Source organism: Amblyomma americanum, chromosome 4, assembly GCF_052857255.1.
Source record: "Amblyomma americanum isolate KBUSLIRL-KWMA chromosome 4, ASM5285725v1, whole genome shotgun sequence".
Classification (NCBI taxonomy): Eukaryota; Metazoa; Arthropoda; class Arachnida; order Ixodida; family Ixodidae; genus Amblyomma; species Amblyomma americanum.
In genome coordinates, this window is record NC_135500.1 from 120219847 (window position 1) to 120330242 (window position 110396).

At 47.0% G+C, this 110396-nt stretch overlaps 2 protein-coding genes and 1 long non-coding RNA gene across 3 annotated transcripts; 2 read left to right on the forward strand and 1 right to left on the reverse strand.

The window, feature by feature from the left end:
* Nucleotides 1-37683: 37683 nt before the first annotated feature.
* On the reverse strand, nt 37684-38562 carry LOC144130335 (uncharacterized). Its single transcript, XR_013314073.1, has 2 exons — nt 38289-38562; nt 37684-37848 (listed from the first exon to the last, which is right to left on the reverse strand). It is a non-coding gene; the product is annotated as an uncharacterized LOC144130335 (long non-coding RNA).
* Nucleotides 38563-66194: 27632 nt separating this feature from the next.
* On the forward strand, nt 66195-71858 carry LOC144129787 (uncharacterized). The gene is made up of 4 exons (XM_077663859.1): nt 66195-66554; nt 68762-68941; nt 69775-69928; nt 71615-71858. Exons 1-4 carry the CDS (start codon nt 66299-66301, stop codon nt 71856-71858), a joined length of 834 nt encoding a protein of 277 aa, XP_077519985.1. The 5' UTR covers nt 66195-66298.
* Nucleotides 71859-74860: 3002 nt separating this feature from the next.
* Nucleotides 74861-98369, forward strand: LOC144129788 (uncharacterized). The gene is made up of 11 exons (XM_077663860.1): nt 74861-75009; nt 76699-77105; nt 80398-80494; nt 83177-83299; nt 86586-86793; nt 88739-88855; nt 90271-90454; nt 93353-93553; nt 94741-94949; nt 96366-96642; nt 98084-98369. Exons 1-11 carry the CDS (start codon nt 74908-74910, stop codon nt 98367-98369), a joined length of 2211 nt encoding a protein of 736 aa, XP_077519986.1. The 5' UTR covers nt 74861-74907.
* Nucleotides 98370-110396: the final 12027 nt, after the last annotated feature.

Sequence of the window (110396 nt, forward strand, 5' to 3'; positions counted from 1 at the left end):
CGACTGGAAATGCCCCTTCCCCGGCTCGCATGAAATCGGTGCATCTGCAGTACCTTCAATTCGACTCATTTCAACAGGTTCGATTTGGGTCTAACTTGGAGGAAGGGACAAATTTTTTTCGTGAAAGGTTTTTCCTGAACACGGTTAAGGCAGTCGTCGCAGGCGCAGAGACGGTATTGGTTCGCGCCCAATATCCTCATACTACGCCAAGCAGCTACCTGAACCTCGCCGACTTGAGACGGGTCACGTAATAACGTTATCTCTAACGCCCCTCCCCCTACAGTGTATGTGTATCATTCAGCAGATATGTTCACTATTCATATCTTATGCTAATATGGAATACAACTGCACCGCCTAAGACACACCAGAAAACATAAAGCAGAATTTACAGTGCCCTGTATCGTGTACATTGTTTTGTTGTGTTTCAATTGTGCATTTGAACATTCTTGCGAGGTAGCAATTCCTGATTAGTAACATGTGCACATAGCAAAATTCGCCTTTGTGCGGGTTTACATTAGTAACTTGCGCTTGATCTAGCCGAATAAAGCTATTTGTCAACTATACCTGATGATAAAGATGATGGTATAATTACGATTATGATGATGATGACGACGACGGCAACAATTATTGTTACTGTGTGGTGGCGGTTGCTTTGTCTCACTGGTCGCAAAAATAAGTACAAAAGTCCAGGGGACTACTACCACCTGTAGCCCGGATTTCAGCGGCAGCTTCGGCCCTTATGAATCTTCGCGCCTACGTCGTTTATCCTCCATGTCAGCGGCACATACATTTCGATATCGTCTTTTTCACTGTTAGCGCCTGCGCCCTGGGCTACAGTATACTGCCAGACCTTGTCGGGTTCGCCGCTTCCGTTTGCAATCTCATGACCGCTACAAGCTTCTGCTTCATTGGCGTGTGGTACCTCCAGGGCGTCTGAGGCAATGAGCGTCACTCATGTGGGCACTTTATTATAGCCTTACGCAGTCATCACCCGGAGCGGTCCGTTATGGACCAACTGCACGCTCCGATGAGAAAAACAAAAAGACTCACGCTGACAGGCAGCGACCAGTGGGCAACGCCTCCTCCGGAGATACAGCAGGGCTGAAGTTGGACAAGAGGCTCGCGCTCCTCTGCTCGCACCTGGGTGTTTAACCTCAGTCGTACTTGAGCCCGAAACCGGAACTGAACCTGTATTTTTGTCCGGAACTGAATCGAACTGTTAATATTTTATCGCGACAGTGTTAAAGGCCCCGTTACGCAGAAAATCCGGCGTCGGCTTTGTCAGCGTTTTGAGCGAAAGATCCCGGGCATGACTCTGGCAGGTGGTCCACAGAGAGCGACTTAGGAGGCAGGTGGGCCACATAGGTTACGTGACCTTGCGGCGTAATCACAACCTGCCCACCATGCCAGATTGCAGTTATATTAATGATTGGTCGCTCGAGAAGAGCAACCTGGGTCGCACAAGGTACACCGCTGGGAGCACCTGCCATCGCAGGGCAGTGGCGCATCGCTTAACCGCTGCACCACTGCGCCAGGAAGGGTGTGAGGACTCCCACGGATCTACGAATGTAAAGGACAATGACCTATATATGAGAATTAAGGCGGAGCTCGAGTGTCTCCTGCAATTTTTGCGCCATCTTTGAATTGAACCCGGACTGGAATGATTCCAGTGAACCGTTCCGAACCGGTTTAGGACTCGGTTCAGACCCACTTTTTTTTTAAACCTGGCATGCTTTTATTTTTTTATTTTTCCTTCCCTTTCTTCTCTTTCCTTGTGTCATGTACCACAAATGTGAAACATAGGCGCAACGGCCCAACCATGTCGTGCAACATTTGCTTTCGGAGGCATTCGTTGTCTCAGGCAGCAGATACTAACTAGCACTCCTTACGATAGCCCAGTGGCTGTGACGCCCGGCTGCTGATACCAAGGTCACGGGTTCGACGCAGGGCCAACAATAATACATGACTTTCTACATTATCATCAAACTAATGAAGATCTGCGGGCCGAAAAAGAAAAGAGCTGACTTGGAGAGTGACAAAGCCTTGTTTCGAAATCGGTGGTTCAGCAAAAAGGTGTCCTCAGAACGCAGTTGCAATGGTGCCTCATTGTACCTTACAAAGAAAAGCATGCTCGCGAAAAACCCTCTCACGCGCGCTCCACTGTACGGCTCTGATTTGGAATTAGTAGGCTGGATCCTGAGTAGTTACAGTTGTAGTTAGCGCCTCTAACAGGGTTTCCAAATTTCCAGTTAATTTGCTTCCCGTGCGCGGTCGCAGCTTCTCTCAAAGGGTCCGATTCGTAAAATGATCAACTTTCATAGCTGTAAATGGCAAATTCGGTCGCTATTGCATGAATTAATTATTGCTTCTTTTCTTCGTTCATACAAAGATGCACCGCTGATTATGAAAAACGTGCATTAATTTACTAACAAATACTGCGATCTGTAACACTTTGTTGCACTTAATACATTATGCAAATAAAACAGAAGTGTCTTTCTTAGTAATTTACTTTGCTGCATGTCTTATACCCCTAATCAGACAGCCAAAAATTTATCTTTGAGTTGAATTATTAGTCTGCAAAAAAAATTATGTACAAACTTCTAGGAACCATCCACAAATGGAGATAGAGAGCATGACCATCGCTCGAACAGAGGCAGTCGCTACTTTGATAAATCAATGAAATCGGTTAACTCATTAACAGTACGATCAGCTTTTCCTACGTTTAATTAATGCGTTGTCAGCAATGTACTTCCGCTAGGGGGTTTCGCCTGGATCCAGTGCAGTAATATAGATCGCTGTTTCCATCCAAAGCTTAGCACGATAATTCAAAAAATTATCTTCGTTGCCGATAACCGATATCATCAAAAACTGTACTTCCGATACTAATACAAGATACAGAACGAAAATTATTTTCCGATACAATATTCGGTACTATATCGTCAATACTTATACACATCACATAAAATTCAATATTAATAAAGCTTGTAATATGTTTACAGTAGGCAGGACTTCAGCGGCATCCTGTACAATTCAGCACGCCAACAAAAACAGTAAACGAAATCAGCGTTTTAATCACTGACTATATTAAATAAGCCAAGCATCAAAACTGTAAAGCACCATTTTTTCCTCTGATTAGCCTCTTGTTTAGGTAGCAAGAAAAGTTTTAACAGCCGTCTACTTTTTATGAAGAAGGATTCTCTGCGGCGATCCTGATTCTGGGCGGAGGGTCACTGCAGACAATTAAGTTATAATCAACTATAGCTAACTTAATACATTTTTTTGTGGTGTCTGGGACCTTTTTGTATTCGATATATCGCATTTTTGAAAGGGTTTAAACAAACCCGGCCACAAATAATTCCTTAACCTCTAATTTATTTAAACTCTGCTGTCAGAGCAGCTGGTTTTGTTAGAATTTTACCATTGAACTGAAGCCGTGGTGACGTTGAAACAAGCACTTACACTAAAAGACTAGCAAGATCTTTGTTTTGGGGTAATTATCTTCCTGCGAACCGGTCTGTGAGCACTAGAGTACTTACCAATAAGCTTGAAACATTTTCTTATGCTTTTAGTTTGTTACTGCAATATTTACCAGGTTGTCTCTGCATTTGCCAAATGCAAAAAAGTTGAAAGCTCCGTACGCTTGGGAAGCCCTGTGTTCAACAGACATTTGAAAATGCACAATTTATGTTAAAATCTAGGTGGAAAACTACAAAAATAAAATGGCTGAAAGTTTTTGCCGCCTGGAACCTATCCTGCTAATCGCTGCTATTTAGATGTTACCTTGACCTAAAGGTATTAAATAACGGCATTTTCTGAAACCACCGGTCCGAAAGAGTCCTGCGATGCGGCTATAATCGAAGCGAATGAAAAAAGCCTGTGTATACAGGAGTAGCCTAGCATATTTATTTATTTATTTATTTATTTATTTATTTATTTATTTATTTATTTATTTATTTATTTATTTATTTATTTATTTCAATAATACTGCCAGCCTTTGAACGAAACCCCTTGGCAGGAGTTGGTGCCACATAAAATGCACGTTGACAAGAAATTACTGGAAAAAGCAAGTTTGTTAAAAAATAACTTTAAAGCATCTTCAAAAAAGACTCGAGTGTTGTACATGTCATGACAACGCGGCTCAGACTATTCCATTCTGGAACGGTTCGTAGAAAGAAGGAATTTTTGAAACCATCACTCCTGCAAGTGAAGTCTTTTAGTTTTTTAGAATGATGTGATTGTGTTGGGCGTCGACAGACGTCTTGGATGTACTGATCTCTGAAGCCGCGCGCCTTTTTTTTTTTACGAATAAACTGAAGCATAGCCACGTCGACTAGAGGATCCTGGAGGTATAGTCAAGAAGTTCAAGTTTCGCTAACACCTCTTACAAATGCAGCAGCTGATGAATTTCACATTTCTAGCGCAGCTGACCACATTTACTTGAGTGTAGAAGAGTGTGTGACCTTTATCTTACTTATAAAGTCAACAACACACGTCTCCCAAGCTCCTGATCATGGCGACAAAAGACTTCAAGTCTTCTACATTTGTTGAAAACCATCGCAACTTAAGATAGGGGTGTTTGAGTGTCGTTTCAACCACAATGGCGAGTCTGTCTCTTCGTCAAATCTGTCACTGAGTGTGCAGAACCACAACATGTATGTCGTCTATCTGTCAACGACACATTTAGAAAGAAAGAAGACTGACCGGGCCAACGGCATTGGCATCATCTCTTCCTAATTATGCTCCATTCCTTTCTCACCAAGGTCGCACGATGAGGACAGTATTGGCATTGCTTTCTCGCTACCCCAAAAATGAAAGCGTAGAACAATTTCCTTTCATCAGGAGGCGGCCGCCACCGAAGCTTTCGGTCTGGCTTATGCCTTCTCCACACGTCACTTCTGTCATGCGAAGAAGTGTTTTAACCCAAGCACTAGTGAAATGTGCGGCGAGGCCAGCCGAAACGGGTACTGGCGAAGAAATCGCCTCCAAGCGCCCTCCTTTACAACAGCCCGTAACGGCTTCAGCACCTATAAAACGGCGGTAACTGTTCTGAATTTCTGAATATATCTTTGCCTGTTCTTTAGGACCTAATTCTTATAATTCCCGTCTTCAGGGGGCTGAAGCTTACGCGCGTAGCAGAGGACAGGGGTGCGTGTTGAATGCTCACGCAACGCACACCGGCGGCATGCTAAGCGGCGGATATGTTGTCCGTAATATGAACAGTGTCAGGTAAGTCCGTTGTCATGCGGCAGTTCCAACCGAAATTCCGTACCACTATCGCGAAACCACAGCTATAACGAAGAAATCGCCCGGACCATTCGACTTCCTTATACCGAGGTTCAAATATTTGCATTTCAGCTACCAAAAATACCGAGTGCTTTTGCTATTGTAATCCGCAAATTATTCACGTAAATACAGTAGAAACACAACACTTCGTTCATGCAACAGCCAATGCGTCATTCTCACGCTGCCATCGCTTGTGGCCGAAGCTCGTAGACCTTATCAAACGCTCGGAATATTAGCAAATATAATATATTTTGGTGACCAAATCGCAGGTGCGTCTACTATCTGAATGCTTCCATTATGCAAGTAAATGCGGTAGTTACGGAACCATTCCCTCACGTAAGAGTCGGCGCGGCCCTCTCGCCCAGCCGCCAGTTATTGGAGCAACTCGCAAGTCGTCACCCGCCATGGTTTCGTCCTCGATGGCCTACCATATAAGCTGCTCCCTTGGCCATCTTTTGTCCCAGAGACGAGAGGCAAAGTCAGTCGCGCACTCTCAATTGTGGCTGGAATGCCAGTCCTCTCCCTCGCGCTGCTGGCGAAGGAGTCGTTTAACGCTGCCCGACATGCCAGCCAAATGCGTCCCGTCGTTTCAGACCTTTCTGCACGTCGCCGCGCTAATGGGCGCGTGCTCAGGGCTCGACGAGCTGGCTTCTGCGGCTTTTGTTGCGCCTGCTATCAGCGGGCCTCGAGCGCCTGCGGGCGCAGAAATGCGACAGACGACCACCGCCATCGCGCTCATCACGCGCGTGGCCTCCAAAAGCACGCGCGACGCGCAAATGAGCGGCGCCCTTCATCTGTACCCCGCGCAATGCAGCGATCCCGGATGGCTGCGCTAATTATCGCGCGTTCTTCGCCGCGAAGCGAGCGCCACGGTATCAGCTGCGCTTGTAACGACAGCGACCTTGAACACCTTTGGCTCGTCGGGATTGGAGCTGAAAGCCCATCACCGTCGACAGCTCGTCAGAAGGGCTGTCTGTACAATACATTAACGGAAATCATTATCTCTGTCATTCACTCAGACATACGTCCTGCTTGTTTTGTGTTCTAGCTATTTCCTTATTTCGCTCATTTTTCTTTCTATTTCTCTCATTCTGGGGACCATTCAATCGACGCGAGCGGTAGGGCTGCGCGTGTGACCGCACGATAAGTACCCGGTTGATTAGTATGGTCTTGTCAGAATGTCCTATCCAAACAAACCATATTTTTTTCTCGTCCCGAATTTGTCTGGCAAAAACGCGAGCGTGAGCTGACAGAAAACGTACCGCCTCCATGAACTAATGAAAAACTTTTAACTGCTCACAAGAGGTCTTGGCGAGCTTGGTGGGTAGAGCGCTTAGTCCAGGGACCCTGCGTGCAGCTGGTGCGGTGATGCAGGCCTCATCGATGAGTCTACATTGATCTCCCGGGTGACAGCTAGAGAGCCCGCCTCCTGCTGCCTTGTTGTGGCTTTTGGCATCTGAGGGGACTGCCGCTTGTGTTGGCAGCATCGTGTTCTGTGCTGAAGGGTCGACCTCCGCAACAAGGGCAGGTGTCCGAGCACTGGGTGGCGAGAATTTAGTGTAAAATAAAGAGATTTCGAATTGTGCTGGTTTTTAATTGTCTGCAGCGGACACACTGATCCCTGCTAATTTTTGAATAAGGTGTGAAGTACCATTGGCAGGCTCATCAGAGGTGCTCCAGGGTTCCATATCGTACGTCTGTAAGACGGCGTCGATAAACTCTGTGCTTGCGTAGGCTTCGGCGACTTTTGGTGACGAAAACTCGCACAACTTCACGTAGTCTTTCGACTCGCGGACTGTGAGAAGGGGTGTTGTGTACCAAAGTACCGAAAACAAATTTTAACTTCATCCATGTAGCATCCGGACTGTAAGACATAGCTTTTGTGGTGGATTTAACGCGAGATAGATATGTAAGGAACGAAGAGCAGCACTTGCGCTAATATTTAGTGAGGTGCGTTATTCTGCATACGATGCTATTGATTGATTGATTGGTTGATTGATTGATTGATTGATTGATTGATTGATTGGTTGATTGATTGATTTGTTTATTGATTGATTGATTTCCTTATAGCCATGGGTTGAATTTCTCGGTTTAAACCGAAAGAAAAGCGATAAAAGTACGCCGAATTCACTTTTCGAAACGCCCAAAATATGCTGATTCGTCCTGCTTTAGGCTAGAATTGTTCTTTTTCAGGCACCACGTATTCTTAAAGGACAGGCTAATGGATGATGCGGGGCTAAAATACTGATTTTCGGAAAAAATTCTGTTGTTAAATTTAAGTTGTCTTGGATTGCTGGCTTAATGAAGAATATTCTCACCAAGTTTGGTTGTTGTATGAGCAGTATAAAAGAAGAAAATTCTTTTCACGAGACGGTGGTAGGCCGTCGAAGGCGTCTATGAACGCTCTTCTCAAGACGCGGCCGCAGTTGTTTGTTGGTGGCGACATGATTGTTTTCGCGCTTTTTAGTCACGGAAGACCTTCTATCGAGAATAAGTAAGGCCACTAATGAAAAACTAAAAAAGAAAGGCATATTTCTGGCCGCGGCAACTGCAGAGTGGTTGGCAAACTGAAACAGGAGCTCGGACTGGAGGAAATATGCCACGTGACCACTCAGCGCTGTTTTTGTGCCATTCGTAGTCACTCCCGCTCTGGTTGTGTTCAACGCTTGCTATCTGTTACCTTTTCTTCCTTCTGTGAGTCTACTGCGAACAGCGGGTTGCCAGTGGTGTTACCGGAATATGCTCGCACCGAAGGCTTCGACACGGAGAAGCTTCGGGAAGCGAAAACGCACCACGAAAGCGAGGGGCCTACACAGCGATGTGCGGCCGCCAGCAAGTGAGCGTCTGCTTGTGCGTTCGCCAGGACCAAGTCTGCCGCCGGCGACCGAAGCGAACACTTCAAGCTCCGATGCTGCTTCATCCCCCAAAACCGAATTTGCGCCCGTCTGCTGTGCGATGTCAGTGGACGTTAAAGATCCCCAGGTGGTCGAAATTATTCCGGAGCCCTCCACTACGGCACCTCTTCCTTCCTTTCTTCTTTCGCTTCCTCTTTTATCCCTTCTCTTACGGCGCGGTTCAGGTGTCCAACGATATATGAGACGGATACGGCGCCATTTCTTTTCCTCAAAAACGAATTGTTATTATTATCACTAAGAACCGTGGAGGCTGCAGCAGCCTTGGATGTACTAGAATTTAATGAGGGTGCACTTGGCATCAAGAGAGTGTTTGACAAGCCGGAACTAGAACTTGGAGTCCAGACGATGAAGCACGTCCAGCGAGCAACCCATCAAAGTATTTCACGAGCGAAGGCAAGGGCGATGGACATTTCTAAAGCTCAAAAAAAAAAAGAAGGCTTGAAACATTTGTCACAGGGCAGCGTCGTGTTGAAGAGGAGTGTCCGACCTATAGAGCAGGGCACTTTGATTAATTTTTACCGCAAAATAAGATAGCATGTTCTGAAATCTTTCAACTCATTTCTCTCAATTTGCACTTTTTGGGAAAACAAAACTGTTAGGAAAGCTATCATTTCCAAACCGCATCTCCAAAAGCTCTTTCAAGGTGGTTTCTCGACTGAAATTTTCTCAGGAACAAGATAAGGTACTTTTTAGGTCGCTAAATATTTTTTTAACACAAAATGTTTGGAGATGTCTGACATATAATGACAACCAAAAAATTGATCTTTGTTTTTAGAGTGGTGATATTTTTACTGATATGGTATAAAAAACATGCGAGAGCCTTATCCTACACTATAAATTATATAGAAGATATCTAATCGCAAACTATTAGTATATCTTCACTATTTTTGAAATGATAGTTTTCTTAAACTGACACACCTGTGTGCTATGATACCTATAGCTTTTTTTTAGCTAGGAAGCTGAAATTTTGCATATAGTGTAATGAGAAGAAGATACACCAACTCTGAAAGTTTTAACTCAATTGGTGCAGTAGTGCAAAAGTTGACTCTTCAGCCTAGCATCCCCCACTTAAGCACTCAATGTTTTGCGTCCAACGGTAAGCTTGCTGGCTAAGGTGCTCGATTCCGTAACGACTTTGTAAGAAAGAAAGTACAAGATTTGCACCCAGAATTTTCCGATCAGTGAATGCACCCGTTTTTGTGTATCGCGATGTTGGAACTATGATCAGTGAGCGTGATGGCGATTGCACGTCGACAAAAGTGATGAACCGAAAACTAATACAAATAACTCTTGCCAAACAGCAATTTTAGTCGGATACAACATAAGTTTTTCAGTGACCTTCACAGAGAATTACTTAGTGACAAAAAGTAGTCCGCTGCCAAAAGTTTTCGTGTTACCTTTACAAGGAGCTACCCACCGGACGTAATTGCAAGCTCAAGAATGTGGAGGCCTGCCTCTGCCCTGCTTGATATAGTCAAACATCAAAAAGCTGATTTTGTTTACTGCTGTGATTTTTCAGCGGTATAATAGAGGACGCCGAGGAACATGGCCCATTGCTACCAACTGCTTTTTTTTTAAGTAGTATCCTACTACAGTCACTTCAGTTATGTAATAGCGGCCCTTTCAGTTTCCACACCAAAAGGTTATTACGGCACAATGATGTAAGCCTAGTCGACGAAAGTGTTAGGGGACCATGCTTACCACTTCGTCCCAGAAGTTCAAAACACTGTGGCGCCGTCTAGTGACAAAAGTTAAAAGCATATCATCGGCGATGTGAAAGGAGCGTTTCTTTTCATCGAAGGAGGCACTGGAGAGTGCGCAAACTATAATAAAACATGGCGAACACTCCTGAAAGTTAAAAAAAATAGTGTGCGCTTAAAACAAATCAGCGATATTTTACCGAGACGTGGTCACATGGTGGGATGCACGTATAATGGCAAGGTTTCACCGCAAGATGGCATTTCAGTCTGTTTTATTCGATTTTTAATGCCAAATTAAATTTATGAATACTCGTTTCTTTTATACCAAAGTGCTGAATCCCTACAAACTGAGAAAGGTCTTTTCAGTTCCCCCGTAGCCACATGACACGTTTTGGTCAGTAGCCGATCCCTTTTAGAGAAATAGGGTAAGCGGGCATAAGAAAGGCGCCTGTCGGTTACTAGCAAGTGGACTCGGTCTGTTCGCATTAACAGGATTAGAGGAAGAGTATTAGGCAATCATTTCGTTCTTTCGTCTAAAGCCCATTTCATATTCCAAGCGGCGCTGCATAAAAGCAAATTTTTACTCCGATCTGAGGAGGAGGCCGCTTATTTATAACCGTCCTGAAGAAAACTTCACTACTACGAGCGCTGTTGCCAACTTATGCTATGAGCGTGTTTGTTTTTCTCAGAGTTACTTCCAAAACACAGCAGCAGACAGCTTGTAGCTTAAGGCACGCACAGCATTCATTACGAAAGAACGTTGCACTCATGAGCAAGGGCAAATGTTTCTCGTATAGCACATGTGTCCTTGCCTTCATAATTGATTTCTGTTGCTGTTATTGGTGCTGCGTGCAGGTGCGCTTGGGTCCCCCCCCCCTCTCCCCCCGCTTCCCTACCGACGCTTCATCCCAGAGGTCGTTCAGGGGAGGTCGGACAGAGGCCACGGTGCAAGATAAGCTGTACGGAGGAAGCACAAACACAAGTGCTGCGCGGCGGAAACTTCTCCTGCGAGATGAATAGGAAAACGGGTCTGCTAGTACCGTGGAACCACGTCTTCGCCTTCTTTCCTATTCTCCTTCGCGATGGCAACGAGTCGGCCGGTATGCGGGGGCTCGCCAAGAACAACAATTGGGTTGCCGGGACCAAAAATGGAGGAATGTCATTGTTTGCTTAAGCTTGCAAATACGATAATCCAATCGCGAGCAAGCGGCGACTCTCAGGGGGGAGCGCTCCCTCGACCTTGCGGAGGAGGGAGCGGCGCTTCCCCTGGGAGCCGTCGGGAAACCTTCTGCGGGCGCTGCTTCCTGCCAGGGCCGCTCTCCACGTGGAAGGGTTCGACCTATCCTTGGACAGGCACTTGGCCTTTGTTTTCTCTTTTCGTTGTTTCTACGTAACGTGTGCGCCTGCGGCATCAATAAGTTTTACTAGTTTTCCCGAAGCACGCGCTCTGTATATCTTTCGATGGTTTCGGATATTTTTTTAACTGCAGGGCCAGCGTAAGGAAACAATACTGTAGACTTCGTCTGTAGATTTGTTTTGTTCTTTGCCGATATTTCATATCCAACTGTTCGCATATCCCCCACCCCCACTTGTATTTTTTTATGCCTGTGAGTACGTGTTCTTGGTGCGGTTAATTATAACCGATTATAAGCGGATAGCCGGTGTGAGGGCAGGAACCATTTCATATTTTGCAGCTAGTAGGAATAGTAGGCCGTCAGACTCAACATGTTCGCGTAAAACCTCGGCGCACTCGGCCGTTTTCTGAGAGTTACGAGAGAAAATATCCCCTTTAGGTCCACTGTATTCGCTACTGTCGGGCGACAGAGGGCGCTAATTGATAGCGTCCGCAAGTTAATAACAGCCCGTTAGAAAGGGAAAAGCCACATTATCATCATAATCACCTGATGTCCAGGGAAGATGAGTTTGCAACCTCTCTTATGCATTAGATTCTATTCGCGAAACGCCTCACGTAGAATTTCTTACGGATGTTATTTGTTACACCAACCTTGCTGCATCCATATTTAAATCCGGCCTTTTCTAACCTAGATTAAAGGCGTAAAATGTCAGATTTCAGCGTTATGAAGGACTTTATGATACGTAGCTCGGGAATCGGCCATTCCGTCATCTCGCATGCTCACTGCTCATCATCAGTCACCAAAAATCTGCGCATATTTTTTTCTTTATTCACACTGCCAGTGACTGGTACTACCTACCCGAGAATGCTGTGTGCCACTTCAATGCTGGGCGTTTCTTCAATAGCGCTGAACAGCAAATCAATCTTCGTTCAAAACGCCTTTTCTTAGTGGAACACTTCCCCAGTGAACACACTACCGCGTCGTTCACCTCCTCGCTGCACGGGTATACCCACGTGGTCTGAAGCAATATGGATAGTTGGACTCGTTGGTATGTATCCTTTGCGTGTACGGCAACCCGAAATTGCGATAGGCCAATGAGACGGCGTCCTGTGCCATCTTCCATTCGCCTCTCGTTATTTCATTCTGTTGTACAAACAAAACACAAACACTGAGCTTGGTCAGTCCACATGGCCAGACCGACCTCTTCTTGGAACGCCTTTTTTAACTACTTCCCTTTTAGGGACGACCTTTAGCCCTAGCAGCGGAGAGCGCAGACTGGACATGAGTAGCTTAAGTAAATGCTCATTCTGCTTCTCTATATCCTTGCAATCCCCGAACCGGGCTCAGGGAGGCGGGAGGATTTTATGAACTAATCATTAATCAATATTAATGATTACAATAATGGTAGCACATTAGCTCGTGAGCACTCTGTTTATAAAAACTTTGCTCCCCAAAGATCCTTCTTCAAAAAGGTAAATAAGACGTATATACACTTCAGACTTTTCCATTCCTACATACGCAGTGCGCGACGTACTTCATAGCCTTGAAACCCGACATGCAACGGCGCTCGCCCCGCGCCATTAGTGTCGCGTAACAGGCTTTCGCGAGCGCGCTGGCGCACGAGACGAGAAGCGCCGTAACGCGCGCTGCCCCGCCAAGAGCCCCTGGCGGAGGAGAGGTGAAGTAACGGAGGGGGTGGGTAAGGGGGAGGCGAATTAATAACGCGTTCCGGAATTAGCAGCCGCCACGAGCACGACGACGAACTAGCAGCGATAGCGCCACGCGCGCCCGATCCGGCAGACCGAAAGGGGCTCGCGTTATGCTGTACTGCGATAGTAAGGGGGCCCCGTGCAGTTTAATACGCCCTCATATTGGCTCCATGGGAAAAGATCAGGCCATATAACCTCGGTAACGCCGCCCGCTGCCTTCCTCTCCACTCGCGTCCTGTCCTGAATGTGTTGCTCTCTTCCGTCTGGACGCGAATGTATAGTTCTTAATACCAGGCCCGTAGCGGGAGGTATACTACACTCGGAAGACTTTTTTTTTTTTGCTGATACGAAGGCGTCGGATCATTTCTCTTTGAGATCCGAGGAGAGATCTGCGCTGCGAACGAGCCCGCCCATGCGTGGAGTACAGGGTTAGTGAATGTGGCGGCAATAAGGGTGTAATAAAATTAGCATTAGATACAGTCTTACAGCTTATGGTCTTCTTATGTGCGAAGGAGCAGCCGTCAGGAACTGAACTTCGTGATGCATCGCATGACCTTATCCGGCCGAGAACTTCGTTTTTTTTTTTACGAGATATCTATAGATAGCAGTGTTGATATGTTCTGTCGTTACTGGCAGTTTTTAAATATGCTTGTTACTGGTGCTTCTTTTGGTGGGCAGAGAGCGCTGAAAAGGATGTTTCAAATTCCGGAAAAGGAAAAACTACTGTAATGCCCCCTCCACCCCCCCCCCCTCATCTAAACAAAAAATCTCACCAAAATCACTAAGTTAAGAAAGCCAAATTGGGCATACATTGCAGACAGTTGAGAGAACACAAAAATTTCAGTTCAAAGCACCCACCCTTGTAGTTTATTTGCTAACAGCTTGTGTCATGAAACCGGCAGAATAGAAGCCCGTTCTAAATGTTGTTTTTTTCTTTCATTGCACAATCAATCTCTTCCTGTTTAGTGTCGTTACCCCATCTCAAGCAATTATACGTATGCACTTCTGTTTACTCCCTCATCGCGCCAGTACCGTATAAGCATGCCATTCCCGTAAACAACCAAAGCGAATCCTGATACGCACGCTAACGTAATCAGCAGCGCCCTCTGTTGTTAAGCTCGGAGGACAGACTCGCTCCTTTGCTTCTGTCCACGCATGCAGAACATAAAGAAAGCGTTAAAAAACGAGCCAAATGATCATTTCAATCAATGCTAACGCCCCCCACTAAAAGTGATACGCTCTTTGTGCAAGGCATTACTGCGCAAAAACACTGCACAGAAGATGGCGGCCCATTTCATCGTTTTTTTTTCTTTATTGCCGACTTCAGCGCGTCACTTACAAACCAATCCACGCGCACAACACAACACAGATGCTAAAACTACGTCACCCGCACTTGGGGTTACGTAAACACATTAAAATTCGCGCATGTATAACCCATTTCATCGCCTGATGTGCAAAAACAAAGCGCTCGCCAGAACTACCCCCAATGTTTGCTAAGCCATGCGTTAGAAAACAAGAAGAAAGGAAGAGGGAAATTGTAATTGATTCTGGCTTTCAAAGCCGCCTGTCGTTGCAGCACGAAACGCGACATAGCACCATCGCAAGTGAAGTTTTCTTACTTTTCCTCTTTTTTTTTTTTTAAGAGGGCACTTTTTCTTTTTCTCTTTGTTTGCGCAGTTACCGACAAAGTATCCCTCTCTCTCCTCTTCTTGATCACTCCTTATTGGTTCGTTTCCGAGCGCTTAATTATTCTTGCGAGATATTCCTGCTGAGCCTGTGTCAGGCTTTAGAAGATCGCAAACATCTCCTTCGTCCGTCGCTCAGCACCGCATCATGCATTCCCAGATGATCGGCGGTGTATACGCGACGCTACTCATCTCGGAGCTGCGAGTCCAACAGCTGAAACTGACGTCTCGGAAGGCGTCGACCGTGTTCAGGGAACAGAGGAAGAAATGAGGGAAGTAGGGATGGATACGCCCCGGAAGGTTTCGTTCGCTCGCTTGGTTCAGTGGCTTCATAAAAACCTCGCTGGCTGCTCGTGCAGCTGCCACACGCCGTTCGCAGTCGGAGACGTGGCGACGGTGGTGGATAAGAAAGAGTGGGAGAGAAGGAGGCGTTCTTACGCGCATCTGCTTTCCAAATAACGCCGCAGTCGGAGGCGCTCTTTGCGATCTGATCGCGCATTCAGCATGAAGAAGAGGGAGGCAGGTGGACTGCCTCCCCGCCTTCAAAGCTATAGGGGGCGCCCGTGTACGAAATTTTCCATTACGAGATATGGTGTCGAGACGATGCGGGAGGCATATTTCAAGTGTTGGTTGGTATCTCCTCCACTATGCAGCTCCACGATATCCACTCTTCAAACCTGTTTTGCTCGAACCTTCTTGCGGGATAGTTGGTTCAAGTTTTTTTTTTTTTAGAAATTTATGACGCGAATCTCTGTTTTTATGCGCTTCCAAATCCGAACGTCGTGGATACTTGTTTCTGAAACGGCAGCCGCTGGCGGTATTTCATTGAGGAAGCCGCAATGTTCATTCCGACTGTCGCAATATGTTATGCCGTGCGATGTTATTATCGAAGCGGTGTCGCCTGTCGCGTTTTCTCTTCCCTATTTGCTTTTTTCGAAACGCATACTTTGCGTATATTCCGGTATCTGACTGCCAAGCTCCGTTGGCCTGCTATATATATACTCAACACGAGGCCGCTAAAGAAAAGTTAACTTGTGGCTGGCAGGTTCGTATCTTGCGGACTATTTTAAAGCGCACACTGTGTCACGTTGTTTAGAGTGCTGAAAATTAAGTACCACATCACTGGTTTTTTTAATTACATATACCCATATAAACCTTGTACCACAGGTCTGGCAACTGAACATTTATCGACAGCAGGGTTTATGTTTATTTGTACGCTCACAATTCCCTGTAGAATTGATTTGCATTATTTGTAACTTGAAGTACATCAAAAGATCCAAGCTCGAATAATGCTCCTTTGATCATTCAAGCCGCAAACAGAACTCTGTCTTCTACTTTTCCGAAATCAAAGCTCGGCTTCAGCTACCAAGCTAAAATCAAAACGATCTAAGTTCGCGCCTAATCTAGACGTTCTGTTTTGAGTCAATCGTAGCGCGGACTGATTGACAATTCCTGCCAAGTGTTTATAGTTGTGTGATTGCAGTGAATTGTTTTCAGTGATCAACATTTGCAGCACAGTTCGAGAACTGTGCCGTAATTAATGTAGCATGTTTCAGTCTGTGGGCTGTGTTTGGAGAGTTATGAAATAAAATCCTTGCCTACTGCGAAATTAGTTTGCTATTACGTTACTTCTTGTGTCTGTAATTGTGTTGGCATAACTCTCTCTGCATGCAGATGAAACAACTATGTATGAAGACGCTTAGGATCACCTAAAGAGTGCAATGCGGTAGCATTAGACTTCACATTTGTCGCAGCTTCTATTTCCGCTTCTGTGTGTGTTTGTGTCATGTAAATGTCGGCCCATCAAACGCCATATTCAGACTGCAAGCTGCAATAGCGAGCATTCACTGTGTTCTGACGGTGCCGACCTTTTCATCCTACACTCTTAACACGATTACGCCTTCACGGGAGTGAAAGGAGAGTAAGGTGTCCTCTAATACGCTACCTTTTATAGAAGGGAGTGCGGAAGAGAGTAATTGTGTTTTTTATCCTTTCCGTTTAGAGTGGTGAAGCAGGAGGTTCATCACAACCCGGTGGGCAGGTTATGACGACGTCACAAGGTCTCCTAACCTCAGTTGACCAAAGTTTCGTGACACACGCCGTCATTTTTGCAAATTATGCGTGACGAACGCTATCGCATTAAAAGAAAACAAAGCAAGAAAAAATTGGCTACGGGGGCTGCAGCCACCTCCTACTCCTACTGTGCATTCATTAAAGCAGAGGGTCGAAATATTTCCTCACCGCGCAGATGCCTATCGGTTTGGTCATTCTGTACTCTCTCCTCCCAATCTTTGAATTCCGTCTCACCAAAATGCTCGTATTAATTTTTGTTTAGTAATTTGCTAATTTCTCGTTTGTCGCAAATTCGCGACATTAGGCGCCGATTTGCTTTTGCTCGAGAAAATATAAGGAAACTGACTGCCTCGGAGCATTTCCACGCTTCTCATGTCCAACATTCTTGGATAAAAATTTTCAATGTTGGAAAACTGTAAGGCACTGGAGTGGAACTATTGAAGTTAATGGTAAATTCTTCCGACATTTAGCAAATTCTTTCTTTTATATTGTTTCCATCGCTCGCATTGATCAGTTAAGACTGCCATACAAAACCAATAGGGGACGCTTTTGACGGCAGCAAAATTGTTAATAGCAAATAAATGCAATCCTGCCGACGAAAGATCTGAGGATATATTGATTGTTATAGTGAAATCTTACAATATTCAAAAATATTGTGCTCATAAACTTTTTTTTCCGTTCAGAAATGCTTTTGTCCACAATTGTTGGGTATGTTACACATAATGTGTACCGCAAGCTGGTACGACTCCAGTAACCTAAAGGATGCGTGTTTTGTCAAAAAGCATCATCACCACTGCTGCACGAAGCAGATGTTCCAACCAGGGAAGGGAGGCTTGGAAGCATCGAGTGACTGAAGGAAGCGCGAATCCTTACATGAGTAAAAATTTGGAAAATACTTTTTGAATACAATATCCAACATACTACCGCCCACCTCATTAACCGAGGGCCTTCCCGTTGGCTCATCTCACTGTAGACTTTCCTTATCTATTCAGGGAGCCTATATACCAAATTCTAAGTGTTACCGCAACTTCCCAGATGATATCAAGCCGTTGTGACAAAACTTTGGTCAGTAGGCGGAGGCTTCCATCTCTCTCCCAGTGTATATTCGTGGTTTTTGAGGAAAGGAAATGGCGAAGTAACTCTTACTTCTCGATGGACACCTCAACACCGCCGTAAGGAAAGGAATAAAGGATAATGTTAGAGAGAAATAGGTGCCTCAGTGGAGGGCTCCCGAAAATTTCGACCGCCTGAAGATCTTTAATATGCACTGACGTCGCATACGACACAGGCGCCTTTTGCGTTTTTCCTCCATCGAAACGCGGCCGTCGAGGAAATTTGTGCTTGAAGAAACAATTTCCTCGTTCTTTCCTAACGCGAGTAATTACACAAGTAACCGCGGCAGTGATGTCCCAAACTTAATAATAATAATAATTGGTTTTTGGGGAAAGGAAATGGCGCAGTATCTGTCTCATATATCGTTGGACACCTGAACCGCGCCGTAAGGGAAGGGATAAAGGAGGGAGTGAAAGAAGAAAGGAAGAAGAGGTGCCGTAGTGGAGGGCTCCGGAATAATTTCGACCACCTGGGGATCTTTAACGTGCACTGACATCGCACAGCTCACGGGCGCCTTAGCGTTTTTCCTCCATAAAAACGCGGCGGCTGCGTTTTTATGGAGGAAAAACGCTAAGGCGCCCGTGAGCTGTGCGATGTCAGTTTGTATGCGTTTTACGAAAGGATCAGTCGCAAAGGCAATAGCAGTGATGAGGGTAAGGGCAGTGCAAAAACCCAACTACATTCTGAGCGTGCTCTTCGTAATAGTCCCTAAAAAGGACACGTGAAATATACGGTAACTGATTGTCCTCTAACCGTCACATCGCCAAGTAGCTGGGAGAAAGCAACTGCATTACAACGGTAAGGCAGATTGCCCCTTGCAGAAATGGTCTACAGACAGTCTATAAATTTCATATATACTCTATTGCCTTCCTATAGATATTTCGTTTTCTCCGTCCATAGTCTATAGACTGCCTATAGACAAAAGTCTACTGAAAGTGTATGGCCATAAATCTATAGACTATCTACAGGCTTTGTATTGCCTATAAACTGTTCTTCAGGGCTTGTAAAAAAAGATTTTATGCACTTTACAGAAAGAAGTATATAGACACTCTATAGACTGTCTAAAGAAGTTTTTCTGGGGGTCCGCTGCTAAGTGCAACCTAAGCTTTAAGCTAGAACAAACCTTGTATGGCATTCATTAGGGATAAAGGCATTCGAACGTGTCCTCTACCAACGCGGACTAGTACAGAATCGACCCATTGTCTCGAATCTGCGACCTGTCGGTTTCTCTAGTATCAGCGGCGCTAACAAATTCTTTACATAAGGTTATTCAATTTGCGTACATAAAACTCTCGCATAATGTGGCAATTATGATTTCTTTTGTTTTATTTGTTCATGATTTTGTCGCTAAAAGATTACCAAGTCCGTTCGCCACAAATATAGCACGGTTCATTGTTTGACCTCATGCTGCTGCAGGCTCGAGAAGCGGAAACTTTTCGCCCGCACTCGCCACAAATAGCAGACCACGCAGACCGGCCTCCCTTTCGATCTTCCTAATTTATTTTTTCTCTCTTTCAACGCCGAACTATGGCGCGAGAAACTTTCCGCCGGCCACCGCACCGTCTGCCAGCAAAGCAAGCTAGAATAGCCGTTACGCGGGACTTGCGAGTGCATCCGCACATTTGACACCGAGCAGAGAGGAGTCGCTTCCCCGCGCCCAGCACGGCCGCACGCAAAACGTGCATGCGAAACCGATCCTGATGGGGCGTGCCCCTTCCTCCTCCGCATTCGTTCGCTTTTTTCTTCCTTTCACCTTCTTCCCTTTGCCTGCCTGACTCCCGATATTTGCAGTCTCCCCCGCTTCCCCTCGTTGCTCCCTAGCCGACCTCAACACGTCTCTCACGTCTCGCCACTAGGGAGATCGGGGAGGTCGGGATGGGGAAACGAGGAGGGGAGGGAGCCGAGGCGCGGACGTGAGCCCCGTTGGCCAAACAGGGAGAGTCATGTCCCAACGTCCGCGCCCTGTGGGACACGTAGTGGCCGGCCGTCGTAGAAGGGTGCTGCTTCTGCGGTCACTCGGAGAAAAAAGGGACGGACAGGAGACAGATATAGGGAAAAAATAGCATTAAGTAGAGAAACGGGAGCGAGGAGTTTCACACGACGAAAGAGCTCCCCATCCGTTGTTCTCTTGCTTCCTCCGTGAATATGCGTGCGGGCGGGGAAGGGGGCATCGGTGGTGTTCGGGCTTTTACTGGGTCCGGAAGGGGAGAAAAAGGAGTAGCTCTTTTCTCTTGACGTTCCTTTTTTTGCATTTTTGTTTTGTATGCAATACACCCTTTTTACCCTCTCCGATGCTTCATCGATGTGAAAATAGTGAATTTTGCTTTACTTTTTTAACTTCAAAGATTTCTTGAAGCGCTCTTCTTTCCTGCTCCTTCATTTGAAAATTTCCCGCTCGTGCTTACAAGAGTTTCCTTCCTGTCCTTTTTACACGGTTATTTTTTACCGGAAAGTTTTAGGTTTACCCGGCCCTTGTACGGTGGTCCTTGTTCGCCTGAAAGCGTACGTGTTCGCACGTGTAAACAGCAGTGAATGCTTAGTTCAGTATTAGAAAAGCGAGCTTGCGTTCCGCTATTCTCCTCTCAAATAACTTTGGCTTTATATTTCGTTCTTGTTTCACTCGTTCGGAGTTCCACTTGACGAAAAGAGGCGAAACTGAAAACAGAAAGCAGCAGAGCGCACTTTTTTCGTTCGTACAAGAAAAAAAAAGGGGGGGGGGGGGGGGACAGTAGGTAGCAGAAGGATTATTCAAAACCGGAGGCAAGGCAATCGCGGAAAGGCATCTGCGTCTTCACTTGGTTGTAAAGGAGTACGAATCCGAGAAAAGAATACAGCTCTGAAGAGACTTTGGGCGTGATCTCGGATAGATAGCGTAGCATGCGGCAAGAGAGCAGAAGAACGACACACTCGGCGAGTTTAGGAAGTTCGTGAACTCTGGGCTCAGAATAAGCTCCGCGGTAGAAAGCGTGTATCTCGGTGAAAGCGAACTTTGTGCGCCAAATTTAGGAAGAAATAATGCGAGCCAGGCAAAGACAGCACCGACGTGTAGTAGGCTACGTTGTCTCGGGTGTGCGAGCTCTTCTCAGCTCGCTAAGCTTTTCTGCGAGAGACGAAGCCCTGTTTTGCCCACGTGTAGTCGCCCAGGCACATGCACTACGAGTCAAGAGAAAGAGCAGACGATCCAAGGCAGCTTGTCTCCCATCCGGCGCGCAAGCAGAAGACTTTTTCTCGTTGGACGTGATCGCAACTTTCGGCTGATATCATTCGAACTCAGTGGCAGACAGAGGGGCACGACCCAGTATTTGCAAGAGCGTTTTCTCATCATGTTTTGTCGTTTAGCATTTTTTTGGGAGGGTTTGTTTTATTCTGACTCCTGCGAGGTAAGAGTTGCGAAATACGTTCGCTTTGTATCTGCAATGTGCTAGGAGTAAGCACGTCAGTGTCTGTTCTCTTCTACGTAAGGCTGCTTTCTAACAGATCGCGGTAATGTCAACTAACTTTTCCCTGGCGGCTTCATTGCAATTATTTTTAAAAAAAACATGTAATTTAACAATTTAATGTAATGTAACAATGTAAAAACCATGTAATGTGTTTTATGTAACTTAAAAAAAATCAATCAGACTGAAACATACCTGTAAGGGGATCATTGAAAAATCTGCTCGCTATTTGCTACTCTTTTTTATTTTATTGTATTCTAATCTATTTTAGTCTATTCTAATCTATTCTATTATATTTTATTCATTTCTTAACGCTTGAAGCCGCCGAGTGCGAGTGAAGACAGCAGAGTTTTAAAAAGCAATCGGACTGGAACAAACCTGTAAGGGGATCACTGAAAAATCTGCTCCGCTATTTGCTACTCTTTTTTTATTCTGTTGTATTCTTTTCTAGTCTAGTCTATTCTAATCTATTCTATTATATTCTCTTCATTTCTTAACGTTTGAAGCCGCCCAGTGCTAGTAAAGACAGCAGAGTTTAAAAAAAACAATCGGACTGGAACATACCTGTAAGGGGATCACTGAAAAATCTGCTCCGCTATTTGCTACTCTTTTGTTTGAGCATCAGGAGCATTTCCAAACAAAAGATAGATGTAACAATGCTTACTTGACACCTTGGTCTGGGTACTGAAAGCGTGTAGGCAGTGATGCGCTTGAAAACGCGCAGTAGTGCCCAACACCCGCCACTCTTGTCCATTGAAACTACTCTCACATTGCGCCACCCAGCTCAAAGACGTGGTCTGCATTTCAGTGCACAAATTACTGGGTGCGAATACAGTGTATGTGTGCAAGTGCCGCTAGAAACACCAATTCGTGGTATGATCTAGAGGAAAAGAAAAAAGAACCATGCGGTCAAAACCCTTGCCTTACAGCGTGGTTCAGGTGTCCAACGATATATGAGACAGACACTGCGCCATTTTCTTTCCCCAAAAACCAATTAAAGGTCAAAACTGATGCAATATTGTCCACTGTCCACCAGCACACGCCTTTGTTCGCGCGCGTAAGGATGTTATAGGTACTCTGCCTTGCTCTTAATTAACGTAGCGTATTGCTCCAAGTTGCGTCGGTTGTAGAAACGCAATCAAGCGTGTTTTTAAGCATACGGTTCACGTTAATTCGAATCGCGTGCTGTATAATGTCATGCAGAGACCAGGCAGCCGAAAACAAAAAAATGAGAGTCGATTTGCGTAGTTAGTCCAAATGCTAATTAGGTGCGCTAGCAGTTCGGTTTTCACTTCGGTCCAGGTTGTTCAGATTCACTGTTTAAGGATGGCAGTTCTTCTAATAGCGATAACGGGTTAATGCTCCATATCCGGAATTGGTCGCTCTCTACATACACAGAACCCCGTGATCGAGTCTTCTTACCACTACTGGCGCAGTGGTGCGCAGTGGTCAAGCGATGCGCCACTGCCCGTCTATGGCAGGGGCTGCCATCGTTGGGACTTGGATTGCTTGGGTTGATTGAATGAGCTGCCGCCTGACACACTGGGCAGGTGAGCAGCCGGCCACAAAACAAACAGGCAGACACACAAAGGCTTTAAATGCGGGGAATGGTGACTATGAGTGCTAGCGCACAAAAAGCTTGTCTCGCAATCTGACGGTCCTGGGTTCATCTCCTCGCAACTTCGGAAGAAATTTTAATTTTCTTTGATACCACAGGGACGTCATCTGGGATATTTAGGATCATTGCTGCTGGTCGACGCCGATGCCTGGTTTCGTTTCCGATAAGGTATATTAATGGTTCCGCATTAAAACGCCAACGCCTATGTTTGGGACAAATCGGGCGCAAAATCAGCGGCAGTCTCTTTTTCGGACAATCTGGAACATTTGCCCTGGAGCAGATTCCCGGTTAAATTAGGAAGAAGGCAAGGAATATAAAACAAAACAGAACCTCCCTGGTTAGCCGATATACGGTATACCTGTGGGAGACATCAGCCCGTGCAGAGCGAACAAACCCCAGTGGGGCTCGTTACATCTGCGCTGACCACAGCAACGCGAAGCGGCGACGCCGACTCCGCACGAGTTCTGCCGCGACGACCAGTGCGGAAATCGTGACCGGAGTGGCCAACAAGCGGGCCTACGTCGGCGGTGAAGGACAAACAGTACACAGAGGACTGAAACGCGCTGGGGACGGACACCGGTGGCCAAAGAAAATAACATCTAAAAAACCCGCTGACCGCGACATCTGCCGGCGGCCAAAGGCGGGAAGATGACGGTGGAATGGAGCGAAGGTGTAGTTGCGGCAATAGTAGTAGGAGTCAATTTCTGGGCATGTCATCACGACGGTCGCCGGTAGACGCAGCAGCGGAGCGCGCCGAGCTTTATCGCCCTGGAACACCTTGCCAGTAAGAATTCGAAGCACGGCCCCGAAGACATCTGGGGGACGTTGTCGCGCGGGTTTCTTTCGTCGCTCGTTTTGCGTGCCGCTTCCTAACTTCTTTTTTCGTCTCTTTCTGACCTGCCCCTCTTTTTTTGGCGTATTTCGCGTGACGCTCTTCTCACTCTAGTTACGCTGGAGGACTCATCTACGGGGACCACGCAGGGCATTTGGGGGGGAGGGGGGAGGGGGGAGACAAATTTTCTCCCAGACTATGTACGCGCCTGGCGTGAGGTTTCCCAAGCACAAAGCGGGGTTCTTTTGGCGAGGCCTATACGCTGTGATGAAAGAAAAGACGAGATCATCCAACGTATTGCTGGCGAAATCGCTAGGACAGGTATTCCGCCTGGGTCGACGACAAAAGTGTATCTGCTTTCACACTTTGCGGCGAGTGGAATGAGCTGGTCTTCCGAGACAAGACATTCAGAAGCGAGACGAATCGCGAGTATGTGACTGTTTGTTTGTGTGCATTTCTCTTGCTGTAGCTAGGATTAAAAAGGCACCAAAGAATATGAAAAACATACGAAAGACTATAAAAACCAACAACACGCAAACAATTGTAAAGTGACGTAGACGTTCACAATGTCTTTCGAGAGTGCATGGACGTGTGATCGCTCTACGACGCTCCCTTGACGAAGCCCCTCTTTTGGATTGTTCTCCTTTTTTTAATATAAAATCATAATACTTGGGCGGTCTATAGGTCAATGACTGCGACTGTAATGCTTACTATCAATATGCGAAAGCATTATATGGTTCATAGGCAACGATTCCCGGCGGCGTAGACCAGCAGCAGTGGTTCGAAAACTCCCAGTGACGTCACCATGGTCTCGCATGACGTCAGCAGTGAACATAAAATAGGGACGTTTACAGCGAGCAAAAATAAAATTTCTTCCGAAAGTAAGGGAACCTTCAGACTGCGAGAAGAGCACGCAATCTATAGACATGGTATTTAACATGTATTTAACATGGTATTTAACATGGTATTTATTACATTAAAATAATTTTCTATCTGCATGAACTATTTACACAGCTTTTAGGACACGGGACGAAAGACATCTTTAAAAAGGCAGAGCAGCATAGCACTATATGGGAAGTAAGGCTGAGTACCCCACCAAGAGGGAGTGCCGCTCCGGTTTAAGGCCTTTCTGTTTATATACTTCCCTCAGATGAACAATCATTTCGCAGAAATTAGATTTTATCAAAACAACTCATCCTCAGTGCAGGTCGATCATTATAGTTTTTCATAAGATGTGTGCTACAATCATAAAAAAAACATATCAAGAGGTTCATCAACAAATTTGCTCCATTAATGTATCATATGGTATGAGAAGTCAAATTAATTCGCTTGTTCAAGGTTCATTGCAAGACATCCCAGAACAGAACTGCATCCTTACAGTTGTTGAAGCAATGTTCAATTGTTTCAGGAACATCACAGAGGTGGCAGCTCACAGATGACACAAAAAAATGCCCTGTTTCTGAAGCCAAGCCTTCGCGGGCAATTTTTACGTATGTAGCTTGTATAAGAAATTTTCAGTGCACATTTTTGGCACCCGCGTAACAACATCGTGTCTTGGCAATACAAAGTACAATAAGCGATAAATAGAGGGAGGGAAAAGCATCGAAATCAAGTCTTTGTACAAACGTTTTCACAGCACTGAAAATAAGAACTCTGTTTAAAAACAGATTGCAGAAAGAGCACAGCAAAGCATGAATAAACGCCCCCAAACATGGATGGTCAGAGAAGTTAGAGCACACAATCAGTGTGGGCTATGTCCAGTAATCTTAAACACATATTTCAATATTAGAATATGTAAGGTTCTATTGTGAAACTATTGAAGCTCAATGGTCCATTCTTTCGATGCGTAACAAAAATCTTTTTTTTACAGTGTTTCCATCGCTCGCATGAGCAGTTAAGGCTGCCATAGAAAACCAATGAGGAACTCTTTTGACGATAGCAAAACCGTTAATAGCAAAAAAAATGCAAGCCTTCCGCGGAGAGATCTGCGGAAAAATTTATTGTTATAGTGAAATCTTACAATGCATGAAAAGATTGCGTTCATAAAGTATATTTCGCTGAAAAATGCGTTTGTGCAGAATTGCTGGGTATGAAAGCATTAATTAAATGTGCCTGTAAAAATGCTCGAAGTATGGGGTGGGAAGTGTCGCGAAAAAGCATAAAACGGGCAACAACCTGCCGCACATAAAGATGGACTAAACCTAGCCTACTCGCGCTGACAGGTCGGAAAAGATAGTCAAGTCGCATGGGCTTCATGGAAGAACCCCAAACAAAACTTACAAAAACTATTTGGAAGCGGTGAATAGAAATCCTGATGCAGTGAATAACCTGCGAAGCATCATAAATATTTGTTCCTAGAAACACGTTACAGGCGGTAGCCTTGATGAATATTGACAGTCCATGTGGGACAGATGTCTGAGCATAGCGGTGTACAGCCGATACGCGATCTTTTCAATACTTTTCATTGCACCTTTATGCGCTTAATGGGCCGCCGTTGTAATTGGGCGGTACACAAGTCCATGACACGCCAGCATATTCAGCGGGTGTAGATCCTCAAAATCCAAACCACAGACCGTAACTCTTGGAACGGTTCATATGGGCACCCGAAACTGTGCCAAACTGCTCAGTTAGGTGAACAACTTCACCCACACAAGCCTTGTCGGCCCAGAAAAGCGTCAGATCATCTGCATAAGCTATTACTTCGAAGTCACTATCTAGGATACTAAACCTCTAATGACACTACTCTCGAGAATGCTCAGACATAGCGGTTCTAAGTAGAGCGCAAACAGAAGTGGCGATAATGGGCACCTCTGTTTAAAAGACGAAGGATGGACACGGGCTGTAAAAAACAAGCGTTCAACATCAAACAGGGGCAGCAATTAATGTAGCAAAGGCGTATTACTTTGTAGACAACAGAATCAACAGTAACGTGTTCTAAATGTGAGAACAGAAAACTGGGTGCCGGACGCGATAAAAGGGCTTCGCAAGGCCAATTTGAAGCATTACCAGTTATTCCTGATAGTTGCAACAAAACTGCAAAACTGTTCGGACAACATGCAGGTTATTTATAATGAAACTGCCCCTAAAATCACAGTCTGACAAGATCCCATTCCAGTCGACATTGCAAACTGTAGCCGATTTTCCAAGTCTTTTGCAAAACTTTTGTAGTCTACATTAGATAGCGTAATGGGCCTACAGCCCTCCACACATTGCAATTTTTCTTTATCAGAGCTCTTTGATATCAATACAATGTTACTTTTTGTGAACGTCAGCGGCAGAACACCAATAACCATACTAACAGTGAAAATCTTAAGCATGATGGGGCTCAAGAGGAGCTTAAAGGCCTTGAAAAATTCCCCAGAAAGTCCACCATGTCCAGGTGTCTTTAAAAGTGGCAATTGATCAATGGCATCCTCTAGTTCTACTAAAGTTAAGGGCCACTTATTGACGAGCACTCATCCTCTGAAAGTGGATTCACAAGCGAGACGAAACGTGCCACACCCTCAGCATCTGAGGCGGGATCGGAAGCGGAAAACTGAGACACGTAGTATTTCTCGAATTTCGATATTATTTAATACTTACTAGTGACCAAGACACTACCATAATAAAGTGCTGATATTCTCCCTAAAGCGCTACCACAATAAAGTACGACTATGGCTCTTATTTATTAGTACAGTTCGCAGAGAGGAATAATTTGCGCATCATGAATACCTTATTTTGCAAACGAGACAATAGCAAGTGCACGTGGAAGAGCCCCAGTGATGATACTAAAATTAAAATAGACTTCGTACTGTGCACTCACCCTGGCATCGCGCAGGATGTGTCGATAATCTGAAGGCTTCGGTATAGCGACCACAGAATCGTGACGTCTTGAATTAGACTAGACTTTAAGAAGGAACAAAAAAACTTGTGAGTAAGTAGTCCATCAACGACTTAGCGGTAGGAGAGGAACTAGAGCAATTCAGGATATCGCTTCAGAACAGATACTCTCCTTAAACTGAGGACGACGACCTTAACGTTCAAGCAATTCAATTCGTTTTATTTTACCAGAACTTTGGAATGATATCTGGGCTAAAACTTGTGAATCACAACTTGACATGGCCCAGAAAACCTCTACAAGACAGTGCCAACATAGTTATAAAAATAGTTAAGAGAAACAATGGAGAGATCTAGAATAGCAGATACTATAGAATAATTACTTTGAGTAGTATTCAAAACACAAACATGCTTAGTTTCCAAATATTATCATAAATAACCTAAGAATACATCCTACATAGATATTTGAATAAAACTGTAAATTTGTACAATAACTGAAATAAAGCTAGCATACAGGTACGAGAAATAATAGGTCAGCGAAGCAAACATATATTAGAAACGCGACTACTTATAGTTTGGAAAAAAGATCCTTGAAGCTGTTTAAATGAACTTATCTTGGCATATTGATGTTGATTGAGTATTTGTGGGAGGTTGTGCTGCAATGACTGAAATTTGTAGATTGTGCGGAAATGCGGAGTATGCATAATTCAGTACTACGAGTAGTTATAACTGTTTAATGAACGGCAGTCTCACAGTTATCATTGCGGAGTGCGCAGTAGAAGTAGGCGGTAGGATGATTAGACAAGATACCATCAAGCTCTTTCAAGAAAACAGTGATCTGATTAAGAAACGACAAAGTATGAAAGCCTCCAACCCCACAGGCGGAATAGATTTGGCACAGCTATCAAAGCTGATCAATAAACGCGAGGTAACCGACATAATGAAGTTTGATATGGGGAGAACCGGGCATGCCCTAAAGAACAGGGGAAGCTCAAAAGCTATGAAAAGGAAACTAGGCATGGGCAAAAATCAGGTGCATGCGTTAAGAGACAAAGCGGTCATTGTCATTAGCAATATGACTGAGATAGATAAAGAAGCCGATTAGTTCTACGCAAATCTATGCAATCCCTAATGTAATCAGAATGTTAAGGAGAAAGACAGTAGCGCACAGCAATGGGGCATCCCGCCAGTAGCGAAAGAGGACGCGAAGAAAGCCTTAGAAGCAATGCAAATGGGAAAGCAGCTGGTGAGGATCAGGTAACAGACCTGTTGAAGGACATTGGGGAGACGGATGGATGGATGGATGGATGGATGGATGGATGGATGGATGGATGGATGGATGGATGGATGGATGGATGGATGGATGGATGGATGGATGGATGGATGGATGGATGGATGGATGGATGGATGGATGGATGGATGGATGGATGGATGGATGGATGGATGGATGGATGGATGGATGGATGGATGGATGGATGGATGGATGGATGGATGGATGGATGGATGGATGGATGGATGGATGGATGGATGGATGGATGGATGGATGGATGGATGGATGGATGGATGGATGGATGGATGGATGGATGGATGGATGGATGGATGGATGGATGGATGGATGGATGGATGGATGGATGGATGGATGGATGGATGGATGGATGGATGGATGGATGGATGGATGGATGGATGGATGGATGGATGGATGGATGGATGGACGGACGGACGGACGGACGGACGGACGGACGGACGGACGGACGGACGGACGGACGGACGGACGGACGGACGGACGGACGGACGGACGGACGGACGGACGGACGGACGGACGGACGGACGGACGGACGGACGGACGGACGGACGGACGGACGGACGGACGGACGGATGGATGGATGGATGGATGGATGGATGGATGGATGGATGGATGGATGGATGGATGGATGGATGGATGGATGGATGGATGGATGGATGGATGGATGGATGGATGGATGGATGGATGGATGGATGGATGGATGGATGGATGGATGGATGGATGGATGGAAAAGCACCCTCTATACGCAAAGCCTTATGACCTCGAATGTACCAGAAGCTCGAAGAACGCTAACATTATCTTAATTCATAAGAAAGGAGACGTCAAGGTCTCAAAAAAATTACAGGCCGATAAGCTTACTGCCCGTTGCCTACCAGGTGTTTACTAACGTAATCGCTAATAGAGTCAGGGCAGCCTTAGACTTCAATCAACCAAATGATCAGGCAGGCTTTCGTAAAGGGCACTAGCCAATATAGCTTACTCACACTATCAATCAGGTGATGGAGAAATGTGCACAGTATAACCAACAGTTATATAGCCCTCAATGATTACGAGAAAGGATTTGACTCAGTGGAAACCTCAGCAATCATGCAGGCATTGCAGAGTCAGGGTATAGAAGAGTCCTATATGAAAATAATGAAGGGTATCTATAACGACGGTGCTGCTACCATGGTTCTCCATAAATTCAGCAATAAAATTTCGTTAAGGAAAGGCGTCAGGCAGGTAGACGTGATTTCGCCAATGCTGTTCATCGCCTGTTTACAGGAGGTGTTCCGAGGCCTGGACTGGGAACTGTTGGGGTTAAAATTAGTAGAAATACTTTAGTAATCTACAATTCGCTGATGACATTGCCTTCTTAAGTCACCTATGGTATCAGTTTCAAAGCATGATCAATGACTTAGAGAGGAAGGGCAGATCTAAAGATTAATATGCGAAAAATCTAAATGCTCTTCAGCAGCCTCGGAAGGGAATAACGTTGATGACGGTGGCCTTGATGATACAAACTGCGAAAAAATTTATTCATCATCACAGCGATAGTTTTAAACACGCAAGATGTCTTGGAGCAGGCTTTGTTAGCGCGGATAATGCTTTATACTATGACGCGAAGAAGACTTCTGATCAGTAGCCGTGTTCTGGGCTCCAGTATTTGAAACATAATTTAAGAATTTATCCTCAGATTAAGCTGTGTCATGAATAACAAGCGTTAAGAGAATTTTCTAAGATACCAGCCGACTGATAACATCCCTCTGGAATAAACCCGATTGTTCAGTAATTTTTGTGCGGTTTGTTAAACTTCGCCAACTAGAAAACGTACGTTCTCTATAAGGCACATTTTCAGGTCAAAATTGGAGCTTAACCAGTTTTTTTTTTTTTCAGAAATTTGTTCGGGTACAAGGATTGACAAATTCGTTTTACCCCGAAATCAATGGCACTACATATGCATTGCACTTCATACGTGGTCATGCATCCGATGTTATGTTTCGAAAGACATGGGTGGCCTTTATTGTTATCCTTGGGCCATATTTTTTAGCTTTTAATTTCGTTTTCCTTTAATTTGGTCGTGACGTCGATCGGAGCGAAAACAAACAAAAAGAGAGGAATCAAACCAATCGCAGGCACGGCCGGACTGGGCGCGATATTGCCACATCCAGTCCAGCCGTGTCACAAGGACTGTTCTACGCCATTTGGTAGTACAGTGACCTGACAGTTACTTTCCCGAGACCGGGTTATCACCAATAAAGATCGTCAAGCATGCCGAACGTGCCGTTGTACTACGTTATTTGTCGGAAAGTGCGCCGAGGGCATACGGCGTGTTTATGCAAATAACTGTCCTCATGGGCGTGTTTATGCCACGAACAGCGCGACGTCACCTACTGGTGCTACCGGACTTAAATTGCAAGTCAAAAACATACGATAGCACACGATAGATTTGAAGACTGCCAACCACTGAATGCACCCAGACGCTAACGCCACATGGCTGGAACTTCGACATTCGCGTGCTCATAGCTGAAGGTACAAAGCTTCTCACAGTCATTTAGGTGTAAAGCTGGTGCTGGGTTTGTTAATCCGCCTCGTGAATGCCAGGAAGTTTGAACTTCATAGCTGGCTTAGCTATTCATTACTCGAAACTATGCATTCTACTATAGAACTACTTTTCCCTTACGCGAACCCTCTAAGAGTACAAGGATATTCGCAAAAAAAAAAACGCGTAATATGAAAGGTTCAGTTCCGTTACATACGCGAAAAAGTGAAAAATGTGGCCTTAAAGGAGAACACACGCACAGTGGCGAGCACAGCTAGTAGTATTTCTGGAAAATTTATAAATGGGTTCGAACGCCTTAGAAGCTTCTTAGCCACATATATACGTTTTCTTTTTGGATTTGGTCAGTTTGTTAACGATGAATAACAATCTGAATCCCGACACAGCTATCCGAATTCGGAGCCAAATCTAAATTTACCACTGGACACAACACAAGCGAAACACGAAGTCCACATCTCCCACCATTCCTATAGCGGCTTAAGCATTTTTCAAGAAAATTGCATAGAAAATGGCGCCTCTTTCACGTGTAGATAATTTTGAGAAACATTATGCCTGAAAGCTGCCGGTAACGCATTCAGTTTACATACACCAAATGACGGCCTAATCTCCATCCGTGTAATGAAGGCTAACATTTTGACGTGCATTTTTCCTTCGCTAGGAAGTCAGCAGGTGTGAAAGATTAATGCTTGAAGTTTCTTATACTTCATGGCGAAACTGCGATACCACGTTCCCCCCGCTCATTTCCTGCTTGCGTGAAAGGTGTTTTTCTCATAACATAATCCGCACTTAACCCTCTTTTTCTTTTTGTTTCAATACCTCTCCCCCTTCTGCTAGTGTATGTAGAGTAGGCATCAAAACCAGGCTCACGGCTGTCGATACGCAAAAAAAAAGAAATTATTTAAGGTGTTTTCGAGTCGTCCCAAGTTTTGAAATAGCCACGAAAGAAACAATTCCAGTATTGCCTTCTCTCTTATTCCCTGGCTTTCTTGTCTTTGTTTGATTTTACGCTTTTTGATCAGTATTTGGAAGGTGCACATCTTCTTCAGTATTAAAAAAATGACTAGATTGAGAAAAATTCGATACTTTAGCGATGGCTGCCAACGTATGAAAAGACGTTTCAGTTCAGCCAAGAATTCTGAGGCCTCATAACCTAAGCAAAGCACTCAAAGAGCAATGATTGGTGTGTCTTAGAGAAGTGGAAAGAAACATGAAATACTAAAGCGCGAAAACCATTCCTCACACATCGCACCACCAGCCCTTATATGCCAAAGAAGAACAAAAAACACTAGAAAAAAAACAGAAGCAAAAAGAAGAAGGTAACGAAGTAAGGAACGAGGAAGCAAGATTTCGTTTAGATATTAAGGTTTTGCATACATCAAATCATGTCGCACCAATATTATGCCTGGTTACTGCGTTGTTTTTTATCTCTGCATGGTAATTCTTTATTGCTTCTTCGTAGCTTCGAGCCAGCCCAACTTGTAACGCGTTCCCAACAAGCTCACTTCTTCCGCGCCCGCTGATCTTGTACCGAGCCTCGTTCCACCACTGCCTACGGGAAGCGAAAAAAGAACCCTTCATGGAAGCTGTGTAGCGCTATTGGCTGCCGTCCTCCTTTCGGGGCTCTTTCTCTTATAGCTCCCTCGCATCCCCAACATAGCAGTATGTTCCTTTTTTTCTTTCTACATTAGTATTATTATTCTCATTGTTACTGTCTTGCTGTTCTCTTCTTGAATATGGTCGGGTTTTTTTTTCCTTTTTTGTGATCCTTGGGCGCACTGCTCTATAAGGATTCTAACACGACGGCTGCCAGCTGGGGAGTTTCATATTCGGAAAAGATCCACACCGCCCCCTACCCGGCTCCTGCACTCCGGCGTCTGCTCAAGTGCCTCTTTTTTCGGCCTCCCAACTTTACTTGCACCGGGTAACAAGTGAGCCTCGCGCGAAGCTTGCCCGAAGATCAAACTTTTTAATATCGCGCATGATGCGGCTGGTTGAACGCGTTCGCCCCCGCCACCGCCGAGTGTCGGTAATAATTTCACATACGAGGCCGAGGCCGGTAACGCTGAAGGAAATTCCGCTTCCTTTTTTGGGTGTTGATCCTCTTTTTTTGCAGTGTGTGTGTGTGTGTGTGTGTGTGTGTGTGTGTGTGTGTGTGTGTGTGTGTGTGTGTGTGTGTGTGTGTGTGTGCGTGCGTGCGTGCGTGCGTGCGTGTGTGTGTGTGTGTGTGTGTGTGTGTGTGTGTGTGTGTGTGTGTGTGTGTGTGTGTGTGTGTGTGTGTGTGTGTGTGTGTGTGTGTGTGTGTGTGTGTGTGTGTGTGTGTGTGTGTGTGTGTGTGTGTGTGTGTGTGTGTGTGTGTGTGTGTGTGTGTGTGTGTGTGTGTGTGTGTGTGTGTGTGTGTGTGTGTGTGTGTGTGTGTGTGTGTGTGTGTGTGTGTGTGTGTGTGTGTGTGTGTGTGTGTGTGTGTGTGTGTGTGTGTGTGTGTGTGTGTGTGTTTCACATTTGTTTTTAAGTCCAAGCCGAACACGCATTACTGTCTGCTCTTTGATCTTAGTACCACTGTCTCCGTGCGACACGCTGGGAAAACGCTCTCACGCACCACTAGTCATTTGCTTGTCAACAAAGGAGAGGTGTCGGTGTCATGAGCTCGTGAGAACATGATGGCCAAACTTAAAACACTCTTAACATTGCGCGGTTTCCTTGCAACTTTTGAGGAGCGCTCCAATCTCCCTTACCTACCTGAAGGGCGACATCTCCATGTAGCGGCGTCCTTGGCTGTCGTTCGGAAAGAAGACGCTCAGAGCAACGAGGAGCAGCTTAGACACGTCCGTCATCCAGAACGTGCTCCTAATAAGAAATACCGTATGTTTGTCTCAACGAGATGACAAACGAACAAACATCTTAATGCATTTATTTTAAGGCAGCGCGCCTGCGTGCGCTCCTTCTTTAGTACACTCACATTATTTTAACGTTTTTGATGGTTTTGAATGAAAAGGTGGTTGGTCTGGATAGTCTTCAGTGGCAGAGGTGGCACCGAAAACTAGAGGTCGAACCATCAGATTGCGGACAAACTGGCCAAGTAACCACCGTCCTGTGGAAGTCGGCGTCACTGCGCCCAGAAGCGCGAATGGTTCCTGGGCTGTGCGTCTTATTACTAACAATAGTAGTAGTATAAGTAGTAGTAGTAGTAGTAGTAGAAGTAGTAGTAGTAGTAGTAGTAGTAGTAGTAGTAGTAGTGGTAGTAGTACTAGTAGTAGTAGTAGTGGGCTAACCAGTGGGCGCGTTGCCATGGGAACCATTAGGGGGATGGTTACCGTGGAAGAAGGAGGGTATGAGGTGAGCGGAGAAATGCGCTACCGGTGGGTGATTTCCACAGAAACCACCCGGAGGGTAGTTACCTTGGAAGGATTAGGGTATGGTGGGTCACATGCCAACCCAGGCAGGTGACAAGTGGCAGGGGCAGGTGGCGTCTGGACGCCGACGACGACGGTGCGAAATTGAAGATCGAGGTAATAAGAGCTAACGCTTTAGAACATTTGTCTTACACTCGTACGCGCATATGTACAATATCTTAGATTTGCGTAATCTGGGCTTTTTATTTTTCTTCCGGTTGTTCTTCACATTCGTGCTACTCCGCTTTCTTAGCGAAAAAACAAAATTGGAGGGTACACATAATGGGAAGCGGAAAAGATTGTGGCGTAAGCTACACTGGCCGAGGTTGAGCAGTTTCGCGTGGCTCCTGGAGAGCCGTGCTGCGCATGCGCGAGGAGCAGTGACGTCACACGGCGCACAGCTGGCACGCCGGAGCCGCCGCGCCGGTCTGCACATCCTCTGGAAACCGCACCACGTGACCAACCGCGTGACGAACCACGTGACCAGTCATGGCGCCGCGGCGCCGGCAGCTGCTCCGCATCACGTGACCGACCACGTGGCCAACCTCCGCACATTCAATGAATAAAAACAATCCTGTGTCGAGGCTGGGAACCGCACCAGGGCCTTTGGCGTTTGAGGCGGAGACGCTACCACTCCGCCACGACGGCTCAAGATTTAGCTGTGAATAAGGGCGCAGGTAGTGAATGCGCGCCTTTCATATATTAACTCTTCCAAACCAGATGTCGCCGCGCTTACGCTACGTATATCCTGGCCTAACAGGGCTAGGCCATCATCATTTTTTTTAAGAATTCGAGGTTATTCAAGAATTTGGATGTGTAAAGCTTTTAGGTAAAGCATGCCGACTAGCTTTGCGCTAGCATTTAAAATGGTTACATAATCGCCAATTAACAAAGCTGGCAGAGGCTTAGCTCGGCTATTCCAGGATATACGTAGCGAAAGCTAAGGCGTAGCTTGGTTAGCCTTGGTTAATCTTGATTGCAAGTCCAGGTTAGTCTAGTTTTCTGGCTAGTTGTTGTCACGTGGTTAGCCACGCGGTTGGTCGCGTGACCAGTCACGTGGTTGGTCACGTGAATCGCTGCGACCACGACGGTGGGAACGCGAGCACGGCCAATGTAGCTTTCGCTACAAAACTGGGACTATGTTCAAGCTTCTCCTCACTGCGTTGGAGGAGTGCAGAAAAACATGCAGTGACGTCATTGTTGTTGAAATTTCAGATCTCCGCTGCCTTCGCCCATGTGCTGCCGTGCGTCGTCCGATGCCACTAAACAATGTTTCGTGCGCTTTATCTTCAGTGGCATTGGTTTTTTTTTTTTTCCTTCAAACGACCGTTTCTTTGCTGGAAACGTATCGCCGCCGCGTGACGTCATCATTGCGGCCTCTGCCCGTCGCAATGCACAGCAGAGAAGCCTGAACGCCGACGTGGGTTTATTCGGTGATTACGTCCCCGTTTCAAATGCTAACATGAAAACGTTTCACCTGTTTTACCTGCAAGTCTCACATATACAGCCGCTTTACACTCGTCGAATTCTTAAACATCTTCAGTGGCCCTGTAAAGGGTATCGCACCATAGACTTAACGCGTTAATGCCCGTATACGCAGAACTTGTCGTTCTCTACCTAACATTCATAGATCCATGGGAGTCCTGGCGCAGTGGTGCAGCGGTTAAGCGATGCGCCACTGCCCTACGATGGCAGGTGCTACAACCACCGGCGGGGCTTGTGAGACTCAGGCTGCTCTTCCTGAGGAACCTATCGCGACCAATCATTAATTTAGCTTCAACCTACCACGGTATGCAGTTTGCCCACAATCCGGTGGGCAGGTTGTAATGACGCCTAAAGGTTGCGTCGCCTAGGTGACCCACCTGCTTCTTAGGTTGCTTTCCTGCGGATTCTTTGTGGATTTTTCGCCCACGCTCAACGACGCCAACGACGACGCCGGAATTTCTGCAGCACGAGCTCCTTAACACTATCGCGTTAGAAGTAGCATAGAAATGTCGGCTATTGTACAGCGCAGAAGGAGTGACGTGGCTTTGAAAACGCACCATTAAGGCGAATGAGCAAGCCTGAGGCACTTAAACATCAGCATGCAATGCTCTTCGCATGCTCCTACGGTAAACGACCGTGTGTTCTTCTTCTTATTTTCCTTCTTCGTCTTCTTCTTCTACTTTCTTCTTCTTCTTCTTCTCCTTCTTCTTCTTCGTCGTCTTCTTCCTCTTCTTCTTCTTCTTCTTCTTAGTAAGCATGTTCTCGTCGGGTCACTTCGTCTTTCTCGACGCATCGAATTCAATGGAGCCAATTTGATTTCCATTTCATTATCATAAACTTCCTACGCGGGGAGTGGAAGCGCAAGAAGTAGAATCAGAAGAAAAGGAAAAATATCAGCGCCGCATGTGTTTTGGTTGCAAATGAAGCTAGTTAAACTTTAGGAGAACGATGGCGCGCAGCTGATGGCGACAGTATGCTGCGGAAGAGCGTTTCATTCTGTACCGGCATGTGGAAAGGAGGAGGTTTGAAAAGTAATAGTTAGGGCACGTGTGCGAAACACTTGAAGTGATGGGTGCTGTGAATGTGTATTATGTTTTCATAGTATGAGGTCCACTATTAAGTGATGAGCTAAATAAGTTTGGTGCCAGGAAACGGTGGTTTTGCGGCGACGAAGACAAAAGCTCTATAATCGAGCTTTAGTTTGTAAAGCTGAAACACTGACGTCATATGCGTAAAATTGGATGAATCTCGCAGCGCGATTTTAGATTGCTTAGAGATCGTTCATGAGGTGCCATATGGTGGATGCGTGCTCTGTTTTCACTGAACGAGCGATTTGTACGCGAGAAGTTTCCCCTTTCCACCAGCTGCAACCTTTGTCAATTCCCGCTCCACGACACTGAACTGAGGTAGTAGAGAGATTGAATCAGGGAGAAGTGTGTTGCATGTGAAGAGATGCATCAGTCTATTTCGTTCTGATCTCAACAAATTTCACGTATTTCAGAAAAACACGGTCGTTAAATAAAAGCCGCGACGCAGGCTTCATAGCTACTCTAATTCCATTGCCACCGTCGATACGGGTTCAGTCCGGTGCCTTGACTGAAAAAGAAAAAAAAATATGACCTTAGTTTATAACTCACAAACACGTTTGCAAGAGCGTGCTCATGCATGAAGTCAACAACTCTGATAATGACAGCAGAAAGAATTCGATAACATAATAAATGAAACTCAGCGTAATTTTTTGTTGCAACACCTAAAAAGCAGCTAATTACACATCAGCGGTCACCCTCTGGTAAAGAAAGGCAATTATTCTGCAGGAAAGATGTGAAAAAAGGTTACCGCTTCGGAATATCACCAACCTACTACAGGAGTGTCCTGTTCTAATGAATAGAAGAATACTAAAGGAGAGCTCGATTAGTTTAATACCAAAGGAGTGTTCTGTTAACACTGGATGCGTACGAGTACACCACAGGCGTTTGAGGGGAGCGGCGCGCTTCACCTGTCCGCCCGTACAGCAATTAGGAGTCAGGAGCACTCACGGGCAGCAGGTGTTGAAGAGGCCGCAGCAGAAGGCCGACATGACGTAGCGGTTGCTGAGCGGTTGGCCCGTCGGCGGGCACACGGAGCACCACTGGCGGGCGCTGTTGAGGAACAACGCGGCCGAGCCGCCCTCTGGCGCCAGCGTCAGCGACAACAGCAGCAGCAGCGTCAGAAACGCCGGGCACGGGGCACGTGTGGGCCCCCGTTTCACCGCCAGAGAGTCCATGGCTACCAAAGGCTCAGTCCCAGGTCACGTGGGCACGGTAACAGATACCACGTACGACTGCAAAGAGATGCTTCATTACGACGGAAGAGATGTTCTATTACTAGAAGTGTCCACTAAGTGGAAATAACCAAATAAGAGTAAGCTAAGCTGGGCGCGTTCTCTAGCTACGAAATAGCGCAAACGCAGTCACAAAAGTCCCGAATTCCATTAGTTTTGTAGAGGATCACATTGCCTTTTCTTACAAATCATAAGCAATTAGAGGCCGTATTTTGTAATATTATAAAGTGGTAGACCCGCCGCTGTGGCTCAGTGGTTAGGGCGCTCGGCTACCGATCCGGAGTTCCCGGGTTCGAACCCGGCCGTGGTGGCCGCGTTTCGATGGAGGCGAAATGCAAAGGCGCCCGTATGCTGTGCGATGTCAGTGCACGTTAAAGATTCCCAGGTGGTCGAAATTATTCCGGAGCCCTCCACTACGGCACCTCTTTCTTCCTTTGTTCTTTCACTCCCTACCTTTATACCTTCCCTTAAGGCGCGGTTCAGGTGTCCAACGATATGTGAGACAGATACTGCGCCATTTCCTTTCCCTCCAAAAACCAATTTTCCAACTTTTCAGGCGATAGCATGAACGGTGCCGTTCAGTGGAGAAACCACCGCAGTTGTTGGCGTTGACGTGTCTAGAAAATCGGGACTGCTTGAGAGAATCGTGACGTTGAGACCACACGACCTCGCAGGAGTAATTCAAACACACCACAACGATCACATAGTACAACACTCATGACGTCACTACGCAATGTGTCATTAATCAGCAGAGACACGACGTCGCTCCACCCCATTACGTAATTCATCTGAAAAAAAATTGAGTCACTGCGCTGAAATGAGAAATAGTGAAGTCGGGCTCGTACCACTGCCCCCCTATTGAAAAATGTGCACAGGTTTGAATAGGTCGACAAATAGGATTATGGCACATTTCGTTTAATACCCCTGTCACACGGGCACTTTCGATCCTCATTGAGTCAATGCTCATTGAACTCAATGCAGATCGACGGTTGTCACACGGCCACTTTCAAGCGCAATCGAGCTCGATCCTGCTTGACTCGATGCCGATTCCTCAAGAGTGCTTGAGGTTCCAAGCACAATCGAGAACACTCTCGCTCTCATGAAGCTATAAAAATAAACACAAGTTAACAAAACCAAAGCACAATTGTTGTTGTTGTAATTGATTAAAATGTAATACAGAACACTTTTCAGGTACTATGCCTGCTTATATGCAAACATTTGAAAATAATCTCTACACCACGCTCCAAGCTTCGCCGTCACTGTAAACAAAGATGGCGCCCTCCTGCTCGTCGGCGCGGAAATTGGAGCGAGCGCGAGACAGCCGCTCTCATCGACTGCTGGCAGGACCGCCTAAATAATTTGCGGCGCCAGAAGAGAAACGCTGCAGTCTATGCAGAAATCGCGGAGGCGTTGCGGACCCTCGGGTTGCATCGCACAGCAGCAGAGGTGCGCCACAAAAACCTAGCGCAGATACGCAATGTACCGATTTGGCTACGGATTTGGCTGCCACTGCCCCCGACTGCACAGTGTTGCCGGACATCGCCATGTTATGGCTGTCGGCGGAACATTTGGTGCCACCTAACACACACGGGGGAAACTTCTCAATGAGCATTGAAAATGCCCGTGTAGCGCCGGATGTTTCGAGCGTGCTCGAAAATCTCGACGCAGATCGAGCTCAGTGAGGATCGAAAGTGCCCGTGTGACAGGGGTATAACATGATAGGATGGAGCTTCCAAAGCGAATCAGCCTTTGAGAGACTCCTTAGTGGAGGGCTCCGTATAACTTCGATTACCCGTGGTTAATTACCATGCACTTACATCACACAGTGCATGCAAGTCGTGAGTTCGGACCCGCCCGCTACGGTAGCACTTCGATGGAGGAAAAATGTGAAAGGTCCGTGTACTGTGCGTTGTTAGTGCTCGTTAAGAATCCCAGGCGGTCGAAATTATCCCGAGCCCTCCACTACGGCGTCCCTCATAGACTGAGCCGCTTCGGGTCGTCCATCCTATAAAGCCAAACCAAATGTGCCATAATCCTATTTGCTGACCCATTCAAACCTATGAACAGGCAACGCTACCCCTCTACCACTGAGGAATATTCTTTCGACTTGGTTAAAGGGACGCCTCTGTGTCTTCTACAAAATAAAAAAAATGACGGTTGATTTGCGTGCTTGGGCCAAATACGGAATATGTGTCTAGCAATACGGTTTTCACTTCGGTTCCGGTATTCGGATTGAACTTCCCGGATAGAACTTGTCCGGATAGCGAAAATGAGTTAATTCTTATTTAGGCGGAATTGGCCATTCCCTGCTTTATATTCATAAATCTCTAAGAGTCCTCACACCACTACTGGCGCAATGGGGCAGCGGCTAAGCGATGCGTCGCTGCCTTGCTATGGCAAGTGCTGCTATCAGTGAGGCGTGTGAAACTCAGGTTGCACATTTCTCGCAACCAATCATTGATTGAACTGCCGCCTGCCATGGTGGTGATCAGTTTGTTCACAGTCCGATGGGCAGATGTGCAAACTATATATATATATATATATATATATATATATATATATATATATATATATATATATATATATATATATATATATATATATATATATATATATATAATGTGTGTGTGTGTGTGTGTGTGTGTGTGTGTGTGTGTGTGTGTGTGTGTGTGTGTGTGTGTGTGTGTGTGTGTGTGTGTGTGTGTGTGTGTGTGTGTGTGTGTGTGTGTGTGTGTGTGTGTGTGTGTGTGTGTGTGTGTGTGTGTGTGTGTGTGTGTGTGTGTGTGTGTGTGAGAGAGAGAGAGAGAAAGAGAGAGAGAGAGAGAGTATCCACCGCCCAAGTGGTGAGCTGGACAGGCGAATGATTTGTCTCTCCCGGTCTAGGCTAAGGATGGCTTGAAGGGTAGAAAAGGCTTGTTGGCAGGGTGCCCATAGATGTCTGAGGGGGGAGTCCTAGTGTTGCTTTGATATAGTGTATTCAGGGCCCGAATTAGTTTGTCTTGAGTGTCTGTAATGGTTCAGTAAGGGATGTAGTATAAAAATGTGCTCAGGGCCAGCGTTTGAGCAAGGCTTCTGGCCTGTGTCTCGGTGAGGCCGGCATGTCTTCAGACTACGCGGCGGAGTGTGTGATTGTGTGGCATGTGCTTATTGACGGCAGAGGTGTTGGATGTCAGCGGCATAACCAGGACGCGACAAAAATTCGGCGCGCGGGATGCGCTGTCCGGTCAAGGTGAGGGAGATGGAGGGGTGCCACATGAAATGCACGTTGACAGGGAATGACAAGGAAGAACCAAGTTTGTTACTAAAAATGATCCTAAAGCATCTTCAAAAAATACTCGAGTGTTGGACATTCGATGACAACGCGGCTAGGCTATTCCATTCTCGAACGGTTCGTGGGAAGAAGGGTTTTTTGAAACCATCAGTCCTGCAAGTAAACCGGTAGGAGGAGGTTAACCGGTAGATGAAACCAGTTTGCTACCCTGCACTGGGGGGAAGGTATGAGGGGATATAAAGGTGAGGGAGAAAATGGAGTGATAGAAAAAATCAGAAGGCTGCTAACTGATGCACGATGTGCGATCTGGGAGCTATACTTTTCAAGAAATTCCTCCTGAAACAATACTGAAGAAACCATCGTATGGTGATCATTTGTCATCTTACAAGCCGAATAAAAGGCGACAGCTGATCTGGGCACCGAATGTCGAATTACATTAAGTTAAGCTCAGGTTAAGGAATAAGAGACACTTTAAACAAAGCAGAAAATCACGTGATTTTTTTACTTAATAAGGCAAAAAATAAACAGTACAATGAAGTAACCGCGGTTGCTAAGTTCAGTTTCCTGTGTTGTCTTGTAACATTACTTTTTAAATTGCAAGTCAATCATTTTGAAGGAATCCTTGCGGCACAAAGGAACCTTGCATGATCGGTTATTGCTTTTTGTGCGAATTAATCACTACAACCTTCTCTATGACTCTGACTTAAAGGCATTTAACGGCACTCATTCATTTAGGCTACATCCTCACGTCGTGATCGAAAAAAAGGGTATACTTGCCTCCACAATTGTCATCACCATCACTATAAGCCTGTTCTCGCCTGTGCGTACTGTCTTATGGGAGTGCTTTTCTTGTGCTTACTAAGATTTAGGTTTCTTATTAACAACAAACTAGGGACTATAGCCGCAGTATTTCACCAGTAAAAAGTGACAACCATAGTTGAGCCGCTTCTTTCTGGTAGGACAGGCAAAGTTCTAGGCCACATGAGCAGCGTCAAGACCACTGGCGCCAGACACGAGCATAACTAGAACCCACTATACACATCTTGAGGTGGAGACACTGAAGCGGCCGCAAGCAAAACTTAGCGATGCCGATGTTGAGGCTGTTATTTTCTTCAAAGAATTGTTGCTTTCTTTGGGGAGCGTGGGAAGATTCCTTCCTAGATTACTTCGAAAGAGCAGCAGTATTATTGCAATACGCTTCTCTATATAGCGTCAACCATCTACCTCATGTAGCACTTTCCTATTATCGTTCCGGTCGATGAAACTGGCTTCTTTGGTCACACCCGTGATCATAACGGGGTAATAGACCCGCGTAATAGCGCGATACTCCTACTCTTCTAGAGCTTTTGACCTCGGAGGCGTCGCACAGTGTAAGTACAACATCATAGGCCCTTATTTACTGCACGGTAAACCTACCAGCACGAACCTAGTTGCTCTTGCGATCACTGCACGCGGGACACAATAACACCGGATAACATGCGCCGCGCGGATCGAAGGACATTCTCCGGCTGCCTATCCGGCCCCATTCCTCCCAGTCTTCGCCATGCTGAGTGTTCGTCGCCTGTCACAAGGTCGCTGGCGTTTGGATACGAAGCGAAACTCAGTGGCGTGTGCAAAAGTAGCACGAGCGCGTGGCATTGCAGTAATAATGCAAACCTGATGATCGATTATGACGATAATGATGATAAATTTCAATGGCGCGAAGGCAGGTTTGGGCAAAGAGCGGAATGAAACAAGTTATTCGCCTTCACAAGGTGGTGTCGAAGGTCCTTTTTCAAGTATTTCATCCCTGAGAAGACAAACACTGGGCCTGGGGAAGGCTTGTAGCCATTGTGTTCCCAGTGCGTACAATGGCGATACAATGGGGATCGAACCCCACACCTCCCGCACGTGAGGCAGATGCTCAAGCCACTAGGTCGTCACTGCGCTGAACGTGATGATTGCTCTGATATTAAGCTACAGGACGCAAGAGTCACGAACGGGAAGCATTACGCCAAACAAACCATAGTTGTGCGCACAAATCTTTATGAAACGTCGTACCTTATATTTTTCCGCCCATAGTTCGCAGTGGAAGTGTCTGCTTTATAAACGACTTTGGTCAGCTGCTGACGTTGGCAGCCTGCGGTGCCAAATTACCGTCTCCTCGCGTGGGTATCCCGTGGAACATTACTGGGTAATTTGTCTTCAATACCTTGCGCTCAACACTATAAGCATACTCGTATACTGCTGGCCACGTAAAAAAAAAGAGCTTACTTCTGCATTTGCTCTCAGGTTATGTTATTTCAAGTCACCAGGTACAAGTATTTTAGCTGAAACCTTCAGCTCGTTCTTTTGTGGATGTGTTGTGAGCAGCTAACGCGAAATCCAATTTCCTCCGTCGAAAGTAACGATGCAGGTGCAAAAAAAAAATTCATTTCGCTTGCTCGCGGTTGCTTGAGCTATATGTTGAAGGTGAAAGCATTGCGTGTGTGTGCGTGCGTATGGGGGGGGGGGGGGGGTGAGGAGGCACGGGTCACAAGCGAAGATTAGTCAACTGTCAAGGACGGAAAAAGAAGGAATGAGCACTATTCGGGAGACTCGCAAACATTTCGGGCTCAAGACTTCGTAAAGCCCGCAGCGCCTCTGGAGACAGCTAATAAGACCAGAGTGAGGGGAGGTCTTGGTGACGCAAAGCTGATAAAAATAAAAATAAAACAGCGTCTCGAGGCTTGCCAAGACTGGACGTGTCTCGCCCTAAGGCACAAGGGCCCCAAGCAGCGATGTATGGGAACTCACCGCACTCACCCTTAGTTGATGAGCTCGAGAGTGAACTAGTGGTGCAAACACGGGCAACGCCGTCGCACTACGAACACTGCACTCGGTCCACGTCCAAGCTGGGCCCAGCGCTGGGGACGGACTCTGTGACGGAGGAGCCCGCCAGGGCGGCCTGCTTTTAATTAAGCTCCGCACGATAGGCGCGCGTGCCAAGGCGCGCACGCACACACACGCACATTCACACGCGACTCGGGGGGCACGCACACACACTGGAGTAGGCGAAAACAAAACTTAATAAAAAGAAAGGGAGAAAGCTGCGAATTCGGTGGCACGCAACTTCTTGGTTCCAGAGCGGCGGCCAAACTTTCGGGGACTGGTGCCGGCGATTAGCGCGGAGCGAGTTCTGTTGACGCACAATGGTCGGAAGAAGAGGTGCTGCTGCCGGGAAGCGCGCGCGTCAACCTGCGCTGCAGGGGCCGACGAACGAGCGCGGGGCGTCAAGCCACTCTTGCACGCTGCGTTGGCAAGTGGAGCGGGGATGGCTCCGCCGCGCTTGTCGAGGTACGGGGCTGGGAGTGTGCGCGCACGTCACATGCTCCATCGCCTCTTCACCCCTTTCCGATAGCCTTCCCATTGATGAAGGCACATTTCCTGATGATTGTCCGATGCGTTCTTTTGGTCCTCCGTCATTGGTCAGCGTTACCTTTGCTACCGCAGCTGGAGACCGGATTTACTTATTGCTGCTACGCGCCCAGACATCACAGACACTGTCTGTTGGAGTTTTAGCAATGCGTAAACGTACCAGCATAAACGTATACAGGACCAAGTCGGTACTAGCTGCAAATGCATGGCGGCCCGCAAGCACGCGCCCTCACCTGTGCCACCGCGCATAGACACTTGGAACCTAGCCGACCAGTATATGTCTACGGAAGTACGACTGTGCATTGCTCAATGTCTCTAAATATGGAAAGGGCAATGTCAAAAGCAAGAAGAATTATTCTGTTTGTTTTTGTTCGCTCATTTTTTGTTTGTTTGTTTTATTGTTTGTTTTATTGTTTGTTTGTTTGTTTGTTTGTTTGTTTGCTCTTGGCATGTTGCTCTTGGCATATTTTATTTGCCAAGAGAACTGGCAACCAGGTCAGCCTTTAAGTCACCACACCTGTGACATGATATCAATAAAGTTTATTGGTGCCCTTATGTGGAACGAGAACAAAACAAAGAACAATTTTTACTTTGTTCAAAAAATTATTTCATTAGACATGTGAACAGGCGACAGAATTTCGTGATTTACAGCTATTTCGTGATCCGTCCTTATTATTGAGTGAGTATTTTTTGTAACCGCTCACTAGCCTTACGGTCGTGGAACCATGCGCTATTGCGGGTGCTTGTCAATAATTCAGTAAAATATACGTTGAAGATGACTTACAACAAACGAAAAACAACAAAGTGGTAAGATTTGTAATACAAGCCATCTGCCAACATGCAAGTATGACGCAAGACGAACTTTGTCACAGGGTCACTTTCGCCAACTCTTTTCGACGCATTCTTTTCTCTACCGCTTGGTAGTGCTGGGATATGGCGAGTCGGCTAAAAAAAAAATGTCGACCGAAATAACACAATCCTGCAAGCTGGCCGTGTCGGCAATTGCGCAAGAAAACTGTCGCTGTAATTAGCTTCCGAAAGACACACTGACTGCGGAGCTGGAAGCCGAAGGACAGAAGCCACACAAGAGAGCGAGAGATAGACAGAAAAAACTAAGAAAAAAGTGAGAGAAAAAAATAAAAGAAGGCGCCACGTATTAAGCGACGCAAGAGAAAGATGGCGTTGCTTCCAAACGTTTCGCAATTAGGAGGAATCTTTGTAATTAAAGTCGGCACAGAGTGCCTCGTCCTGTCCGTTCTTGGCTCAAAATAAAAAAAAAAGTTGGACGGAAGAAGAAAAAGAAAGGAAGAAGAGAGCGCGAATGTATTACGAAAGAAGGAGGCTGCGCTGTGCGAAATGGGGAAACAAGCGACAAACATTCTCTCGCGAGAAGACGGTATAAGGCGGCGCGGCAGCTTTAATTTGCAGATTCGGTCAAGCGTTTTTGGAGCAGCCGATCCCCGCTTGGCGGGAGAGAGTGAAGCAAGCAGCAGAAGGAAGGCTGCTCCCGTCTGCGGACGGAGAAAAGAATACGCGTGCGGGAGGAGCAGGGGGCGTGGCAGGTGAACGGCCACTTCAAATGACACCGCTTCGATTGAGTTGCCGGAGAAAGATTGGCCATGCAAATTGGCCCCGGATTTCATTGCTCGCTTCCGCGCCGTGTGATCGCTGCAGCGTGCTTGTCTGGCTTCCATAGGCGTAACCAAACCTTGAAACGAGCAGCATGCCGCGCTTAACATGCCCGTTCTATACTTTTCCTTTTTCTTTTGCGCTTTATATTACTTTTCCTTACTTCCCGTTTTTATTTTTTTCCTTATGTTTCATTCCTGACTCCTTTGAATTTTAACTGCTAGAACCGTCCTACTGAAAATGCTTTGGCTGATTCAGAAAACCTAAGCGCTTGCTTTGAAGGTGCCCTGCTCGCGCCTTCGCTGAGGGTACAAATTTCGCTTACGGTTGTTTCTCTCCGATTTCGCTTTATTTTCTTGTTTAAGCATTCGTGGATGCTGGCATCGAGCAGCAAAGGGAAAAAGTCGGCCGGGTGGTTCGTCGTTATTTCATTAGGTGGCTCGGAATCGAGTTCATGTGCAGTGTACACTACGTGTGCACTGATTTACGGTGCGTTTGTGCTGTAGGCGAGAGAAAGCTGGAAAAGAAAGAAGGTTCTGTTAGTCAGTGCATAGTGAAGCATGCAAGGGCTGTGTCTGCTTCCTTTTTGATCAAAGACATATTAAGCATGGTAGCAAATAACGCAGACGACTCCTTGGCCATCGGATTTCCTTTTGATGGTCCATTGTTTAATAAAACCCCCAGGTTGAGTAGATCTGCAATATGGGAGTAATTACTCATTAGTATCACACAAGGGTAACCACACAGCTACGCAGGAAAGCTATGCAGCTTTCAAAGAAACTACGAATCTTCTGTGAAAGCTGTGTAGTTTTATTTGTAGCCGTATGGCTGCGCTTGGGTGGATGTCAGAGTGATTACTCCCTTATTTCAATTCTCTTTTGAGTGGCCCTTGACGAGGCGCAGAGCAACTTAAGTGGCACAATATAAAACTTGTTTTATTCTGGCCAGCGACAAGCCCTGTATTCTTGGGAGAGTTTCTGCACACCACCCAAGGTCACCCGGACTCCGGCTTTACTTGCTTGCCGGGTTCCACGACCACGACATGACACGTTCATAATGTTCTCTTTCCATCCCTGCATCTCTTTATTTTTATAAAACGAAAGGACGATTCACGTAATAGGACACGAGTTTCGTCGTCGAACATTGAAGAGAACATGTCGTGTAAGAGGGTCATGGTAATGCGACCAATTAATGTGACCCATTGCTTATCAATGAGCCATGTGAACTTGCTGTGTAATGACGTCACTTCATGCAGTCGATGATCACAAGATCTTCAGAGGGGAGGGGACAGTAACAGCAGACGCATTGGAGCATAATTACTGGTATAACTGGGGCTGGGCCTAAACATCGCCGTGGAAGTGAAAGCATGGAAGCCAAGAAATGCAGACACTGACGTAGTCAAAGAAGATGGAAATGACGTTTCGGAGCCCATGTGGATTCCATGTTCCCGATGAAATAGACATTAGGTTGTCGCGTAAATAAGCAACTACTGTATGTCCGTTTCAGTTGCCAACAGGAAACCCGCATGGGCTCCGAAACGTCAGTTCCATCGTCTTTGACTACGTCAGTCACTGCATTTCTTGGCTTCCATCAAGATACCTGACTAGCCGAAATTTCGTCGAACTCCGGAATACTAAAGCGGAATTAATATTTTTATATCTTAAAATCCGAAGAAAAAAAAAATATTTCCATAAGCTTTCGGCAGCTATCTCCGACCCACTCAATCTGCAGAAGAGCCCAACCGTGTGTGCCGTCTAGACTGAGCTCCGCATTGTTTACCTTCTTCATCATCATTTTACGTTGTCCACTTACCGGGAGAAAGTTGCACAATAAAGTTAGAGTAAATCGAAGATTCATTGAGATCTAAACTATAAACAAAAATATTAGATTTGCACATTGCAGGCGCACACTGCCATACACTGACGCTCGGACACTCACTGACTAAAAAGTCTATCATAGCAAGATCATCCTTCCCGCCGTGTTAGCCACGAAACAGGCTACTGCGCGTGCCTTTTCTACTTTTCAATACACCGTTTTGTGCTATGCTTGCAGCGGGTGTCGAGGCGGCGATGAGTCGAGCAGAAGATCCGTTAATCCACCCGGCTTCCGTGCCACACTTTTCGTCCAGTTTTCTATCCAGTTTCAAATTGGAAAATACGGGGACGCATGGTGACAGTTGCAAAACACAACTATATCAAGCACACTCGCTGAATGAAACGCAATTGTTTTCTCAAAAAATCTAAAATAAGTGCAGTGGAATAAGCGTTCGCATAGTTTCCCCCTCATTCCAAGCGGTAACCTATCCTCAGGCAGAAATATTAGCATACTCGGGCTTCCCACTTATCCCCGCTGCCCAATTTCGCGTTTCGAGAACTGCTTTCCTTCCTCTGTTCTACCCGCCATGGTGGCTTAGCAGGAATGGGATTGTGCGGCTGGTCACGAGCCCGCGGGTTCGATTCCCGGCAACGGCAGCCGCGTTTCAATCGGTGTGAAATGCAAAAATAATCGCTTACTGAGATTTCGCCTTCCACTAAAGAACCACAGGTTGGAAAAATCCCTTCGAAGCCCGATACAGTAGTAAAACACGTTGCCTTAGTGAATTGGTGCATAGCTTCAGAAGACGAAGCGCACCAAAGGACAGCAGACGAAAGAACGGACGACGGGACAGCGCATGCACCTGGTCCCTTCTTCTGCGTGCTGTCCTTGCGCTTTGTATTCCCCATGCAATGGGTATGCCCTATAGCAACCCGCCGTAGCCATCACTCTTCGGATTGTAACCTGTCTACTAACTCCACACACAAATTCTCTCTCTCTCTCTTTCGCTCTCTCCGTCCCTGTCTTCTTTAGAGGCATTAAAATCCGTGTACATCTTCAACCACCTAGACACGTGGCTGAAACGTATCGAGCGCCAACCAATCGCAAAACTGAAGACGTTTTGGCCTCGCAAAGGGCGTCAAAACATCTTTTGTTTTAACAATTGATCGGCGCTCGATACCTTTCCATCATAAATATTCCCGACCAGACGGCTTTCTGCAAACCCTTAGGTTTCACTTAGACATGTGTGTACGGCGTCGTAACAAGAAACGCCTGGTCGGTTGCCATGACCTGCGCAGAAGTGTTCCCTCCCCAGTGGTCTGCGCATCCCTCCTTTGTCGAGCTGCTGTCAACCCCAAAGATCCGCAGTCCGAGCCGCGTATTGTCCGAGGCTCTTGTCTCGCGTGGGAGCAAGTCACTACTCCAGTCCACGGCTTCCTGTCAATTCATTTCTGTGAGGCGCAAACAATGCCTTGAAAATGTCGTGCAGCGCGTCTTCCTTTATGAGCTAAAACCCTCCGGTCATACACCGCCAGTGCAGCAACTCGCGTGAATGTTGTTGTGAAACTGCGGTGCCGACAGCTGCCGCCCGCTGCACTGTTGTGTAAGCAGTCTAATGCCACCCAGTATGTTTTACTGGAGCTGCTGCTATCAGATGCGGTGTTGCGGCGGTGCTTGCATTGTTTTTGAGTTTCCGCTTCTGGGAAAATGACCCCAAGGGTGTCGGCTAGACCACGCCTGAGTAACAGAAGAGTAATAGTGAGACTCGGATGAGACAGTAGCGCAGCAAAGCCGCAAAGTAGGAGAGCGTTTGCGGCATGAGACAAAGGGACGTGAAAAAAAAATGAAATTTCGCATAACTCGTCACATGTATGGACCGGTGCTCGAGCGCAATGTCTCCGCATTGTTTGCGTGCCAAAGGAGAATGCGGTGTCGTCAAACCTCTCTCGGCTGCCCGCTTTCTACTTTTAGCATTATGTGGTGCCATAGTAGATGCAGCTGCAGATAATTTGAGTAAAGCGAAATATGTTCAGCACAGCACATGCCAGCCTCTGCTATTACGGCACAGACGAACTGCACTTCTTGTAACCAGCCGCACATCAGATTCATCCAAGGTGCTGTCATATGTCTCCTCGCGTCTGTTTGTTCTGAAACATTTTTCTTCACAATGCATGTTTTGTTCAGAGAACTCAACTTGGACAGCTTCTTTCTATTTGAATAAGACAATCAGAGGCTCTTAGAAGCTCTGAAATGCGTCAGAAAAAAAAACTCAAATGCATATAGCTACCAAATGTTCCGGTGATTTTTGCCCAAACCTCTTTTACAGCAAGCTTTCAACCACTGGCAATAATTCCGATGTCTTGCGCTGCTTGCAACGAAATGCTTTGTAGCGCCATGTGTATTTCAGCCGATTCCCTAATGCCTGCCTTTACAGTACCTTACCGATAGTATCTTGATCTCTTGTTCTTTTTTAAAGCCACAGCAAGAACTTACGCAACATCGTCATATTTGTAGACTCGGGTATCTTCTACAGATTATTAACACTTATCATCGCAACGCAGCAGTAGATCCTGTAAGCTGGTTATGTATAGTCGCCATCTATGAACAACGCCAGCGTGCGACAACTACCTCTATAATTGGGCCATGTCGCTTAAAGCAGATTATTCATTGATCTCAAGCACATCAGCCGTCTCCGCTATAAACAGACCCACTATGACCAGTTCGTGCAATGTAGTCGCATACAGTCTCTCTCTCTCTGTATTTCCATCGGCTCCGCTATGATTACCTCCGCCCATTGTTTCCCCCTTTCCCAACCTCAAACGTAGAGTGAGCGGCTAGAGCACTGTGCCTTAGACCATTCTTACAGCTCTCCTTCTTCTTAAACTTCTTTTTCCTCTTAAAACATGGCACATACCCACATGGGGGGATTGGCCAAGATGTAGTGGCATAAACAAGGAAATTTCCATAAAATCTCTTTCTCTCCTATTCGCAACACGGAAAGATCTCGAGCTCACTCTTGCCGAATTTTAGCAATACTCTTGCGTCGACGAGTCCGTCGTCATGCAATTCACAACCAAGGACGGCATTTTGTTTCCCTTATGTGAAGTGTCTCTCAGCTAACGGCCGAAAATCGTTGAGGTACGGCGCGCAAGACATAAAAATGTCGCACTAACCGATTTGTGACACAGTGTAGCTAGTCACACGGTGCCCTCAGGCAACGCTGTATCTACATTTACTCCAGAGACGTATTATTAGTGATCGTGCACTCTTCTTTGCGGCGTACACAAGTTGAGGCCTTCACCCGCAATGGAGTCGTCATCATCATCGCCATCTTCGTCATCTTTCTGGCTGCTACCAAGCCCAATGATGCGTGCACTGTCTATCTATATTTTCAGGCTATGTCATCCTCGTATGTAGTAGCTTGAGATGTACAGGGTCGTGCACTGCTAAAGTGAACACAGGAGCGCGGAGTAGAATTACACCACACATCCGCAAAGGGTCACATGATAGTTACGTTCATGTTATTGCGCTCACGTGCAAAAAAGAGCGAAAACCATGACAGCTACCCGTGCAACCTCACCCTTTTTTTTAAGCGGCATTTATTGCCCCAGGGCATCAATGATGGGTGAAGGTGTGATGAATGATGTAGTAGAGATTAAATGAATGGAAAAAGGTTAGCGGATTTGATGAAGTCTAGTAGAGAACGATGGTACGGTCCCTGCGTCCAGGCAATGTATGAAGAAGGGTTGCTTGGTGAAAGACCTGCTACCATCAGGTGCCGGACCCTTGTAGGCTTGAGAGCTGGGCAGTCCCACAGTAAGTGATGAATTTCGGCCTCAATGTCCTCGTGTTTACATATCGGACACCCTGGCCGAGGAAACAAATCTCGGTACTGAGTCCACTTCCGAGTGACGGCCGGTGTGAGGGCAACCCCGACCCGGATCCTCCTAAGCGCTACCTCCTCTGCGCGGGTGAGACCGCGGGGGAGTGTTACCGCACACGGAGGGATGAGAGCACGTGTGCGGCCCCGGAGGAGTTCCTTTTTTGATGAAAGGAGGGTTAAATAGTCCAAATGAAGGAGCCGAGGCTAATCTTTTAGCTCAACCTCTTCGCTAGTGTACGAAGGGATCGAAAATGTTGTGCAATCGTATTCACTCGAGAAGGGGACGGCTGTGTCCGTTACCTTGCCAAGCAAACATCTCTATCTACCATCTAGCTATTGCAAGAATCACTGCTCCTGCAATAGCTTCACCGAGGCTTCAGTACGTTTAAAAGATTTGATAAAAGTGGCTCCTTATCCTCCGCATCTTCACATTCCTTTTTTTTTTTCTTTTCGGACTCGCGAACGTCTTGACCTTCAAGCGCGCATACTACTGAAAAGCTCTGTGATCCCTGATTTCAAATTCTTGTCAGTTCTCTTCCTCATCGTCCGGTTACATCCATGTGGAGGGTCTTAATGCGCCTGTTTGCAACATGTAAACAACACGCCTTCAACTGGTAACAACTTCTAATATTTTTTTTCGTAACGCCATACTTGTAGTTGGGCCTATATTGCAGGCCATTGCATGTACTTTGCGGTAATAAATGGTCTTTCTATCTTCATCTCCAGCAATTTTGGACAAAAATTTTTAAAATTCAAAATTTGTAAGATATTTTTTACGGCAATATTAAAGGTCAATAGAAAAAAATATACACGACTGCCATCGGGTGGTCTGCCGCTATTATATGAAAAAATTGCGTTCATCAATGGTTTTCTATTCAAAATTGCTTTCGCCCATGCAGAATTGCAGGGTCGGTTTTAGAGAGGTGGCATCTTTGCACCGGCGTCTACACAGCGCATAACTGCGACGCAAGAAAAAAGGTACTGCCGTGAGAACAACGATGCTTCATATGGGGAATTTTTTCCTTCTTCCAGGGAATTTGAGGGACAAAAGTTGACGAAAAGAGAAATTTTGTGGAGTTTCAGGAAACTTTAGGAAACAAAATCGTCTCACATTTTTTTCCAAACTGACGACGTTTGCAAGCTGGTGCAGCGAAACATGAGCTTAAAACAGGAATATTCGGGTCTAATTGAGGGAATTTTCAGTTACGGCATGAAACATAACTGCGTGGAAAGATCAGCGGCTCCTTACCAATTTTTCGAAATAAATACGAACTTGTGTTCTGCGAGCGGAGCTGGAAGCAACGCAGATTTCAGCATCCTATGTATGATTTGCCGCTTCCTATAGCCTCAGGTAACTTGCTGAAACCTTGCAGTGTAGTTTCAAAAACCTTCTTCTCGCAGATGAAGCTCACTTGATAGCGGACGTGGCAGAAAATAACTTCGATTTTTAACTTTCGTGCGCACATTTCGCACGCTGCATTTCCCTCTACATGCTTTGCTGCATCTTTCCAAGCATGCAGTACTGCCGAGCACAGCTACAACAGCGAGCTTTTCTGTTTCTTTCTTTCTCTCTTTCTTTCCTTATTTCTCTCTTTCTTCTTCTCGCTTTCTTTCTTCTTTTATTTGTCTCTTTTTCTTCATTTTTCCTTTCTTTCTCCTTTCCTCTCTGGCTTTCTGTCTTCTTCCTTTCTTTTTGCTTTCATTCTATCTATGTTTTTGTTCCCCTTATTTCTCTTCTCCTTTCCTTCGTTCTTCCTTTCTTTGTGCTTCTTTCTTTCTGTGTCTTTCTCTCTTTCTAGCTCTCCTTCTTTCCTGAACCTGCTCATCACGTGAGATAGATTCAATACACATGTGATGATCACAACAATGTTACTTGACGCAGAAGAATGCAAGCTACAAAATTATTTAAACAAAAATAAATGCGAAGGCTGCCACATCAAGAGCGAGGAGCTGAAAAACGCATAAATCAATAAGCCGTGACTTTCCTTTTAAAACTTCTACAGGCTTCAATACAGTGAGTCATTTGTAATCATTTATTACTTTCTTTCACTCTTAAACAGAGAGCGTCAACCCCTCGCTAATTTTGGAAGACCAAACACGAGACGAACCAGTAAAAACAGGCCCACTTGGTGGAAGAGAGCCCCCGGGGTTGCTTTCTCGCCACACGGAGATAAATACGCTGCACGCATCTTATTTCTAGATATTTGCGAGCCTCATTAAAGAAACAGGATTGTTCAATACGAAAGTGGGGAAGACTCGAACGCTGCGTAATTCACTGTAATTAATTGCTGCCAAGCACGGCACAACGTTGAAAGCTCCGCTGTTTTTGAGAGCGGCATGAAGAAAGAGCGCATCCATAAGCAGCACTGGCAACATAATTGAAGCTGGGGTATATTTGAAGATTAATCCCCTCCCGTTACAGTTTGTCAGGAACTGTACTAATGAGACAACAGCGTAAAGAATAAAAGCACGGACAGCCACGAGGCAACAGGAGGCGATTGGAATGGAAGCTTCTTATGAAACCATAGCTCATTCTCCGCTCCCGTTCAATACTCCTCTGGCAACGTCAATTTAAGCAAAATAATTATTTACGGACTGTTCCGAGCACGCAGATTCAAAATTGTGAGCTGCCTAAATACGAGAAACACTTGCGGCGTGGCGGTTGTTTTTGCATATAAATAAGCATGAAGAAGATAAGGTATGGAGTATAAAGGTAAAAAAATGGGAAGAGGAAGGAATGTAGTTATACAGTCGAACCTCGTTATAACGAAACGGTTTGTAATTAAATAATGTATATAACGGAGGAGTGATGATTCTCCTTGGAAGCTCTTTCAACACGGGCTATAAAGAAGCTACGGTCACAACAAAGTAATCGCCGGGCACCTTCAACTTCATTAAAATGGGGTTCAGCTAAAGCACTTCCAGTCATATTTTTTTTAATTGGTTTTGGGGGGAAAGGAAATGGCGTAGTATCTGTCTCATATATTGTTGGACACCTGAACCGCGCCGTCAAGGAAGGGATAAAGAAGGGAGTGAAAGAAGAAAGGAAGAAGAGGTGCCGTAGTGGAGGGCTCCGGAATAATTTCGACCACCTGGGGATCTTTAACGTGCACTGACATCGCACAGCACACGGGCGCCTTAGCGTTTTGCCTCCATAAAAACGCAGCCGCCGCGGTCGGGTTCGAACCCGGGAACTCCGGATCAGTAGCCGAGCGCCCTAACAACTGAGCCACCACGGCGGGAAACCAGTCATATGCCGCACCGGTATTGACTACAGCTGCGCAATGTCATGAAGAGACATATCTTGCTTTGTGTCACATGCTGCCGCAGTTTGTTCGTCGTCACTCGGAGATAAGAAAATGGTTCAACGCTAATGAGTCAAACTGCTCGAATATATATATTTTTTTCTTATTGCTTGTCTGGTGCGATCGAGGCAAAATAACGACTTCTGATTAACTTGCAGCTTACGTTTTTTTTTTCCTTGCGACAAATATCTCTTTTTCCTTTCATCTCTCTCATCATGCATGCCCCTTAGATTCTGTTGCCCCAAACACATCAGCGCAACGACTCTCATCTTACTGAAGTAAGAGTTCGCGCATGCTTACGGCGAACAAAACTCAACTGAGCGATGCACACTGCAAGTGCAAACGGAAGCCCCTGTGGCCCTGCTTATTTTATCAGCGTATCTTAAGCCTGTCTCTCTCTCTCTCTTCTCGGTTAAGTTTAGAACGACCAGTTCTTTTTCCCTTTTCAGGTTATTTTTGAAGCGTAGTCGCCCTGAATCCTTAGACTCCGCAGTTACCCGTTTCCTCTGGGCAGCTTCTGCATACGAGAGTTCTTTGTTCCCTGGTGTTGCTAACCTTGTCACGTGGTTGTGACAACGTCGTAGACAACGCACGAGCAGACTATAGCGCGCCACTGAAACGAACCCTTTATTGGGCTGACTTGCGTCCGCAAAGAAGCTCACAACCAGTTGCAGAGACTACAGCAGACTCCGTCCGGCAGGGAGCTTCTGCAGAAGTTGGGATGCAACGAACAAATACAAGAAATCCAGCGAACCGCGACTATCCCGGACGGCATACGGGGCACAATTAGAGTGACCCCCATCCCCAAGAACATGGACCCCAACCTACACGAAGAACGCAGAAAGGCGAGAGCCGAGTACATCCAAAAATCACTAGCCCGCCAGACAACAACGGTGTATGTGGACGCAGCCACATACCCCAGGAGGACGGGACAAAACAACCCCAACGCGGTAGTGGCTGTGATAAACTCGAACATGCGGGAAATGATCAGCGCGTCGCTACGGGACTGCACGGTAGTCGAGGCTGAGGAAGTGGCCGTCGCTCTAGCGGCAGCGGAGGGCTACCGGACTAAGCGATCCGTAACAATACTAACCGACTCTCAAACGGCATGCCGAAACTTCATGTTAGGCAGAATAGGTCACAGAGCGCTCCGCATACTCCGCTCTGGTGACCGACCCAAACAAAGCACAGAAGAAGAACCAATAAAACATACGATAGAATGGACGCCGGGACACGCGGTAGTGGAAGGCAACCAAGCGGTCGACAGGGTAGCTCGAGGGTACACTTTCTACCGAGCTCCCTCCACAAGCGACCTCGAGGAAGCCGAACCTGTCCCTATAGATTACTCGGCAATCTTGAACCACTACAAGGGCTGCAGGAAACGGTACCCCCACCACATAAATCTCTCTCCAGGGAAGACGCCGTCGCCTGGAGGCTGCTACAGACGGGCTCATACCCGAATGTAAGTACACTCAACAAAATACAACCCACACAATACACAGACAAATGCCCATGGTGCCATGAAACACCCACGCTCTATCACATAACGTGGGCCTGCCAGAAAATAGAGGTGGCACCAAAAATACCAAACCCGAGTGCGGAGCAATGGGAAGGAATGCTCTCCAGCGACCGTCAGGACGTCCAACTTGGGCTAATCCGGCGAGCACAGCTGGCAGCGGCATCCAGCGGAGCCCTGGACTAGGGGCAGACGACCATTGCTAAGAAGACGGACGACACACCTGACTCCGCCAAATTGCTCACCTACTCTCTAGAACTCAATAAACGTTTTCCTTCGTTCCTTCACAACCCGGCAGCAGCGATAACAACAAGCGCGATCGGCGATCTTCCAAGAGCAGAATCTTAGCCCTTGTCGGCCGCGCTCAATATTAAGCTAAGAAGTTTTGAGATGATGCTCGGAAGTCACCTACAATAATCTCGAACAACGTAGCACCAGTTGCGCGTGGCTACGAACATTCCCGATAAATCTCTCCGCATTTCTCGTGACAAAGCCACGTGACGGTGGTTTTTGAGCACAAATATTGCTCTGAAGTAGACGGCCATAAAGTCAGTATACTTCAGAGTAAACTGGCTCAAAATAAAGCACCTGCTCCCTTTCTGGCTGCCAAAGTCAGCCTGTGGGAACTCGTGGTTCTTAGAGTAAGCTATCACTGAAGAGCTCGAAGCTCTCTGTTCAGTTTTGAGTCATCACTTCTTCGTTTGTTGCTCACGAGATAAACTTACCGTCTGAGTGGTTCAAATGCTCTTCAACAATCCACAGCCCTAGCCATAGCTAAGAGCGCCAAGCAAGCGATCTTTCTTGTTATCCGAACGTACCCCGGATAAAGGTCTCCTCTTTCCATGGGTCGTACTTTCTTTGGCAGTCAGAAACCACATTGCAGCCGTAATCTAATGAAGCAAGCCCTGAAAAAAAAAAGAGCTTCATTCACGGCAACAAAGTGCGTCTGCAATAGCAGCGAGCTAATTTTTAAACAGGAAATCAAGGAAACTTAAAGGCAACCTTGACTCCAGGTCACTGGCCTTGGAACTTGAAAGCTCTCGCGCTGTTATTATTACTGTGCGGGCTGTGCATCGAGTCCGAGTGTGCGCCCAGTACTCGAGACGACGAAAGCCTCGTCATCGTGTACCACGTCGCCTCATTAATCGATAAGCCGCGGGGCACCAACCGCCGCGGCCACCTCCCTCCAAACCCTTGCGACGCACCGCGCCCCGGTCATCGTCTAAGAGAACCTAGCATCCCTTTCCCCCACCCCCGCTCCCCGCATCATCTCAGCGCCGGCCAGCGCCCCATAGATTTATCGAGCCCGCGACTAGAGACGGCGCCGGCGAGGCGCCCGAGCCGTTGGCCGCGGACCCGATCGGAGAGAGGCGCCACGTTGCTCCGTCGCCGCCGCCGCGCCCCGACCTGTCAGCACATTTCCCGTCGCCGCCGATGGCTCTCGGGAGAAGCCCGTGGCGAACACTTGGCCCCTTATCGAACACTCGCGCGCCGACCGATTCGCTGACGTGGCGGCGATGCCCCCCGTTTGCGGCCAACTGACACCGCCGCTCCTCTTTTCCCGTGCCTCGATGACGAGACGCGGCCACCGGGGATGAGGCTGTCATCGCCCTGGGAGCTTCTCCAGCGCGGCGCTAGCCGTGTTCGTCTGCGGGTGTCACTACGGAGAGTCAGTCACCCCCGCTTCTCCGGTCGACTTCCGCCTCACTTACCCGACTTAAAACCGGTTGTTTTTGACCACTCAGCCTTCAAAGCAGACGTTGAAAGCTTTTACCTGCCTTTTTAGGAGCCCGAAGACGAAACAACCGTCGTTCATTTACCGTTCGCCATTTCTTTTAGCTGGGGAGATGGAACCTGTACCGGCAATCAAACGCACACTCTACAGTTAACAGTCGATCTATTACTGCTCTTTCGCAATCCTTATAGTGCCTGGGTCATTCTTGTTGGTCACCTCAGCAATTATCGGAAGCCTTGAGTGATGTCTCAGGCGGGTTTCCCAACCGCTTCGCTGCTGCGTCCAACATGGATGACAGAAGCAATTTTACGAAATCCAACAAGTAAGTTTTCTTGTCAAGATCAAGCGACGTTAATTTCTGGTGGTGAATGTAGTTTACGGGGCGCGTACGGAAAAAGAAGCGCACTTCTGCACACACAGAGCTATGTCTCAAGCTTTTAGCACGTTTTGTTTTCCGCCTCGAGAGCATTGCTTCCCACCAGCACAATCAACAGCCACCAGGCAGATAGACCAACACGTCTCGGGCAAACGCCAAATAATGGGCCCATAAAACACACGGATGTAGAGAGAGCAGGCTGAAAAGCGCCGACGGTGCTTCCGCAGTAAATACAGCAAACAAAATCTGTAAGGAAACTCGAATAAAGAGGATGGAGACGCGAGGTTGGGGAGGATTCTCCCAAAGAGAGTCTTCTTTGGCTAAGGCTGCATCTATGGACGTAAGAGGCGCCTGATGCGCAGGCAAGTGTATTGCACGCCACCAACACCGGCATGACCGGCCTCTCTGAAAGAGAGGAAAAACGAAGGACTAAAGACCATCCACAGGAAGCAGCGGAGAAGTAGTGCTCAAGGAGGGGGAACAAAAACAAGAGAAGCTTCAAGGTGCTAGAAAGCGCTGGCAAGGGCGAGCTCAGACGGGACCGCAGGGAGCGTGAGGCGCGCAGCTGAAAAGGAAGATGGGCGTCCGGCAAGAAAGAGGCTCGGCATCGATGTAAGAGGCGCCGAGAGCCTGCGATTACCATTCGTTACCGAGCACGAGCAGCCATTCGTTTTGAAGGCCCTCAGAGGTGCCGCTGCAGTTCCCCGCTGAGGCGTATTATACGACCCCCTTGGCCTCGCCGAGGACTCCGCCGCGGCCGCTCTCCTCCCAGGGTTGCCTGCACAGCCACGCACTTCGCGACTCTGCGCTGCACTCCGTCTTACTTCCCCGACTGGGAGTTTCGCTTGGGCGTTGACCACAAGGCTGTTCCGGTTACGGCTTTCTATTGGCAGCCTCATTTCTTTTGCTATAGCGAGAAGCAACATTAAGGACCCGAGTTTGGCCTACACAGTGCTCTCTTCAGCAAATACTGAATGGCGTACTCGGTTTGTCTCTTTCTATCCACCGACGTAGCTCGTTACCCTCACCGGATCATCGGATGAGAACGGTACCGATTTCACGCTAGGGTTAGAGCATTGCGCTTTATTTCATCTGAATGACCTTCGATTTCATCTCAGTTTGTTCATCAATACGTAAATTAATGGGATGGATGAGGTAGCTTTATGGCCTAGAGTGCAAAGGTTTTTATATTATAAGCATCTTCAGCGGCACATCCGCTCCCTTTTAAGGAAGTTCTCTTGCTGAACAAGTTCACGTCAAGTATCTGGAGACTGAATTTCTCTACTTTGATATCCTGACTTCAGGCCTATCTCACTTACTTGTATCTGCTGCAAACTACTAGAGCATATCTTCTTTTCCCACATCATGAACCATCTGAACCTAAATAACTTACTTCTCGAGAACCAGCACGGATTCCGGCAAAACCGATCATGCCAGTCGCAACTCTTTGAGCTTGTGACTGACCTTCATCAATCCCTACACATGTCTCATCTCACAGACGCCATTTTCATTGACTTTACAAAAGCTTTTGACCGTGTTGCCCACAAACGCTTACTGCTAAAGACCCGAAATTTACAGCTCGACGACAAAACAACTACATGGATCGAGCAATTCCTAACCAATCGTTACCAGTCGGTCAAAATTGAGAACCTCATTTCTAAACCCACTCGCGTATTATCCGGTGTCCCACAGGGCTCAGTATTAGGGCCATTACTTTTTCTAGTTTATATAAACGACATAGCCTCTAATATTACTTCATCAATACGGCTTTTCGCAGACGACTGCGTAATATACAGGCAGATAACCACCCCGACTGATGCACTAGCTCTCCAATCAGATCTAACAGAACTAACTGAATGGTGTTCAACGTGGCAGATGGATATTAATGTCAGTAAAACTAAGCATGTAAGATTCTCTAGCGTAGCAGAAACATCACAGAATAATTACCGGTTAAATAATAGTGGAATTGACTCCGTGTCGTGTATAAAATATCTGGGAGTGTTTTTCAGTCAGAACTTAACCTGGGATGTTCACATTGAATACATAACTAATAAAGCCTTTAAAAAAATTGGTCTCTTGAAACGCCGTCTACCCCTTGCGAACGCTGAAACACGGCACAGCGCTTATACAACGCTTATCAGATCATCTGTTGAATACGCTTCTGTTATATGGAACCCCTCTCACGCGATTCTTACAAATGCTCTAGAAGCAGTACAAAATAAAGCCGTCAGATTCATACTGTCATCCTACTCACGTCATCAAAGCGTATCAGCCATGAAGCAAGCCATGAATCTTCAACCTCTTGCTACACGTAGAAAGTTCGCCCGGTTGTCATTATTTCACACCTTATACTATAGCGAAACGCCATTCTCCCGAAATCATATCTTTCCTGCACCCCATTGTTCAGCTCGCCTGGATCATGCGCATAAGGTACGTCCGATTTTCGCTCGCACACTAAAATATCAGAAGTCACCGCTGGTTTTGTCAATAAATGAATGGAACTCATTGCCACCCAGCATTGTCGGCCATACTGAATTATCATAAAAGAACGTCTTGCTGGGCAAGTTGGTACATCTTTGGATTACAGGCGCCAAAACAGACAGACCACAAGGCCCGTTTATCTACCTTGTGGTCTGTCTGTTTTCGCGCCTGTAATCCAAAGATGAATTATCATCTTTTCAAACAGCTTTACTAACATTTCTGAACACGGAAAATGCGTCATAGAGTGCTGAATGATTTACCGTGTCCGTGACTTTTTGGCGGTCCTTTTTTTTTTTGCTTTGCCATTTCTTGTGTGCTGAACAGCTCCGGAGCTTCTTTTATGTGCCATTGTATTTTTAGTTACTTATTTTGCCCTAATTATTACTCACTTGTTTGAACGTGTTGAAATTTGTGGTTTCAATATGTTATACTGCACTTAACCAAATGTTACCCAAACTCTGCCCTCTGGATATTTACCATCATTTGTTATGAGTTGATTTGTTATGTGTGCTTTCTTTTCATCATTCCCCCCCTATGTAATGCCCTCTTCTGGGTCTTTAAGGTAAATAAATAAATAAATAAATAAATAAATAAATAAATAAATAAATAAATAAATAAATAAATAAACAGGCGACCATTTCCAATGTGAAAAAAATTCAGTGCTGAGTTCATCTATTCAGTCAAATTTGTGGAGTTAAAGATTGAAAGATTGACTATCAAGCATGCGTGCTCTACAAGAGAGACAAGAGAATCATGTGCCCTCCCCGCGTTCTTAGTTTAACAAACCTCCCCCGCCCCCACCAAAAAAAAAGTGAAAGTTTGGGGACAACTACAAAAAGTCCCCTTAGCAAGCCATATGTAGCCATATGTTTGTAGGATATCAGTCGATCGTGCATTCGTGAGCACTTTCCTCCACTAACGAACTTACTCGTGTCTTCAACGTATATTCCTTATACCACCACTCTTCCCATATTGCACCCTCCTCCCCATCACCAGGGTTCCTTCCTCTGAGCGAACGGCCTGTTTAATCCCCGCAAATAATGAACGCGTTGCCCAGAGCAAGACAAGTCCTCTTGTCGATACGTTTGCCGGGAACACTGAGGCTCCCCCTCAACCCTTCACTTTGTTTTACGTTGTTGTTGTTGTTGTTGTTGTTGTTGTTGTTGTTGTTGTTGTTGTTGTTGTTGTTGTTGTTGTTGTTGTTGTTGTTGTTGTTGTTGTTGTTGTTGTTGTTGTTGTTGTTGTTGTTGTTGTTGTTGTTGTTGTTGTTGTTGTTGTTGTTGTTGAGAATAAGGAATAGTTTGATGATGATGATGATGATGATGGTGGTGGTGGTGGTGGTGGCGGCGGCGTTCGTGCGGCCAACTTTTCTAAAGGGGCTCTGAAAGGGGCTCTCAATAAAGGTGCGCACCTTTTTGCACGCTCGAAGGTTGGTAGTGGTGGTGGTTACAACTTTATTGCCACAAAAAAGAAAGATTTAGTTGGGGTTGGGGCGAGCCGCTTAGAATAATTTTGGTGTGGGGATCAGCGATGGCCAGCGCGATAGCTACTTCCACTGCCTCACGTATAGAGCTAGCATGAAAGCTTATGGCGTTAACGAGGGCTCACTTTGGAGTGGCCATACATGCCACGTATGTTCCGCTTTTGATGTGTTGAGCTGCATCCACGTACACTGCTCGTGGCTCGTTCTCGCACTGTTTCTCAAGGGCCGGCGCCCTTGCTTTCCTGCGGGCGTCGTGTCTGTCTGGCAGCATGTTCTTGGCTACTGGCTTAACAACTAGTCTACTATAGTAATGTCGACGGATAAATGTGATGTTGCACATACCTCCTAAACGGGGTGGCGCTTCTTCGCTGGCACTACCACCAACGCGTGCGGGGATTTTTCGGGGGAGGGGGGGGGGGGGGAGCTTCCTGACCCGCCGGAGCGAAGGTGCTGACTGGCCGCAGCCATGGTAGCTGTGTGACGCCTGAAAGAATCTAACCAATAGCCATCTCTGAACAGAATTATGCAGGAGCGTGCGACGGAGGAGGGCACGAGCATGAAAAAGTCGCCGGAAAAGAGTCGCCAACTTTTGCGGGTGGGTTCTCTGCCACGTGTTGTGTATTATTTGGCCCAGGTGTTCATGGCGCTAGAGTATAGTGATTGAGCGAGTTTATATACTCTCGTTAGAAGATGTTTCGCATCCGCTAACAACTCAATTGTCAGCGGCTCTGAAACATCTTCTAACGAGAGTATATAAACTCGCTCAATCACTATACTCTAGCGCCATGAACACCTGGGCCAAATAATACACAACACGTGACAGAGAACCCGCCCGCAAAAGTTGGCGACTCTTTTCCGGCGACTTTTTCATGCTCGCGCCCTCCTCCGTCGCACGCTCCTGCATAATTCTGTTCAGAGATGGCTATTGGTTAAGGAGAGACGACAAAAATCGGATGCAGTCAGTGGAGAGATCGAAGTTCCTTTCTCCTTCCAGCTGAAATATTTTTTTTTTCATTTTTTGGCGCTCAGTTTTTCAGCGCTCTTTATTTGCTGAAATTAACATTTTAATTCGTCCATGTTACAATCGAAATGTAGGGCACGCCGAAGTGAATGACTCGGGATGATTTAATTCCACTCAATCGGAATTCTTTGTGACCTGCACCGAACTGAAAAAGCGCAAGAGCGTTTTTGCGCATCGCCACTCACAGAATGCAGCCCCGCATCTGGGAACAAACTAGTGCTGACCAAAGCGACACAGCCCCTGACCCATCACAGTGCGCTGGGCGTCTTTTACGTCTTTTCTCGAGATTGTCTTCGTCTTCTGTTGTATCTCGTTGTTCCTCCTCCAGAACAGCAGCAGTCCAATCGCTAACGGCAGGGAAGCACGTGGAGTCGCGCACAGCAGATAGCTGCTGACCGATGACAGGCCGCACAGTGTGACCTTTCTCCCAGCATCTGCAGTCCGTCAGCAGCTCTTTGTGAACATCGGTGCAAGGTAAGCGCACTCTTGCCGACTCTCAGGTTAGCGACTTTCTCTTGGCCGCTTTTTCGGCCGATGTTGCGTGGACTGGCAAAAGAAATTCCAGCATGTCGCTAGCGTTGCATCACCGCTGATAATCTTATGCATCAACATTTAATTAAATGTTTGTAGTTTCAGGAAAATATTTGCGAAGCCCTGTGACTGTCCAGTATATCTGCTTTTTGACTGGAATGACTCCAGCAGCGCTCGCAAGTCCTCGAATGCTATTTGGCAGACCAATGCACTCAGTCAAATGTGGACTGCGACCCTCAGTCGCATCTCGTAGGCGCCTTCCCAAGGCTAACCTACAGTGGGGAGAAATCTGCACATTCTGTACGCTCCTCGTCAAATTTGTCCTCAATTCACACTCGCCCAACGTGCTGGATTGTTCGGGCGCAATTAGTACTGCTGCGCAGTTACGGAGCGGGCAGCGGATTTTTATTTTTATTTTTTTAAGACAACAATGATTTGTTAACCCATGCGTTGACCCGAGGTGGACCGAAGCAAGAGCCGCGACTCGCTGGTTGGCGTGGAACGAAGAACTGAGGACGAAGATTCATTAATAGTGACGAGTTTGGTGTTAATTACGCCCTTAATTAACTACATATCAATGAGTTAGTGACATATTAGCTGAAATCAAGTAGAATAAATCGACATGGGTGCGGAATGCAACGCGGAGAGAAGATAACCGATGGTCGTTAAGGGTAACGGATTGTTTCGGATTCCGAGAGAAGGCAAGCGTAGCACGGGCGGCAGAGTCAGGTGTGTGGGCGAGACTAGGAAGTTAGCGGCTATAGATGGTTTTCACGCGATGTGACAGGCGCCATCTTATGATGCACAGGCTAGCTTCCACAGTGTACGCGGGAGCCGGTTGGCGATAAGCGGATTAGAAAAACGCCTAGGCTTTCGCCACCCTTTCTGGACCCAAAGATGGCGGCCGTTATGACGTCGGTGAACACTGTGTTTACGGTCGTCGCAGCTGGCGCGGAGCAGGGTTGAATGCAAGCCAGTTGGAAAGGCCTTTGTCCTGCAGTGGCTTACGATACTGATGCCGATGATGGTGATTATGTATCACTACATACAAATCACCTCACGGCACAGATGGCAAAGAGCATAAAGTGGTACGCTACAAAGCAGCACGGTGGAAAACAGTCAAACCAATCCATTATTATATAATGAAACTGAAACTAGTCCATACACCTCTTACAGTGCCACAGGAGCTCGAGCGCAGTTACTGCCGTTCCGTTGCCTCTCGGCGTCCAAAAATCAGCTCTTGCTCACCAAAGCCAGCACGAAGGAAAAGCCCCAGACGCCCGTATGCTGCGCAAGCTGTCCCTCCACGGCGCCATGTCCAAGGCGCGTGGCACCGCCGAGGCCCCGCGAGGTCGGGCCAAGCTCGAGGTGAGGGACTCGCTCCACAACCGGAGTGGGAACGAGAGGGCGACCGACTCCAACCAGTTGAGCGTGGCGGTCGCTCCGCCAGACTACGGAGACTCGAGCACCGAACGCGGTAGCGAAGACTACAGCCAGATCGCCTCCCTGCTGCAGACGCTCTCATCCCTCAGCAATACCGGTGGGTGGTGATCGTGTCACGTGGATAATAGTGTCCTGGTCGACCCAGCGCGCTGGACATTGAGGCGCCGTGCATAGTGTGCCTGGCATTCGCGAGCATCAAATGTGCCTAGATAGCTGGCTTTCTGACCGTGATTTATCCCGGGCCCCTTCCATCTACGGGGAGTTTCAAAAACTTCCATGCCACATTTAATGCGAACGCACTACTCCAGACGTACCAACCCTGAGCAAGAATCTTGTCTTGTGTGGAGGAAGGCGCCGTAATCTTGTGGCGTCATCACAACCTGCCCACCGGGTTGTGAGCAAACTGACCACCATGGCGGGTAGAAGTTAAAGATCGGTCGCGACAGGTCGCTCGGGAAGAGCAAAATGGGTCACACAATTCCTATATACTGGTGGCTGTGATAGAAACAGCCACCTCCCAACGCAGTGGCGCATCGCATAACCGCTTCGCCACTGCGCTGGTAGTGGTATGACGACCCGCCGCGACCAGTAAATGTTAATTACACGGTGACCAATTCTGCATGCATGGGCATTAACCCATTAAAGCTTTAGTGGGTTGATGTTTAGTTGGCTTAGTGGGCGATCAGTGGTAGCTAGAAGCGGGCTCTAGTAAAAGCATGAAAAAGAGCAAACTCGGACGGAAGCCGCTTTGCGAATGGAGAGAAATTCTGGGAATTGTATTTTCATTGTTTTTTAATTGCGAAACTGGTTTTAAATAGGGCACCTAAGGGAAGGCTTCGTACTTTTCTTCTCCGCGAAATTACTAGCACAAAAAAGTTGCAATGCCGCACAAACTTTTTTGTTTTGTTCAATGTTTATTTCCGTTCCTTATTCCTGACTGAACTCGCTTGGAACAGAAGGGGTATTGTTGCACCTGTTAGCATGTTCTCAACGACATTAATGCGGTTTGCTTTAAACCTCATTTTGTGTCCCTGAACTTAGTTTTGTTTGTGTGTTTTGTTTAATAGATTTGCGAGCCATCGTTGTTGTTATGTCTCTGAAATGATGACCGTATGGGTGACATAAGTGTTCGCACTGACAAATGAACAAAAAAACGACAGCCCCAGCAGCGTGACAGTTGCAAAACATCATATTTTGTCGGACTGTTAACGCTGTTAAAGGGGCAACAAAAACGAAGGACACAGTACAAAGCGCATTGTCCTGTCTCCTTCGACCCGCCGCGGTGGCTCAGTAGTTACGGCGCCCGGCTGCTGACCCGATAGATGGGGGTTCGATACCGGCCGCGGCGGCGGAATTTCGATGGAGGCGAAATTCTAGAGGGCCGTGTACTGTGCGATGTCAGTGCACGTTAAAGCGCCCCAGGTGGTCGAAATTCTCGGAGCCCTTCACTACGGCGTCTCTCATAGCCTGAGTCGCTTTGGGACGTTAAACCCCAATAAACCAAACCAAACCTGTCTCCTCCGTTTCTGTTGCCCTTGTCGTTCCGCGCTAACAGTCCTGTAAAACTATGCACCCAATATCCTGCAATAATGTAGTCGGTAAAACTCAATATACTGGAATTTCTTTCTCCTCGGTATATGTGACCTTGCGTGCGTGTCCCAACTTCGGAGGAAGCCTGTTGCTTGTTCTTCGCATTACACTTCGAAGTTTCCTGCAGTCCAATACGCTCTAAACACGAGTACGCATGTATGGGAGTAAAAACTGAGTTCTAAACACGAGTACGCATGTATGGGAGTAAAAACTGAGTAAGTTGTCCTCTAGCGCACACCCTTTTGTAAAAGGGAACAGACTAGAGGACAGCTAGGTACCTAGGGACAGCTAGGGAAGATCTAGAAGACAGTTTACTGCATTTTACTCCTTTCTGTTTAGAGCATAGCCTCAGCCCCCTAATGACTAAAATATAAGGGGCGTTTTCAGGACCCCGGCTAGATTGGAGGCAACAGCGCGCGCGTCGCATCCCTCCACGGTACGAAAGAAGGGGACACGGACGCGGCACTTTGTATCCTTGTCCGTTTCAGCACCATCATCATTTATTTTTCCTTAAACGCCCCAATAGGGCATTACATCTTTCGTCGTGTGCTACGTCTCGTGCGCTTTGTATCAAGAAGTCATGACACAACGCTCTCTTCTCAAGCCAGGCCGTATCAGAACAAACGCTTGACTTAACGCAGCGTGGCTATTTCTAGGTTTCCTCTATGATGACACAAAATTGGTCTAATCTTGGGCTTCTCTTCCTTCATTCAGGAAAGATGCGGCAGACCGTCGGCCAACGCAAGACGCAGGCGTCGATGGTGCTTCCCGACATCCCCGAGAAGATCTCGCTCGAGGACTGGTCCGTCAAGGCGTGCTGCATCGAAGACATCGTGTACCCGAGCGTCCGCAACTGCTCGTACCTCACCAACTCCGCTTTCGCGGCTTTCTCGGGTGCGGCTGGCAGCAAGGCGCGCTCGCTTTTGCGATCACCGACGCGCAGCCCGATTTCGATTACCTTCGTTGTGACACGGAAGCGTCTTTAATGTTTCAGTACATGCAGGCACGGATAGAATTATCCTGTAATCTTGCCCTCAAATTTTCTTTGAGAAAAGCAGAGGACTGGGGTGCTGGGCAAATCTGCTTTCTAAGCATGTATGAACTGTCCGCAAAGACCCCTGTAAGCTCATAACACGTTGCTCTGCATGGAGATATTAGGAGATATTTCCTGCGCATGCGCGATGTTATGGTTCATAATGCCTTACATTAGTGCAATGTAAATCGTATACGAGTAATTACTTGTACACTCTCAACAGTAAAGAGTAAAAAGCAACTGTCCTTCAGCGCACTCCCTTAGAGGACAGCTTATGTTCTTTTTAATCCTACATAGGCGTATTCGTGATTAGAATATATGAGGAAAGAATTTAATGAATTAATAAAGTGGAGCGAGCTCAGTTAATTTCCTTATGCGCCGGTACTTAGCTATGGCATAAAGGACCCTATGTTTCTGTCGTCCAGTGAAGAACTACGCCTACAGCATATGGTGTTCAGTTATTGTGCAACACTCCAAGAACCTATTTCGGAAACTTCAGACAGCGTAACGTACAGTGGCAAGCTTAGATGACCAATGTCGGCATGCTCATCGCAATCCAGCTGCGTAAGACATTTGAAAGAGTCCCGCACGAGCGATTGCGGAAGGTTAGTACGCATACGGGACCACGGGTCAGCGGTGCGTGACGATGGCCACAGCGCCACGGAGTGACAGTGCGCACTGCCGGCCGTCCCAGACCAGGCCTCGCGGGCGGGCGGCAGCAGGAGCAGCCTGTTCGAATCGTCGTTCACGGACTCCAGCTCGACGCTGTCGCTGTCCGCCGAGCCGCAGAGGGGCGCGCGGGACAGGAAGTTGCGGCACGACCAACGCCACGAGGCCAGGGCTGCCGGGTGAGTGCGCACTCTGGGCTGCCCCGAGGCGCCACGCACAGAAGGCGCACACATGTCCAGCAGCTCCCGAAAACGACCTTCACAGCAGTAGCCGCATATGTGAACTATATTACCCAGGAACTGCGCTGTCGTCGTGGTTTAGTCTTGAGCGAAAGCTACCGCGCCCACATTCTGATCTGTGAACGTGTAATTCTGGTCGCCCTGAACAACTAAAAGAAAACTGATAGTATTATTAGTAATAAGGCATTTATAAACAAAAGAAAGCCACACACCTTCCACAGATACTTCGAAGTTAAAGAATAATTCACCCTGGTGCAGGGTTCGAAACCAGGAACACCGCATCACCGGGGTAGTCGCTCTACCAACTGAGCTAACCGGGATGGCTAGCATATAGTAAGGCTAGAGCAAATTGAAAAATAACTCGAAGAGTTGTTGCGACTGAGCGAACGATGCAAAGCAAATTGCGCAGGCCTGCCCACTGGCTCGAGCTGAGCCACAGTCGCTGCCACGTGCGAACAGACAGAGAAGAGTTGAAAGAAATGTGAGCGGAAAAGACTGAAAGAAGAGACGAGCGTCGCAAAGACCACGTCCGACGAAGCGACGACGCCGGCTTTAGCAACTGATACCCCAGTGGCAAGGAAACCTCAGCGCAAATGACGAGAGCTCTTATATACGTATCCCAAAGGGCCAGGCCAAGCACCTCCCCCCCACCCCCCTCCCCTCAACTCGAAGTTGGAAAGGTGTTGCTACAATTTTTTAGGGGAATCCCCCAAGGTGGAGTAGGTTAAGAGGGCTGTGGACGCTCTTCAGCGGGTAATCTGGAAGAGTTGTTGTCACTTCCTGGCCCTGGATGACGGTTAACAGTGCTGAAGTTCTTTCACATCTTTCCCTCTTACTGGACTTTTATTTTTGCCCCTTTGTTATTATTCATGTGCAGAATTTTTTCTATTGCGAAGAGAAAATCTTTAACTGAACGAATTCGCGAAAATGCAAAGAAAGAGCCGGAAAACGAGAGAAGCAGAGAGGTAGTTCCGATATCATGTTGAATTGCGCTAAGCTAAGGATTATCCTCTCGCCTCTGAGTTTCAAACGCTTAGTCTTATCGCAAGTAATTATTACCTTGTGTCAGCATCACACCATTCACAGGTGCCTGCTTTGTGCGCGTTCAGGGCTTGAGTCAAAACATGTAAATCTCAACACACACACACACACCTAAACACTGGTGCCTAGTGCAGATTCTGGACGCCGACAACAGCGCCGATTCTATGGATAAAAGCTGAGACCAGAGCTTTGTATTGGGTCAAACGGGCTTCACCGTAGACACGTGCCTTGCACAGCCCTTATCATCCAAACCCTTATCCTCCCGAAGACGTGTTTCTTCTCGCCACGAGTCACTGAAACGCATCTTAAAATTGTAGAGGAAGGCGCAAATTCTTTTCGGCTCTAGGTATTCGCTTGAACACTCACGCAGGACAAGCACGCAACAAGCAGATCACGCTTAGTACAAATAGAGCCCCCTGTACGCCCTCCCCTTCCACGTCCTCGATGGTTTGTGCTCCGCACCTGATGCGTCTGAGCTCCGTCTTTCGCAATCCACGGGGAGCCTCTATCGACTGTCCTTGAGCAAAGGTTTGAAAAGAAATCCCCCGAATTAACAGGATCGTCTCCGGTCTCGCTCTTCCGCAGGCTCCAGTGCCGACGCAACGAAAATCCCGACATCCTGGTGCTCCTGGGCGGAACGAGGTTTCCCTGCCACCGAGCGCTGCTCTCCGTACACTCGCAGTACTTCCAGCAGATCCTCGCGGCTAATCCCCAGACCCAGAAGGAAAGTTGCGCACCCTGCCGGCAAAGCCTCTTTGTGCCCGCTGCCTCGCGGCAATTCTGTGCAGCTCTAAGAACCTTGCGGCAATGGTCGATCTTATCAGCCTAACAGCGACGCTGGAACGGCGATCCGGCCCCACGCAGTGTTTCTTTCGTTTAGTTCTGACGGGTCCTGTTATGCCTTAAAAACACTTGCCACCGTTGTTGTGTACATTTTACCCGCAGTATTCTAAAAAGCTTCCGGGACATCTGAACCAGCATGCTATAATTGTGTCGCGGCGCGAGGACACCTTCTGTACAGTACAAGGACAGCATCGCCACCTTTTACAATCCTCGCTGCGTGGAACTGGGGGCAGAACACAGTCGCCTCCGCTGCAACAGGCTTCTCAGCAGGGGCAAGAAAGTTGCCGAACCGGCGTGAATTGTTTCCCTGTTGCAGGCGCTCGTTGCCTGAGCCGGAGACAAAGCCTCGTGCCTGTCTCAGTGCGCGCATTGAGTGTAAGTTTAAGAACTCCGAGAAAAAGTTTCCCGTTTCTTCTCTTGCGTCTGGTGAAACCCAATCCCTCGGCGGCGGCATCACCGCCTTGAGCCTTTCCCCGCGGCGGACCCGAAGAAAGAGCGCTCCCGAAAGATCCGCCGACAACGCGCAGTCTATGGCTCGGGGGAAACAACGTACGGGAAGAGGCTCGGCAACAACAACGTCTTTGAGGACCGAGCGGGAAAAGGGAAGCGCGTCGGGGGAGTGGTAGGGAGCGGGCACGTCGGACACAACATCCCCGAAGATGCAGCCACAGGAGCCAACCTTATTAGCGGACCCGCGGCAGTGTCATTCCTAAAAGCCACCGCCACTGCCGGCCTGTATACGAACATATCCTGTTGTCGACGCGTAAAATACTTTCGCGGGAGCCAAACATTTTCCTCCTCTTCATCTTCCGCCTCCTCTCCTTCATCAAGAGCGCGTGAGTGTGTGGAGATGCCAGCGTGTCTCCAACCGCGATACCATCAACGAGCTTTCCCCTCTTCCTAACCCAGCGGCCGCTATCAAATTACCGATTTCCGGTCGATAGAGGAACAGCAAATGACGAAGAGAGGACCACAGTCACCGCTTCAGGCTCTACATCAACGAGGAGAGTAGGGGAGGAGGGATTGTGTGGCTCGAACAATGCGTAACCGAATCCTCTCCTTAGCCATCTCCTCAATAACCGGGTAAAGGGGAGGAGAGTGTCACTCCGCTTCTGCGACGCTCCTTTTTTCCCCCACGTGTCCTCTTCGGGATAACGGTGGGGAACAAAGGCGGAAAGGGAAGGGAGCGAGGCATGAGCGGACGGCGCCCTGCCCCACCGTTCTGCCTGTAATCCTTAATCTGCATTAGCCTTTTGGCGTGCCAGCTTTGTGCGCATGGGTGCGCTTTTTCACTGGGGGAAAAAAATAAGAATTATGAGTAAAAAGAAAAGAGGCGCGATAGAGGAAAAGTATCCCTGAAATCATCAAGTGGCAACAATCCAAGCACTAAAACCACTCTGGGGAGGGCCTTTAAGATATCTCTGCTGAAGGGAAGTCCTGCATGCGCAATGGTGTGAGGTGGCTCTTTATCTTCGATCACAGAAAAATGACAAAAGGCGGGAGATTTAAAAGAGCTTAAAGCTAGGTCGAGAAGTTGTGCCGGAAGTTAAGGACGCGCTTTACTTACTGTCCCCACCCGACTAGCACTCCTCGGTGATTTCAGGTTCCAGTTAGGACAGTACATAACAAACTGGTCAATTGAATCGTCAGAAGTGCTTGCTTGTAGTATTGAGCACGTTGTTCCGTTTTATTGCTGTGGAAATTACTAAGCATGTGAGGGCATAAGTAAGTGTAGCAAAATCTGGTTCGGCATCTTTGACTCTGCTCTGGCAGCAGCTAACTGCTTTCTAGCAGGGAAGCAGCGCTGGCGAATTGCTGCACTTTGTTTATTTGTTTGTTTGTTTGTTTTTTAAACACTGAGTTCTTCTATGGCTCATAGTATAGCGTCAGCATGCATTTGTGAGTGTTTTTTTTACTCTTCTAGTGATCCCCAGGTTTGACTTTAGTGAAAATAACTTCAGAGATACGCGGGCTATAGTATGGCTGGGGTCGTCCTGCTGTGCAGGCGAGGTGAACAATTGTGGGAGTGGGAATGCGGGGTTTACATTCTGCGAATTTTCCCACGTTCCGGTTGTAAGAAAAATATAGCAGCACTTTTTGTATACTTACCGTTTATAAGACACGGCAAAGTAAAACTTGGGCAAAAAAAATTGTCATGAATATGAATAATGGCGAATTTAAAATTCGGGATTTATTTGCAAGACGTAGATAGCACTTCATCGGGCAGCAACTGACAATCGGAAGAATGATTTATGATAGCACGTCGCTATGCTACGAGGTCCTGAGCCCTGACATTAAACAAGCCTTTTCAGTGCTCAGCAAAACCGAATTGCACACAAAAATTATAATATAATGCGGCCGTTTCCACAGTCACCGCAATAAAAAAACTTTAAGGGTGCGTATGAATAAAAAACATGACATTAACCACTCGCTCTACTCACTTCGTACTTTTACGTGCGGGTTCGTGCGTGTGCTTTTTGATCAAAAACATTTCCCTGGAATGTTGTTTTCTTGGTCTGTGCGCCCAAGGCGACGGGCGCCGATTGCATATAAAAGTAAAGTTTTGTTCTTTGAGGACCTCATATATAGACTGCACGTACACGTGTCTGCACGCGCGTGATATATATTTTTATTTGTTTCGGGCGCCACTTCGCCTGGGTATGTTTCATTCGGGGAACTATTCCTTTTTCGAGAAAATTTAGGGGTAAAGTTTGACGAAAGGGGAATTGCTATGGAGTTTTAGGGCATTTTAAGAACCGAAATAGTCGTTTTTTTTAACTGACAAACTGTTCAAGCTGCTGCTTAGAAGAAGAGGCTGAAATAGTCAATTCTGGGTCTAATTAAAGGAATTTCTGGTAACAGCATGAAACACCGCTGCCTGCTTCTGTAAGCACTTTCTACTATTTTCGTTACAACTGAAGTAAACAGAGCAAAAACTGTGACGTCACGTAACAGTAACGTTTCACGGCCACCTTCGATTGTAGTTGGAGCTACAGGGAGTATCCGCGGACGCCTTCCACTCGCTTCTCGACTACATGTACAGCGGCAAGCTGCATCTCACCTGCCAGAACATCGGGAAGCTCTACGTCACCGCAAGCATCCTGCGGATAGCCAGGGTCAAGAAGAAATGCGCGAAGGTGGGGGCTGTTGTAAGAACGCTTCTTTCTTACTGCCTGTTGTTCGCAACAAATTCAGTTTTTCTGGGCACTGTCCATTCGAACGTTATTAGCGATACACGATGAAACAGGTGAAAGAAAAAATAATCGTGGCGATTCATTTCGCTTCATTCGTTTGATATATTACCGATGCTGCTGCTGCGTGCGATGTCAGGGCTGACTGCTCGCAGGCAGCGCCATTCTCCGGCAAAATTTTGAAAATTAGAATTTTGTAAGACACTGTTATGAAAACAATGGAGGCAATGGTCCATTCTTCTGATGTGCAGCAAAATCTTTCTTTTAGAAGTGTTTCTAGCAATCGCATCGAACAATTAAGACTACCATAAAAAACCATTGGGAACGCTTTTGACGATAGCAAAAACGTGAATAGAAAACCAATATGAGACATGCCGTCGGGTGATCTGCGGATATATTGATCGTTATACTGAAATCTTACATTATGTGAGAAAACTGCATTCATAAACGGTTTCCCGCTCAAAAATGCCTTTGTCCAAAGTTTCTTTGTATGCAAATACCTGGGAACAGAATACCGTGCTGTTTGCTTTTAAATATAGATGACTTAATTGCGTTCCCCGCTCGGAATTTGTTGTTTCATATACAAGTACATGTGCTCGTGCTTCCGTCAGAGCAGCCAATCCTGTTTGCAGTATGAGAGACACAGGCGTCATAAATTGTTTGTTCTCACAACCCGACGCCTCAACGCCACAAGGTTCAAAATAACACAAGTTGCAAAGGTAACCTGCTCGGTCTATTTCGTTTTGTTAAGTGAACGGCACAAAAGAAGTCAGATAGTCAGCGTTGATGTGGTGGAGCGCGTAAGCCTCCAGAAGTGATTGCCAACGGCGTCACCATGCTATAATAAAGGCGCGGTTTATGCTGAACAGATAAACGCGTCACTAAGAATGACTTTTAACTGCGAAGTCTGTCTTGCTCTGAAATGCATTTGTCCGGCCAAACACAGAATACCATCAACACTAGAAATAAATATGAGCTTGCTGCCTGCAAGAGCCACCATCATTCTTTTCAGCGCCCATGGTGATCACGGGAAGCACATTTATCCTGGTAGGATTGGATCTGGACGCCCTAGTGAGATAACGAAGTCGACAAAAAACTTCCCGTGTCTGCATTGCATTATTGATTTTACATTGCGCTTGCATACTTTCTGTTTCACAATGACCGCCATCCCATTGCATCTTTGAAATTGATTTCGCCGTCGTTTTTGCGTTCCGTTAGTGCCTAGACTCCTGGTGAGTGGAGGCTTCGGAGCCACCGTCAGCGGCGTTTTCACCGAATGAGGGCTATAATGCTAACGCAGTGAAACAAATAGAATGTGACAAGAACGTTCGGAGCCAATTCTATTGAGTCCCGTCCACTTCCAATGATTACTTTAGTTGCTAACTGATTACAGCGCCAGATTGCCCCCTGGTGCCAGTGTCATCATTATTGCCATCTACCCGGGTACCTTCAGCACAGGACAAAGGCCTCTCCCATTGTGCTTATACGCTGGAAGAATGCGGTGGACAGAAGGGGCGGCACGGCCACCAAAATAAAACATACAGCAATGTGAAGTGGTTGTTAGGTGGTCGGGCTGGGCGCTTCCCGTCACTCGATCGCCAAGCTTCCGGTAGAGGGCTCGACCGTCTGGCGCAGATCCTCACCAAGTCCCCGTACGACCCGAAGCACGCGGTGTACGTGTACGTCACGGCGCGCAAGTACGGCCTCTCGTCGGTTTGCAAGCGCGCCCTGAAGCTGCTGCACCACCGGCTGGAGGAGACGGTCACGTGCAAGCAGTTCCTGGACCTGGACGTGAACCAGGTGTGCGAGGTGCTCTCCGGCAACGCCGTGGGCGCCCGGGGCGAGATGGTGATCTTCCTGGCGGCTCTGCACTGGCTCAACCACAACTACCTGGAGTGCGAGCCGTACGTGCTGAAGGTGATGCAGTGCGTCCGCTTCGGCACCATGAGCATCGAGGAGCTGCTCTGCTGCCTGCACCCGCCGCTGCTGCCGGGCATCATGGAGATACGCGAGGTGCGAGCACACCTGCTCGCCGCGCTCAGGTGGGTGCACCTACGCAGCTGAGAATCCATGAAACAAAGCACGTGTACAGGGGGCCATTTTTGAACGGTGTCACGCGAACAAGCGGTTTAGACCACCGCACACTCTAAACGCAAAGGGGCGAGAAGGAAGTATGCACTCCCTTTGATAAAAGGGAGCGGGAGAGGACAGATTACTCTCTTTTTTTACTCCCATATAGTGTGTGCTGAAGTGAAGCAGTGAAACGGAAGAGAATACGTGCGTGCGAACTTATCGCGTGATGTTTGAGACTTCTCACACTGCACTTTTTCACATAACACTGTACGATCGTTTGATCGATGCATGCGTGATGCTGTTAAAGAATCGTCCGACTGTGTGTGCGTAATATCTAGGTCAGTTGGACGCTGACATAGCGAGTACCACTTTTGGACAACTTTTCCCACTTTACCTAGTTTAACTAGGTGCGGAACATAAACGAGAACATTAAAGGCTCGGTTTTATTATAAGCATATTCTTTTAAAAAGTCAGGTTGGTGGTTATTTAGAACCTGCGTGTTTATCGTTGTGATAAAAGAATGCCTGTTGCAGGTGTCCCGCAAAGCCTGAAAATTTAGTGTTGTATAGATTGAGACAGCGTTTGCGATGCCAGACAAAGAAAAAAAATATTAACTTTCTTGGCAACTTTCCCCATTCTAACTCTCCACCGGAAGTTTTCTTCGCCGGGAGAATCTACTGGTGCGAAAACGATGCTTGCGCCTGCATCTCAGCACAGTCCTAAAGGCCGCTGCTCTTTTGAGCCTCCAGCAGCGACCTCAGGACACAACGACAATCAAAAACTCGTCGAAAAAAAAATGCATGAAACCGAAGTCGCTATTATGTCTGCCACTCGGTGACCAGGTATCACCGTTCCTAGTAATCCGCGCAAAAAAAAGCTGAAAATTCATGGATTTTTATCCTTTTTTTTTAAACAGAATGAGAGCAAGTGCCGCACGTCGACTAAGTTGTGTGCCCTCTTGGTCGAATATGCGAAACTGGCCACAGTTCACTCGGGCTCAGACCGTAAATATTGCGCAGACATATCGCATGAAGGCTAGGAACGCAGATGGGGTACCAAGTCGACGCCATCGTAAGCACTTAAAACACATGCATAGAATCCCATCAGGGAGAAGGCCACGAGAGAAAATACTTAGACATGAGGCTGCGTTAGGCGCGTTTCGGATGAAACTTGACCGGACGAAACGAGCTTCCTGAGTAAACCGGACCTGCGTTTTTCCAGACCTCATTTTCTTATCTTTTTTTTACAGAGTGCACGAAGACGAGTTAATCAAATTTTTATTATCGCTCGATCCCGGCGAGGAGAGCGATTGCAAGAAACTTCCGCGCACGCCAGGTGCAAGCAAAATAATTTTAAGCCCTTTGCCGCGCTTACTAAGGCTCTGGCAAGCAGAGATTTATTTCGTTTTTTTTCTCTTCATAACTTCATAATCGCAATTATTAGTACATCTGGAGTGGCTAATTAGTTTAGAACCGTGACTAGTATATACAACATATTACATACTTAACCACGCACATAGCTCCTGAACGCAACGATATGTTTCTGTTGATTTCTAACAAGGCTTATTCTATACCGGCTGAGCTCAAGGCCTTTAAATCTGGACAAACGCTTCTAGTTCGCACGGCTGCCACCAGGAGCCATCCGGCGCTGAACAGTCAAAATCTACGCGGCAATTTCGAGCGTTCGGTAAATCCCATTGATTTTCTATGGCCGTCAGAAATATCTGGTGTGAGCGCAGCCATGATAATGACCATGTCCGCGCATAATCTCCCCGGACTCTGTTGTCTCCTAAAGGTTAGAAGTTTAAAATTTCCCCATTCAGTTACGCGGTATTCGTTCATGGCGGCTCGCAAATGGCGCTACACTCTAAACGAGAATACACCTATATGGTAGTAAAAAGAGAGTAAGCTCTCCTCTAGGTGTGCGCTTGAGTACATCTTACACCTCTTTTACTCCTTTCTGTTTACTGAGTAGTTGCTAAGTGTCCAAGAAAGCTGGGCATGACGCTACAACAGCAGGCGGATAACGCAAATGCTGATTTGCTTTTTTTTTACGTAGGTCTGAGTGCCGTGCAGCTGCATGTACGGACTTTTTATTCCGACTCCAGCATTTCACGAAGTATTTTTCGTCTTATTTTTATTTTTCTTCTCAGTGTTAACGACGACGTGTGTTCAAAAACTAAGTTTTCCGCAGCGACACCTGTGAAATAAGTGCGTTTGTTGGATATTACACGTTCAGTTGCCGGGGAGCATTATCCTATTTCGTAAAACGTCAGAATGTACAGAGAGGAATTAGCGAGAACGAATTTCGCGAGTCAGCGATAAGCTTTATGTGCCGTAGGTGACCTATTAAAATCTCGCAAAGAAATACACCGCGATAGGGAGGTAATGAAGAACTGAGGGAAACATCCTACGCCGCGAGTGAGCGCTAAACCCGAAGGGCATGGGTTGTCCGTGACAGCATCAAGAGACAAAGCTTGCTGGTGCCTCTGAGCGGGTATGTAAACAATTCGACAATAGGACACCACGACATTAAAAAAAAAACCTGTGCAACAAGTTCTTTGTCTCACCACTGTACTAAAAAGGTACGTCAATGTTTTTTTTTTTCTCCGGACTACTGAAGCCGTATACAGGATGAGCGTATTGAATGTTCATTGAAGATGAAAACTTGAGAGCTTTTTTTTATTCCTGTGTTTTATTCTTCTTTCTTAATACAAGATTCGGTTTACAAAGTACGAGGGAGAACTGTTTTCGGAACCATTCGCGCAGAAACTGTAGCCCGTGTTTCTCTGAAAACGATCTGCAAAAATGCTGCGTTTCTGGCAGAGGGCACTCGCTTATGTGTTTAATAATATTCGAGTTTGATCCAAGCTACGCTATAGAACCCGTTCAGTTTAAGAATGAACGCTGCTGTAATCCAATTTTGATCAATAAACCGGCGAGAAATGCTACGCCTAGTAAGCGTAGCGTTTAAGCAGAAATGAAGGATGATCATTTTCTGTTTTCCTAATGGCGGTGACAGCATCCTGTGTACTGATTGAGATTTACGCTGTCTGAGGTATTTAAAAACTTACCTTCCTCAACTTTCGCTGCTAATAACTGCACTTCCCGCCTTCCCAAGTTTACCGCAGCACCACCTCTGCGTAGGCACCGGGCACTGGAAAATCACTGTGTTCATTCCAGAACATCAGTAGTTGAACGGTGTGACAGTCGCAATATGCGTTTGTGTGCCTGTTGTTGATTGCGGCTGTCACTGTTTCAGTTACAAGGTTGCAGGCATGTACAACCAGCAGCATCTGTTCCCCACGCCCCAGCTCAAGCCACGGTACTTCAAACTCGACGGACCAGTCACACTCTGGGTAAGCACATTTCCTTACGTTGAGCAGAAAACAGTGTGTATACGCATTCTCAACACAAAACAGCATGTGCCAACAGCGTGTGCAAAATACCCATCGACTACGAAAGTGACGGCATCGTTCCTTCCAGCGGTGATGATTTCTTAGTTACATTGCTATGGTATTCGAACACAACCCGTCTGATATGCATGTTTCTGGTTTGCACTACCAAACTAGAGTGAGGGCCACCGCACGCTGCGGCAAGTCGTCAAAGGGCCTGCATCTGCTACCAACACAATGAGGTTTGCTTAATTGGTGGCGATCAACCGAAAAATGATATTAAGCGAACAAAGAAGTAGAAATGCAATCATAAAGCGACTGCTATATCACGGACTTCCTCACTGGTGAACGGTGCGTCATTGTAGTCTGCAACCGGAAACTCCGCTGTTCACCTGCTTCCCGGTGATGGCAGGCGAGCCGCGAACACAGCTCTTTGATTACGACAGTTGCGATACTCTATTTAGAGAGAGAGAAAAAAAAACCTTATTTCAACTCTCTATAAGCGTCCAGGACTTCCTCGGCCAGAGCCACCAAAACCAGCTGGTCCGTCAGCTAGTCCGAGGCCAGCCAGGCCCGCTATGTTGTGGAAGAAGTGTATGTAAAATGAGGGGAGTGAGGGGCAACAGGGCAGGGAGAAAGCGGATGTTCTAAGTTAGCATAGGGTTCGGGACAATTGGGGCATGCGGGGAGTGTCGGATACGGTGGAGAAAAGAACTGGCGCAGCATCTGTGTATCAAAATAAGGTGCTCTGATTGGGTCAAACTTCGCAGGATAGCAGACTTTCACGCCGACTTGCGGCACTGAGGCAAACTGTTCAGCGCCGTTCGAGACACGAAGATAGAGGAGAAATCAAAAGTTGCACGGGCACCACCAATAACTGGAGGCCCAGCTCAAAGGTGGCGGAACCGTCTCCTTAGGAGCAGTGTCGTTAGTCACCAGGAGTGTTTCATAAGTCATTAGGAGCAGTGCTTCAAAGCGGGGGTTTTCAACCGTTATGAACAAATAGCTCTAGGTCAGGAAAAGGGGGTATCTTCATGAGGTGCGAGGGGCGTGGTGCAAGCATTTCTTTGCCCAGCATTTCGTCGCCTATGACTTCGTTGGCCAGAAAGGCAAAAGTACGAAACTTACTTTTCGACTTGGCAGAAAAGCGGACAAATCTTTATAACAGTGATAATTGCGAAAAACTCCAGCACTCATAGACATCCAGAAATGTACGAAAGGGACGCGGTGTGAGAAAATACGTGATTGTTATCATGCTTCTTCGATTGCTTCACCTCTTACGTTCCTCTTGCGTGCACACTAAGGAATCGTTAAGAACTTTGACCTCAGTTGTAGGAGCAGAAGCATTTCTGTGCTATCTATCGAACAACTGCTTGCCTGTATCTGCGAAATTCCAAATTATTGCAACAAAGTGATGCGTTTGTTTGTGCATTAGATTGTTCTGAGCAAGGCCTCATAATCGCAAAAGGTATCGCGGTAGAACTCGGACGAGATCTCTTTTTTTATGCATTTTAATGAAGTGTCCTCATGTTGTGAACCCGCTTTGCCGTGGTTAAATATCATTACATCCTTTCGTTCAGAGAAAAGAAAATGGCCCAGCTAAATTCCAACAAGACTGCTAGTTTCAACCAAATAGCGTTAAGGCTCCCATTCTGCAGAAAATCCGACGCTTTCGTCCCCGCTGTCGTCGGCGTTGTGACCGAAAATCCCCGAAGAAGTAACTTAGGTGGGCCACCTATAGGTAACGTGGCCCTGGGGCGTCCGCACAACCTTCCCACCAGACTGTGACCATACTGACAACTGTGCAAGGTGTTAATTAAATTAATTGTTGGTCGCGAGAGGTTGCTCGCCAAGAGCAACCTTTGTCGCACAAGGCCCACCGGTGGCAGCACCTGCCATCACAGGGCAGTGGCGCACTCCTTAACCGCTGCACAACTGCGGTATGCGGACTTCCAGGGATCTACGAATGTTAAGTAAAGACATATATGGCTAAACCCATTAACGCTATGGTGTCATACCCTTAAAGGAGTATAGACAACTAATTTTGGTGGCACGTTTTCTTCTGTAGTATGATCCAGAAGGCACTGCAATGCTTGGATCACTATGTGGTATTGGCTTATACGACCGCTAAATAATCGAAAATTGAATTTTTCTGCCATGTTGTTTCGGTTTTGGTTTCAGCAGCCGAAAGTTGACTGTGTAGTCAGAGAGAGGTTTTAGTCACGTTAGGCATTGAAAAACTGCAATATAATCGCTGCTTTATGGTGTTAATTCATCATAGTGCTGAAGCCGGCGTTCCTCAAAAGACGGAATGACAACGAATGTAGAAGCAGCGATTATATTGCAGTTTTTCATACCTGACGTGACCTATAACCTCTCTTTGACGTCACAGTCATCGTTCGGCTGTTGAAACCGAAACAGCAAGAGAAAGAAATTTGGTTCTAAAATATTTAGCGGACTTAGGAGGATACCACATGGTTATCCGCGTATAATAATGCCTTACGCCTTATTGCAAGGAAGAAAGCACGCACCCAAAAGTTAGCTCTCTATAGTCCTTTAAGGCGAGGCTTAAGTGTCCCCTCCAACTTTTACCTTGCCTCTGAGAGACATTTTCACCGATGTGCTATCCTGCGCTGCACACCTCAGGACCTGAACATGTTCAGCACTGCTAAGACGCCGAGCGCCACTCTGCCTGCTTCCGGGTACCTGAGGTACATCAACGACGTCGGTGCCAACATTCTTCGAAGAGCACCGCCGCTCACCAGCCAGGTAAGGCCCGCGCTGCCCCAACTGCTGCAGAGCTGTCGTGAGCGTCTCTCGACGATCGCCAAATTGCCAAATTTCGAACACCACGGGGCTCTTTTCGACGTTTTTTTTCTGTAGACCGCAATAATGAAGCCGAACGAATGGGCGACCGCGCCCACTCATCAGGGGGTCAATACCGTGGGCGTGTCACCTTCGGCACAGGGGCCCAGTGTTCCTGCTCCTTCGTTCGTTTCTCTTTTTTACTTTTTATGGGCATGCTGTCGACTTAGATTTATAGCCCTCGCAGTTTCAGATGACATTTAAATGACACTCAGTTCGAAATTCCGGGTCGAATGTCGGCACGTTTCCCGCTGTAGGCTGTCCGTCATGGTACACTTGAAGAGTACCGCTCCATTGCTCCATTTTTATTTGTAATTTAAGCCTTATTCGAATACGTTTCTGTTGAAGGTGGTGTTATCGGAACGCGGTAAACTTAAGAAGAGTAGGAAATGCTCATCATTTTGTTGATTACTGAAGCTCCGAGATGGTCTGTGAGCGGGGACGTTTCGTATAGACCAGCCGCAAGTGTCTCTAACCTAACCCGATGCGGCAGGAAACGATGATTACCGCCCAGTATGACCTTACGTATATATAATCTGGCAAAAAGGGCATACCATACTATCCAAGCACCGAACATTTCAAGAGCGCAGTGTGGTTTTTGAAAAGTCATCGGAAAAGCATAAGGGATATGCGCGTCGGCGCGCAAAGATATCTCCATAAAGGGGGGCGGGGTCTAAGTTTATGGTAGCACCTGTTCATGTCTTTAAGTAGCAGGGAACAATATAGGGAAAATTTACGTCTCCCATGCCTGTTAGGCCTTGTCCTCTTCTGTGCACGCCTATGACGATGCGGTTATGCTGTGTTAGTCAGACCGGCTCCATACGTTGCTGATATCGTCCTGTAACATTTTTTTTTTCTTGAAGCTGCGCCTAAAGCCTGACAAATACATGACACACGAGACTTGATAATTCTCAGAATTCTGGTAGTAATAAACTGGTTTATACTGGTGAATGTGCGTATTACCAAACAGCTAAAGGAATGGAATTACCCATCATCGCTACAATAAAGGGTGAAGTCGTTTGCAGTATACGGAGGTGGCACGGTTTGAGTCCCACTGCCACATCGTCATCAGGTGTCATCACTTCACAATGCATTACTAACCCTATACAACGTTGTACAGTCAGTCGATCGACGGGTGTCTTCATTTTGAAAGCACACGGCAATTTCCCAGTTATATTTATTATGAGCTTTCGTTCATAGCTGACTGGCTATGGCATTACGTTACTGAGCATGTACGACGTTGCGAGTTCGGTACCTGCCAAGGCAGTCGAATTTCGTTGCAAGTTATGTGCAAAACGCCATCTCAAGGAAAAATATTCCGGTGTATGTCTAAGAACCCCATATGATCGAATTAAATCTCGAGCCATGCATGAACCTTCGGCGTACTCCTTAGCATTTCCCTTGCCTTAAATATTGTAGGCGTGAAAACACCCTGACATTATTTCGTTTTCGAAGCCTTTTTGTTAACACAGCTGTACTTGGTAGTTTCTGGAGTGATGGCTTTCCTCCATGCCAATATGCCTTTTTGATGTTCGCCTCATAAAAGGTGCAGATTATCTTACAAGCACACGTTAAAAATTTAATAATTTAACAAAAGGGTACGCTCAATGATAGTTTGGTGCACACATTTTCAAGTTCCTACTGTGTAAATTAGTGTCTGTAAATCCACGTGTAAAAGCCTAAAAATATATATAATTATATATGGTAATTATACATCAACTAATACTTTATTTTAGTACATATTATTTTATTTCGAATACTGCCAGTCTCTAGTTGAGACCTTAGCAGGTGGGCATTACATGTATCATAGCGAAGGATAATATTTCTAAAAGCGGCTATGCAAAAGACAACTATAAACTAGACCATTCTTGGACACAGAAAAAACTGAAAAGAAGTTTACAGATTTGCACAAGTAACTGAAAGAAAAAAAGATGCTAGTTCCAAAACAAACATTAACATGGGCGCAACACATCGTGTACTCCTTAATATGTACAAAAATGAAAAAAAAGTTTTCTAACCACTACTCTAGTTATAACACGCGGCTTGAAGTTCGGTACAAAAATTTGAAAGTGAATCAGCTTTAGTTATGGATGCGTCTAGACGGTTCCATTCTCTTGTTACTAGCGGGAAGAAAGAATGTTTGAAAGTGTCACTGTGATAAGGATATTCGATTAGCGTATACGCGTGCTGGTTTCTTAATGCACGTTTTTGTGACATGTGATATTGCCGCGAATATTTGCAGTGTTTGTTCGTTTTTCAAATCTGCCGCCACGCCACCTTATCGCTTTCTTTGCGACGTAAGACGCGACTAGATTTATCTCGATTGATCGCTGCCGGGCAGAGCTGATTCTACGTTGTTCCGGAATGTCCTAGTAACTTCGCACGCTTTATCTCGAAAGTTCGCTATCAGCTTTAAATTGAGCACGGCCGACAGCGGCCGGCATTCTGTTCGACGGCCGCCGAGCACGCTTGTCGCTTCGCCGCCGCCGAGTGATTCAGTCCATTTTGGGTGCAAGTCAGCCCAATAAACAGTTTTCTTTTAGAAGACCCTTTCGTCAGTCTTCATCGCTGCTTTGACTGCCGTCACCACTACGTGACAATATTATGTCACAAACATTGTTTTTTTAATCAGCCCAGTGTCGCTACCATTTTTTTTATTTCCTTCTCGTCTACTGTTACCGCGCTTTCGAATATATGGCAATAAATTGATATAACAAGTAGTGTTTTTTTTCTTCTTGTTGCCACCATGGTTTTCTCAATAAGGCGCTTGGCGCTTACAACACTTAAAGCATTATCGTACATCAAACTAGCATCAAACTAGTCAGTGAAACATCTTGACTATTGTCGCAACGCAGTGCATTCGGGCAGCGCAGTGACGAAAATAATAATGATAATAATTGGTTTTGGGGGGAAAGGAAATGGCGCAGTATCTGTCATATATCGTTGGACACCTGAACCGCGCCGTAAGGGAGGGGATAAAGGAGGGAGTGAAAGAAGTAAGGAAGAAAGAGGTGCCGTAGTGCAGGGCTCCGGAATAATTTCGACCACCTGGTAATCTTTAAGGTGCCCTGACATCGCACAGCACACGGGCGCCTTAGCGTTTTTCCTCCATAAACACGCAGTCTCCAAAGTAGACGCAACCCCAGCCAAGCGGTGCACGTGCAAGCGAATCGAACTTTGTGTGACGCAGTTTCCGGCGCAGCGGCAGCCCATGTTCTACGGCGACCCGCTGGCAGACTACCTGCTGCGCAACAAAGCCGAGATCCCGCTGACGGCGTGGAGTGACGACCCGTACGAGACGCTGGAAGCCTCCGGCGCCCACGTCCGGGACCCGCGCTCGCCCGTGCTACTCGTCGTGGGAGGCTTCAACCCAGACGCGCCGGCCGAGACTAGCGTCGGTGCGAACGGACCCGTGCCACCCCTCCGTGCTTTACAGTGCAGACGCAGTGCTAGCTTGCTGGAACGGGCTTGACAGTCCAAGCTCACACTTGAAGAGTGGACTTGAAGGACCGCTTACTTCATGGACTAGTTGAGCCCGTGCTTCATAACGATGTACTATAAATTGATATTAGTAAAGCAGTGAACGCGGATTCTAGGCCTTGCGTAATTAATTAACGTCAGTAGTGCGTTCGTCCCGTCTGTACTTTCCCGTGCTGCTGTCCTAGAGTATTCAGGATAGCGAACAACTGATGTTAATCATCAACAAGCTGCCTCTCCAAAAAGTCACCTTCTTAACCATCCTATATATTCGCTGCCATGATGTCATTCGCCGTAATGCACGCTTGATTTAGCCGCGTGAAGGACAAAGACGCGAAAACTGACTTAAGTCACAGCACATCTGTATTAATAATTCAAACCCTTCAATAATAATAATAATTATAATTAGTTTTTGGGGAAGGAAAATGGCGCAGTATCTGTCTCATATATCGTTGGACACCTGAACCGCGCCGTAAGGGAAGGGATAAAGGAGGGAGTGAAAGAAGAAAGGAAGAAAGAGTTGCCGTAGTGGAGGGCTCCGGAATAATTTCGACCACTTGGGGATCTTTAACGTGCGCTGACATCGCACAGCACACGGGCGCCTTTGCGTTTCGCCTCCATCGAAACCCAGCCGCCGCGGTCGGGTTCGAACCCGGGAACTCCGGATCGGTAGCCGAGCGCCCTAACCACTGAGCCACCGCGGCGGGTCAAACCCTTCACTCTCAAGCTTTCAGGCTGCCCAGCTCTAGCGAGTTGCCGGCAGGGATCGCAAATCTTTGCATGGTATAAAACAAAGCGAGCAAGGGTCGAGTGGCAGCCTCGGGGTGCTCAGCCAACGTTTCGACAAGAGGGCTTTTCTTCGTCCGGGCTCTGGAGAAGAAAAGTTCGCTTGTCTAAACGTTGGCTAAGCACCCCGAGGCTCCCCCTCGACCCAGGTTTGCTTTGTTTTGTGTTGTGAAGAATCCCATCTTCCTGTCCTCTCTCTGCTTTGCAGGGTTTAGAGTATTAGAAATCCACCTACTCTCATTACTTTCCTGTAGCAAAACAACTAGCAAGCTTATTCCGCTGTTTACTATTGACTGTAAAGTTTCCTTGCGTGAAATCTCAGACACAAGAGAAGAACCCCTATAGATCGCCAGCATTGTAGTCTTAATGGCTCCTCACCTCTAGCAGTGCAATGCACTGCCCATAGCTTTAGGAAGTGAACCGCACCCATCAATCGAAAGCTTCGCTGCATTCGCTGGATGCGGCCCGCGATGCCACTCTGCTCGTTTCTTGCCTCGACCAACAGTTGTTAGAGAGAAGAAATACGTGGTGCGGGATGTTCAGTTCTTACCGATGGCGTGTAGGCTCGGTAAAAGGGCGTTAACCGCGAGCATGCACGTGAAAATACTCGGAAAGTGCGCGGTCGCGCGTGCTGTCCCCTACCGCTCGGCTCATCGTGCTAGCTTGCGTGCAAAACCAAAGACAGCTTAAGTGACCGCGGCGACGTTGCAAGGAGACGGGTCATTTGGCCTACGCTGTAAGACACTGTCCAGCTTCAGTTAAAACGTGTTGGACGTTGTTTAGATAAGTCGACACGCTTTGAGCCAGAGATGCGAGTTACACAGCAACATGCAACAACACAAAGCGAAATAATCACTCGCATATGAGCGAATATATGCAAACAGGATCGAGTATAATATTCAACGTATACTAAAACCTACGAGATGCCATCTTTTCTGCGACGGGTGTGAATCGTACGGTGTCGATAATGATTCCGAAACCAGCATATCGGCTACGATCAAAAATGGAGAAAAGGTAGATGACGCACATTTATTTTCGATATCTCTGTCTCATTAACACATTCGACTTTTCTTCTTGCAGGTACCAAGATTCTTCGCTACCACATCGAGAAGAACGTCTGGGAAAAATTTGGAACCTTCCCGATGCCGCGGCATCATCACTGTGCCATTTTACACGGCGACAAACTGTACATCACAGGTAAACATGCAAGCAAAAAAGACAAGGGCGTTCCTTTTATACGTTTGTCCACAACACGGCCCATTCAGCCACTGTTGTTCTTTCGAGCCCGGGACGAGTATACGAACAAAATAACTACAGAAGTAATTCTACTTAGCGGAGCCTGAAGATATTTATTCCATGGAGAAACGCTTCCACGTAAAACACACCAACCGCGCCAAAGCGCTCTTCCAGAACTATAGGACGAATGCAATGCATATTCTATAAAAAGATGACATCAATCATGTCTATCTTGTTTCCTTTGCGTGACTCTGGCTTCTTAAGGCCTAGAGTGCCGAAAAATTATCCAGAATGTTGCAAATCCGCTCCATGCCTGATGCAAAAACTCTTCATACATTCAACGACGCCTTCGAGAAAAACTGCTAATGCACGTTCAAATGCCATTCCTCGAGAATGAGGTATTCACAACATTCAAACAGGCTCTTTCTGTTGGTATGTACAAAGCGTCTGTTCCGCCAGCGCCCGTACGAAACCTCCCCTGGAAGGATACCATAGTCTTTGTGAGCATGGCCTTTCGAAATCTCCAATTCTTTCGAATACGCCCGTTGTTATCGGTGAAAAACCCAATATTACTTCAAAGGGAATTTAATGTGTGACATATAGACGCCTATACATGCGTACCTGCTCAGTGTCTGCGGCGTTCGGCTGCAAAGCACAAGTTAGGCGATCGGTCCACCGGGCGCTGTGACCACATTTGCAGGGAGGCGAAATGCGAAAGCGCCTGTGCACTAAAATTTCATGGCGCGTTAAACAACTCCAAATCGCCGAAATTAATCTATAACCCTATTCTTCGGTGTAGATATCAGCTCACATCGTTGCTTTTGCAGATAAACTTGTGAAGACAACTCCATCTAATTTTTGTTTTTCTTTAAAATCGATTGCGTGGTTCTATGCGGCTATGTTGTGATGTTTGTTCAGCAGAAAAAGACACATTTATTGCTGAGAATTTTTATTTAAAAATGAAACTTTTCCTTCCTTGCCACTCTATTTCAACTCGCGCCGTCAGTTAAAGAAAGGACTCTCTGATCCCAGTTTCGAAGCGAATGGTGGCGTAGCCTAGCGCCAGAGATCCGCGTAGAAAACAAAAAAAAATATTCTTGACGTCATCGCAATTTGCTTGTGAAAACAGCCGGTGGTGGCGGCACCTGTGTTTGATTCTCGGCATTTTCTGCCTTGTGACATAAATCTCAGTTTAATGTGAGACGAGTCTCGTTGTCGCGAGAACACGTCAATCAGGCTACACACGCCAACTTAAATCTGTCCTCAGTATCATCCTTCAAATTCTTTATGCGCACGTTTTCAGGTGCTTCTTTTTTTGGTATTGTCCTGTTGTTTTATAGAGGGAGGCTAAGCTCATAGCAGAGTCTCGTTCGCAGGGGGCTACGACAACTACCAGTCTGCGCGCTCCAAGTTGGAGCCGACCAGCATGTGCTTCGCGTACGACCTGGCCAAGAGGCTGTGGCAGCCGCTGCCCAACATGGCCCGTGCACGGGCCCACCACGCGGCCGCCTGCTTCGACGGCACGCTGTTCGTCGTCGGGGGCAGGAGCGCCAACGGAGAGTGAGCGACTCAAACACGTATCGCAACGGATGCAGAGCGAACGAGCCAACCGAGGTTACGAGATTAGCATCGCGATATTCACCCTCAAAGAACATTAATAAAAGACAGATGCTACGCTACGGAAATTCCCGTGGCGCATTCCTGCGTGTCCTAGCGATCGCCATTACGAGCTGCTGCCCTTGCCACGTCCTCAGAACCCTGTGGTCTACCTGCCGATACTTGTATTGCCCTAATCATAGATAGGCAAATGCCCTCATTCTCGCCTTTCCTCCCTTACCCTCACCGTTAAATTATTGGCCCTCCGTCCCCCTCGCCCTCATTTCGTAAAATTCCCTGGACCTCCTTCGCCCTCACTTCGTAAAATATGGCGGTCCTCCCTCACATCACTTTTTCGCCCCTCCCTCGCCCTCACAATGAGCAGTTATAACATTTGAGTTGTTTTTCCTTATTGCCGGCATGTGTCAACCGATGTTCCTGAGTCGCACTAGGCGCAAGCTGTTGTTCACTGGGCCCGCTTTCAGCTGTGTCGAGCCGCGTGGTTCTTGTAAGCTTCTCACTCAGAAGTTATGAGCGGGAGAAAGAGGATGGCCGCACGAAATCACAAGGGGACTACACACATGCTGTAGCCGATCACTGGCAAGAGCCGGGTCTGTCTGGCACTCGTCATGGCAGCGTCTAAAATGAACTGTGCCGGAAAATCGAGGCTGTTAAAAAGCGCAGCAAAATTTCTCGCGGCCCTCCAAATAGCCAATCAGAGGAAACCGCAGAAGAGTTGCTCTAGGCTTACCAACCGACACAGGACAACGCCTCCTGTTCTCAGCCGCAACCATCTCCCAGCCCTTCGACTCCTCGTGGATTACTTCGACGTTACTGGGCTGGCTTCATTTTGTGAGCTGGCCTGCGGTCAGCAGATCATCAGGCTCCGAACTGACAGCACCCCTCTACCCCCCCCCCCCCCCCCCATCAGCCACCTCCGTCCCCGCATACTGAACAGTGCTCACCCAGACTCTGGGAGCAGAAGATAGTGTCTGTAACAAACCAAAAACAATGGTGATACTTAATTACATTACGAATGGGGAATGCGATAGCATTAGGATCACCTAATTTTAGGACAGACCACACCGCCGGATGGGGCGGCGCGGTGGGAGGAAGGCGGAAGGTGGCACGTCACGTGACCTGATGACTTCATAACTGTCTCGACCAATCAGAGAATTTTATCACACCATCGGGTCTTTTCCGTGATGAGGCTTCCGTTAACTGCGATGCAGGTGGAAAGCGGGGTGGGAGAGAGGTGACACGTCACGTGACGCGATGAAGTCATAACTGTCTGAACAAGTCGACGAATTTTAAGTCTCCTCGATTTGTCTGCACTTTCTACACTAGTTCAGGCGGTGCAGCACTCTCGCACTCGATTTGTCAGGGCAGCTAGCGCCGCCTGCACTTCGGCACTCGGTTTGACGCCATGCTGCACGAGTTCTGCACTTTTGCACTAGCCTCCCAGCGAGCTCTCTTCTCGTGCAAGTAGTGCGAGATGCTTCGCGCGCTCAGTAGCAGACGGCTCTGCGGTCACACTTGTTTCAGTAAACACGTTGAGACAGCCGCATGCACATGCTAGACGCGGCATCGGCGCCGTACACAGCTGAAATTACATTGCCTGGGTGAATGTGAATGTGCGTGCGTGTGTGTGCGCACCATTTCTTTTTTGTGCGCAATAAAAAAAAATTATCATCACACACAGCATGATGGAACGTTTGTAAGAGAGAAGATGAGTGCTGTTGATTTTTAATATCATGGTGATTAAAACGTTTATGATGCCTCGCTGCAACTCATCATCCGCGCCTCCGCTTACAGTAAAGACTGGCTTTGAAGTCCCCAGTCTGCCCGGCCTTCGCCTGCCAGTCAGTTTCTGACTGCCACTCCGCCGTCACCGTCCGCCGTCAGTAAACGCAAGTTGTTGAGTTCAAATATAAGTCAAAGTTATCGCGGGCAACTCTTTTCTGCTGTAATCGGCGGACATCCGTAGACACTTTCCCGTTACAACGGCGACAGCCTGAACCATGCGCAAAAACTGTCTTAAGGTCTCGCGCGACCGTCTGAACACCCTTCTTAATTCAAAGTTCATGTATTTCATTGTCACCTCTCAAGGGTCGGGGTACCCGCCGAATCGGCGACGGTCGACCCGCGCGTCACTTCGCGCAACGCAGCAGAAAGGGCGGAGTCAAATTCTTCCTTACTTTTGGAATTGACAAAAGTCATGGCTACAGTCATGAGATGCGCCACTTCGACCAAATTCACAGCATTCAAGAAAACTAGCACAGGCCAGCGCAAATGTCAAACCATGCGATAAACACCGACACACGGCGGCAGCAGACAAACGTTCCTGCGCTTTTGCATTCGATTTGGCCGTTGCACCAATGAGGCTAGTGTCAGGGGTGTCAGGCTGCACTCACGTCACAAGAACTGGCACTGCATTGGCACGGCACTCTTGTGAGCTAGTGCAGAAAGTGCAGCCAAATCGAAAAGACCTATAATGAATGGCCGAGGCAGGAACCAACTTTGTGACACACCGTCACCCTCAACCCGTGTATATTGCCTCTCTTATGAGGGCTTGCCCTCCTAAGGGTGCCCATGTCTGGTCATGACCACCAGCTGACCTATATAGGCTTAGGAGCAGTCAGAGTGGCCGAATTCGGTACGCGGGTGCTGTGGAAACGTTCTCAACTGGCATGTCCAAGTTCCTAACTTGCTGCTGGTGACAAGTCAGAGGCGCAGACTCGCGAATGGCGCGCAGGTTTGTGACGTAACGTGCTGAGCACTGCACTGATCTCCGGAGGTCCTCCTTCGCTCTCCTGCTTTGAGTCGGGCAGTGAGTGGGCTCTGAGACGTGTATGCGCGCAGAATCCTGTCCTCGGTGGAGGCGCTGTGCCTGGAGGAGCGGCGCCAGTGGCGGGAGCTGTCGTGTCGCCTGTGCCGGCCACGCATGGCGGCCGGAAGCGCGCAGATGGGCGGCCGCCTGTGGCTCGCCGGCGGACTGACCGACTCGCGCGCGGGGCTCGTGGTCATCTCAGATGTCGACTGCTTCGACCCGGCCACCTGCGAGTAAGCTCGGCCGCTCTGCCAGCATATGCGTATCGAGAGGCGTTACGCTGAATAAACTAGGACGATGACGCAGTATTTCCTGACATGTATACGTAGGCACCGCAACCTTCTTATCAGGGTAGCATGTGGCGTGTCACCTGCTTTTACTTACGGTCTTGCGACGTAAGGAATATTAAACGAGGCATTATTAGCATTCAAGCATTAACTGTTCCCAAAGTACGAGTGAGAAGCGCGAATTTTGTTTTCACCATTTTTAGATGCATGCTCTATTTAATGCTTTTTTTTCAGAAATGAAAGAGAGTAGATTGCATTGACAGCGGAGTGGCGAAAAGTGAGGACTAGAGCTTAGCTGCGTTTCAGTTCTCCTGGACCAGACATCTGTAGTGACTTTCTCGAGCACCTCCGTCTTCTACAGCTGAAGTACCCTAAGAGGCGTCTGTAACGAGCAGACTTGGGATGAGCCGCGACACCACAGTCCAAGACACAAGTGGTTTCGGCCCGCATAAGCAAAAGCTTGCGCGCAAGTACCGTCTTTTCCAGAAGTAATTAGGCCATGGGGTTTACTTCTCACCCCTATAGTGGAGCCCTTACAGTACCTCCAAAGACTAAAATGTCTCGAAAGACGAGGACGAAGGTTCCATTTAGGACTTCAGCAGTGCCATAAGTGCTTTGCTATAGAGGTAAGAAACAAACTCCGTTGCTTTGTTACTTTTGGCACAGACAGTATGTGCGCTTGATTCTCTCTCTCCCCAATTCACTTCATTCATCCCTTCCCTCAAGACATTGGTCACGTGTCTGTCCAGAGCGAGAGCATGCCCTCCTTTTTTGCCCTAACGTACAGCCCCCTACAAAGTATATAGGCCAAGTGGTTTGCTTCTACACTGCTTAGCGCGGCTCCCTGGCACATCTAGCGGGTTGAGGACGCGAAGACACTCCTCTTTGGAGAGATTACTGTCGCTGAGGATATGTAACGAGGCACGCTGCAGGCCTCGGAAGCAGACCCCTCGGGCTATGCTGTATACTTCTGACGGGGGTTGTAAGTACCCTGAATGCAGTACCCTCGTGAGACCAGCATTACTGGACTCCTGAAGCGCCAGCGTTGTCCTGTGTAGCAGACAAAAGGTCCGCCTGTCTTCGTTGTGCCAGTCGGGGTGCCCAACTTAACCAGGGAGGCGGCGTGTGCGCAGGTTCTACTTCCACGTGAGCTTCCTGCCGACGCCCCGGTGCTTCTTCTCGCTGGTGGCGGTGGACAGCCGGCTGTTCGCCCTCGGCGGCTGCTCGGTGCGGGACAACGAGCTGGAGAGCCTGGGCGACGTCTGGTCCTGCCTCGAGCACTGCTGGGAGAGGAAGGGCACCTTCGACCAGGGATACCACGACGTGGGCACCGTCGGCTACGGTGAGCCGAAACGTCGCCGCTTTGCACGGAAATGAAGGCCTGATAAAGCTTCTCGGCTGCTGATGCCGAGGTACGGGAGATCACTTGCCGCTCTCGGCTGCCGCCTGTCGTCGAATGGGGCACAACAGAACGCATTGCTGCTGCTGCTGCATCATCAAGAAAGTGTGATAAAGTGCACGTTATGATGAAGGCAAATTGCACAACATTGTTGAAGTGATATTTTGTTTCTTTCATCCGTACAGCAGCAGCTTTATCAGCCGGTTCTAGTCAGCTGATACTTACTAGTTAATTTATTTTGTTTTTACCTGTTCGTCATCATCATCATCATCAGCCTGACTACGCCCACTGCAGGTCGAATTAAGGCACCTTTTATGTCTCTACAATTAAACCTGTCCCTTACTGGCTGCGACCAACGTATTTCCGCAAACCTCTTAATCTCATCCGTCCACCTACCTTTCTGCCGCCCTCTGCTACGCCTGCCTTCTCTTGGAATCCACGTCGTTACCCTTAAGGACTAGCGGTTATTTTGCCTTCGCATTACATGTCCTGCTCAAGCCCATTTCTTCCTCTTGATTTCGACTAGGATGTCATTAACCCGCGTTTGTTCCCTCACCCACTCTGCCCGCTTTCGGTCTGTTAAAGTTGCACCTATAATTTTTCTTTAAATAGCTCGCTGCGTTGTCCTGATTTTAAGCTGAACCTTTTCCGCTAATCTCCGCGTTTCTGCCCCATGGATAGGTGAGTATCGGTAAGATACAGCTGTTGTATACTTTTCTCTCGATGTATATTGGTAAACTGCCATTCATGACCTGAGAGAAGCTGCCATATGCGCTCCACCCCGATCTTAGTCATAGAATCGATTTTGGAGTTGTCCTCATACCCGCCGCGGTGGCTCAATGGTTAGGGAACTCAGTTACTGATCCGGAGTACCCGGGTTCGAACCCGACCGCGGCTGCCGCGTTTCGATGGAGGCGAAACGCAAAAGGTGCCCGTGTGCTGTGCGATGTCAGTGCATGTTAAAGATTTCCAGTTGGTCGAAATCATTTCGGAGCCCTCCACTACGGCACCTCTCTCTTGCTTTCTTCTTTCACTCCCTCCTTTATCCCTTCCCTTACTGCGTGGTTTGGGTGTCCGCCGATATGTGAGACAGTTCTGCGCCGTTTCCTTTCGCCAAAAACCAAATAATAATTGGTTTTTGGGAAAGTAAATGGCGCAGTATGTGTGTCATATATCGTTGGACACCTGAACCGCGCCGTAAGGGAAGGGATAAAGGAGGGAGTGAAAGAAGAAAGCAAGAGAGAGGTGCCGTAGTGGAGGGCTCCGAAATTATTCCGGAGCCGTCCACTATGGCACCTCTCTCTTCCATTCTTTTGTCCTCAGTGTCCCTTTAACGACGACGAGCGTTTGTGGACGCAGGGGACAGCGTGTACATGGTGGGCGGCCTCTCGTCGGACACCAAGTCTGGCATCCGCGCCGTGTCCTGCTACCGCACGGGGGACAACGCCTTCACTCCGAACCTGGCGCCGCTGCCCAAGGCCCTGTGCGGGGCCGCGGTCGTCGTGCTGCCGCCGCTGGCCCTCAACGTGGGCGCCGAGAGCGAAGACGGCGACAAACGCAGAGCCTCATCCCGAGGCGGGGGCTCCGACGTGGAGACCGAGCAGCCGCCCTACCCTCCCGACGGCCTGGGCCCAAGGTACTGAAGAGGGCCAGAGGCTTGCTCGCTAGAATCATTTTCTTAGCGGTTTAAAAACAGACACTCCATCTACGACAAACATACAGGGGACATCCGCTAAATTTCAGCTAACTTTTAGTGGACGCACACAAGACATATGTAGCTTTCACTGAGCACACGCAGGTGCCTCGTCATTTGCGACAGGTATAACTGCACTCTCCTCTCTCCTGCGTGGCATGCGATTGCGCAGATAATCAATTTCTTTCATCGCCGACGCCAGGAAAGGAGTGCTAACGCATATGTCGTCCACCTAGTGAATTAGAAAAATAAAAAGTTCTAAACTATGCTTCGGCTCATTAGAAATCGGTGAAGCGCGGCATTGTGATGAACGGCTAGCGTGCCACCCTGCAAAAGTCGTGCCCCCGTGACATGGAAGGCGGTCGGCAAGGGCTAGCAGACTGTTTGGCCAAGGCGGACTACCCCAAGGAAACGGTGACTGCGGTGGTTTAATTAATGATAAGGGGCCTGAATAATAACCTTGGTGTTGCCAAAGTGAAGGCATTTGAAGGAAGGTATAAGCGGCGGTTCGCAATCCCTTATTTCCACCGTCTGTCCCACCGCCTGAAAAAAGTGGCACAGAAGTGTGGTCTGGGTGTTCTGTTCCCAGATCCTGATAAGCTACCTACGTGTGTTCAGTGAAAGCTATAGATGTCTTGTGTGCGTCCACTAAAAGTTAGTTGGTCTAGGGGGTGTCCCTTGTGTGTTTGTCGTAGATGGAGTGTCTGTGTTCTTAAATCGTTAAGAAAATTATTCCAGCAAGCAAATACCAACTAGCCCGACTTACTGTTTTAAAGAAGGCTTGCGCCTTCACTGAGAGCGAGAGAAAAAAACTTTTAATTTCGCTCCGAAGTTTTGGTCGCGCATGGGTGGGGCCCTCAGTACAGGGCCCCAGCGGCTGCTGTGGCGGTCTTGGCCCGGTAATCAGCTTTCACTGACTACCGGGCTCCGCCGTAACATTCTGTATTTTGGGAGCTGCCGTTATATTTTGGCAGCGCCATATAGTACTGAAACACGCTCTAGACGGCGCTAAACAACACAGGCATCTGTTGCGCGTGTTCGCAGGAAGTTGTGCCAGCAGATATGCGACGCATTTTACACTCCGTAACGATACTCAGCCCCTTTTGGCTCATCTGAATCTCAAAAAAAAAGACAATACAAGTGCGTGTTCACGCACCCACGCCATTTATTGTCCCTCTTTGTGAGATCGTGAATTCTACCTTTTCTTTCTTCGGGCATGTATCAACTATGACCACGAAAGGTTCCGTAGAGCATAACTGTACTTTCTCCACCGTTTTCTTTTAAATCGAATGGGCTCTACAATGCAGTGCTTCAATGTCCTATAGAACTGAACTGTTCGTTATCCCAATTTCCGACCTTCATCTTACCCAGCGCGCGTACGCAGTATTCGGCGTCCCGCGGCAACTGACTCCGGGCACGGCTCCTCTGCTAGCTCTGCGCCTCCAACCCGACCCCAGACAGGCCCTCCGCCGGGACACGGGGACCCGTGGCTCACGTGGCGCCGCTCGAGCACCGAGCACCCCGCGTCGGTCTTCAGCGAACCTGCCGCAGCCGCCCCCGCGTCACCCCAACGAGCACAGCAGAAGCAGAAGAAGCAACGGAAGCAGCAACCGCAGCAGTATTGTGCGCACTCGGAGTACAGGAGATCAGCTCAAAAGACCGAAAAGTAGGCGCCCGAACACGCCGGCGGGTGGCTATGTGCTTTCCCCCAAGTTCCATACAGCGGACCTCGCCTTTGATGTTGAAACATGTCTCGAGTTTGTCCGCGTGCGTCTGTTCAGCTACCAAGCTGTGGGTGAAGTGTGCGACGGAATAAAATAAATATTTGGGGACGAACTTTTAGGCTGCGTTTCTTAGGTAGAGCATTCACCTCGATTTTGGAAGGCGGTGGATTCGACTGCCGCTGCCACCAGCCACCCACCGGTTTCTTCAAATGGGTACAAACCATGCTCTGGACTCGTGCTCGGCTTCGTTATGGGGGATTGGAAAAGAAGCCTGCGCGTTCAAATTCTGTCGCACTTGGAACAGACGCTACGAAATGGCCACAGTTGGGCTTTACCACACCTGAGAGAACCTTCCAAATGCACTACACCCCATTATTATTCTCCTAATTATTTCAGCCTCGCGGTCCAAATGTGCGGTCACTGCCTGCCCTAAGTAGGCTTATTCCCTTACGGGTTCCAACGCTTCGCTGCCTTTAGTAAATGCGCTCTAACGCACGCTGTGACCGTGTCACGTCAGAGCTAATTCGGCCGAGGACGAACGTCGTGAAAGTGTCCCACCTTTATATATCTAGCGCGGTAGCGAAATGGCTCGCACTGTAACCGATAGAACTATAGGCTTCACGGTATCGTGCGTAGGACGACCAAGCTCCAGAGCTTGTTGCGTTCTGTCCTTTTTCAAATGTTGTCCGGCCTATCTAGCTTGGGCCATGAGGAAGGGAAGACCGGCCGACACGGCAACCTTAACACAAGCAAACTCCACACACAGCGGAGTAACTAGAGACGCGCGCTGGGGCGGTATGCGCAGCTCGCTTGCAAAGAGGAGCCACGCTGGCATGGAGGAGCGGTTCCTGGATTTTATGTGCAACCACTGCATGGCCTAGCGGTGTTTTGAAGCGAAAAGCTTCACTAGGCTTGTCAACACCGGGCTTCGCGTGAGCCACACTACAGATTTGCCACAGCTGCGCATGCGCGAAACCGAGGGACGTCACGCGGAGCGCAGGTGGCCGCTGCTGCCGCAGCCGTCGTCGCCGCCGCGCGCTGCCTCCGTCGTCTCACCTTTCGCCATGGAAGGAGGAGAAAAAGACCCAGAAGTGGTAGCGTGGGAGTTGGCTCAAAAGCAGCGAAGATATGAAAAGTGCAAGGCTACACAAGCGGCTGAAACGCCAGAATCCCGAAAGGCAAGCCTTGCTAAACGGCGGCCAAGCCAACACGTTTTGGAGAAGGTAGAAACGTAAACCCAAATTGTAACCCTATGTATTATACCTTAAGCTAAACCACGAACATCGCCACGAAGCTTTTCGCTTCGAGATATCCAGGCTTAACACTTCAGCTAAGCCTCAGCCCAACTTTTTTTGCTAGGCTCTATAGAGCAGGGCCCTTGAAGCATCCCAGGCACTTCAAAACTCTGAAGGGTTGCAGACGGAAGGCATTCTCTCCCGCCAGTGACCTTGGAGGACTGGTGGTGCTGCACCGACCGCCGTCTGCTTGCTCGTCCAGTATGGAAGTTGAAGTCAATGAAGAAATTTAGGGGCGAACAATTGGATAGATGGGGAGGAATAGTGATATAAATCTTCTTTCACTCGCCAAACTATTACAGTTCTGATGGTTCTCCAAGTTGGACTATGCAGCTACGCAAAATGTGTCACATTGTTAGATCACGGCGAGTCCCCTACCACAATCGGCGCAGTGAAGCTGCGGTTAAACGATGCGCCACTCCGCTGGCAAGTGTCCGTTTCAAACACAGTCACCGGCTATCGTATTAAAAGGGTTATAGGCTCGATAGAATGCATGGGCTTCTACGGGAGCTCAAGAAAGAAAAAAAGCGCAGGAATGGCACGGTAACATAGCTTGCACGTGGTTTACCGTCCTGGCAGCGTGTAAGAAGAAAATAGAATACAATTTTGTCCAAGTGGGCTCAAAATATGGAGATGTTGTGGACGACGAACATATCATCGATAGAATATACAAGTAATTAAGCGCCATCACACTTGATTACAGACACAGGCCTATTTGTGCCGCCGATCAAAATTTTCTGGAATCTTATCGACTGCCTCGATAAATTTCACGCTATTACCTATTCTGTGTCTATTATTAGGTTTTCAATTATATTTCTTTTTTTCAGTCCATGTCCTACTTAAATTAGGACGCACCGGTAATGCACTCCCGCATGCGTTATCATGTGCCCATTTTTTTTCTGTTTTGGCCAGGTAAGTGCACTACAGCTGAATAGCTATCTATGGCCCTCGATTCTTGGCCGATCTCCCAGTGATCTGCCAGTGAAGGTATGTAGCATCTGCTCTTATGTATGTCAACAACAACAATACATCAGCACAACAAGAACAGCAATATGCACTTTTGTGGCAGCTCCCGTAAGAAAATGAAACAGGCAATGTCGCCGTAGTCGTAATCTCATATCGTCAAGTGCATTCCTGTCTGCTCCGATGTAAGCGCTGACAGGAGTGCATTTTTACAGCGTACTTGTTCTTAGCTCTTTCCTTACTTTTGCGTCGTCGGCGTCGGCGTCCGCAAGCCCACCACCTTGTACCCACCGGCGAAAATACACCTACCAGTACTTTCATCATAGACGTGGTCTATAAGTTCATAGCGTCCACTATAACAACTCTAACGTCTCTCCATTTCTACGTGATCGCAAGTCAGCTAACACTGGATCACTCGCGTTGCACACTCACAATTGTCCTGCGATTTTTAACGCGACAGTGTTAAAGGCTCTGCACACCAGAAAATATGGTGTCGGTGTCGTGAGTGAAAAATTACGAGCAGGACTCTGGCAGGTGGTGCCCAGAGAGCAACCTAGGAGGCAGGTGGGACACCTAGGTCACGCCACCTTGCTGTGTCATCACAACCTGCCCACCGGATAGTGAGCAGACTGCCCACCGTGGCAGGTGGCAGTTAAATTAATGATTGGTCGATCGGGAAGGGCAACATGAGCCACACAAGCCCCACCGCTGGGAGCATTTGCCACTGCAGGGCAGTGGCGCGTCGCTTAACCGCTGCACCACTACACTATGAGGGGTATGAGGACTCCCAGGGATCTATGAATGCAAAGTTGAGAGTGACCTTCTGCATATATATTAACCCATTACGCTATAGCGTCATATTCTTCTTAAGTGCACCCTCCATTTTTTATCTTTTGTAGTTCTATATCTAGTTTTACCCTTTACCCATTTTAATTCGTCATAGAGTGGAGTTGGCGAGTTCTGAGGTGCGTTTCGACGGAAGTCCGCAGCCGGAGGCACTCGCACTGCCAGCCGCTTGGCCAAACGCTTGGAAAATTCTCCGGGCATTTGAGGCGTTCCTTCACTTATTACACAGGTCTTTACTGGCGGCTGTGATCGGGCGAAACGGCCGGTCGTTGGTGTATGTTCGCATTGTTCCTCTGTTTCCATCGTTTTCATCATTATCATCATTTATCATCATTTATTATACCCTTAAAGGCCTCTGTTGAGGCATTACATAAGGGGGCGGGGGGGGGGGGGGGGGGGACAAAGCAAATGCAACTAAGAATAATACGTTAATACAACAAAACATAATGCAATACAATAAAATGAAAAACGATACATCACAATACAACGTTGGTCAATAATGAAGGGCACAAGGCTGAATTAGGCGGTAACAACTACAACAACAACAAGAAAAATAATAAGTTAACTGGGTGAAGTTTGAGAAGTGTCTTTTATTCAGTACAGTGATTAATTAATGCCTGTCGAAATTTAGTAGCGTCGCGCTCGTTAACAATGTAGTCGGGTAGCAGGTTCCAATTTTCTATTGCAGTTGGAAGAAAAGATTTATTAAATGCCAAGGTCGATCCATGTATACGTTGAATGCTGAGGAGGTTAAACAGGCGGCGCGATGTTCTGATGGGAGCTAGTAATAATGTGTCACGAAGATCAGGAAAATTGTAATATAACTTATGAAAGAGGCAGAGTCGTGCGATTTTCCGTCGGAGCTCTAGTGGCGGGATGTTAAGTGAAGATTTAATACTGGTGATACTGCTGTGTCTATTGTAATTTGAGGATATAAAACGGGCTGCTCTGTTTTGAACGGCTTCTAAGGTGTTAATTAAGTATGCTTGGTGAGGATTCCATATAGCCGCTGCATAATCAAGTATGGTACGGGTGAATGTTTCGTATGCTAATTTTCGAACAGAAGGAGGGGCTAGGTACAGGGATCTTCGGATGAGGCCAAGTGATTTTGATGCTCTAGATGCTAGATATAAGATGTGTTCCGACCAGGTTAATTTGCTGGAGATGGTGATTCCAAGGTACCGATATGGTTGGACTTGGGTTACCGTGTTTGACAGGAGTGAATATGCAGATCTGATGTTGGAATGTTTTCGCGATACTTGCATGAATTGGCACTTTGAGACATTCAGCTGCATAAGCCAGTCGGAACACCACCGTTCTATTATGTGTAAGTCGTTCTGAAGCGATAGTTGATCCCTGTTAGTGACAATGCGACGATAAAGGATGCAATCATCCGCAAAAAGCCGAATAGTGGATGAAACACCGGAAGGAAGGTCATTAATGAAGATTAGAAAAAGAAGTGGGCCAAGAACGGAACCTTGGGGAACGCCAGAGATAACGTTAGTAGTGCCTGAAGGATGATTGTCGATTACTGTGTATTGGGAGCGACCTGTTAAAAAGCAATGTATCCATGATAAAACGAGAGGATCAATGGACAGTCCGGAGAGTTTAGACATGAGGCGAAGATGGGGCACGCGATCGAAGGCTTTAGAAAAATCTAAAAAGGTATTGTCAGTTTGGAATGAAGAGTCCATATTTAAGTGGAGGTCAGTGGTAAATTCAAATAGCTGAGTTTCACACGAAAAACCGGAACGGAAACCATGCTGCTTAGTAAAAAAGAAATTGTTCTGATCGAGGTGTGATGCAACATGTGAATATATGACGTGCTCTAGAAGCTTACAGGCAATGCATGTAAGAGATATTGGGCGATAATTTGAGGGATCTGATCTGTTACCTGCTTTAAACACCGGCACAACTTTGCTTATTTTCCAGTCTTTCGGAAGCAAACCCGTAGTCAATGACTGCTCGAAAATAACTTGAAGGAATAGGCTAGAACTTTCCTTAGTGCTCTTAAGAAATTTTGCAGGAATTCCGTCAGGGCCTGGTGCTTTCGACGTTTTAAGCCCATCAGTTATTTTCACAATGCCTTCCGCTGCAATGTGAATGGGGGGCATTTGAGGAAAATTTGAATTGGGAACTGGTGGTATATTTTGAGGGGGCTCATGGGTGAACACCGATGAAAAATATGAATTCATTGTATCTGAGCGGAGTTCTGTGGGAACAGATGCACCACGTTCGTCAAACAAGGTGATGTCTCGTGAACGGTGAGTGTGTGGTGCCAGTATGGACCAAAATTTCTTTGGATTATTACGAATAATGTTCTTCAAGTCCTGATGAAAGAATTTCTTTTTACTGTGTCGTAATAACCGTGTATATTGGTGAAGACATGCCAGGTATTTTTGCCATTTAGAAGCGAAAGTAGAATTTTTCGCTTCACGGTAGAGGCGTTTCTTTTTATTCGATAGTCTTCTTAGTGTGTTGGAATACCACGGTTTCCTAGCATCACCGCGAATACGTATGAGGGGAACGTAAGCATCAATAAGCGATAAAATTTTATTTTTATAGAGTAGCCAGTTTTGATCTATTGTTCGAGCAGGAGAAGAATTTAGGAAGTACGGAAAATACTTATTAAGCTCGGAATTAATCTTAGCGAAATCGGCTCTTTTGTAACTACGGATGTATTTTATTGACGGTTGTTTCATGGGGATTGGAATAGAACGATCACACAACAGCAATTTATGATCACTGAGGAAATCAACACATGACAGTGACCGGATAAAATCTGGATTTGATACCAGGATAAGGTCAAGAATATTAGTGCCCCGGGTTGCTATTTTAACTGTTTGCATGAGGTTAAATGTGAGTACCATGTCAAGAAATTCGTTGGACTGACGAGAAGGTGCATACAGATTGTTCCAGTCAATGTCTGGGAAGTTGAAATCCCCACAGACCACATGTTCAGCATTTGGAAAGCGAAAATGCAAGTTTGAAAGGACACTGCAAAGATCGTCAACAAAGGTACTATCGGAATCAGGCGCACGGTAGCAAGCTGTGAGGATAACAGTGCTAGAAGGTAGAGATATTCGGACGCATGTTATTTCGTGGCTACAAGTAATCTTGACTGGAAATGAAGGTATACTAGATTTTACAAAAACCAGCACTCCGCCTCCTCTGCGCCCAACCCTATCAAGCCTATGAATAGTGAATAAGTTTTCATCGTCAAGTAACTCGCTGTTATCAACGTCAGAATTCAGCCACGATTCTGTAAAAATGGCAATGTCGGTGTCGTTGTCATGAAGGAGGGTTTCAATGGCCTCTTTTTTGGATAAATAACTGCAGATGTTTGTGTACATTACTGACATGACCTTATGAGCAGGTATTCTATTCCGGCTAGACTGTTGGTGAGGGGGAGTGGAAAATGGAAGCGTAGCCGTCGGCAGTGAGCGCTATGATTTAACCTCTAAAACAGAACCGGATTCGGTATCGTAGATAAATTGCTTTTCATCGATGATAAGTTTGTCGAAACGCATCTTGAACTTGCTGTTACATTCCTTGCCAAAAGCGTACAATTTCTGGCGGGCTAATCGGACTCGGGCAGAGTAGTCTTCACGTATTGCATAGGTTGATGTTTTGAGCTGCGGTATAGCTGACAAAATTTTGGTCTTATCTTTAAAATGAGAAAACTTAGCAATAATTGGACGGTTCTTTCCAGGCTTGAAACGGCCCAGTCTGTGAGCGCGTTCAATCGCGGTGTCACTGATACTGATGTCTAGTTCCTGTGAACAGAGTGATATTATATGCTGTTCTGACTGTGTCCATGTTTCGTCACTGGCATCTGGAATCCCAAAGAATATTAGATTTTTTTTTCTTTATTCTTTCTTTATTCTCAGAAACAGTACACAAACTGTTGGTTGGACCCATAGCCTTTACGGCTAGTGAGGGGTCCAAATACAACACAAGCACAATACTACCGCAGACCGTGTAAAATAAAAAATTCAAGATTAACACACACAATTGATTCCTACATTTCCATGGAATTTAAATAGTGTTTTAAAGATGTTGAAAAGTTATTTTTTTCTTTAACTTCATTCGGGATTTCATTCCACACATGGGCTCCACTGTATTCTAGGAGTCTCCGGCCGTACATATTGTAACAAGGTGGTAAATTAAATAGATTGTTAGTTGCAGCTCTTGTTTGTTTCATTGGTAATCTAAATAAACTAAGGGGCAGGGGGTTGTTAGATTTTATTACATTGTTTACTATTTCAGCTATCTTCAGTTTATATGCCATTGATAGGGGTAAGATACGAAGCTGCTGAAAGAGTGGCCTGCTGGGGTGTGTATTATTTGAATAAGTTATCATACGAATAGCTCGTTTTTGAAGGCGAGAAACAGGATCTAGGTATGTTTTATATGTACCACCCCACGTTTCCAGGCAATAAGATAATTGACTGTGCACAAAGGCGAAATACAGAACGCGCAGAATTGGAAGATCAAAGCAGTCCCTGGCCTTTAGTAAAACATGACAACCATAGGCTAATTTGGAGCAAACATTATTAATTTGTTCTTTCCAGTGCATATCAGACGCGAACAGGACACCAAGATACTTGTATTGAGACACCCTCAGCAGAGTCGTGTTGTCGATAGTTACAGATATACGTTCGTAGTTCATGTTCTTCCTGCGCGAGTGAAACACGGTGTACTTTATTTTCTCAGTATTAAGGGTCAACCGATTACTTTTAAACCACTGCGAAACTTCACCAAGCTCTTCATTAATTATACATTTAAGTGCCACTAAATTTTCCCCTGTAAAAAGCAGTGCAGTGTCATCAGCATATATTACAGCTTTCGAATATTTCAGCGTTGATGGAAGGTCATTAATATACAGGGAAAAGAATAGCGGCCCAAGCACGGAGCCCTGAGGCACACCTAGATTAATGCTTTGCGGTAGTGAGGCTAAATTGTTCATGACAACATATTGTTTCCGTCCTGTAAAATAGCTTTTAATTAGATCACGAATTTTCCCTCTTATACCGTAGGTTTCCAATTTCTGTTGTAGTATTGTGTGATCAACCGTATCGAAAGCTTTTGATATGTCTAAATATACTACTATGGCCAGCTTGTTATTATGCAGTGCAGAATTTATAAGTTGTGAAAGAACAAGAACTGCGGATGACGTTGACCTTTGGGGCCTGAAGCCATGCTGATTATGACATATAATGTTATATTTATTTAGAAAATTTTGTATACGTTTACAAAGAACCTTTTCAAAAACTGTATTAATTGCATTTAATACCGATATTGGTCTGTAGTCTCGCGGATCAGATCGCTCACCGCCTTTATAAATAGGTACAACCCTTGCAACCTTCAGCTCGTCAGGATATATTCCGTTTGCCAATGAATGGTTAAATATGTGTAGTAGATGGATCGCTAGTATATCAATGTTGTTTTTGATCAGTCTAACGGGTATTGCATCAGGTCCTGCCGCCTTGCCGGCTGAAAGGCTGCCGACTGCAGTGATTACTTCTTCTATGTCTATGTCAGGCAAAGCAAAACTGTTATTAACACGTTCCGGCATCTTCGCGGTAGGTGCGTCAGCATGAACTTGCGCGGCAACCGTAGGCCCAATAGAGGTAAAATAGGTATTGAATGATTCTACTGTGTCTTCGTCAACTGTCTCAGGGAGTGTTGCCGTACTGGATCGCAGGCCGATTGCGTTGTTCACTATATCCCAAATTTTTTTGTATTTCCATGCGCCTGTTTCACCAGTGATGAATAATATTCTTTTTTTCTTTTTCTCATAAGAGATACAGACAAGTTCCTGCAGCGCTTATACTGAGTTAGGTAGTATTCGTTTGATCTCAACTGCTTCCATTTGCGATACCATTTGTCCTTATCTTTTAACACGGCTAATATTTCAGTATTCATCCAAGGACACGTTGGCTGGCTGTATTTATTAGTGTTCGGCAGAGAGCTCTGTTCAATGGCATTTTTAAGGATGTCTAAAAAGTTCTTACACTCAGTATTGACGTTTTCATCATATGCCGTAGTGAGGTCGGCTTGTTCTAATGTTTCACGCAGTGCTACATAGTTTACCTTACTACGAATTTTACACTGCGTCAACTGCGCTTGTAGAGGCAGGTCTTTTTCTATTACAAGAAAAATGGGTGAATGGTCGGCTACCACCTCAGCGCAGGTACCGGCAAGCACACCTGGGACAATATTACAGAGGGCGTGATCTATTAGAGTACTTGAAGTACTTGTTACGTGGGTAGGTTCTGTAATAAGGTTACGTAAGGCAAATGATTCGAGAAGGAAAGTGTAGCTGTTCTGTACTCCATGTGATAGATCTAAATTGAAATCGCCCATTATGACAATATTAGAGCGACGCCCATGAAAACAATTTGTTAGAATCATTTCAAACTTCTCAAGGAACTCCGTTATCGATGTGTTTGGTGTCCGATAAACCACACCAACCATCAAACCATCCTGAAGTTTTATGAACAGGGTTTCAATGCAGTCAAAACTAACAGACGCCACTCCCATTAGCTGGTAGGAGACACTATCTCTGACAAACATCCCTACCCCACCTCCCCTTGCTCGTGTATCCCGTGGCTGGGATAAAAATTTATAACCCGGGAAAGAGACTACTTCATCACGCTTAAGCCACGTTTCACTCACGGCTATTACATCAAAACAGGATTCATACCTTGCCATGTGTACAATCAAGTTATTAGATCGGCGAAGTCGATTTTCCGCGTCATCACATTTGTCGTTTAGCTGTTTAATGTGCGTGGTCAATTTCACGATTGAATCTGAGTCTGCCCTGCTTGACTTGGGATTTTCAACGCTTTTTTCCAGTGCGTCTACGCGCAAAGAAAGGTCGTTTACAAGTTTGTCAAATTTCGTTTGAGCTGTGCGGATGAGTGTAAGCTCTGCGAGTACGGAGTTCTGGGTGGCTTCTAATCGTGCTATTGCGTTGGCAATAGTTTCAAGTGTGACATCTGCATGACTGTCGACAGGTCCGGGATTTATTTCGACATCGCCTGACATAATAAGCTGTAAGTAGACAATACACGCGTTGAGCGAACACATGCATGCGCAGCGTAACATCCTACGACAGGCGTCGCGTATGCCAGGGGGGCACGACACCGCTATAACGAACGGATCACTAGTGCAAACGCAAGTAGCGTGCGGTAAGTGACTGACCTGCATCAGAAAGGGCATTTTTGTGACCAAGTTCACTGTGGTGTCGTGCCCCAACTGGTTCCAAGGCGTCGGTGGCTTTTGTAGTGACCGGGTAGCACCTCCCAGGAAGATAGCTGAATGATGTTGCCAGACGAACGATGTGGAAAGTGCTGGAAGCGGCGGCCGGTCAATGGCTTCTTCTTCAAGATAATGCTTGGCCGGTAGGTTCCAGGCGGATCCGTTATGGTGGTTCGGCAGGAAATAGCCGACGTTGTCGTGGCAAACGAAAGCGATGCTCCAAAGGATAGCCTGCATCAGAAAGGGCATTTTCGTGACCAAGTTCACTGTGGTGTCGTGCCCCAACTGGTTCCAAGGCGTCGGTGGCTTTTGTAGTGACCGGGTAGCACCTCCCAGGAAGCACCTTCCTTCTCCCTGTCCCCCGGTGCAAAGTAGCGGGCTAGAGGGTCATAGCTCGACGCGATCTCTCTGCCTCTCTTTAAATCTCTCTTTCAGGAGTCGACATTTATGCACGCAAGTTTCCAATGCAACAAGCATCCGCCTCATGTTTGTACCTTAGCTGTAGTAAGAAAAAGGCGCTGCATAGTACCTTTGCCATCGCCAGATTCATCGCTAGCTCTGCGTCGCACATATACCGGGTGTTTCAACTTGAGTCAGCCAAATTTTTTTAATAGCCTTTTTCAGGTGTGGAGGCGCCTTCTGCGGCACAGTAATAGTAGTAGTAGTAGTAGTAGTAGTAGTAGTAGTAGTGTTTATTGATAAAAATATAGTAACAAGGAAGTTAAAAGATTTTTGCTCACCCCGGCAAATGCCATCACTGTATCGGTGGCACCTGAGCTGGGACAGCGGAAATAAAGGATAGAAGGCAGTATGAAGAAGAGAAATCAAATAGGTGAGGGGATAGCAAGGAATGACATAGAGAGTGGTCATATTTACACTATTTACAGAGTCAAAGCACAGTAATACCTCCGTTGGCAGACATCATGTAAATAATGTTAACTAGTTAACCGCTTAACTAATGTCTGATAATTAATATTTATATATTACAGTTACGCTACTCGTTGCAATTAGAGACTTGTAGCCGGTCGTTAGTAATAGCCATATCAGTTTTTATAATTTCGAAAACGAGATTACCCTCGCCGCTGTGGCTCGACAAAGTTTGGTTTTTTCGACTAATTACGTGCACTGGAGGGGTTGCTTTGCCTGCATGCTCTTCAAATGCGCATGTATTTTGGCACGATGTAGCCAAATTTTGTCGAGCCAAAGCGGCGAGGGTATTTGCGTTTTGGAAATTCTAAAAACTGATATGGCTATTACTAACGACCGGCTACAAATATCTAATTGCAACCAGCAGCCTAAATGTTATAGTTAGAAAGTTAATTATCAGTAATTAATAACATTATTTCATTTTTGTCTCTGCCAACGCAGGTACTATTGTGCCGCAGAAGGCGCCCTCATACCTGAAAAAGGCTATTTTTAAAAAAAATTGGTTCGCTTAAGTCGGAACACCTGGTATAGCTGTGACAACTGGTTGCCACATAGCAGCACACTGAAACCCCATCCCACTTTTTCTTATTGTGGTACAGCAATAACAACCGTACTATCGCCCGTAAACTTGATACGAATGCTGCAGCGCATAGCTTAATTGGACTGGCGTATTAGA

Bases quoted from the DNA above. Each gene is read 5' to 3' on its own strand.
- LOC144129787 (XM_077663859.1), top strand. From the start codon at position 66,299: ATGCTGCGCAAGCTGTCCCTCCACGGCGCCATGTCCAAGGCGCGTGGC. The intron at 68,942-69,774 runs GTGCGGCTGGCA...CGGCCGTCCCAG, and splicing joins CGCTTTCGCGGCTTTCTCGG to ACCAGGCCTCGCGGGCGGGC. The intron at 69,929-71,614 runs GTGAGTGCGCAC...GCTCTTCCGCAG, and splicing joins CACGAGGCCAGGGCTGCCGG to GCTCCAGTGCCGACGCAACG.
- LOC144129788 (XM_077663860.1), top strand. From the start codon at position 74,908: ATGTACAGCGGCAAGCTGCATCTCACCTGCCAGAACATCGGGAAGCTC. The intron at 90,455-93,352 runs GTGAGCGACTCA...GTATGCGCGCAG, and splicing joins GGCAGGAGCGCCAACGGAGA to AATCCTGTCCTCGGTGGAGG. The intron at 94,950-96,365 runs GTGAGCCGAAAC...TTGTGGACGCAG, and splicing joins CGTGGGCACCGTCGGCTACG to GGGACAGCGTGTACATGGTG.